This window comes from Chiloscyllium punctatum, chromosome 30 (genome assembly GCF_047496795.1).
Source record: "Chiloscyllium punctatum isolate Juve2018m chromosome 30, sChiPun1.3, whole genome shotgun sequence".
NCBI lineage: Eukaryota > Metazoa > Chordata > Chondrichthyes > Orectolobiformes > Hemiscylliidae > Chiloscyllium > Chiloscyllium punctatum.
Genome location: NC_092768.1, coordinates 31,208,251 through 31,352,429, shown reverse-complemented (window position 1 = coordinate 31,352,429; position 144,179 = coordinate 31,208,251).

Below are 144,179 nucleotides of genomic sequence, written 5' to 3'. Positions count from 1 at the left end.
GAAAGGTACAACATTGAGATAGACAGAGAGAGACCTAACACTGAGATAGACACAGACAGACCTAACACTGAGATAGACACAGACTGGTATAACACTGAGATAGACACAGACAGGTACAACATTGAGATAGACACAGACAGGTATAACATTGAGATAGACACAGAAAGGTATGACACTGAGATAGACACAGACAGACCTAACACTGAGATAGACACACGCAGGTACATCACTGAGATAGACACCGACAGACCTAACACTGAGATAGATACAGACAGGTATAACACTGAGATAGACACAGACGGACCTAACACTGAGTTAGAGACAAACAGGTATAACACTGAGATAGACACCGACAGACCTAACACTGAGATTGACACAGACAGACCTGACGCTGGGACAGACACAGACAGGTATAACACTGAGATAGACACAGACAGACCTAACACTGAGATCGGCACAGACTGACCTAATACTGAGATAGACACAGGCCGATCTAATACTGGGATAGACAAAGACAGGTATAACACTGAGAGAGACACAGACAGACCTAACACTGAGAGAGACATAGACAGGTATAACACTGAGATAGACACAGATACACCTAACACTGAGATAGATACAGACAGTTATAACACTGAGATAGACACAGACAGGTATAACACTGATATAGACACAGACAGACCTAACACTGAGATATACACAGACAGGTATAACACTGAGATAGACGCAGACAGGTACAACATTGAGATAGACACAGACAGACCTAACACTGAGATAGACACAGACAGGTATAACATTGAGATAGACACAGTCGGTCTGACACTGAGATAGACACAGACAGACCTAACACTGAGATAGACACACACAGGTATAACACTGAGATAGACACCGACAGACCTAATACTGAGATAGTTACAGACAGGTATAACACTGAGATAGACACAGACGGACCTAACACTGAGTTAGAGACAGACAGGTATAACACTAAGATAAACACAGACAAGTGTAACACTGATATTGACACAGACAGACCGAACACTAGATAGACACAGACAGGTATAACATTGAGATAGACAGAGACAGACCTAACACTGAGAAAGACACAGACAGGTATAACACAGAGAAAGATACAGACAGGTATAACAATGAGATTGACACTGACAGACCTAACACTGAGATAGACACAGACAGACCATACACTAGATCGACACAGACAGGTATAACACTGAGATACACACAGGCAGACCTAACACTGAGATAGACACAGACAGACCTAACTCTGAGATCGATACAGACAGGTATAACACTGAGATAGACACAGACGGACCTAACACTGAGTTTGAGACAGACAGTTATAACACTGAGATAGACACAGAAAGGTACAACATTGAGGTAGACACAGACAGACCTAACACTGAGATAGACACAGACAGACCTAACACTGATATAGACACACACAGGTATAACACTGAGATAGATACCGACAGACCTAACGCTTAGATAGATACAGACAGGTATAACACTGAGATAGACACAGACGGACCTAACACTGAGTTAGAGACAGACAGGTATAACACTCAGATAGACACAGACAGACCTAACACTGAGATAGACACAGACAGGTATAACACTGAGATAGACACAGACAGGGAAAACACAGAGATAGACACAGACAGGTATAACATTGAGATAGACACAGACAGACTTAACACTGAGATAGACACAGACAGACCTAACACTGAGATGGACACAGACAGGGATAACACTGAGATAGACACCGACAGACCTAACACTGAGATAGACACAGACAGACCTAACACTGAGATAGACACCGACAGACTTAACACTGAGATAGACACAGACAGACCTAACACTGAGATAGACACCAACAGACCTAACACTGCGATAGATACAGACAGGTATAACACTGAGATAGACACAGACGGACCTAACACTGAGTTAGAGACAGACAGGTATAACACTGACATAGACACAGGCAGACCTAACACTGAGATAGGCACAGACTGACCTAGTACTGAGATAGACACAGGCCGATCTAATACTGGGATAGACAACGACAGGTATAACACTGAGAGAGACACAGACAGTTATAACACTGAGATAGACATAGACAGGTATAACACTGAGATAGACACAGACAGACCTAACACTGAGATAGACACAGACAGGTATAACTCTGAGATAGACACCGACAGGTACAACATTGAGATAGACACAGATAGGTATAACACTGAGATAGACACAGACAGACCTAACACTGAGATAGACATGGACAGGTATAACACTGAGATAGACACAGATGACCTAACACTGAGATATACACAGACAGGTATAACACTGAGAGAGACACAGAAAGGCACAACATTGAGATAGACACAGACAGACCTAACACTGAGATAGACACAGACAGACCTAACACTGAGATAGACACAGACAGGTATAACATTGAGATAGACACAGACAGGTCTGACACTGAGATAGACACAGACAGACCTAACACTGAGATAGACACACACAGGTATAACACTGAGATAGACACCGACAGACCTAACGCTGAGATAGATACAGACAGGTAAAACACTGAGATAGACGCAGACAGGTATAACACTGATATAGACACAGACAGACCTAACACTGAGATAGACACAGATAGGTATAACACTGAGATAGACACAGACAGACCTCACACTGAGATAGACATGGACAGGTATAACGCTGAGATAGACACAGACAGACCTAACACTGAGATAGGCACAGACTGACCTAGTACTGAGATAGACACAGGCCGATCTAATACTGGGATAGACAACGACAGGTATAACACTGAGAGAGACACAGACAGTTATAACACTGAGATAGACATAGACAGGTATAACACTGAGATAGACACAGACAGACCTAACACTGAGATATACACAGACAGGTATAACACTGAGAGAGACACAGAAAGGTACAACATTGAGATAGACACAGACAGACCTAACACTGAGATAGACACAGACAGACCTAACACTGAGATAGACACAGACAGGTATAACATTGAGATAGACACAGACAGGTATGACACTGAGATAGACACAGACAGACCTAACACTGAGATAGACACAGACAGGTATAACACTGAGATAGACACCGACAGACCTTACGCTGAGATAGATACAGACAGGTATAACACTGAGATAGACACAGACGGACCTAACACTGAGTTAGAGACTGACAGGTATAACACTCAGATAGACACAGACAGACCTAACACTGAGATAGACACAGACAGGTATAACACTGACATAGACACAGACAGACCTAACACTGGGATCGGCACAGACTGACCCAATACTGAGATAGACACACGTCGATCTAATACTGGGATAGACAAAGACAGGTATAACACTGAGAGAGACACAGACAGACCTAACACTGAGAGAGACATAGACAGGTATAACACTGAGATAGACACAGACAGACCTAACACAGAGATAGATACAGACAGTTATAACACTGAGATAGACACAGACAGTTATAACACTGAGATAGACACAGACAGGTATAACACTGAGATAGACAGAGACAGACCTAACACTGAGAAAGACACAGACAGGTAAAACACAGAGAAAGATACAGACAGGTATAACACTGAGATAGACACAGACAGGTATAACATTGAGATAGACACAGACAGACTTAACACTGAGATAGACACAGACAGACCTAACACTGAGATGGACACAGACAGGTATAACAATGAGATTGACACTGACAGACCTAACACTGAGATAGACACAGACAGACCATACACTGGATAGACCCAGACAGGTATAACACTGAGATAGACACAGACAGGTATAACACTGAGATAGACATAGACAGGTATAACACTGAGATAGACACAGACAGCACTAACATTGAGATAGACACAGACATGGATAACACTAAGAAAGACACAGACAGGTATAACACTGAGATAGACACAGACAGACCTAACACTGAGATAGACACAGACAGACCTAACACTGAGATAGACACAGACAGGTATAACACTGAGAGGGACACAGACAGGTACAACATTGAGATAGACACAGACAGAGCGAACACTGAGATAGACACAGACAGGTATAACATTGAGATAGACACAGACAGGTATGACACTGAGATAGACACAGACAGACCTAACACTGAGATAGACACACACAGGGAAAACACTGAGATAGATACCGACAGACCTAACACTGAGATAGATACCGACAGACCTAACACTGAGATAGACACAGACGGACCTAACACTGAGTTATAGACAGACAGGTATAACACTGAGATAGACACCGACAGACCTAACACTGAGATTGACACAGACAGACCTAACGCTGAGATAGACACAGACAGGTATAACACTGAGATAGATACAGACAGGTATAACACTGACATAGACACAGACAGACCTAACACTGAGATCGGCACAGACAGACCCAATACTGAGATAGACACACGCCGATCTAATACTGGGATAGACAAAGACAGGTATAACACTGAGAGAGACACAGACAGACCTAACACTGAGAGAGACATAGACAGGTATAACACTGAGATAGACACAGACAGACCTAACACGGAGATAGATATAGACAGTTATAACACTGAGATAGACACAGACAGGTATGACACTGATATAGACACAGACAGACCTAACACTGAGACAGACACAGACAGGTATAAAACTGAGATAGACACAGACAGGTACAACATTGAGATAGACACAGACAGACCTAACACTGAGATAGACACAGACAGGTATAACATTGAGATAGACACAGACAGGTATGACACTGAGATAGACACAGACAGACCTAACACTGAGATAGACACACACAGGTATAACACTGAGATAGACACCGACAGACCTAACACTGAGATAGATACAGACAGGTATAACACTGAGATAGACAGAGACAGACCTAACACTGAGAAAGACACAGACAGGTATAACACAGAGAAAGATACAGACAGGTATAACACTGAGATAGACACAGACAGGTATAACATTGAGATAGACACAGACAGACTTAACACTGAGATAGACACAGACAGACCTAACACTGAGATGGCCACAGACAGGTATAACACTGAGATAGACACAGACAGACCTAACACTGAGATAGACACAGACAGACCATACACTGGATCGACACAGACAGGTATAACACTGAGATACACACAGGCAGACCTAACACTGAGATAGACACAGACAGACCTAACTCTGAGATCGATACAGACAGGTATAACACTGAGATAGACACAGACGGACCTAACACTGAGTTTGAGACAGACAGGTATAACACTGAGATAGACACAGAAAGGTACAACATTGAGGTAGACACAGACAGACCTAACACTGAGATAGACACAGACAGACCTAACACTGATATAGACACACACAGGTATAACACTGAGATAGACACCGACAGACCTAACGCTTAGATAGATACACTGAGATAGACACAGACGGACCTAACACTGAGTTAGAGACAGACAGGTATAACACTCAGATAGACACAGACAGACCTAACACTGAGATAGACACAGACAGGTATAACACTGAGATAAACACAGACAGGTATAACACAGAGATAGACACAGACATGTATAACATTGAGATAGACACAGACAGACTTAACACTGAGATAGACACAGACAGACCTAACACTGAGATGGACACAGTCAGGTATAACACTGAGATAGACACCGACAGACCTAACACTGAGATAGACACAGACAGACCTAACACTGAGATAGACACAGACAGGTATAACACTGAGATAGACACCAACAGACCTAACACTGCGATAGATACAGACAGGTATAACACTGAGATAGACACAGACGGACCTAACACTGAGTTAGAGACAGACAGGTATAACACTGACATAGACACAGGCAGACCTAACACTGAGATAGGCACAGACTGACCTAGTACTGAGATAGACACAGGCCGATCTAATACTGGGATAGACAACGACAGGTATAACACTGAGAGAGACACAGACAGTTATAACACTGAGATAGACATAGACAGGTATAACACTGAGATAGACACAGACAGACCTAACACTGAGATATACACAGACAGGTATAACACTGAGAGAGACACAGAAAGGTACAACATTGAGATAGACACAGACAGACCTAACACTGAGATCGACACAGACAGACCTAACACTGAGATAGACACAGACAGGTATAACATTGAGATAGACACAGACAGGTATGACACTGAGATAGACACAGACAGACCTAACACTGAGATAGACACAGACAGGTATAACACTGAGATAGACACCGACAGACCTTACGCTGAGATAGATACAGACAGGTATAACACTGAGATAGACACAGACGGACCTAACACTGAGTTAGAGACAGACAGGTATAACACTCAGATAGACACAGACAGACCTAACACTGAGATAGACACAGACAGGTATAACACTGAGATAAACACAGACAGGTGTAACACTGATATTGACACCGACAGACCTAACGCTGAGATAGATACAGACAGGTATAACACTGAGATAGACACAGACGGACCTAACACTGAGTTAGAGACAGACAGGTATAACACTGAGATAAACACAGACAGGTGTAACACTGATATTGACACAGACAGACCGAACACTAGATAGACACAGACAGGTGTAACAATGAGATAGACACAGACAGACCTAACACTGAGATAGACATAGACAGGTATAACACTGAGATAGACACAAACAGGTATAACATTGAGATAGACAGAGACAGACCTAACACTGAGATAGACACAGATAGGTATAACACTGAGATAGACACAGACAGACCTAACACTGAGATTGACACAGACAGACCTCACGCTGAGATCGACATAGACAGGTATAACACTGAGATAGATACAGACAGGTATAACACTGACATAGACACAGACTGACCTAATACTGAGATAGACACAGACAGACCTAATACTGAGATAGACACAGGCCGATCTAATACTGGGATGGACAAAGACAGGTATAACACTGAGAGAGAGACACAGACAGACCTAACACTGACATAGACATAGACAGGTATAACACTGAGATAGACAGAGACAGACCTAACACTGAGATAGACACAGATAGGTATAACACTGAGATAGACACAGACAGACCTAACACTGAGAGAGACATAGACAGGTATAACACTGAGATAGACACAGACAGACCTAACACGGAGATAGATATAGACAGTTATAACACTGAGATAGACACAGACAGGTATAACACTGATATAGACACAGACAGTCCTAACACAGAGATAGACACAGACAGGTAAAGCACTGAGATAGACACAGACAGGTAAAACATTGAAATAGACACAGACAGACCTAACACTGAGATAGACACAGACAGGTAAAACATTGAGATAGACACAGACAGGTATGACACTGAGATAGACACAGACAGACCTAACACTGAGATAGACACGCACAAGTATAACACTGAGATAGACACAGACAGGTACAACATTGAGATAGACACAGACAGACCTAACACTGAGATAGACACAGACAGGTATAACACTGAGATAGACGCAGACAGGTATAACACTGATATAGACACAGACAGACCTAACACTGAGATATACACAGACAGGTATAACACTGAGAGAGACACAGAAAGGTACAACATTGTGATAGACACAGACAGACCTAACACTGAGATAGACACAGACAGACCTAACACTGAGATAGACACAGACAGGTATAACATTGAGATAGACACAGACAGGTATGACACTGAGATAGACACAGACAGGTATAACATTGAGATAGACACAGACAGACCTAACGCTGAGATAGATACAGGCAGGTATAACACTGAGATACACACAGACGGACCTAACACTGAGTTAGAGACAGACAGGTATAACACTCAGATAGACACAGACAGACCTAACACTGAGATAGACACAGACAGGTATAACACTGAGATAAACACAGACAGGTGTAACCCTGATATTGACACTGACAGACCTAACGCTGAGATAGATACAGACAGGTATAACAGTGAGATAGATTCAGACGGACATAACACTGAGTTAGAGACAGATAGGTATAACACTGAGATAAACACAGACAGGTGTAACACTGCTATTGACACAGACGGACCGAACACTAGATAGACCCAGACAGGTATAACACTGAGATAGACACAGAGAGGTATAACACTGAGAAAGACATAGACAGGTATAACACTGAGATAGACACAGACAGACCTAACATTGAGATAGACACAGAGAGGCATAACACTGAGATAGACACAGACAGGTATAACACTGAGATAGACACAGACAGACCTAACACTGAGATAGACACAGACAGACTTAACACTGAGATAGACACAGACAGGTATAACACTGAGATAGACACAGACAGGTACAACATTGAGGTAAACACAGACAGACCGAACACTGAGATAGACACAGACAGGTATAACATTGAGATAGACAGACAGGTATGACACTGAGATAGACACAGACAGACCTAACACTGAGATAGACACACACAGGTATAAAACTGAGATAGATACCGACAGACCTAACACTGAGATAGATACAGACAGGTATAACACTGAGATAGACACAGACGGACCTAACACTGAGTTAGAGACAGACAGGTATAACACTGAGATCGACACCGACAGACCTAACACTGAGATTGACACAGACAGACCTAACGCTGAGATAGACACAGACAGGTATAACACTGAGATAGATACAGACAGGTATAACACTGACATAGACACAGACAGACCTAACACTGGGATCGGCACAGACTGACCCAATACTGAGATAGACACACGCCGATCTAATACTGGGGTAGACTAAGACAGGTATAACACTGAGAGAGACACAGACAGACCTAACACTGAGAGAGACATAGACAGGAATAACACTGAGATAGACACAGACAGACCTAACACAGAGATAGATACAGACAGTTATAACACTGAGATAGACACAGACAGGTATAACACTTATATAGACACAGACAGACCTAACACTGAGACAGACACAGACAGGTATAACACTGAGATAGACACAGACAGACCTAACACTGATATAGACAAACACAGGTATAACACTGAGATAGACACCGACAGACCTAACGCTGAGATAGATACAGACAGGTATAACACTGAGATAGAAACAGACGGACGTAACACTGAGTTAGAGACAGACAGGTATAACACTCAGATAGACACAGACAGACCTAACACTGAGATAGACACAGACAGGTATAACACTGAGATAGACACAGACAGGTATAACATTGAGATAGACATGGACAGACCTAACACTGAGATAGACACAGATAGGTATAACACTGAGATAGACACAGACAGACCTAACACTGAGATTGACACAGACAGACCTCACGCTGAGATCGACATAGGCAGGTATAACACTGAGATAGATACAGACAGGTATAACACTGACGTAGACACAGACTGACCTAATACTGAGATAGACACAGGCCGATATAATACTGGGATAGACAACGACAGGTATAACACTGAGAGAGAGACACAGACAGACCTAACACTGACTTAGACATAGACAGGTATAACACTGAGATAGACACAGACAGACCTAACACTGAGATAGACACAGACAGTTATAACACTGAGATAGACACAGACAGGTATAACACTGATATAGACACAGACAGTCCTAACACAGAGATAGACACAGACAGGTAAAGCACTGAGATAGACACAGACAGGTAAAACATTGAAATAGACACAGACAGACCTAACACTGAGATAGACACAGACAGGTATAACATTGAGAGAGACACAGACAGGTATGACACTGAGATAGACACAGACAGACCTAACACTGAGATAGACACGCACAAGTATAACACTGAGATAGACATAGACAGGTATAACACTGAGATAGACACAGACAGACCTAACACTGAGATAGACACAGACAGTTATAACACTGAGATAGACACAGACAGGTATAAAACTGATATAGACACAGACAGTCCTAACACAGAGATAGACACAGACAGGTAAAGCCCTGAGATAGACACAGACAGGTAAAACATTGAAATAGACACAGACAGACCTAACACTGAGATAGACACAGACAGGTATAACATTGAGATAGACACAGACAGGTATGACACTGAGATAGACACAGACAGACCTAACACTGAGATAGACACGCACAAGTATAACACTGAGCTAGACACAGACAGGTACAACATTGAGATAGACACAGACAGACCTAACACTGAGATAGACACAGACAGGTATAACACTGAGATAGACGCAGACAGGTATAACACTGATATAGACACAGACAGACCTAACACTGAGATAGACACAGATAGGTATAACACTGAGATAGACACAGACAGTTATAACACTGAGATAGACATAGACAGGTATAACACTGAGAGAGACACAGAAAGGTACAACATTGAGATAGACACAGACAGACCTAACACTGAGATAGGCACAGACAGACCTAACACTGAGATAGACACAGACAGGTATAACATTGAGATAGACACAGACAGGTATGACACTGAGATAGACAAAGACAGACATAACACTGAGATAGACACACACAGGTATAACACTGAGATAGACACCGACAGACCTAACGCTGAGATAGATACAGACTTTTATAACACTGAGATAGACACAGACGGACCTAACACTGAGTTAGAGACAGACAGGTATAACACTCAGATAGACACAGACAGACCTAACACTGAGATAGACACAGACGGACCTAACACTGAGTTAGAGACAGACAGGAATAACACTCAGATAGACACAGACAGACCTAACACTGAGATAGACACAGACAGGTATAACATTGAGATAAACACAGACAGGTGTAACACTGATATTGACACCGACAGACCTAACGCTGAGATAGATACAGACAGGTATAACACTGAGATAGACACAGACGGACCTAACACTGAGTTAGAGACAGATCGGTATAACACTGAGATAAACACAGACACGTGTAACACTGATATTGACACGGACAGACCGAACACTGGATAGACCCAGACAGGTATAACACTGAGATAGACACAGACAGGTATAACACTGAGATAGACATAGACAGGTATAACACTGAGATAGACACAGACAGCCCTAACATTGAGATAGACACAGACAGGAATAACACTAAGAAAGACACAGACAGGTATAACACTGAGATAGACACAGACAGACCTAACACTGAGATAGACACAAACAGGTATAACACTGAGATAGACACAGACAGGTACAACATTGAGATAGACACCGACAGACCTAACACTGAGATAGATACAGACAGGTATAACACTGAGATAGGCACAGACGGACCTAACACTGAGTTATAGACAGACAGGTATAACACTGAGATAGACACCGACAGACCTAACACTGAGATTGACACAGACAGACCTAACGCTGAGATAGACACAGACAGGTATAACACTGAGATAGATACAGACAGGTATAACACTGACATAGACACAGACAGACCTAACACTGAGATCGGCACAGACAGACCCAATACTGAGATAGACACACGCCGATCTAATACTGGGATAGACAAAGACAGGTAGAACACTGAGAGAGACACAGACAGACCTAACACTGAGAGAGACATAGACAGGTATAACACTGAGATAGACACAGACAGACCTAACACGGAGATAGATATAGACAGTTATAACACTGAGATAGACACAGACAGGTATAACACTGATATAGACACAGACAGACCGAACACTGAGACAGACACAGACAGGTATAACACTGAGATATACACAGACAGGTACAACATTGAGATAGACACAGACAGACCTAACTCTGAGATAGACACAGACAGGTATAACATTGAGATAGACACAGACAGGGATGACACTGAGATAGACAAAGACAGACATAACACTGAGATAGACACACACAGGTATAACACTGAGATAGACACCGACAGACCTAACGCTGAGATAGATACAGACAGACCTAACACTGAGATAGACACCGACAGACCTAACGCTGAGATAGATACAGACAGGTATAACACTGAGATAGACACAGACGGACCTAACACTGAGTTAGAGACAGACAGGTATAACACTCAGATAGACACAGACAGACCTAACACTGAGATAGACACAGACGGACCTAACACTGAGTTAGAGACAGACAGGTATAACACTCAGATAGACACAGACAGACCTAACACTGAGATAGACACAGACAGGTATAACACTGAGATAAACACAGACAGGTATAACACTGAGATAGACACAGACAGGTGTAACACTGATATTGACACCGACAGACCTAACGCTGAGATAGATACAGACAGGTATAACACTGAGATAGACACAGACGGACCTAACACTGAGTTAGAGACAGATCGGTATAACACTGAGATAAACACAGACACGTGTAACACTGATATTGACACGGACAGACCGAACACTGGATAGACCCAGACAGGTATAACACTGAGATAGACACAGACAGGTATAACACTGAGATAGACATAGACAGGTATAACACTGAGATAGACACAGACAGACCTAACACTGAGATAGACCCAGACAGGTATAACACTGAGATAGACACAGACAGGTATAACACTGAGATAGACACAGACAGGTATAACACTGAGAAGACACAGACAGGTACAACATTGAGATAGACACAGACAGACCTAACACTGAGATAGACACAGACAGGTATAACATTGAGATAGACACAGACAGGTATGACACTGAGATAGACACAGACAGACCTAACACTGAGATAGACACACACAGGTATAACACTGAGATAGACACCGACAGACCTAACACTGAGATAGATTCAGACAGGTATAACACTGAGATAGACAGAGACAGACCTAACACTGAGAAAGACACAGACAGGTATAACACAGAGAAAGATACAGACAGGTATAACACTGAGATAGACACAGACAGGTATAACATTGAGATAGACACAGACAGACTTAACACTGAGATAGACACAGACAGACCTAACACTGAGATGGACACAGACAGGTATAACAATGAGATTGACACTGACAGACCTAACACTGAGATAGACACAGACAGACCATACACTGGATCGACACAGACAGGTATAACACTGAGATACACACAGGCAGACCTCACACTGAGATAGACACAGACAGACCTAACTCTGAGATCGATACAGACAGGTATAACACTGAGATAGACACAGACGGACCTAACACTGAGTTTGAGACAGACAGGTATAACACTGAGATAGACACAGAAAGGTACAACATTGAGGTAGACACAGACAGACCTAACACTGAGATAGACACAGACAGACCTAACACTGATATAGACACACACAGGTATAACACTGAGATAGACACCGACAGACCTAACGCTTAGATAGATACAGACAGGTATAACACTGAGATAGACACAGACAGACCTAACACTGAGATAGACACAGACAGCTATAACACTGAGATAGACACAGACAGGTATAACACAGAGATAGACACAGACAGGTATAACATTGAGATAGACACAGACAGACTTAACACTGAGATAGACACAGAAAGACATAACACTGAGATGGACACAGTCAGGTATAACACTGAGATAGACACCGACAGACCTAACACTGAGATAGACACAGACAGACCTAACACTGAGATAGACACAGACAGACCTAACACTGAGATAGACACCAACAGACCTAACACTGCGAAAGATACAGACAGGTATAACACTGAGATAGACACAGACGGACCTAACACTGAGTTAGAGACAGACAGGTATAACACTGACATAGACACAGGCAGACCTAACACTGAGATAGGCACAGACTGACCTAATACTGAGATAGACACAGGCCGATCTAATACTGGGATAGACAACGACAGGTATAACACTGAGAGAGAGACACAGACAGACCTAACACTGACATAGACATAGACAGGTATAACACTGAGATAGACACAGACAGACCTAACACTGAGATAGATACAGACAGTTATAACACTGAGATAGACACAGACAGGTATAACACTGATATAGACACAGACAGTCCTAACACAGAGATAGACACAGACAGGTAAAGCACTGAGATAGACACAGACAGGTAAAACATTGAAATAGACACAGACAGACCTAACACTGAAATAGACACAGACAGGTATAACATTGAGATAGACACAGACAGGTATGACACTGAGATAGACACAGACAGACCTAACACTGAGATAGACACAGATAGGTATAACACTGAGATAGACACAGACAGTTATAACACTGAGATAGACATAGACAGGTATCACACTGAGATAGACACAGACAGACCTAACACTGAGATATACACAGACAGGTATAACACTGAGAGAGACACAGAAAGGTACAACATTGAGATAGACACAGACAGACCTAACACTGAGATAGACACAGACAGGTATAACACTGAGAGAGACACAGAAAGGTACAACATTGAGATAGACACAGACAGACCTAACACTGAGATAGACACAGACAGACCTAACACTGAGATAGACACAGACAGGTATAACATTGAGATAGACACAGACAGGTATGACACTGAGATAGACACAGACAGACCTAACACTGAGATAGACACACACAGGTATAACACTGAGATAGACACCGACAGACCTAACGCTGAGATAGATACAGACAGGTATAACACTGAGATAGACACAGACGGACCTAACACTGAGTTAGAGACAGACAGGTATAACACTCAGATAGACACAGACAGACCTAACACTGAGATAGACACAGACAGGTATAACATTGAGATAGACACAGACAGACCTAACACTGAGATAGACACAGACAGACCTAACACTGAGATAGACACACACAGGTATAACACTGAGATAGACACCGACAGACCTAACGCTGAGATAGATACAGACAGGTATAACACTGAGATAGACACAGACGGACCTAACACTGAGTTAGAGACAGACAGGTATAACACTCAGATAGACACAGACAGACCTAACACTGAGATAGACACAGACAGGTATAACACTGAGATAGACACAGACAGGTATAACACTGAGATAGACACAGACGGACCTCACACTGAGTTAGAGACAGACAGGTATAACACTGAGATCGACACCGACAGACCTAACACTGAGATTGACACAGACAGACCTAACGCTGAGATAGACACAGACAGGTATAACACTGAGATAGATACAGACAGGTATAACACTGAGATAGACACAGACAGACCTAACACTGGGATCGGCACAGACTGACCCAATACTGAGATAGACACATGCCGATCTAATACTGGGATAGACAAAGACAGGTAGAACACTGAGAGAGACACAGACAGACCTAACACTGAGAGAGACATAGACAGGTATAACACTGAGATAGACACAGACAGGTATAACATTGAGATAGACACAGACAGTCCTAACACTGAGATGGACACAGACAGGTATAACAATGAAATTGACACTGACAGATCTAACACTGAGATAGACACAGACAGACCATACACTAGATCGACACAGACAGGTATAACACTGAGATAGACACAGACGGACCTAACATTGAGTTTGAGACAGACATGTATAACACTGAGATAGACACAGAAAGGTACAACATTGAGGTAGACACAGACAGACCTAACACTGAGATAGACACAGACAGACCTAACACTGATATAGACACACACAGGTATAACACTGAGATAGACACCGACAGACCTAACGCTTAGATAGATACAGACAGGTATAACACTGAGATAGACACGGACGGACCTAACACTGAGTTAGAGACAGACAGGTATAACACTCAGATAGACACAGACAGACCTAACACTGAGATAGACACAGACAGGTATAACACTGAGATAGACACAGACAGGTATAACACAAAGATAGACACAGACAGGTATAACATTGAGATAGACACAGACAGACTTAACACTGAGATAGACACCGACAGACCTAACACTGAGATAGACACAGACAGACCTAACACTGAGATAGACACAGACAGGTATAACACTGAGATAGACACCAACAGACCTAACACTGCGATAGATACAGACAGGTATAACACTGACATAGACACAGGCAGACCTAACACTGAGATAGGCACAGACTGACCTAGTACTGAGATAGACACAGGCCGATCTAATACTGGGATAGACAACGACAGGTATAACACTGAGAGAGACACAGACAGTTATAACACTGAGATAGACATAGACAGGTATAACACTGAGATAGACACAGACAGACCTAACACTGAGATAGACACAGACAGGTATAACACTGAGATAGACACCGACAGGTACAACATTGAGATAGACACAGATAGGTATAACACTGAGATAGACACAGACATACCTAACACTGAGATAGACATGGACAGGTATAACACTGAGATAGACACAGACAGACCTAACACTGAGATATACACAGACAGGTATAACACTGAGATAGACACTGACGGACCTAACACTGAGTTAGAGACAGACAGGAATAACACTCAGATAGACACAGACAGACCTAACACTGAGATAGACACAGACAGGTATAACACTGAGATAAACACAGACAGGTGTAACACTGAGATAGACACAGACAGGTATGACACTGAGATAGACACAGACAGACCTAACACTGAGATAGACACACACAGGTATAACACTGAGATAGACACCGACAGACCTAACGCTGAGATAGATACAGACAGGTATAACACTGAGATAGACACAGACGGACCTAACACTGAGTTAGAGACAGACAGGTATAACACTCAGATAGACACAGACAGACCTAACACTGAGATAGACACAGACAGGTATAACACTGAGATAAACACAGACAGGTGTAACACTGATATTGACACCGACAGACCTAACGCTGAGATAGATACAGACAGGTATAACACTGAGATAGACACAGACGGACCTAACACTGAGTTAGAGACAGACAGGTATAACACTGAGATAACACAGACAGGTGTAACACTGATATTGACACAGACAGACCGAACACTAGATAGACAGAGACAGTTATAACACTGAGATAGACACAGACAGACTTAACACTGAGATAGACATAGACAGGTATAACACTGAGATAGACACAGACAGACCTAACATTGAGATAGACACAGACAGGTATAACACTGAGATAGACACAGACAGGTATAACACTGAGATAGACACAGACGGACCTAACACTGAGATAGATACAGACAGGTATAACACAGAGTTAAACACAGACAGGTATAACACTGAGATAGACACAGACGGACCTAACACTGAGATAGACACAGAAAGGTACAACATTGAGATAGACACAGACAGACCTAACACTGAGAGAGACACAGACAGACCTAACACTGATATAGACACAGACAGACCTAACACTGATATAGACACACTCAGGTATAACACTGAGATAGACACCGACAGACCTAACGCTGAGATAGATACAGACAGGTATAACACTGAGTAGACACAGACGGACCTAACACTGAGTTAGAGACAGACAGGTATAACACTCAGATAGACACAGACAGACCTAACACTGAGATAGACACAGATAGGTATAACACTGAGATAGACACAGACAGGTATAACATTGAGATAGACAGAGACAGACCTAACACTGAGATAGACACAGATAGGTATAACACTGAGATAGACACAGACAGACCTAACACTGAGATTGACACAGACAGACCTCACGCTGAGATCGACATAGTCAGGTATAACACTGAGATAGATACAGACAGGTATAACACTGACATAGACACAGACTGACCTAATACTGAGATAGACACAGGCCGATCTAATACTGGGATAGACAAAGACAGGTATAACACTGAGAGAGAGACACAGACAGACCTAACACTGACATAGACATAGACAGGTATAACACTGAGATAGACACAGACAGACCTAACACTGAGATAGATACAGACAGTTATAACACTGAGATAGACACAGACAGGTATAACACTGATATAGACACAGACAGTCCTAACACAGAGATAGACACAGACAGGTAAAGCACTGAGATAGACACAGACAGGTAAAACATTGAAATAGACACAGACAGACCTAACACTGAGATAGACACAGACAGGTATAACATTGAGATAGACACAGACAGGTATGACACTGAGATAGACACAGACAGACCTAACACTGAGATAGACACGCACAAGTATAACACTGAGATAGACACAGACAGGTACAACATTGAGATAGACACAGACAGACCTAACACTGAGATAGACACAGACAGGTATAAAACTGAGATAGACGCAGACAGGTATAACACTGATATAGACACAGACAGACCTAACACTGAGATAGACACAGATAGGTATAACACTGAGATAGACACAGACAGTTATAACACTGAGATAGACATAGACAGGTATAACACTGAGATAGACACAGACAGACCTAACACTGAGATATACACAGACAGGTATAACACTGAGAGAGACACAGAAAGGTAAAACATTGAGATAGACACAGACAGACCTAACACTGAGATAGACACAGACAGACCTAACACTGAGATAGACACAGACAGGTATAACATTGAGATAGACACAGACAGGTATGACACTGAGATAGACACAGACAGACCTAACACTGAGACAGACACAGACAGGTATAACACTGAGATAGACACAGACAGGTACAACATTGAGATAGACACAGACAGACCTAACACTGAGATAGACACAGACAGGTATAACATTGAGATACACACAGACAGGTATGACACTGAGATAGACACAGACAGACCTAACACTGAGATAGACACACACAGGTATAATACTGAGATAGACACCGACAGACCTAACGCTGAGATAGATACAGACAGGTATAACACTGAGATAGACACAGACGGACCTAACACTGAGTTAGAGACAGACAGGTATAACACTCAGATAGACACAGACAGACCTAACACTGAGATAGACACAGACAGGTATAACACTGAGATAAACACAGACAGGTGTAACCCTGATATTGACACCGACAGACCTAACGCTGAGATAGATACAGACAGGTATAACACTGAGATAGACACAGACGGACCTAACACTGAGTTAGAGACAGATAGGTATAACACTGAGATAAACACAGACAGGTGTAACACTGCTATTGACACAGACGGACCGAACACTAGATAGACCCAGACAGGTATAACACTGAGATAGACACAGACAGGTATAACACTGAGATAGACATAGACAGGTATAACACTGAGATAGACACAGACAGACCTAACATTGAGATTGACAGAGACAGACCTAACGCTGAGACAGACACAGACAGGTATAACACTGAGATAGATACAGACAGGTATAACTCTGACATAGACACAGACAGACCTAACACTGAGATCGGCACAGACTGACCTAATACTGAGATAGACACAGGCCGATCTAATACTGGGATAGACAAAGACAGGTATAACACTGAGAGAGACACAGACAGACCTAACACTGAGAGAGACATAGACAGGTATAACACAGAGATAGACACAGACAGACCTAACACTGAGATAGATACAGACAGTTATAACACTGAGATAGACACAGACAGACCTAACACTGAGAGTGACACAGACAGACCTCACGCTGAGATCGACATAGACAGGTATAACACTGAGATAGATACAGACAGGTATAACACTGACATAGACACAGACTGACCTAATACTGAGATAGACACAGGCCGATCTAATACTGGGATAGACAAAGACAGGTATAACACTGAGATAGACATAGACAGGTATAACACTGAGATCGACACCGACAGACCTAACACTGAGATTGACACAGACAGACCTAACGCTGAGATAGACACAGACAGGTATAACACTGAGATAGATACAGACAGGTATAACACTGACATAGACACAGACAGACCTAACACTGGCATCGGCACAGACTGACCCAATACTGAGATAGACACACGCCGATCTAATACTGGGATAGACAAAGACAGGTAGAACACTGAGAGAGACACAGACAGACCTAACACTGAGAGAGACATAGACAGGTATAACACTGAGATAGACACAGACAGGTATAACACTGAGATAGACACAGACAGGTATAACATTGAGATAGACACAGACAGTCCTAACACTGAGATGGACACAGACAGGTATAACAATGAAATTGACACAGACAGACCTAACACTGAGATAGACACAGACAGGTATAACACTGAGAGAGACACAGAAAGGTACAACGTTGAGATAGACACAGACAGACCTAACACTGAGATAGACACAGACAGACCTAACACTGAGATAGACACAGACTGGTATAACATTGAGATAGACACAGACAGGTATGACACTGAGATAGACACAGACAGACCTAACACTGAGATAGACACACACAGGTATAACACTGAGATAGACACCGACAGACCTAACGCTGAGATAGATACAGACAGGTATAACACTGAGATAGACACAGACGGACCTAACACTGAGTTAGAGACAGACAGGTATAACACTCAGATAGACACAGACAGACCTAACACTGAGATAGACACAGACAGGTATAACATTGAGATAGACACAGACAGACCTAACACTGAGATAGACACAGACAGACCTAACACTGAGATAGACACACACAGGTATAACACTGAGATAGACACCGACAGACCTAACGCTGAGATAGATACAGACAGGTATAACACTGAGATAGACACAGACGGACCTAACACTGAGTTAGAGACAGACAGGTATAACACTCAGATAGACACAGACAGACCTAACACTGAGATAGACACAGACAGGTATAACACTGAGATAGACACAGACAGGTATAACACTGAGATAGACACAGACGGACCTCACACTGAGTTAGAGACAGACAGGTATAACACTGAGATCGACACCGACAGACCTAACACTGAGATTGACACAGACAGACCTAACGCTGAGATAGACACAGACAGGTATAACACTGAGATAGATCCAGACAGGTATAACACTGAGATAGACACAGACAGACCTAACACTGGGATCGGCACAGACTGACCCAATACTGAGATAGACACACGCCGATCTAATACTGGGATAGACAAAGACAGGTAGAACACTGAGAGAGACACAGACAGACCTAACACTGAGAGAGACATAGACAGGTATAACACTGAGATAGACACAGACAGGTATAACATTGAGATAGACACAGACAGTCCTAACACTGAGATGGACACAGACAGGTATAACAATGAAATTGACACTGACAGACCTAACACTGAGATAGACACAGACAGACCATACACTAGATCGACACAGACAGGTATAACACTGAGATAGACACAGACGGACCTAACATTGAGTTTGAGACAGACATGTATAACACTGAGATAGACACAGAAAGGTACAACATTGAGGTAGACACAGACAGACCTAACACTGAGATAGACACAGACAGACCTAACACTGATATAGACACACACAGGTATAACACTGAGATAGACACCGACAGACCTAACGCTTAGATAGATACAGACAGGTATAACACTGAGATAGACACGGACGGACCTAACACTGAGTTAGAGACAGACAGGTATAACACTCAGATAGACACAGACAGACCTAACACTGAGATAGACACAGACAGGTATAACACTGAGATAGACACAGACAGGTATAACACAAAGATAGACACAGACAGGTATAACATTGAGATAGACACAGACAGACTTAACACTGAGATAGACACCGACAGACCTAACACTGAGATAGACACAGACAGACCTAACACTGAGATAGACACAGACAGGTATAACACTGAGATAGACACCAACAGACCTAACACTGCGATAGATACAGACAGGTATAACACTGACATAGACACAGGCAGACCTAACACTGAGATAGGCACAGACTGACCTAGTACTGAGATAGACACAGGCCGATCTAATACTGGGATAGACAACGACAGGTATAACACTGAGAGAGACACAGACAGTTATAACACTGAGATAGACATAGACAGGTATAACACTGAGATAGACACAGACAGACCTAACACTGAGATAGACACAGACAGGTATAACACTGAGATAGACACCGACAGGTACAACATTGAGATAGACACAGATAGGTATAACACTGAGATAGACACAGACATACCTAACACTGAGATAGACATGGACAGGTATAACACTGAGATAGACACAGACAGACCTAACACTGAGATATACACAGACAGGTATAACACTGAGATAGACACTGACGGACCTAACACTGAGTTAGAGACAGACAGGAATAACACTCAGATAGACACAGACAGACCTAACACTGAGATAGACACAGACAGGTATAACACTGAGATAAACACAGACAGGTGTAACACTGAGATAGACACAGACAGGTATGACACTGAGATAGACACAGACAGACCTAACACTGAGATAGACACACACAGGTATAACACTGAGATAGACACCGACAGACCTAACGCTGAGATAGATACAGACAGGTATAACACTGAGATAGACACAGACGGACCTAACACTGAGTTAGAGACAGACAGGTATAACACTCAGATAGACACAGACAGACCTAACACTGAGATAGACACAGACAGGTATAACACTGAGATAAACACAGACAGGTGTAACACTGATATTGACACCGACAGACCTAACGCTGAGATAGATACAGACAGGTATAACACTGAGATAGACACAGACGGACCTAACACTGAGTTAGAGACAGACAGGTATAACACTGAGATAACACAGACAGGTGTAACACTGATATTGACACAGACAGACCGAACACTAGATAGACAGAGACAGTTATAACACTGAGATAGACACAGACAGACTTAACACTGAGATAGACATAGACAGGTATAACACTGAGATAGACACAGACAGACCTAACATTGAGATAGACACAGACAGGTATAACACTGAGATAGACACAGACAGGTATAACACTGAGATAGACACAGACGGACCTAACACTGAGATAGATACAGACAGGTATAACACTGAGATAGACACAGACAGACCTAACACTGGGATCGGCACAGACTGACCCAATACTGAGATAGACACACGCCGATCTAATACTGGGATAGACAAAGACAGGTAGAACACTGAGAGAGACACAGACAGACCTAACACTGAGAGAGACATAGACAGGTATAACACTGAGATAGACACAGACAGGTATAACATTGAGATAGACACAGACAGTCCTAACACTGAGATGGACACAGACAGGTATAACAATGAAATTGACACTGACAGACCTAACACTGAGATAGACACAGACAGACCATACACTAGATCGACACAGACAGGTATAACACTGAGATAGACACAGACGGACCTAACATTGAGTTTGAGACAGACATGTATAACACTGAGATAGACACAGAAAGGTACAACATTGAGGTAGACACAGACAGACCTAACACTGAGATAGACACAGACAGACCTAACACTGATATAGACACACACAGGTATAACACTGAGATAGACACCGACAGACCTAACGCTTAGATAGATACAGACAGGTATAACACTGAGATAGACACGGACGGACCTAACACTGAGTTAGAGACAGACAGGTATAACACTCAGATAGACACAGACAGACCTAACACTGAGATAGACACAGACAGGTATAACACTGAGATAGACACAGACAGGTATAACACAAAGATAGACACAGACAGGTATAACATTGAGATAGACACAGACAGACTTAACACTGAGATAGACACCGACAGACCTAACACTGAGATAGACACAGACAGACCTAACACTGAGATAGACACAGACAGGTATAACACTGAGATAGACACCAACAGACCTAACACTGCGATAGATACAGACAGGTATAACACTGACATAGACACAGGCAGACCTAACACTGAGATAGGCACAGACTGACCTAGTACTGAGATAGACACAGGCCGATCTAATACTGGGATAGACAACGACAGGTATAACACTGAGAGAGACACAGACAGTTATAACACTGAGATAGACATAGACAGGTATAACACTGAGATAGACACAGACAGACCTAACACTGAGATAGACACAGACAGGTATAACACTGAGATAGACACCGACAGGTACAACATTGAGATAGACACAGATAGGTATAACACTGAGATAGACACAGACATACCTAACACTGAGATAGACATGGACAGGTATAACACTGAGATAGACACAGACAGACCTAACACTGAGATATACACAGACAGGTATAACACTGAGATAGACACTGACGGACCTAACACTGAGTTAGAGACAGACAGGAATAACACTCAGATAGACACAGACAGACCTAACACTGAGATAGACACAGACAGGTATAACACTGAGATAAACACAGACAGGTGTAACACTGAGATAGACACAGACAGGTATGACACTGAGATAGACACAGACAGACCTAACACTGAGATAGACACACACAGGTATAACACTGAGATAGACACCGACAGACCTAACGCTGAGATAGATACAGACAGGTATAACACTGAGATAGACACAGACGGACCTAACACTGAGTTAGAGACAGACAGGTATAACACTCAGATAGACACAGACAGACCTAACACTGAGATAGACACAGACAGGTATAACACTGAGATAAACACAGACAGGTGTAACACTGATATTGACACCGACAGACCTAACGCTGAGATAGATACAGACAGGTATAACACTGAGATAGACACAGACGGACCTAACACTGAGTTAGAGACAGACAGGTATAACACTGAGATAACACAGACAGGTGTAACACTGATATTGACACAGACAGACCGAACACTAGATAGACAGAGACAGTTATAACACTGAGATAGACACAGACAGACTTAACACTGAGATAGACATAGACAGGTATAACACTGAGATAGACACAGACAGACCTAACATTGAGATAGACACAGACAGGTATAACACTGAGATAGACACAGACAGGTATAACACTGAGATAGACACAGACGGACCTAACACTGAGATAGATACAGACAGGTATAACACAGAGTTAAACACAGACAGGTATAACACTGAGATAGACACAGACGGACCTAACACTGAGATAGACACAGAAAGGTACAACATTGAGATAGACACAGACAGACCTAACACTGAGAGAGACACAGACAGACCTAACACTGATATAGACACACTCAGGTATAACACTGAGATAGACACCGACAGACCTAACGCTGAGATAGATACAGACAGGTATAACACTGAGTAGACACAGACGGACCTAACACTGAGTTAGAGACAGACAGGTATAACACTCAGATAGACACAGACAGACCTAACACTGAGATAGACACAGATAGGTATAACACTGAGATAGACACAGACAGGTATAACATTGAGATAGACAGAGACAGACCTAACACTGAGATAGACACAGATAGGTATAACACTGAGATAGACACAGACAGACCTAACACTGAGATTGACACAGACAGACCTCACGCTGAGATCGACATAGTCAGGTATAACACTGAGATAGATACAGACAGGTATAACACTGACATAGACACAGACTGACCTAATACTGAGATAGACACAGGCCGATCTAATACTGGGATAGACAAAGACAGGTATAACACTGAGAGAGAGACACAGACAGACCTAACACTGACATAGACATAGACAGGTATAACACTGAGATAGACACAGACAGACCTAACACTGAGATAGATACAGACAGTTATAACACTGAGATAGACACAGACAGGTATAACACTGATATAGACACAGACAGTCCTAACACAGAGATAGACACAGACAGGTAAAGCACTGAGATAGACACAGACAGGTAAAACATTGAAATAGACACAGACAGACCTAACACTGAGATAGACACAGACAGGTATAACATTGAGATAGACACAGACAGGTATGACACTGAGATAGACACAGACAGACCTAACACTGAGATAGACACGCACAAGTATAACACTGAGATAGACACAGACAGGTACAACATTGAGATAGACACAGACAGACCTAACACTGAGATAGACACAGACAGGTATAAAACTGAGATAGACGCAGACAGGTATAACACTGATATAGACACAGACAGACCTAACACTGAGATAGACACAGATAGGTATAACACTGAGATAGACACAGACAGTTATAACACTGAGATAGACATAGACAGGTATAACACTGAGATAGACACAGACAGACCTAACACTGAGATATACACAGACAGGTATAACACTGAGAGAGACACAGAAAGGTACAACATTGAGATAGACACAGACAGACCTAACACTGAGATAGACACAGACAGACCTAACACTGAGATAGACACCGACAGGTATAACATTGAGATAGACACAGACAGGTATGACACTGAGATAGACACAGACAGACCTAACACTGAGACAGACACAGACAGGTATAACACTGAGATAGACACAGACAGGTACAACATTGAGATAGACACAGACAGACCTAACACTGAGATAGACACAGACAGGTATAACATTGAGATACACACAGACAGGTATGACACTGAGATAGACACAGACAGACCTAACACTGAGATAGACACACACAGGTATAATACTGAGATAGACACCGACAGACCTAACGCTGAGATAGATACAGACAGGTATAACACTGAGATAGACACAGACGGACCTAACACTGAGTTAGAGACAGACAGGTATAACACTCAGATAGACACAGACAGACCTAACACTGAGATAGACACAGACAGGTATAACACTGAGATAAACACAGACAGGTGTAACCCTGATATTGACACCGACAGACCTAACGCTGAGATAGATACAGACAGGTATAACACTGAGATAGACACAGACGGACCTAACACTGAGTTAGAGACAGATAGGTATAACACTGAGATAAACACAGACAGGTGTAACACTGCTATTGACACAGACGGACCGAACACTAGATAGACCCAGACAGGTATAACACTGAGATAGACACAGACAGGTATAACACTGAGATAGACATAGACAGGTATAACACTGAGATAGACACAGACAGACCTAACATTGAGATTGACAGAGACAGACCTAACGCTGAGACAGACACAGACAGGTATAACACTGAGATAGATACAGACAGGTATAACTCTGACATAGACACAGACAGACCTAACACTGAGATCGGCACAGACTGACCTAATACTGAGATAGACACAGGCCGATCTAATACTGGGATAGACAAAGACAGGTATAACACTGAGAGAGACACAGACAGACCTAACACTGAGAGAGACATAGACAGGTATAACACAGAGATAGACACAGACAGACCTAACACTGAGATAGATACAGACAGTTATAACACTGAGATAGACACAGACAGACCTAACACTGAGAGTGACACAGACAGACCTCACGCTGAGATCGACATAGACAGGTATAACACTGAGATAGATACAGACAGGTATAACACTGACATAGACACAGACTGACCTAATACTGAGATAGACACAGGCCGATCTAATACTGGGATAGACAAAGACAGGTATAACACTGAGATAGACATAGACAGGTATAACACTGAGATCGACACCGACAGACCTAACACTGAGATTGACACAGACAGACCTAACGCTGAGATAGACACAGACAGGTATAACACTGAGATAGATACAGACAGGTATAACACTGACATAGACACAGACAGACCTAACACTGGCATCGGCACAGACTGACCCAATACTGAGATAGACACACGCCGATCTAATACTGGGATAGACAAAGACAGGTAGAACACTGAGAGAGACACAGACAGACCTAACACTGAGAGAGACATAGACAGGTATAACACTGAGATAGACACAGACAGGTATAACACTGAGATAGACACAGACAGGTATAACATTGAGATAGACACAGACAGTCCTAACACTGAGATGGACACAGACAGGTATAACAATGAAATTGACACTGACAGACCTAACACTGAGATAGACACAGACAGACCATACACTAGATCGACACAGACAGGTATAACACTGAGATAGACACAGACGGACCTAACATTGAGTTTGAGACAGACATGTATAACACTGAGATAGACACAGAAAGGTACAACATTGAGGTAGACACAGACAGACCTAACACTGATATAGACACAGACAGACCTAACACTGATATAGACACACACAGGTATAACACTGAGATAGACACCGACAGACCTAACGCTTAGATAGATACAGACAGGTATAACACTGAGATAGACACGGACGGACCTAACACTGAGTTAGAGACAGACAGGTATAACACTCAGATAGACACAGACAGACCTAACACTGAGATAGACACAGACAGGTATAACACAAAGATAGACACAGACAGGTATAACATTGAGATAGACACAGACAGACTTAACACTGAGATAGACACAGACAGACCTAACACTGAGATGGACACAGACAGGTATAACACTGAGATAGACACCGACAGACCTAACACTGAGATAGACACAGACAGACCTAACACTGAGATAGACACAGACAGGTATAACACTGAGATAGACACCAACAGACCTAACACTGCGATAGATACAGACAGGTATAACACTGACATAGACACAGGCAGACCTAACACTAAGATAGGCACAGACTGACCTAGTACTGAGATAGACACAGGCCGATCTAATACTGGGATAGACAACGACAGGTATAACACTGAGAGAGACACAGACAGTTATAACACTGAGATAGACATAGACAGGTATAACACTGAGATAGACACAGACAGACCTAACACTGAGATAGACACAGACAGGTATAACACTGAGATAGACACCGACAGGTACAACATTGAGATAGACACAGATAGGTATAACACTGAGATAGACACAGACATACCTAACACTGAGATAGACATGGACAGGTATAACACTGAGATAGACACAGACAGACCTAACACTGAGATATACACAGACAGGTATAACACTGAGATAGACACTGACGGACCTAACACTGAGTTAGAGACAGACAGGAATAACACTCAGATAGACACAGACAGACCTAACACTGAGATAGACACAGACAGGTATAACACTGAGATAAACACAGACAGGTGTAACACTGAGATAGACACAGACAGGTATGACACTGAGATAGACACAGACAGACCTAACACTGAGATAGACACACACAGGTATAACACTGAGATAGACACCGACAGACCTAACGCTGAGATAGATACAGACAGGTATAACACTGAGATAGACACAGACGGACCTAACACTGAGTTAGAGACAGACAGGTATAACACTCAGATAGACACAGACAGACCTAACACTGAGATAGACACAGACAGGTATAACACTGAGATAAACACAGACAGGTGTAACACTGATATTGACACCGACAGACCTAACGCTGAGATAGATACAGACAGGTATAACACTGAGATAGACACAGACGGACCTAACACTGAGTTAGAGACAGACAGGTATAACACTGAGATAACACAGACAGGTGTAACACTGATATTGACACAGACAGACCGAACACTAGATAGACAGAGACAGTTATAACACTGAGATAGACACAGACAGACTTAACACTGAGATAGACATAGACAGGTATAACTCTGAGATAGACACAGACAGACCTAACATTGAGATAGACACAGACAGGTATAACACTGAGATAGACACAGACAGGTATAACACTGAGATAGACACAGACGGACCTAACACTGAGATAGATACAGACAGGTATAACACAGAGTTAAACACAGACAGGTATAACACTGAGATAGACACAGACGGACCTAACACTGAGATAGACACAGAAAGGTACAACATTGAGATAGACACAGACAGACCTAACACTGAGAGAGACACAGACAGACCTAACACTGATATAGACACACTCAGGTATAACACTGAGATAGACACCGACAGACCTAACGCTGAGATAGATACAGACAGGTATAACACTGAGTAGACACAGACGGACCTAACACTGAGTTAGAGACAGACAGGTATAACACTCAGATAGACACAGACAGACCTAACACTGAGATAGACACAGATAGGTATAACACTGAGATAGACACAGACAGGTATAACATTGAGATAGACAGAGACAGACCTAACACTGAGATAGACATAGACAGGTATAACACTGAGATAGACACAGACAGACCTAACACTGAGATTGACACAGACAGACCTCACGCTGAGATCGACATAGACAGGTATAACACTGAGATAGATACAGACAGGTATAACACTGACATAGACACAGACTGAACTAATACTGAGATAGACACAGGCCGATCTAATACTGGGATAGACAAAGACAGGTATAACACTGAGAGAGAGACACAGACAGACCTAACACTGACATAGACATAGACAGGTATAACACTGAGATAGACACAGACAGACCTAACACTGAGATAGATACAGACAGTTATAACACTGAGATAGACACAGACAGGTATAACACTGATATAGACACAGACAGTCCTAACACAGAGATAGACACAGACAGGTAAAGCACTGAGATAGACACAGACAGGTAAAACATTGAAATAGACACAGACAGACCTAACACTGAGATAGACACAGACAGGTATAACATTGAGATAGACACAGACAGGTATGACACTGAGATAGACACAGACAGACCTAACACTGAGATAGACACGCACAAGTATAACACTGAGATAGACACAGACAGGTACAACATTGAGATAGACACAGACAGACCTAACACTGAGATAGACACAGACAGGTATAACACTGAGATAGACGCAGACAGGTATAACACTGATATAGGCACAGACAGACCTAACACTGAGATAGACACAGATAGGTATAACACTGAGATAGACACAGACAGTTATAACACTGAGATAGACATAGACAGGTATAACACTGAGATAGACACAGACAGACCTAACACTGAGATATACACAGACAGGTATAACACTGAGAGAGACACAGAAAGGTACAACATTGAGATAGACACAGACAGACCTAACACTGAGATAGACACAGACAGACCTACCACTGAGATAGACACAGACAGGTATAACATTGAGATAGACACAGACAGGTATGACACTGAGATAGACACAGACAGACCTAACACTGAGACAGACACAGACAGGTATAACACTGAGATAGACGCAGACAGGTACAACATTGAGATAGACACAGACAGACCTAACACTGAGATAGACACAGACAGGTATAACATTGAGATAGACACAGAGAGGTATGACACTGAGATAGACACAGACAGACCTAACACTGAGATAGACACACACAGGTATAATACTGAGATAGACACCGACAGACCTAACGCTGAGATAGATACAGACAGGTATAACACTGAGATAGACACAGACGGACCTAACACTGAGTTAGAGACAGACAGGTATAACACTCAGATAGACACAGACAGACCTAACACTGAGATAGACACAGACAGGTGTAACACTGATATTGACACAGACAGACCGAACACTAGATAGACAGAGACAGTTATAACACTGAGATAGACACAGACAGACTTAACACTGAGATAGACATAGACAGGTATAACTCTGAGATAGACACAGACAGACCTAACATTGAGATAGACACAGACAGGTTTCACACTGAGATAGACACAGACAGGTATAACACTGAGATAGACACAGACGGACCTAACACTGAGATAGATACAGACAGGTATAACACAGAGTTAAACACAGACAGGTATAACACTGAGATAGACACAGACGGACCTAACACTGAGATAGACACAGAAAGGTACAACATTGAGATAGACACAGACAGACCTAACACTGAGAGAGACACAGACAGACCTAACACTGATATAGACACACTCAGGTATAACACTGAGATAGACACCGACAGACCTAACGCTGAGATAGATACAGACAGGTATAACACTGAGTAGACACAGACGGACCTAACACTGAGTTAGAGACAGACAGGTATAACACTCAGATAGACACAGACAGACCTAACACTGAGATAGACACAGATAGGTATAACACTGAGATAGACACAGACAGGTATAACATTGAGATAGACAGAGACAGACCTAACACTGAGATAGACATAGACAGGTATAACACTGAGATAGACACAGACAGACCTAACACTGAGATTGACACAGACAGACCTCACGCTGAGATCGACATAGACAGGTATAACACTGAGATAGATACAGACAGGTATAACACTGACATAGACACAGACTGACCTAATACTGAGATAGACACAGGCCGATCTAATACTGGGATAGACAAAGACAGGTATAACACTGAGAGAGAGACACAGACAGACCTACCACTGACATAGACATAGACAGGTATAACACTGAGATAGACACAGACAGACCTAACACTGAGATAGATACAGACAGTTATAACACTGAGATAGACACAGACAGGTATAACACTGATATAGACACAGACAGTCCTAACACAGAGATAGACACAGACAGGTAAAGCACTGAGATAGACACAGACAGGTAAAACATTGAAATAGACACAGACAGACCTAACACTGAGATAGACACAGACAGGTATAACATTGAGATAGACACAGACAGGTATGACACTGAGATAGACACAGACAGACCTAACACTGAGATAGACACGCACAAGTATAACACTGAGATAGACACAGACAGGTACAACATTGAGATAGACACAGACAGACCTAACACTGAGATAGACACAGACAGGTATAACACTGAGATAGACGCAGACAGGTATAACACTGATATAGGCACAGACAGACCTAACACTGAGATAGACACAGATAGGTATAACACTGAGATAGACACAGACAGTTATAACACTGAGATAGACATAGACAGGTATAACACTGAGATAGACACAGACAGACCTAACACTGAGATATACACAGACAGGTATAACACTGAGAGAGACACAGAAAGGTACAACATTGAGATAGACACAGACAGACCTAACACTGAGATAGACACAGACAGACCTACCACTGAGATAGACACAGACAGGTATAACATTGAGATAGACACAGACAGGTATGACACTGAGATAGACACAGACAGACCTAACACTGAGACAGACACAGACAGGTATAACACTGAGATAGACGCAGACAGGTACAACATTGAGATAGACACAGACAGACCTAACACTGAGATAGACACAGACAGGTATAACATTGAGATAGACACAGAGAGGTATGACACTGAGATAGACACAGACAGACCTAACACTGAGATAGACACACACAGGTATAACACTGAGATAAACACAGACAGGTGTAACACTGATATTGACACCGACAGACCTAACGCTGAGATAGATACAGACAGGTATAACACTGACATAGACACAGACTGACCTAATACTGAGATAGACACAGGCCGACCTCACGCTGAGATCGACATAGACAGGTATAACACTGAGATAGATACAGACAGGTATAACACTGACATAGACACAGACTGACCTAATACTGAGATAGACACAGGCCGATCTAATACTGGGATAGACAAAGACAGGTATAACACTGAGATAGACATAGACAGGTATAACACTGAGATCGACACCGACAGACCTAACACTGAGATTGACACAGACAGACCTAACGCTGAGATAGACACAGACAGGTATAACACTGAGATAGATACAGACAGGTATAACACTGACATAGACACAGACAGACCTAACACTGGCATCGGCACAGACTGACCCAATACTGAGATAGACACACGCCGATCTAATACTGGGATAGACAAAGACAGGTAGAACACTGAGAGAGACACAGACAGACCTAACACTGAGAGAGACATAGACAGGTATAACACTGAGATAGACACAGACAGGTATAACACTGAGATAGACACAGACAGGTATAACATTGAGATAGACACAGACAGTCCTAACACTGAGATGGACACAGACAGGTATAACAATGAAATTGACACTGACAGACCTAACACTGAGATAGACACAGACAGACCATACACTAGATCGACACAGACAGGTATAACACTGAGATAGACACAGACGGACCTAACATTGAGTTTGAGACAGACATGTATAACACTGAGATAGACACAGAAAGGTACAACATTGAGGTAGACACAGACAGACCTAACACTGAGATAGACACAGACAGACCTAACACTGATATAGACACACACAGGTATAACACTGAGATAGACACCGACAGACCTAACGCTTAGATAGATACAGACAGGTATAACACTGAGATAGACACGGACGGACCTAACACTGAGTTAGAGACAGACAGGTATAACACTCAGATAGACACAGACAGACCTAACACTGAGATAGACACAGACAGGTATAACACAAAGATAGACACAGACAGGTATAACATTGAGATAGACACAGACAGACTTAACACTGAGATGGACACAGACAGACCTAACACTGAGATGGACACAGACAGGTATAACACTGAGATAGACACCGACAGACCTAACACTGAGATAGACACAGACAGACCTAACACTGAGATAGACACAGACAGGTATAACACTGAGATAGACACCAACAGACCTAACACTGCGATAGATACAGACAGGTATAACACTGACATAGACACAGGCAGACCTAACACTAAGATAGGCACAGACTGACCTAGTACTGAGATAGACACAGGCCGATCTAATACTGGGATAGACAACGACAGGTATAACACTGAGAGAGACACAGACAGTTATAACACTGAGATAGACATAGACAGGTATAACACTGAGATAGACACAGACAGACCTAACACTGAGATAGACACAGACAGGTATAACACTGAGATAGACACCGACAGGTACAACATTGAGATAGACACAGATAGGTATAACACTGAGATAGACACAGACATACCTAACACTGAGATAGACATGGACAGGTATAACACTGAGATAGACACAGACAGACCTAACACTGAGATATACACAGACAGGTATAACACTGAGATAGACACTGACGGACCTAACACTGAGTTAGAGACAGACAGGAATAACACTCAGATAGACACAGACAGACCTAACACTGAGATAGACACAGACAGGTATAACACTGAGATAAACACAGACAGGTGTAACACTGAGATAGACACAGACAGGTATGACACTGAGATAGACACAGACAGACCTAACACTGAGATAGACACACACAGGTATAACACTGAGATAGACACCGACAGACCTAACGCTGAGATAGATACAGACAGGTATAACACTGAGATAGACACAGACGGACCTAACACTGAGTTAGAGACAGACAGGTATAACACTCAGATAGACACAGACAGACCTAACACTGAGATAGACACAGACAGGTATAACACTGAGATAAACACAGACAGGTGTAACACTGATATTGACACCGACAGACCTAACGCTGAGATAGATACAGACAGGTATAACACTGAGATAGACACAGACGGACCTAACACTGAGTTAGAGACAGACAGGTATAACACTGAGATAACACAGACAGGTGTAACACTGATATTGACACAGACAGACCGAACACTAGATAGACAGAGACAGTTATAACACTGAGATAGACACAGACAGACTTAACACTGAGATAGACATAGACAGGTATAACTCTGAGATAGACACAGACAGACCTAACATTGAGATAGACACAGACAGGTATAACACTGAGATAGACACAGACAGGTATAACACTGAGATAGACACAGACGGACCTAACACTGAGATAGATACAGACAGGTATAACACAGAGTTAAACACAGACAGGTATAACACTGAGATAGACACAGACGGACCTAACACTGAGATAGACACAGAAAGGTACAACATTGAGATAGACACAGACAGACCTAACACTGAGAGAGACACAGACAGACCTAACACTGATATAGACACACTCAGGTATAACACTGAGATAGACACCGACAGACCTAACGCTGAGATAGATACAGACAGGTATAACACTGAGTAGACACAGACGGACCTAACACTGAGTTAGAGACAGACAGGTATAACACTCAGATAGACACAGACAGACCTAACACTGAGATAGACACAGACAGGTATAACACTGAGATAAACACAGACAGGTGTAACCCTGATATTGACACCGACAGACCTAACGCTGAGATAGATACAGACAGGTATAACACTGAGATAGACACAGACGGACCTAACACTGAGTTAGAGACAGATAGGTATAACACTGAGATAAACACAGACAGGTGTAACACTGCTATTGACACAGACGGACCGAACACTAGATAGACCCAGACAGGTATAACACTGAGATAGACACAGACAGGTATAACACTGAGATAGACATAGACAGGTATAACACTGAGATAGACACAGACAGACCTAACATTGAGATTGACAGAGACAGACCTAACGCTGAGACAGACACAGACAGGTATAACACTGAGATAGATACAGACAGGTATAACTCTGACATAGACACAGACGGACCTAACACTGAGATCGGCACAGACTGACCTAATACTGAGATAGACACAGTCCGATCTAATACCGGGATAGACAAAGACAGGTATAACACTGAGAGAGACACAGACAGACCTAACACTGAGAGAGACATAGACAGGTATAACACTGAGATAGACACAGACAGACCTAACACTGAGATAGATACAGACAGTTATAACACTGAGATAGACACAGACAGACCTAACACTGAGAGTGACACAGACAGACCTCACGCTGAGATCGACATAGACAGGTATAACACTGAGATAGATACAGACAGGTATAACACTGACATAGACACAGACTGACCTAATACTGAGATAGACACAGGCCGATCTAATACTGGGATAGACAAAGACAGGTATAACACTGAGAGAGAGACACAGACAGACCTAACACTGAGATCGACACCGACAGACCTAACACTGAGATAGACACAGACTGACCTAACATTGAGATTGACACAGACAGACCTAACGCTGAGACAGACACAGACAGGTATAACACTGAGATAGATACAGACAGACCTAACACTGAGATAGACACAGACAGACCTAACACTGAGATAGACACAGACAGGTATAACACTGAGATAGACACAGACAGGTACAACATTGAGGTAGACACAGACAGACCGAACACTGAGATAGATACAGACAGGTATAACACTGAGATAGACACAGACAGACATAACACTGAGATAGACACACACAGGTATAACACTGAGATAGATACCGACAGACCTAACACTGAGATAGATACAGACAGGTATAACACTGAGATCGACACCGACAGTCCTAACACTGAGATTGACACAGACAGACCTAACGCTGAGATAGACACAGACAGGTATAACACTGAGATAGATACAGACAGGTATAACACTGACATAGACACAGACAGACCTAACACTGGGATCGGCACAGACTGACCCAATACTGAGATAGACACACGCCGATCTAATACTGGGATAGTCAAAGACAGGGATAACACTGAGAGAGACACAGACAGACCTAACACTGAGAGAGACATAGACAGGTATAACACTGAGATAGACACAGACAGACCTAACACGGAGATAGATACAGACAGTTATAACACTGAGATAGACACAGACAGGTATAACACTTATATAGACACAGACAGACCTAACACTGAGACAGACACAGACAGGTATAACACTGAGATAGACACAGACAGGTACAACATTGAGATAGACACAGACAGACCTAACACTGAGATAGACACAGACAGGTATAACATTGAGATAGACACAGACATGTATGACACTGAGAAAGACACAGACAGACCTAACACTGAGATAGACACACACAGGTATAACACTGAGATAGACACTGACAGACCTAACACTGAGATAGATACAGACAGGTATAACACTGAGATAGACAGAGACAGACGTAACACTGAGAAAGACACAGACAGGTATAACACAGCGAAAGATACAGACAGGTATAACACTGAGAGAGACACAGACATGTATAACATTGAGATAGACACAGACAGTCCTAACACTGAGATGGACACAGACAGGTATAACAATGAGATTGACACTGACAGACCTAACACTGAGATAGACACAGACAGACCATACACTAGATCGACACAGACAGGTATAACACTGAGATAGACACAGACGGCCCTAAAACTGAGTTTGAGACAGACATGTATAACACTGAGATAGACACAGAAAGGTACAACATTGAGGTAGACACAGACAGACCTAATACTGAGATAGACACAGACAGACCTAACACTGATATAGACACACACAGGTATAACACTGAGATAGACACCGACAGACCTAACGCTTAGATAGATACAGACAGGTATAACACTGAGATAGACACGGACGGACCTAACACTGAGTTAGAGACAGACAGGTATAACACTCAGATAGACACAGACAGACCTAACACTGAGATAGACACAGACAGGTATAACACTGTGATCGACACAGACAGGTATAACACAAAGATAGACACAGACGGGTATAACATTGAGATAGACACAGACAGACCTAACACTGAGATGGACACAGACAGGTATAACACTGAGATAGACACCGACAGACCTAACACTGAGATAGACACAGACAGACCTAACACTGAGATAGACACAGACAGGTATAACACTGAGATAGACACCAACAGACCTCACACTGCGATAGATTCAGACAGGTATAACACTGAGATAGACACAGACGGACCTAACACTGAGTTAGAGACAGACAGGTATAACACTGACATAGACACAGGCAGACCTAACACTGAGATAGGCACAGACTGACCTAGTACTGAGATAGACACAGGCCGATCTAATACTGGGATAGACAACGACAGGTATAACACTGAGAGAGACACAGACAGTTATAACACTGAGATAGACATAGACAGGTATAACACTGAGATAGACACAGACAAACCTAACACTGAGATAGACACAGACAGGTATAACACTGAGATAGACACCGACAGGTACAACATTGAGATAGACACAGATAGGTATAACACTGAGATTGACACAGACAGACCTAACACTGAGATAGACACATTCAGGTATAACATTGAGATAGACACAGACAGGTATGACACTGAGATAGACACAGACAGACCTAACACTGAGATAGACACACACAGGTATAACACTGAGATAGACACCGACAGACCTAACGCTGAGATAGATACAGACAGGTATAACACTGAGATAGACACAGACGGACCTAACACTGAGTTAGAGACAGACAGGTATATAACTGAGATAAACACAGACAGGTGTAACACTGATATTGACACCGACAGACCTAACGCTGAGATAGATACAGACAGGTATAACACTGAGATAGACACAGACGGACCTAACACTGAGTTAGAGACAGACAGGTATAACACTGAGATAAACACAGACAGGTGTAACACTGATATTGACACAGACAGACCGAACACTAGATAGACAGAGACAGGTATAACACTGAGATAGACACAGACAGACCTAACACTGAGATAGACATGGACAGGTATAACACTGAGATAGACACAGACAGACCTAACATTGAGATAGACACAGACAGGTATAACACTGAGATAAACACAGACAGGTATAACACTGAGATAGACACAGACGGACCTAACACTGAGATAGACACAGAAAGGTACAACATTGAGATAGACACAGACAGACCTAACACTGAGAGAGACACAGACAGACCTAACACTGAGATAGACACCGACAGACCTAACGCTGAGATAGATACAGACAGGTATAACACTGAGTAGACACAGACGGACCTAACACTGAGTTAGAGACAGACAGGTATAACACTCAGATAGACACAGACAGACCTAACACTGAGATAGACACAGACAGGTATAACACTGAGATAGACACAGACAGGTATAACATTGAGATAGACAGAGACAGACCTAACACTGAGATAGACACAGATAGGTATAACACTGAGATAGACACAGACAGACCTAACACTGAGATTGACACAGACAGACCTCACGCTGAGATCGACATAGACAGGTATAACACTGAGATAGATACAGACAGGTATAACACTGACATAGACACAGACTGACCTAATACTGAGATAGACACAGACAGACCTAATACTGACATAGACATAGACAGGTATAACACTGAGATAGACACAGACGGACCTAACACTGAGTTAGAGACAGACAGGTATAACACTGAGATAAACACAGACAGGTGTAACACTGATATTGACACAGACAGACCGAACACTAGATAGACAGAGACAGGTATAACACTGAGATAGACACAGACAGACCTAACACTGAGATAGACATAGACAGGTATAACACTGAGATAGACACAGACAGACCTAACATTGAGATAGACTCAGACAGGTATAACACTGAGATAGACACCAACAGACCTAACACTGCGATAGATACAGACAGGTATAACACTGACATAGACACAGGCAGACCTAACACTAAGATAGGCACAGACTGACCTAGTACTGAGATAGACACAGGCCGATCTAATACTGGGATAGACAACGACAGGTATAACACTGAGAGAGACACAGACAGTTATAACACTGAGATAGACATAGACAGGTATAACACTGAGATAGACACAGACAGACCTAACACTGAGATAGACACAGACAGGTATAACACTGAGATAGACACCGACAGGTACAACATTGAGATAGACACAGATAGGTATAACACTGAGATAGACACAGACATACCTAACACTGAGATAGACATGGACAGGTATAACACTGAGATAGACACAGACAGACCTAACACTGAGATATACACAGACAGGTATAACACTGAGATAGACACTGACGGACCTAACACTGAGTTAGAGACAGACAGGAATAACACTCAGATAGACACAGACAGACCTAACACTGAGATAGACACAGACAGGTATAACACTGAGATAAACACAGACAGGTGTAACACTGAGATAGACACAGACAGGTATGACACTGAGATAGACACAGACAGACCTAACACTGAGATAGACACACACAGGTATAACACTGAGATAGACACCGACAGACCTAACGCTGAGATAGATACAGACAGGTATAACACTGAGATAGACACAGACGGACCTAACACTGAGTTAGAGACAGACAGGTATAACACTCAGATAGACACAGACAGACCTAACACTGAGATAGACACAGACAGGTATAACACTGAGATAAACACAGACAGGTGTAACACTGATATTGACACCGACAGACCTAACGCTGAGATAGATACAGACAGGTATAACACTGAGATAGACACAGACGGACCTAACACTGAGTTAGAGACAGACAGGTATAACACTGAGATAACACAGACAGGTGTAACACTGATATTGACACAGACAGACCGAACACTAGATAGACAGAGACAGTTATAACACTGAGATAGACACAGACAGACTTAACACTGAGATAGACATAGACAGGTATAACTCTGAGATAGACACAGACAGACCTAACATTGAGATAGACACAGACAGGTATAACACTGAGATAGACACAGACAGGTATAACACTGAGATAGACACAGACGGACCTAACACTGAGATAGATACAGACAGGTATAACACAGAGTTAAACACAGACAGGTATAACACTGAGATAGACACAGACGGACCTAACACTGAGATAGACACAGAAAGGTACAACATTGAGATAGACACAGACAGACCTAACACTGAGAGAGACACAGACAGACCTAACACTGATATAGACACACTCAGGTATAACACTGAGATAGACACCGACAGACCTAACGCTGAGATAGATACAGACAGGTATAACACTGAGTAGACACAGACGGACCTAACACTGAGTTAGAGACAGACAGGTATAACACTCAGATAGACACAGACAGACCTAACACTGAGATAGACACAGATAGGTATAACACTGAGATAGACACAGACAGGTATAACATTGAGATAGACAGAGACAGACCTAACACTGAGATAGACACAGATAGGTATAACACTGAGATAGACACAGACAGACCTAACACTGAGATTGACACAGACAGACCTCACGCTGAGATCGACATAGACAGGTATAACACTGAGATAGATACAGACAGGTATAACACTGACATAGACACAGACTGACCTAATACTGAGATAGACACAGGCCGATCTAATACTGGGATAGACAAAGACAGGTATAACACTGAGAGAGAGACACAGACAGACCTAACACTGACATAGACATAGACAGGTATAACACTGAGATAGACACAGACAGACCTAACACTGAGATAGATACAGACAGTTATAACACTGAGATAGACACAGACAGGTATAACACTGATATAGACACAGACAGTCCTAACACAGAGATAGACACAGACAGGTAAAGCACTGAGATAGACACAGACAGGTAAAACATTGAAATAGACACAGACAGACCTAACACTGAGATAGACACAGACAGGTATAACATTGAGATAGACACAGACAGGTATGACACTGAGATAGACACAGACAGACCTAACACTGAGATAGACACGCACAAGTATAACACTGAGATAGACACAGACAGGTACAACATTGAGATAGACACAGACAGACCTAACACTGAGATAGACACAGACAGGTATAACACTGAGATAGACGCAGACAGGTATAACACTGATATAGACACAGACAGACCTAACACTGAGATAGACACAGATAGGTATAACACTGAGATAGACACAGACAGTTATAACACTGAGATAGACATAGACAGGTATAACACTGAGATAGACACAGACAGACCTAACACTGAGATATACACAGACAGGTATAACACTGAGAGAGACACAGAAAGGTACAACATTGAGATAGACACAGACAGACCTAACACTGAGATAGACACAGACAGACCTAACACTGAGATAGACACAGACAGGTATAACATTGAGATAGACACAGACAGGTATGACACTGAGATAGACACAGACAGACCTAACACTGAGACAGACACAGACAGGTATAACACTGAGATAGACGCAGACAGGTACAACATTGAGATAGACACAGACAGACCTAACACTGAGATAGACACAGACAGGTATAACATTGAGATAGACACAGAGAGGTATGACACTGAGATAGACACAGACAGACCTAACACTGAGATAGACACACACAGGTATAACACTCAGATAGACACAGACAGACCTAACACTGAGATAGACACAGACAGGTATAACACTGAGATAAACACAGACAGGTGTAACCCAGATATTGACACCGACAGACCTAACGCTGAGATAGATACAGACAGGTATAACACTGAGATAGACACAGACGGACCTAACACTGAGTTAGAGACAGATAGGTATAACACTGAGATAAACACAGACAGGTGTAACACTGCTATTGACACAGACGGACCGAACACTAGATAGACCCAGACAGGTATAACACTGAGATAGACACAGACAGGTATAACACTGAGATAGACATAGACAGGTATAACACTGAGATAGACACAGACAGACCTAACATTGAGATTGACAGAGACAGACCTAACGCTGAGACAGACACAGACAGGTATAACACTGAGATAGATACAGACAGGTATAACTCTGACATAGACACAGACAGACCTAACACTGAGATCGGCACAGACTGACCTAATACTGAGATAGACACAGTCCGATCTAATACCGGGATAGACAAAGACAGGTATAACACTGAGAGAGACACAGACAGACCTAACACTGAGAGAGACACAGACAGGTATAACACTGAGATAGACACAGACAGACCTAACACTGAGATAGATACAGACAGTTATAACACTGAGATAGACACAGACAGACCTAACACTGAGAGTGACACAGACAGACCTCACGCTGAGATCGACATAGACAGGTATAACACTGAGATAGATACAGACAGGTATAACACTGACATAGACACAGACTGACCTAATACTGAGATAGACACAGGCCGATCTAATACTGGGATAGACAAAGACAGGTATAACACTGAGAGAGAGACACAGACAGACCTAACACTGAGATCGACACCGACAGACCTAACACTGAGATAGACACAGACTGACCTAACATTGAGATTGACACAGACAGACCTAACGCTGAGACAGACACAGACAGGTATAACACTGAGATAGATACAGACAGACCTAACACTGAGATAGACACAGACAGACCTAACACTGAGATAGACACAGACAGGTATAACACTGAGATAGACACAGACAGGTACAACATTGAGGTAGACACAGACAGACCGAACACTGAGATAGATACAGACAGGTATAACACTGAGATAGACACAGACAGACATAACACTGAGATAGACACACACAGGTATAACACTGAGATAGATACCGACAGACCTAACACTGAGATAGATACAGACAGGTATAACACTGAGATCGACACCGACAGTCCTAACACTGAGATTGACACAGACAGACCTAACGCTGAGATAGACACAGACAGGTATAACACTGAGATAGATACAGACAGGTATAACACTGACATAGACACAGACAGACCTAACTCTGGGATCGGCACAGACTGACCCAATACTGAGATAGACACACGCCGATCTAATACTGGGATAGTCAAAGACAGGGATAACACTGAGAGAGACACAGACAGACCTAACACTGAGAGAGACATAGACAGGTATAACACTGAGATAGACACAGACAGACCTAACACGGAGATAGATACAGACAGTTATAACACTGAGATAGACACAGACAGGTATAACACTTATATAGACACAGACAGACCTAACACTGAGACAGACACAGACAGGTATAACACTGAGATAGACACAGACAGGTATAACATTGAGATAGACACAGACATGTATGACACTGAGAAAGACACAGACGTACCTAACACTGAGATAGACACACACAGGTATAACACTGAGATAGACACTGACAGACCTAACACTGAGATAGATACAGACAGGTATAACACTGAGATAGACAGAGACAGACGTAACACTGAGAAAGACACAGACAGGTATAACACAGCGAAAGATACAGACAGGTATAACACTGAGAGAGACACACACATGTATAACATTGAGATAGACACAGACAGTCCTAACACTGAGATGGACACAGACAGGTATAACAATGAGATTGACACTGACAGACCTAACACTGAGATAGACACAGACAGACCATACACTAGATCGACACAGACAGGTATAACACTGAGATAGACACAGACGGCCCTAAAACTGAGTTTGAGACAGACATGTATAACACTGAGATAGACACAGAAAGGTACAACATTGAGGTAGACACAGACAGACCTAATACTGAGATAGACACAGACAGACCTAACACTGATATAGACACACACAGGTATAACACTGAGATAGACACCGACAGACCTAACGCTTAGATAGATACAGACAGGTATAACACTGAGATAGACACGGACGGACCTAACACTGAGTTAGAGACAGACAGGTATAACACTCAGATAGACACAGACAGACCTAACACTGAGATAGACACAGACAGGTATAACACTGTGATCGACACAGACAGGTATAACACAAAGATAGACACAGACGGGTATAACATTGAGATAGACACAGACAGACCTAACACTGAGATGGACACAGACAGGTATAACACTGAGATAGACACCGACAGACCTAACACTGAGATAGACACAGACAGACCTAACACTGAGATAGACACAGACAGGTAAAACACTGAGATAGACACCAACAGACCTCACACTGCGATAGATTCAGACAGGTATAACACTGAGATAGACACAGACGGACCTAACACTGAGATAGGCACAGACTGACCTAGTACTGAGATAGACACAGGCCGATCTAATACTGGGATAGACAACGACAGGTATAACACTGAGAGAGACACAGACAGTTATAACACTGAGATAGACATAGACAGGTATAACACTGAGATAGACACAGACAAACCTAACACTGAGATAGACACAGACAGGTATAACACTGAGATAGACACCGACAGGTACAACATTGAGATAGACACAGATAGGTATAACACTGAGATTGACACAGACAGACCTAACACTGAGATAGACACATACAGGTATAACATTGAGATAGACACAGACAGGTATGACACTGAGATAGACACAGACAGACCTAACACTGAGATAGACACACACAGGTATAACACTGAGATAGACACCGACAGACCTAACGCTGAGATAGATACAGACAGGTATAACACTGAGATAGACACAGACGGACCTAACACTGAGTTAGAGACAGACAGGTATATAACTGAGATAAACACAGACAGGTGTAACACTGATATTGACACCGACAGACCTAACGCTGAGATAGATACAGACAGGTATAACACTGAGATAGACACAGACGGACCTAACACTGAGTTAGAGACAGACAGGTATAACACTGAGATAAACACAGACAGGTGTAACACTGATATTGACACAGACAGACCGAACACTAGATAGACAGAGACAGGTATAACACTGAGATAGACACAGACAGACCTAACACTGAGATAGACATGGACAGGTATAACACTGAGATAGACACAGACAGACCTAACATTGAGATAGACACAGACAGGTATAACACTGAGATAGACACAGACGGACCTAACACTGAGATAGACACAGAAAGGTACAACATTGAGATAGACACAGACAGACCTAACACTGAGAGAGACACAGACAGACCTAACACTGAGATAGACACCGACAGACCTAACGCTGAGATAGATACAGACAGGTATAACACTGAGTATACACAGACGGACCTAACACTGAGTTAGAGACAGACAGGTATAACACTCAGATAGACACAGACAGACCTAACACTGAGATAGACACAGACAGGTATAACACTGAGATAGACACAGACAGGTATAACATTGAGATAGACAGAGACAGACCTAACACTGAGATAGACACAGATAGGTATAACACTGAGATAGACACAGACAGACCTAACACTGAGATTGACACAGACAGACCTCACGCTGAGATCGACATAGACAGGTATAACACTGAGATAGATACAGACAGGTATAACACTGACATAGACACAGACTGACCTAATACTGAGATAGACACAGACAGACCTAATACTGACATAGACATAGACAGGTATAACACTGAGATAGACACAGACGGACCTAACACTGAGTTAGAGACAGACAGGTATAACACTGAGATAAACACAGACAGGTGTAACACTGATATTGACACAGACAGACCGAACACTAGATAGACAGAGACAGGTATAACACTGAGATAGACACAGACAGACCTAACACTGAGATAGACATAGACAGGTATAACACTGAGATAGACACAGACAGACCTAACACTGAGAGTGACACAGACAGACCTCACGCTGAGATCGACATAGACAGGTATAACACTGAGATAGATACAGACAGGTATAACACTGACATAGACACAGACTGACCTAATACTGAGATAGACACAGGCCGATCTAATACTGGGATAGACAAAGACAGGTATAACACTGAGAGAGAGACACAGACAGACCTAACACTGAGATCGACACCGACAGACCTAACACTGAGATAGACACAGACTGACCTAACATTGAGATTGACACAGACAGACCTAACGCTGAGACAGACACAGACAGGTATAACACTGAGATAGACACAGACAGGTACAACATTGAGGTAGACACAGACAGACCGAACACTGAGATAGATACAGACAGGTATAACACTGAGATAGACACAGACAGACATAACACTGAGATAGACACACACAGGTATAACACTGAGATAGATACCGACAGACCTAACACTGAGATAGATACAGACAGGTATAACACTGAGATCGACACCGACAGTCCTAACACTGAGATTGACACAGACAGACCTAACGCTGAGATAGACACAGACAGGTATAACACTGAGATAGATACAGACAGGTATAACACTGACATAGACACAGACAGACCTAACACTGGGATCGGCACAGACTGACCCAATACTGAGATAGACACACGCCGATCTAATACTGGGATAGTCAAAGACAGGGATAACACTGAGAGAGACACAGACAGACCTAACACTGAGAGAGACATAGACAGGTATAACACTGAGATAGACACAGACAGACCTAACACGGAGATAGATACAGACAGTTATAACACTGAGATAGACACAGACAGGTATAACACTTATATAGACACAGACAGACCTAACACTGAGACAGACACAGACAGGTATAACACTGAGATAGACACAGACAGGTACAACATTGAGATAGACACAGACAGACCTAACACTGAGATAGACACAGACAGGTATAACATTGAGATAGACACAGACATGTATGACACTGAGAAAGACACAGACAGACCTAACACTGAGATAGACACACACAGGTATAACACTGAGATAGACACTGACAGACCTAACACTGAGATAGATACAGACAGGTATAACACTGAGATAGACAGAGACAGACGTAACACTGAGAAAGACACAGACAGGTATAACACAGCGAAAGATACAGACAGGTATAACACTGAGAGAGACACAGACATGTATAACATTGAGATAGACACAGACAGTCCTAACACTGAGATGGACACAGACAGGTATAACAATGAGATTGACACTGACAGACCTAACACTGAGATAGACACAGACAGACCATACACTAGATCGACACAGACAGGTATAACACTGAGATAGACACAGACGGCCCTAAAACTGAGTTTGAGACAGACATGTATAACACTGAGATAGACACAGAAAGGTACAACATTGAGGGAGACACAGACAGACCTAATACTGAGATAGACACAGACAGAACTAACACTGATATAGACACACACAGGTATAACACTGAGATAGACACCGACAGACCTAACGCTTAGATAGATACAGACAGGTATAACACTGAGATAGACACGGACGGACCTAACACTGAGTTAGAGACAGACAGGTATAACACTCAGATAGACACAGACAGACCTAACACTGAGATAGACACAGACAGGTATAACACTGTGATCGACACAGACAGGTATAACACAAAGATAGACACAGACGGGTATAACATTGAGATAGACACAGACAGACCTAACACTGAGATGGACACAGACAGGTATAACACTGAGATAGACACCGACAGACCTAACACTGAGATAGACACAGACAGACCTAACACTGAGATAGACACAGACAGGTACAACATTGAGGTAGACACAGACAGACCGAACACTGAGATAGATACAGACAGGTATAACACTGAGATAGACACAGACAGACATAACACTGAGATAGACACACACAGGTATAACACTGAGATAGATACCGACAGACCTAACACTGAGATAGATACAGACAGGTATAACACTGAGATCGACACCGACAGTCCTAACACTGAGATTGACACAGACAGACCTAACGCTGAGATAGACACAGACAGGTATAACACTGAGATAGATACAGACAGGTATAACACTGACATAGACACAGACAGACCTAACACTGGCATCGGCACAGACTGACCCAATACTGAGATAGACACACGCCGATCTAATACTGGGATAGACAAAGACAGGGATAACACTGAGAGAGACACAGACAGACCTAACACTGAGAGAGACATAGACAGGTATAACACTGAGATAGACACAGACAGACCTAACACGGAGATAGATACAGACAGTTATAACACTGAGATAGACACAGACAGGTATAACACTTATATAGACACAGACAGACCTAACACTGAGACAGACACAGACAGGTATAACACTGAGATAGACACAGACAGGTACAACATTGAGATAGACACAGACAGACCTAACACTGAGATAGACACAGACAGGTATAACATTGAGATAGACACAGACATGTATGACACTGAGAAAGACACAGACGTACCTAACACTGAGATAGACACACACAGGTATAACACTGAGATAGACACTGACAGACCTAACACTGAGATAGATACAGACAGGTATAACACTGAGATAGACAGAGACAGACGTAACACTGAGAAAGACACAGACAGGTATAACACAGCGAAAGATACAGACAGGTATAACACTGAGAGAGACACAGACATGTATAACATTGAGATAGACACAGACAGTCCTAACACTGAGATGGACACAGACAGGTATAACAATGAGATTGACACTGACAGACCTAACACTGAGATAGACACAGACAGACCATACACTAGATCGACACAGACAGGTATAACACTGAGATAGACACAGACGGCCCTAAAACTGAGTTTGAGACAGACATGTATAACACTGAGATAGACACAGAAAGGTACAACATTGAGGTAGACACAGACAGACCTAATACTGAGATAGACACAGACAGACCTAACACTGATATAGACACACACAGGTATAACACTGAGATAGACACCGACAGACCTAACGCTTAGATAGATACAGACAGGTATAACACTGAGATAGACACGGACGGACCTAACACTGAGTTAGAGACAGACAGGTATAACACTCAGATAGACACAGACAGACCTAACACTGAGATAGACACAGACAGGTATAACACTGTGATCGACACAGACAGGTATAACACAAAGATAGACACAGACGGGTATAACATTGAGATAGACACAGACAGACCTAACACTGAGATGGACACAGACAGGTATAACACTGAGATAGACACCGACAGATCTAACACTGAGATAGACACAGACAGACCTAACACTGAGATAGACACAGACAGGTAAAACACTGAGATAGACACCAACAGACCTCACACTGCGATAGATTCAGACAGGTATAACACTGAGATAGACACAGACGGACCTAACACTGAGATAGGCACAGACTGACCTAGTACTGAGATAGACACAGGCCGATCTAATACTGGGATAGACAACGACAGGTATAACACTGAGAGAGACACAGACAGTTATAACACTGAGATAGACATAGACAGGTATAACACTGAGATAGACACAGACAAACCTAACACTGAGATAGACACAGACAGGTATAACACTGAGATAGACACCGACAGGTACAACATTGAGATAGACACAGATAGGTATAACACTGAGATTGACACAGACAGACCTAACACTGAGATAGACACATACAGGTATAACATTGAGATAGACACAGACAGGTATGACACTGAGATAGACACAGACAGACCTAACACTGAGATAGACACACACAGGTATAACACTGAGATAGACACAGACGGACCTAACACTGAGTTAGAGACAGACAGGTATATAACTGAGATAAACACAGACAGGTGTAACACTGATATTGACACCGACAGACCTAACGCTGAGATAGATACAGACAGGTATAACACTGAGATAGACACAAACGGACCTAACACTGAGTTAGAGACAGACAGGTATAACACTGAGATAAACACAGACAGGTGTAACACTGATATTGACACAGACAGACCGAACACTAGATAGACAGAGACAGGTATAACACTGAGATAGACACAGACAGACCTAACACTGAGATAGACATGGACAGGTATAACACTGAGATAGACACAGACAGACCTAACATTGAGATAGACACAGACAGGTATAACACTGAGATAGACACAGACGGACCTAACACTGAGATAGACACAGAAAGGTACAACATTGAGATAGACACAGACAGACCTAACACTGAGAGAGACACAGACAGACCTAACACTGAGATAGACACCGACAGACCTAACGCTGAGATAGATACAGACAGGTATAACACTGAGTATACACAGACGGACCTAACACTGAGTTAGAGACAGACAGGTATAACACTCAGATAGACACAGACAGACCTAACACTGAGATAGACACAGACAGGTATAACACTGAGATAGACACAGACAGACCTAACACTGAGATAGACATGGACAGGTATAACACTGAGATAGACACAGACAGACCTAACATTGAGATAGACACAGACAGGTATAACACTGAGATAGACAGAGACAGACCTAACACTGAGATAGACACAGATAGGTATAACACTGAGATAGACACAGACAGACCTAACACTGAGATTGACACAGACAGACCTCACGCTGAGATCGACATAGACAGGTATAACACTGAGATAGATACAGACAGGTATAACACTGACATAGACACAGACTGACCTAATACTGAGATAGACACAGACAGACCTAATACTGACATAGACATAGACAGGTATAACACTGAGATAGACACAGACGGACCTAACACTGAGTTAGAGACAGACAGGTATAACACTGAGATAAACACAGACAGGTGTAACACTGATATTGACACAGACAGACCGAACACTAGATAGACAGAGACAGGTATAACACTGAGATAGACACAGACAGACCTAACACTGAGATAGACATAGACAGGTATAACACTGAGATAGACACAGACAGACCTAACACTGAGAGTGACACAGACAGACCTCACGCTGAGATCGACATAGACAGGTATAACACTGAGATAGATACAGACAGGTATAACACTGACATAGACACAGACTGACCTAATACTGAGATAGACACAGGCCGATCTAATACTGGGATAGACAAAGACAGGTATAACACTGAGAGAGAGACACAGACAGACCTAACACTGAGATCGACACCGACAGACCTAACACTGAGATAGACACAGACTGACCTAACATTGAGATTGACACAGACAGACCTAACGCTGAGACAGACACAGACAGGTATAACACTGAGATAGACACAGACAGGTACAACATTGAGGTAGACACAGACAGACCGAACACTGAGATAGATACAGACAGGTATAACACTGAGATAGACACAGACAGACATAACACTGAGATAGACACACACAGGTATAACACTGAGATAGATACCGACAGACCTAACACTGAGATAGATACAGACAGGTATAACACTGAGATCGACACCGACAGTCCTAACACTGAGATTGACACAGACAGACCTAACGCTGAGATAGACACAGACAGGTATAACACTGAGATAGATACAGACAGGTATAACACTGACATAGACACAGACAGACCTAACACTGGGATCGGCACAGACTGACCCAATACTGAGATAGACACACGCCGATCTAATACTGGGATAGTCAAAGACAGGGATAACACTGAGAGAGACACAGACAGACCTAACACTGAGAGAGACATAGACAGGTATAACACTGAGATAGACACAGACAGACCTAACACGGAGATAGATACAGACAGTTATAACACTGAGATAGACACAGACAGGTATAACACTTATATAGACACAGACAGACCTAACACTGAGGCAGACACAGACAGGTATAACACTGAGATAGACACAGACAGGTACAACATTGAGATAGACACAGACAGACCTAACACTGAGATAGACACAGACAGGTATAACATTGAGATAGACACAGACATGTATGACACTGAGAAAGACACAGACAGACCTAACACTGAGATAGACACACACAGGTATAACACTGAGATAGACACTGACAGACCTAACACTGAGATAGATACAGACAGGTATAACACTGAGATAGACAGAGACAGACGTAACACTGAGAAAGACACAGACAGGTATAACACAGCGAAAGATACAGACAGGTATAACACTGAGAGAGACACAGACATGTATAACATTGAGATAGACACAGACAGTCCTAACACTGAGATGGACACAGACAGGTATAACAATGAGATTGACACTGACAGACCTAACACTGAGATAGACACAGACAGACCATACACTAGATCGACACAGACAGGTATAACACTGAGATAGACACAGACGGCCCTAAAACTGAGTTTGAGACAGACATGTATAACACTGAGATAGACACAGAAAGGTACAACATTGAGGTAGACACAGACAGACCTAATACTGAGATAGACACAGACAGGCCTAACACTGATATAGACACACACAGGTATAACACTGAGATAGACACCGACAGACCTAACGCTTAGATAGATACAGACAGGTATAACACTGAGATAGACACGGACGGACCTAACACTGAGTTAGAGACAGACAGGTATAACACTCAGATAGACACAGACAGACCTAACACTGAGATAGACACAGACAGGTATAACACTGTGATCGACACAGACAGGTATAACACAAAGATAGACACAGACGGGTATAACATTGAGATAGACACAGACAGACCTAACACTGAGATGGACACAGACAGGTATAACACTGAGATAGACACCGACAGACCTAACACTGAGATAGACACAGACAGACCTAACACTGAGATAGACACAGACAGGTAAAACACTGAGATAGACACCAACAGACCTCACACTGCGATAGATTCAGACAGGTATAACACTGAGATAGACACAGACGGACCTAACACTGAGATAGGCACAGACTGACCTAGTACTGAGATAGACACAGGCCGATCTAATACTGGGATAGACAACGACAGGTATAACACTGAGAGAGACACAGACAGTTATAACACTGAGATAGACATAGACAGGTATAACACTGAGATAGACACAGACAAACCTAACACTGAGATAGACACAGACAGGTATAACACTGAGATAGACACCGACAGGTACAACATTGAGATAGACACAGATAGGTATAACACTGAGATTGACACAGACAGACCTAACACTGAGATAGACACATACAGGTATAACATTGAGATAGACACAGACAGGTATGACACTGAGATAGACACAGACAGACCTAACACTGAGATAGACACACACAGGTATAACACTGAGATAGACACCGACAGACCTAACGCTGAGATAGATACAGACAGGTATAACACTGAGATAGACACAGACGGACCTAACACTGAGTTAGAGACAGACAGGTATATAACTGAGATAAACACAGACAGGTGTAACACTGATATTGACACCGACAGACCTAACGCTGAGATAGATACAGACAGGTATAACACTGAGATAGACACAGACGGACCTAACACTGAGTTAGAGACAGACAGGTATAACACTGAGATAAACACAGACAGGTGTAACACTGATATTGACACAGACAGACCGAACACTAGATAGACAGAGACAGGTATAACACTGAGATAGACACAGACAGACCTAACACTGAGATAGACATGGACAGGTATAACACTGAGATAGACACAGACAGACCTAACATTGAGATATACACAGACAGGTATAACACTGAGATAGACACAGACGGACCTAACACTGAGATAGACACAGAAAGGTACAACATTGAGATAGACACAGACAGACCTAACACTGAGAGAGACACAGACAGACCTAACACTGAGATAGACACCGACAGACCTAACGCTGAGATAGATACAGACAGGTATAACACTGAGTATACACAGACGGACCTAACACTGAGTTAGAGACAGACAGGTATAACACTCAGATAGACACAGACAGACCTAACACTGAGATAGACACAGACAGGTATAACACTGAGATAGACACAGACAGGTATAACATTGAGATAGACAGAGACAGACCTAACACTGAGATAGACACAGATAGGTATAACACTGAGATAGACACAGACAGACCTAACACTGAGATTGACACAGACAGACCTCACGCTGAGATCGACATAGACAGGTATAACACTGAGATAGATACAGACAGGTATAACACTGACATAGACACAGACTGACCTAATACTGAGATAGACACAGACAGACCTAATACTGACATAGACATAGACAGGTATAACACTGAGATAGACACAGACGGACCTAACACTGAGTTAGAGACAGACAGGTATAACACTGAGATAAACACAGACAGGTGTAACACTGATATTGACACAGACAGACCGAACACTAGATAGACAGAGACAGGTATAACACTGAGATAGACACAGACAGACCTAACACTGAGATAGACATAGACAGGTATAACACTGAGATAGACACAGACAGACCTAACACTGAGAGTGACACAGACAGACCTCACGCTGAGATCGACATAGACAGGTATAACACTGAGATAGATACAGACAGGTATAACACTGACATAGACACAGACTGACCTAATACTGAGATAGACACAGGCCGATCTAATACTGGGATAGACAAAGACAGGTATAACACTGAGAGAGAGACACAGACAGACCTAACACTGAGATCGACACCGACAGACCTAACACTGAGATAGACACAGACTGACCTAACATTGAGATTGACACAGACAGACCTAACGCTGAGACAGACACAGACAGGTATAACACTGAGATAGACACAGACAGGTACAACATTGAGGTAGACACAGACAGACCGAACACTGAGATAGATACAGACAGGTATAACACTGAGATAGACACAGACAGACATAACACTGAGATAGACACACACAGGTATAACACTGAGATAGATACCGACAGACCTAACACTGAGATAGATACAGACAGGTATAACACTGAGATCGACACCGACAGTCCTAACACTGAGATTGACACAGACAGACCTAACGCTGAGATAGACACAGACAGGTATAACACTGAGATAGATACAGACAGGTATAACACTGACATAGACACAGACAGACCTAACACTGGGATCGGCACAGACTGACCCAATACTGAGATAGACACACGCCGATCTAATACTGGGATAGTCAAAGACAGGGATAACACTGAGAGAGACACAGACAGACCTAACACTGAGAGAGACATAGACAGGTATAACACTGAGATAGACACAGACAGACCTAACACGGAGATAGATACAGACAGTTATAACACTGAGATAGACACAGACAGGTATAACACTTATATAGACACAGACAGACCTAACACTGAGACAGACACAGACAGGTATAACACTGAGATAGACACAGACAGGTACAACATTGAGATAGACACAGACAGACCTAACACTGAGATAGACACAGACAGGTATAACATTGAGATAGACACAGACATGTATGACACTGAGAAAGACACAGACAGACCTAACACTGAGATAGACACACACAGGTATAACACTGAGATAGACACTGACAGACCTAACACTGAGATAGATACAGACAGGTATAACACTGAGATAGACAGAGACAGACGTAACACTGAGAAAGACACAGACAGGTATAACACAGCGAAAGATACAGACAGGTATAACACTGAGAGAGACACAGACATGTATAACATTGAGATAGACACAGACAGTCCTAACACTGAGATGGACACAGACAGGTATAACAATGAGATTGACACTGACAGACCTAACACTGAGATAGACACAGACAGACCATACACTAGATCGACACAGACAGGTATAACACTGAGATAGACACAGACGGCCCTAAAACTGAGTTTGAGACAGACATGTATAACACTGAGATAGACACAGAAAGGTACAACATTGAGGGAGACACAGACAGACCTAATACTGAGATAGACACAGACAGACCTAACACTGATATAGACACACACAGGTATAACACTGAGATAGACACCGACAGACCTAACGCTTAGATAGATACAGACAGGTATAACACTGAGATAGACACGGACGGACCTAACACTGAGTTAGAGACAGACAGGTATAACACTCAGATAGACACAGACAGACCTAACACTGAGATAGACACAGACAGGTATAACACTGTGATCGACACAGACAGGTATAACACAAAGATAGACACAGACGGGTATAACATTGAGATAGACACAGACAGACCTAACACTGAGATGGACACAGACAGGTATAACACTGAGATAGACACCGACAGACCTAACACTGAGATAGACACAGACAGACCTAACACTGAGATAGACACAGACAGGTATAACACTGAGATAGACACCAACAGACCTCACACTGCGATAGATTCAGACAGGTATAACACTGAGATAGACACAGACGGACCTAACACTGAGTTAGAGACAGACAGGTATAACACTGACATAGACACAGGCAGACCTAACACTGAGATAGGCACAGACTGACCTAGTACTGAGATAGACACAGGCCGATCTAATACTGGGATAGACAACGACAGGTATAACACTGAGAGAGACACAGACAGTTATAACACTGAGATAGACATAGACAGGTATAACACTGAGATAGACACAGACAAACCTAACACTGAGATAGACACAGACAGGTATAACACTGAGATAGACACCGACAGGTACAACATTGAGATAGACACAGATAGGTATAACACTGAGATTGACACAGACAGACCTAACACTGAGATAGACACATACAGGTATAACATTGAGATAGACACAGACAGGTATGACACTGAGATAGACACAGACAGACCTAACACTGAGATAGACACACACAGGTATAACACTGAGATAGACACCGACAGACCTAACGCTGAGATAGATACAGACAGGTATAACACTGAGATAGACACAGACGGACCTAACACTGAGTTAGAGACAGACAGGTATATAACTGAGATAAACACAGACAGGTGTAACACTGATATTGACACCGACAGACCTAACGCTGAGATAGATACAGACAGGTATAACACTGAGATAGACACAGACGGACCTAACACTGAGTTAGAGACAGACAGGTATAACACTGAGATAAACACAGACAGGTGTAACACTGATATTGACACAGACAGACCGAACACTAGATAGACAGAGACAGGTATAACACTGAGATAGACACAGACAGACCTAACACTGAGATAGACATGGACAGGTATAACACTGAGATAGACACAGACAGACCTAACATTGAGATAGACACAGACAGGTATAACACTGAGATAGACACAGACAGGTATAACACTGAGATAGACACAGACGGACCTAACACTGAGATAGACACAGAAAGGTACAACATTGAGATAGACACAGACAGACCTAACACTGAGAGAGACACAGACAGACCTAACACTGAGATAGACACCGACAGACCTAACGCTGAGATAGATACAGACAGGTATAACACTGAGTAGACACAGACGGACCTAACACTGAGATAGAGACAGACAGGTATAACACTCAGATAGACACAGACAGACCTAACACTGAGATAGACACAGACAGGTATAACACTGAGATAGACACAGACAGGTATAACATTGAGATAGACAGAGACAGACCTAACACTGAGATAGACACAGATAGGTATAACACTGAGATAGACACAGACAGACCTAACACTGAGATTGACACAGACAGACCTCACGCTGAGATCGACATAGACAGGTATAACACTGAGATAGATACAGACAGGTATAACACTGACATAGACACAGACTGACCTAATACTGAGATAGACACAGACAGACCTAATACTGACATAGACATAGACAGGTATAACACTGAGATAGACACAGACGGACCTAACACTGAGTTAGAGACAGACAGGTAAAACACTGAGATAAACACAGACAGGTGTAACACTGATATTGACACAGACAGACCGAACACTAGATAGACAGAGACAGGTATAACACTGAGATAGACACAGACAGACCTAACACTGAGATAGACATAGACAGGTATAACACTGAGATAGACACAGACAGACCTAACATTGAGATAGACTCAGACAGGTATAACACTGAGATAGACACAGACAGGTATAACACTGAGATAGACACAGACGGACCTAACACTGAGATAGACACAGACAGGTATAACACTGAGATAGACACAGAAAGGTACAACATTGAGATAGACACAGACAGACCTAACACTGAGATAGACACCGACAGACCTAACGCTGAGATAGATACAGACAGGTATAACACTGAGTAGACACAGACGGACCTAACACTGAGTTAGAGACAGACAGGTATAACATTGAGATAGACAGAGACAGACCTAACACTGAGATAGACACAGATAGTTATAACACTGAGATAGACACAGACAGACCTAACACTGAGATTGACACAGACAGACCTCATGCTGAGATCGACATAGACAGGTATAACACTGAGATAGATACAGACAGGTATAACACTGACATAGACACAGACGGACCTAACACTGAGTTAGAGACAGACAGGTATAACACTGAGAGAGAGACACAGACAGACCTAATACTGACATAGACATAGACAGGTATAACACTGAGATAGACACAGACAGACCTAACACTGAGATAGACACAGACAGTTATAACACTGAGATAGACACAGACAGGTATAACACTGATATAGACACAGACGGTCCTACCACAGAGATAGACACAGACAGGTAAAGCACTTAGATAGACACAGACAGGTATAACATTGAGATAAACACAGGCAGGTATGACACTGAGATAGACACAGACAGACCAAACACTGAGATAGACACGCACAAGTATAACACTGAGATAGACACAGACAGGTACAACATTGAGATAGACACAGACAGACCTAACACTGAGATGGACACAGACAGGTATAACACTGAGATAGACGCAGACAGGTATAACACTGATATAGACACAGACTGACCTAACACTGAGATAGACACAGATAGGTATAACACTGAGATAGACACAGACAGTTATAACACTGAGATAGACATAGACAGGTATAACACTGAGATCGACACAGACAGACCTAACACTGAGATATACACAGACAGGTATAACACTGAGAGAGACAGAGAAAGGTACAACATTGAGATAGACACAGACAGACCAAACACTGAGATAGACACAGACAGACCTAACACTGAGATAGACACAGACAGGTATAACATTGAGATCGACACAGACAGGTATAACACTGAGATAGACACAGACGGCCCTAAAACTGAGTTTGAGACAGACATGTATAACACTGAGATAGACACAGAAAGGTACAACATTGAGGTAGACACAGACAGACCTAATACTGAGATAGACACAGACAGACCTAACACTGATATAGACACACACAGGTATAACACTGAGATAGACACCGACAGACCTAACGCTTAGATAGATACAGACAGGTATAACACTGAGATAGACACGGACGGACCTAACACTGAGTTAGAGATAGACAGGTATAACACTCAGATAGACACAGACAGACCTAACACTGAGATAGACACAGACAGGTATAACACTGAGATAGACACAGACAGGTATAACACAAAGATAGACACAGACGGGTATAAAATTGAGATGGACACAGACAGACCTAACACTGAGATGGACACAGACAGGTATAACACTGAGATAGACACCGACAGACCTAACACTGAGATAGACACAGACAGACCTAACACTGAGATAGACACAGACAGGTATAACACTGAGATAGACACCAACAGACCTGACACTGCGATAGATACAGACAGGTATAACACTGAGATAGACACAGACGGACCTAACACTGAGTTAGCGACAGACAGGTATAACACTGACATAGACACAGGCAGACCTAACACTGAGATAGGCACAGACTGACCTAGTACTGAGATAGACACAGGCCGATCTAATACTGGGATAGACAACGACAGGTATAACACTGAGAGAGACACAGACATTTATAACACTGAGATAGACATAGACAGGTATAACACTGAGATAGACACAGACAGACCTAACACTGAGATAGACACAGACAGGTATAACACTGAGATAGACACCGACAGGTACAACATTGAGATAGACACAGATAGGTATAACATTGAGATTGACACAGACAGACCTAACACTGAGATAGACACATACTGGTATAACATTGAGATAGACACAGACAGGTATGACACTGAGATAGACACAGACAGACCTAACACTGAGATAGACACACACAGGTATAACACTGAGATAGACACCGACAGACCTAACGCTGAGATAGATACAGACAGGTATAACACTGAGATAGACACAGACGGACCTAACACTGAGTTAGAGACAGACAGGTATAACACTGAGATAAACACAGACAGGTGTAACACTGATATTGACACCGACAGACCTAACGCTGAGATAGATACAGACAGGTATAACACTGAGATAGACACAGACGGACCTAACACTGAGTTAGAGACAGACAGGTATAACACTGAGATAAACACAGACAGGTGTAACACTGATATTGACACAGACAGACCGAACACTAGATAGACAGAGACAGGTATAACACTGAGATAGACACAGACAGACCTAACACTGAGATAGACATAGACAGGTATAACACTGAGATAGACACAGACAGACCTAACATTGAGATAGAAACAGACAGGTATAACACTGAGATAGACACAGACAGGTATAACACTGAGATAGACACAGACGGACCTAACACTGAGATAGACACAGACAGGTATAACACTGAGATAGACACAGAAAGGTACAACATTGAGATAGACACAGACAGACCTAACACTGAGAGAGACACAGACAGACCTAACACTGAGATAGACACCGACAGACCTAACGCTGAGATAGATACAGACAGGTATAACACTGAGTAGACACAGACGGACCTAACACTGAGTTAGAGACAGACAGGTATAACACTCAGATAGACACAGACAGACCTAACACTGAGATAGACACAGACAGGTATAACACTGAGATAGACACAGACAGGTATAACATTGAGATAGACAGAGACAGACCTAACACTGAGATAGACACAGATAGGTATAACACTGAGATAGACACAGACAGACCTAACACTGAGATTGACACAGACAGACCTCACGCTGAGATCGACATAGACAGGTATAACACTGAGATAGATACAGACAGGTATAACACTGACATAGACACAGACTGACCTAATACTGAGATAGACACAGGCCGATCTAATACTGGGATAGACAAAGACAGGTATAACACTGAGAGAGAGACACAGACAGACCTAATACTGACATAGACATAGACAGGTATAACACTGAGATAGACACAGACAGACCTAACACTGAGATAGACACAGACAGTTATAACACTGAGATAGACACAGACGGACCTAACACTGAGTTAGAGACAGACAGGTATAACACTGAGATAAACACACACAGGTGTAACACTGATATTGACACAGACAGACCGAACACTAGATAGACACAGACAGTTATAACACTGAGATAGACACAGACAGACCTAACACTGAGATAGACATAGACAGGTATAACACTGAGATAGACACAGACAGACCTATAATTGAGATAGACACAGACAGGTATAACACTGAGATAGACACAGACAGGTATAACACTGAGATAGACACAGACGGACCTAACACTGAGATAGACACAGACAGGTATAACACTGAGATAGACACAGAAAGGTACAACATTGAGATAGACACAGACAGACCTAACACTGAGAGAGACACAGACAGACCTAACACTGAGATAGACACCGACAGACCTAACGCTGAGATAGATACAGACAGGTATAACACTGAGTAGACACAGACGGACCTAACACTGAGTTAGAGACAGACAGGTATAACACTCAGATAGACACAGACAGACCTAACACTGAGATAGACACAGACAGGTATAACACTGAGATTGACACAGACAGTTGTAACATTGAGATAGACAGAGACAGACCTAACACTGAGATAGACACAGATAGGTATAACACTGAGATAGACACAGACAGACCTAACACTGAGATTGACACAGACAGACCTCACGCTGAGATCGTCATAGACAGGTATAACACTGAGATAGATACAGACAGGTATAACACTGACATAGACACAGACTGACCTAATACTGAGATAGACACAGGCCGATCTAATACTGGGATAGACAAAGACAGGTATAACACTGAGAGAGAGACACAGACAGACCTAATACTGACATAGACATAGACAGGTATAACACTGAGATAGACACAGACAGACCTAACACTGAGATAGACACAGACAGTTATAACACTGAGATAGACACAGACAGTCCTACCACAGAGATAGACACAGACAGATAAAGCACTTAGATAGACACAGACAGGTATAACATTGAGATAAACACAGGCAGGTATGACACTGAGATAGACACAGACAGACCAAACACTGAGATAGACACGCACAAGTATAACACTGAGATAGACACAGACAGGTACAACATTGAGATAGACACAGACAGACCTAACACTGAGATGGACACAGACAGGTATAACACTGAGATAGACGCAGACAGGTACAACATTGAGATAGACACAGACAGACCTAACACTGAGATAGACACAGACAGACCTAACACTGAGATAGACACAGACAGGTATGACACTGAGATAGACAAAGACAGACCTAACACTGAGATAGACACACACAGGTATAACACTGAGATAGACACCGACAGACCTAACGCTGAGATAGATACTGACAGGTATAACACTGAGATAGACACAGACGGACCAAACACTGAGTTAGAGACAGACAGGTATAACACTCAGTTAGACACAGACAGACCTAACACTGAGATAGACACAGACAGGTATAACACTGAGATAAACACAGACAGGTGTAACTCTGATATTGACACCGACAGACCTAACGCTGAGATAGATACAGACAGGTATAACACTGAGATAGACACAGACGGACCTAACACTGAGTTAGAGACAGATAGGTATAACACTGAGATAAACACAGACAGGTGCAACACTGATATTGACACAGACAGACCGAACACTAGATAGACCCAGACAGGTATAACACTGATATAGACACAGACAGGTATAACACTGAGTTCGACATAGACAGGTATAACACTGAGATAGACACAGACAGACCTAACATTGAGATAGACACAGACAGGTATAACACTGAGATAGACACAGACAGGTATAACACTGAGATAGACACAGACAGGTACAACATTGAGATAGACACAGACAGAGCGAACACTGAGATAGACACAGACAGGTATAACATTGAGATAGACACAGACAGGTATGACACTGAGACAGACACAGACAGACCTAACACTGAGATAGACACAGACAGGTATAACACTGAGATAGATACCGACAGACCTAACACTGAGATAGATACAGACATGTATAACACTGAGATAGACACAGACGGACCTAACACTGAGTTAGAGACAGACAGGTATAACACTGAGATAGACACCGACAGACCTAACACTGAGATTGACACAGACAGACCTAACGCTGAGATAGACACAGACAGGTATAACACTGAGATAGATACAGACAGGTATAACACTGACATAGACACAGACAGACCTAACACTGAGATCGGCACAGACTGACATAATACTGAGATAGACACACGCCGATCTAATACTGGGATAGACAAAGACAGGTATAACACTGAAAGAGACACAGACAGACCGAACACTGAGAGAGACATAGACAGGTATAACACTGAGTTAGACACAGACAGACCTAACACGGAGATAGATACAGACAGTTATAACACTGAGATAGACACAGACAGGTATAACACTGATATAGACACAGACAGACCTAACACTGAGACAGACACAGACAGGTATAACACTGAGATAGACACAGACAGGTACAACATTGAGATAGACACAGACAGACCTAACACTGAGATAGACACAGACAGGTATAACATTGAGATAGACACAGACAGGTATGACACTGAGATAGACACAGACAGACCTAACACTGAGATAGTCACAGACAGGTATAACACTGAGATAGACACAGAAAGGTACAACATTGAGATAGACACAGACAGACCTAACACTGAGATAGACACAGACAGACCTAACACTGATATAGACACACACAGTTATAACACTGAGATAGACACCGACAGACCTAACGCTGAGATAGATACAGACAGGTAGAACACTGAGTAGACACAGACAGACCTAACACTGAGTTAGAGACAGACAGGTATAACACTCAGATAGACACAGACAGACCTAACACTGAGATAGACACAGACAGGTATAACACTGAGATAGACACAGACAGGTATAACATTGAGATAGACAGAGACAGACCTAACACTGAGATAGACACAGATAGGTATAACACTGAGATAGACACAGACAGACCTAACACTGAGATTGACACAGACAGACCTCACGCTGAGATCGACATAGACAGGTATAACACTGAGATAGATACAGACAGGTATAACACTGACATAGACACAGACTGACCTAATACTGAGATAGACACAGGCCGATCTAATACTGGGATAGACAAAGACAGGTATAACACTGAGAGAGAGACACAGACAGACCTAATACTGACATAGAAATAGACAGGTATAACACTGAGATAGACACAGACAGACCTAACACTGAGATAGACACAGACAGTTATAACACTGGGATAAACACAGACAGGTATAACACTGATATAGACACAGACAGTCCTAACACAGAGATAGACACAGACAGGTAAAGCACTGAGATAGACACAGACTGGTAAAACATTGCAATAGACACAGACAGACCTAACACTGAGATAGACACAGACAGACCAAACACTGAGATAGACACGCACAAGTATAACACTGAGATAGACACAGACAGGTACAACATTGAGATAGACACAGACAGACCTAACACTGAGATAGACACAGACAGGTATAACACTGAGATAGACGCAGACAGGTATAACACTGATATAGACACAGACAGACCTAACACTGAGATAGACACAGATAGGTATAACACTGAGATAGACACAGACAGTTATAACACTGAGATAGACATAGACAGGTATAACACTGAGAGAGACACAGAAAGGTACAACATTGAGATAGACACAGACAGACCTAACACTGAGATAGACACAGACAGTTATAACACTGAGATAGACACAGACAGGTATAACACTGATATAGACACAGACAGACCTAACACTGAGATATACACAGACAGGTATAACACTGAGATAGACACAGACAGGTATAACATTGAGATAGACACAGACAGGTATGACACTGAGATAGACAAAGACAGACCTAACACTGAGATAGACACACACAGGTATAACACTGAGATAGACACCGACAGACCTAACGCTGAGATACATACAGACAGGTATAACACTGAGATAGACACAGACGGACCTAACACTGAGTTAGAGACAGACAGGTATAACACTCAGATAGACACAGACAGACCTAACACTGAGATAGACACAGACAGGTATAACACTGAGATAAACACAGGCAGGTGTAACACTGATATTGACACCGACAAACCTAACGCTGAGATAGATACAGACAGGTATAAAACTGAGATAGACACAGACGGACCTAACACTGAGTTAGAGACAGATAGGTATAACACTGAGATAAATACAGACAGGTGTAACACTGATATTGACACAGACAGACCGAACACTAGATAGACCCAGACAGGTATAACACTGAGACAGACACAGACAGGTATAACACTGAGATAGACATAGACAGGTATAACACTGAAATAGACACAGACAGACCTAACATTGAGATAGACACAGACAGGTATAACACGGAGATAGACACAGACAGGTATAACACTGAGATAGACACAGACAGACCGAACATTGAGATAGACACAGACAGACCTAACACTGAGATAGACACAGACAGGTATAACACTGAGATAGACACAGACAGGTACAACATTGAGATAGACACAGACAGACCGAACACTGAGATAGACACAGACAGGTATAACATTGAGATAGACACAGACAGGTATGACACTGAGACAGACACAGACAGACCTAACACTGAGATAGACACAGACAGGTATAACACTGAGATAGATACCGACAGACCTAACACTGAGATAGATACAGACAGGTACAACACTTTGATAGACACAGACGGACCTAACACTGAGTTAGAGACAGACAGGTATAACACTGAGATAGACACCGACAGACCTAACACTGAGATTGACACAGACAGACCTAATGCTGAGATAGACACAGACAGGTAAAACACTGAGATAGATACAGACAGGTATAAAACTGACATAGACAAAGACAGACCTAACACTGAGATCGGCACAGACTGACCTAATACTGAGATAGACACACGCCGATCTAATACTGGGATAGACAAAGACAGGTATAACACTGAAAGAGACACAGACAGACCTAACACTGAGAGAGACATAGACAGGTATAACACTGAGTTAGACACAGACAGACCTAACACGGAGATAGATACAGACAGTTATAACACTGAGATAGACACAGGCAGGTGTAACACTGATATTGACACCGACAAACCTAACGCTGAGATAGATACAGACAGGTATAAAACTGAGATAGACACAGACGGACCTAACACTGAGTTAGAGACAGATAGGTATAACACTGAGATAAATACAGACAGGTGTAACACTGATATTGACACAGACAGACCGAACACTAGATAGACCCAGACAGGTATAACACTGAGACAGACACAGACAGGTATAACACTGAGATAGACATAGACAGGTATAACACTGAAATAGACACAGACAGACCTAACATTGAGATAGACACAGACAGGTATAACACGGAGATAGACACAGACAGGTATAACACTGAGATAGACACAGACAGACCGAACATTGAGATAGACACAGACAGACCTAACACTGAGATAGACACAGACAGGTATAACACTGAGATAGACACAGACAGACCGAACATTGAGATAGACACAGACAGACCTAACACTGAGATAGACACAGACAGGTACAACATTGAGATAGACACAGACAGACCGAACACTGAGATAGACACAGACAGGTATAACATTGAGATAGACACAGACAGGTATGACACTGAGACAGACACAGACAGACCTAACACTGAGATAGACACAGACAGGTATAACACTGAGATCGATACCGACAGACCTAACACTGAGATAGATACAGACAGGTACAACACTTTGATAGACACAGACGGACCTAACACTGAGTTAGAGACAGACAGGTATAACACTGAGATAGACACCGACAGACCTAACACTGAGATTGACACAGACAGACCTAACGCTGAGATAGACACAGACAGGTAAAACACTGAGATAGATACAGACAGGTATAAAACTGACATAGACACAGACAGACCTAACACTGAGATCGGCACAGACTGACCTAATACTGAGATAGACACACGCCGATCTAATACTGGGATAGACAAAGACAGGTATAACACTGAAAGAGACACAGACAGACCTAACACTGAGAGAGACATAGACAGGTATAACACTGAGTTAGACACAGACAGACCTAACACGGAGATAGATACAGACAGTTATAACACTGAGATAGACACAGACAGGTATAACACTGATATAGACACAGACAGACCTAACACTGAGACAGACACACCAGGTATAACACTGAGATAGACACAGACAGGTACAACATTGAGATAGACACAGACAGACCTAACACTGAGATAGACACAGACAGGTATAACATTGAGATAGAGAGAGACAGACTTAACACTGAGATAGACACAGACAGACCTAACACTGAGAAAGACACACACAGGTATAACACTGAGATAGACACAGACAGACCTAACACTGAGATGGACACGGACAGGTATAACAATGAGATTGACACTGACAGACCAAACACTGAGATAGACACAGACCGACCATACACTAGATACACACAGACAGGTACAACATTGAGATAGACACAGACAGACCTAACACTGAGATAGACACAGACAGGTATAATATTGAGACAGACACAGACAGGTATGACACTGAGATAGACACAGACAGACCTAACACTTTGATAGTCACACACAGGTATAACACTGAGATAGACACCGACAGACCTAACACTGAGATAGATACAGACAGGTATAACACTGAGATAGACACAGACGGACCTAACACTGAGTTAGAGACAGACAGGTATAACGCTCAGATAGACACAGACAGACTTAACACTGAGATAGACACAGACAGACCTAACACTGAGACGGACACGGACAGGTATAACAATGAGATTGACACTGACAGACCTAACACTGAGATAGACACAGACAGACCATACACTAGATAGACACAGACAGGTATAACACTGAGATACACACAGGCAGACCTAACACTGAGATAGACACAGACAGACCTAACTCAGAGATCGATACAGACAGGTATAACACTGAGATAGACACAGACGGACCTAACACTGAGTTTGAGACAGACAGGTATAACACTCAGATAGACACCGACAGACCTAACACTGAGATAGACACAGACAGGTATAACACTGAGATAGACACAGACAGGTGTAACACTGAGATAGACGCAGACAGACCTAACACTGAGATAGACATAGACAGGTATAACACTGAGATAGACACATACAGACCTAACACTGAGATAGACACAGACAGACCTAACACTGATATAGACACACACAGGTATAACACTGAGATAGACACCGACAGACCTAACGCTGAGATAGATACAGACAGGTAAAACACTGAGTAGACACAGACGGACCTAACACTGAGTTAGAGACAGACAGGTATAACACTCAGATAGACACAGACAGACCTAACACTGAGATAGACACAGACAGGTATAACACTGAGATAGACACAGACAGGTATAACATTGAGATAGACAGAGACAGACCTAACACTGAGATAGACACAGATAGGTATAACACTGAGATTGACACAGACAGACCTAACGCTGAGACAGACACAGACAGGTATAACACTGAGATAGATACAGACAGGTATAACACTGACATAGACACAGACTGACCTAATACTGAGATAGACACACGCCGATCTAATACTGGGATAGACAAAGACAGGTATAACACTGAGAGAGAGACACAGACAGACCTAACACTGACATAGACATAGACAGGTATAACACTGAGTTAGACACAGACAGACCTAACACGGAGATAGATACAGACAGTTATAACACTGAGATAGACACAGGCAGGTGTAACACTGATATTGACACCGACAAACCTAACGCTGAGATAGATACAGACAGGTATAAAACTGAGATAGACACAGACGGACCTAACACTGAGTTAGAGACAGATAGGTATAACACTGAGATAAATACAGACAGGTGTAACACTGATATTGACACAGACAGACCGAACACTAGATAGACCCAGACAGGTATAACACTGAGACAGACACAGACAGGTATAACACTGAGATAGACATAGACAGGTATAACACTGAAATAGACACAGACAGACCTAACATTGAGATAGACACAGACAGGTATAACACGGAGATAGACACAGACAGGTATAACACTGAGATAGACACAGACAGACCGAACATTGAGATAGACACAGACAGACCTAACACTGAGATAGACACAGACAGGTATAACACTGAGATAGACACAGACAGGTACAACATTGAGATAGACACAGACAGACCGAACACTGAGATAGACACAGACAGGTATAACATTGAGATAGACACAGACAGGTATGACACTGAGACAGACACAGACAGACCTAACACTGAGATAGACACAGACAGGTATAACACTGAGATAGATACCGACAGACCTAACACTGAGATAGATACAGACAGGTACAACACTTTGATAGACACAGACGGACCTAACACTGAGTTAGAGACAGACAGGTATAACACTGAGATAGACACCGACAGACCTAACACTGAGATTGACACAGACAGACCTAACGCTGAGATAGACACAGACAGGTAAAACACTGAGATAGATACAGACAGGTATAAAACTGACATAGACACAGACAGACCTAACACTGAGATCGGCACAGACTGACCTAATACTGAGATAGACACACGCCGATCTAATACTGGGATAGACAAAGACAGGTATAACACTGAAAGAGACACAGACAGACCTAACACTGAGAGAGACATAGACAGGTATAACACTGAGTTAGACACAGACAGACCTAACACGGAGATAGATACAGACAGTTATAACACTGAGATAGACACAGACAGGTATAACACTGATATAGACACAGACAGACCTAACACTGAGACAGACACACCAGGTATAACACTGAGATAGACACAGACAGGTACAACATTGAGATAGACACAGACAGACCTAACACTGAGATAGACACAGACAGGTATAACATTGAGATAGAGAGAGACAGACTTAACACTGAGATAGACACAGACAGACCTAACACTGAGAAAGACACACACAGGTATAACACTGAGATAGACACAGACAGACCTAACACTGAGATGGACACGGACAGGTATAACAATGAGATTGACACTGACAGACCAAACACTGAGATAGACACAGACCGACCATACACTAGATACACACAGACAGGTATAACACTGAGATACACACAGGCAGACCTAACACTGAGATAGACACAGACAGACCTAACTCTGAGATCGATACCGACAGGTATAACACTGAGATAGACGCAGACGGACCTAACACTGAGTTTGAGACAGACAGGTATAACACTCAGATAGACACAGACAGACCTAACACTGAGATGGACACAGACAGGTATAACACTGAGATAGACACAGACAGGTATAACACTGAGATAGACACAGACAGACCTAACACTGAGATAGACACAGACAGGTATAACACTGAGTTAGACACGAACAGACCTAACACGGCGATAGATACAGACAGGTATAACACTAAGATAGACAAAGACAGACCTAACACTGAGTAAGAGACAGACAGGTATAACACTGACATAGACACAGGCAGACCTAACACTGAGATAGGCACAGACTGACCTAGTGCTGAGATATACACAGGCCGATCTAATACTGGGATAGACAAAGACAGGTATAACACTGAGAGAGACACAGACAATTATAATATTGAGATAGACATAGACAGGTATAACACTAAGATAGACACAGACAGACCTAACACTGAGATAGACACAGACAGGTATAACACTGAGATAGACACAGACAGGTACAACATTGAGATAGACACAGACAGACCTAACACTGAGATAGACACAGACAGGTATAACACTGAGATAGACGCAGACAGGTATAACACTGATATAGACACAGACGGACCTAACACTGAGTTAGAGACAGACAGGTATAACACTCAGATGGACACAGACAGACCTAACACTGAGATAGACACAGACAGGTATAACACTGAGATAGACACAGACAGGTACAACATTGAGATAGACAGAGACAGACCTAACACTGAGATAGACACAGACAGTTATAACACTGAGATAGACACAGACAGGTATAACACTGATATAGACACAGACAGACCTAACACTGAGATAGACACAGACAGGTATAACACTGAGATAGACACAGACAGGTACAACATTGAGATAGACACAGACAGACCTAACACTGAGATAGACACAGACAGGTATAATATTGAGACAGACACAGACAGGTATGACACTGAGATAGACACAGACAGACCTAACACTTTGATAGTCACACACAGGTATAACACTGAGATAGACACCGACAGACCTAACACTGAGATAGATACAGACAGGTATAACACTGAGATAGACACAGACGGACCTAACACTGAGTTAGAGACAGACAGGTATAACGCTCAGATAGACACAGACAGACTTAACACTGAGATAGACACAGACAGACCTAACACTGAGACGGACACGGACAGGTATAACAATGAGATTGACACTGACAGACCTAACACTGAGATAGACACAGACAGACCATACACTAGATAGACACAGACAGGTATAACACTGAGATACACACAGGCAGACCTAACACTGAGATAGACACAGACAGACCTAACTCTGAGATCGATACAGACAGGTATAACACTGAGATAGACACAGACGGACCTAACACTGAGTTTGAGACAGACAGGTATAACACTCAGATAGACACCGACAGACCTAACACTGAGATAGACACAGACAGGTATAACACTGAGATAGACGCAGACAGACCTAACACTGAGATAGACATAGACAGGTATAACACTGAGATAGACACATACAGACCTAACACTGAGATAGACACAGACAGACCTAACACTGATATAGACACACACAGGTATAACACTGAGATAGACACCGACAGACCTAACGCTGAGATAGATACAGACAGGTAAAACACTGAGTAGACACAGACGGACCTAACACTGAGTTAGAGACAGACAGGTATAACACTCAGATAGACACAGACAGACCTAACACTGAGATAGACACAGACAGGTATAACACTGAGATAGACACAGACAGGTATAACATTGAGATAGACAGAGACAGACCTAACACTGAGATAGACACAGATAGGTATAACACTGAGATAGACACAGACAGACCTAACACTGAGATTGACACAGACAGACCTCACGCTGAGATCGACATAGACAGGTATAACACTGAGATAGATACAGACAGGTATAACACTGACATAGACACAGACTGACCTAATACTGAGATAGACACAGGCCGATCTAATACTGGGATAGACAAAGACAGGTATAACACTGAGAGAGAGACACAGAAAGACCTAATTCTGACATAGAAATAGACAGGTATAACACTGAGACAGACACAGACAGACCTAACACTGAGATAGACACAGACAGTTATAACACTGGGATAGACACAGACAGGTATAACACTGATATAGACACAGACAGTCCTAACACTGAGATAGACACAGACAGGTATGACACTGAGATAGACACAGACAGACCAAACACTGAGATAGACACGCACAAGTATAACACTGAGATAGACACAGACAGGTACAACATTGAGATAGACACAGACAGACCTAACACTGAGATAGACACAGACAGGTATAACACTGAGATAGACGCAGACAGGTATAACACTGATATAGACACAGACAGACCTAACACTGAGATAGACACAGATAGGTATAACACTGAGATAGACACAGACAGTTATAACACTGAGATAGACATAGACAGGTATAACACTGAGAGAGACACAGAAAGGTACAACATTGAGATAGACACAGACAGACCTAACACTGAGATAGACACAGACAGTTATAACACTGAGATAGACACAGACAGGTATAACACTGAGATAGACACAGACAGGTATGACACTGAGATAGACAAAGACAGACCTAACACTGAGATAGACACACACAGGTATAACACTGAGATAGACACCGACAGACCTAACACTGAGATACATACAGACAGGTATAACACTGAGATAGACACAGACGGACCTAACACTGAGTTAGAGACAGACAGGTATAACACTCAGATAGACACAGACAGACATAACACTGAGATAGACACAGACAGGTATAACACTGAGATAAACACAGGCAGGTGTAACACTGATATTGACACCGACAAACCTAACGCTGAGATAGATACAGACAGGTATAAAACTGAGATAGACACAGACGGACCTAACACTGAGTTAGAGACAGATAGGTATAACACTGAGATAAATACAGACAGGTGTAACACTGATATTGACACAGACAGACCGAACACTAGATAGACCCAGACAGGTATAACACTGAGATAGACACAGACAGGTATAACACTGAGATAGACATAGACAGGTATAACACTGAGATAGACACAGACAGACCTAACATTGAGATAGACACAGACAGGTATAACACTGAGATAGACACAGACAGGTATAACACTGAGATAGACACAGACAGACCGAACATTGAGATAGACACAGACAGACCTAACACTGAGATAGACACAGACAGGTATAACACTGAGATAGACACAGACAGGTACAACATTGAGATAGACACAGACAGACCGAACACTGAGATAGACACAGACAGGTATAACATTGAGATAGACACAGACAGGTATGACACTGAGACAGACACAGACATACCTAACACTGAGATAGACACAGACAGGTATAACACTGAGATAGATACCGACAGACCTAACACTGAGATAGATACAGACAGGTACAACACTTTGATAGACACAGACGGACCTAACACTGAGTTAGAGACAGACAGGTATAACACTGAGATAGACACCGACAGACCTAACACTGAGATTGACACAGACAGACCTAACGCTGAGATAGACACAGACAGGTAAAACACTGAGATAGATACAGACAGGTATAAAACTGACATAGACACAGACAGACCTAACACTGAGATCGGCACAGACTGACCTAATACTGAGATAGACACACGCCGATCTAATACTGGGATAGACAAAGACAGGTATAACACTGAAAGAGACACAGACAGACCTAACACTGAGAGAGACATAGACAGGTATAACACTGAGTTAGACACAGACAGACCTAACACGGAGATAGATACAGACAGTTATAACACTGAGATAGACACAGACAGGTATAACACTGATATAGACACAGACAGACCTAACACTGAGACAGACACACCAGGTATAACACTGAGATAGACACAGACAGGTACAACATTGAGATAGACACAGACAGACCTAACACTGAGATAGACACAGACAGGTATAACATTGAGATAGACACAGACAGGTATGACACTGAGATAGACACAGACAGACCTAACACTGAGATAGACACACACAGGTATAACACTGAGATAGACACCGACAGACCTAACACTGAGATAGATACAGACAGGTATAACACTGAGATAGACACAGACGGACCTTACACTGAGTTAGAGACAGACAGGTATAACACTCAGATAGACACAGACAGACCGAACACTGAGATAGACACAGACAGGTATAACACTAAGATAAACACAGACAGGTGTAACACTGATATTGACACAGACAGACCGAACACTAGATAGACACAGACAGGTATAACATTGAGATAGAGAGAGACAGACTTAACACTGAGATAGACACAGACAGCCCTAACACTGAGATGGACATGGACAGGTATAACAATGAGATTGACACTGACAGACCAAACACTGAGATAGACACAGACCGACCATACACTAGATACACACAGACAGGTATAACACTGAGATACACACAGGCAGACCTAACACTGAGATAGACACAGACAGACCTAACTCTGAGATCGATACAGACAGGTATAACACTGAGATAGACGCAGACGGACCTAACACTGAGTTTGAGACAGACAGGTATAACACTCAGATAGACACAGACAGACCTAACACTGAGATCGACACAGACAGGTTTCACACTGAGATAGACACAGACAGGTATAACACAGAGATATTCACAGACAGGTATAACATTGAGATAGACACAGACAGACTTAACACTGAGATAGACACAGACAGACCTAACACTGAGATGGACACAGACAGGTATAACACTGAGATAGACACCCACAGACCTAACACTGAGATAGACACAGACAGACCTAACACTGAGATAGACACAGACAGGTATAACACTGAGTTAGACACGAACAGACCTAACACGGCGATAGATACAGACAGGTATAACACTAAGATAGACAAAGACAGACCTAACACTGAGTAAGAGACAGACAGGTATAACACTGACATAGACACAGGCAGACCTAACACTGAGATAGGCACAGACTGACCTAGTACTGAGATATACACAGGCCGATCTCATATTGGGATAGACAAAGACAGGTATAACACTGAGAGAGACACAGACAGTTATAACATTGAGATAGACATAGACAGGTATAACACTAAGATAGACACAGACAGACCTAACACTGAGATAGACACAGACAGGTATAACACTGAGATAGACACAGACAGGTACAACATTGAGATAGACACAGACAGACCTAACACTGAGATAGACACAGACAGGTATAACACTGAGATAGACGCAGACAGGTATAACACTGATATAGACACAGACGGACCTAACACTGAGTTAGAGACAGACAGGTATAACACTCAGATGGACACAGACAGACCTAACACTGAGATAGACACAGACAGGTATAACACTGAGATAGACACAGACAGGTACAACATTGAGATAGACAGAGACAGACCTAACACTGAGATAGACACAGACAGTTATAACACTGAGATAGACACAGACAGGTATAACACTGATATAGACACAGACAGACCTAACCCTGAGATAGACACAGACAGGTATAACACTGAGATAGACACAGACAGGTACAACATTGAGATAGACACAGACAGACCTAACACTGAGATAGACACAGACAGGTATAACATTGAGACAGACACAGACAGGTATGACACTGAGATAGACACAGACAGACCTAACACTGTGATAGTCACACACAGGTATAACACTGAGATAGACACCGACAGACCTAACACTGAGATAGATACAGACAGGTATAACACTGAGATAGACACAGACGGACCTAACACTGAGTTAGAGACAGACAGGTATAACGCTCAGATAGACACAGACAGACTTAACAGTGAGATAGACACAGACAGACCTAACACTGAGATGGACACGGACAGGTATAACAATGAGATTGACACTGACAGACCTAACACTGAGATAGACACAGACAGACCATACACTAGATAGACACAGACAGGTATAACACTGAGATACACACAGGCAGACCTAACACTGAGATAGACACAGACAGACCTAACTCTGAGATCGATACAGACAGGTATAACACTGAGATAGACACAGACGGACCTAACACTGAGTTTGAGACAGACAGTTACAACACTCAGATAGACACAGACAGACCTAACACTGAGATCGACACAGACAGGTAAAACACTGAGATAGACACAGACAGGTATAACACAGAGATAGACACAGACAGGTATAACATTGAGATAGACACAGACAGACTTAACACTGAGATAGACACAGACAGACGTAACACTGAGATGGACACAGACAGGTATAACACTGAGATAGACACCGACAGACCTAACACTGAGATAGACACAGACAGACCTAACACTGAGATAGACACAGACAGGTATAACACTGAGATAGACACCAACAGACCTAACACTGCGATAGATACAGACAGGTATAACACTAAGATAGACACAGACGGAATAAACACTGAGTCAGAGGCAGACAGGTATAACACTGACATAGACACAGGCAGACCTAGTACTGAGATAGACACAGGCCGATCTAATACAGGGATAGACAAAGACAGGTATAACACTGAGAGAGACACAAACAGTTATAACACTGAGATAGACATAGACAGGTATAACACTGAGATAGACACAGACAGACCTAACACTGAGATAGACACAGACAGTTATAACACTGAGATTGACACAGACAGGTACAACATTGAGATAGACACAGACAGACCTAACACTGAGATAGACACAGACAGGTATAACACTGAGATAGACGCAGACAGGTATAACACTGATATAGACACAGACAGACCTAACACTGAGATCGACACGGATAGGTATAACACTGAGATAGACACAGACAGACCTAACACTGAGATAGACATAGACAGGTATAACACTGAGATAGACACAGACAGACCTAACACTGAGATATACACAGACAGGTATAACACTGAGAGAGACACAGAAAGGTACAACATTGAGAGAGACACAGACAGACCTAACACTGAGATAGACATAGACAGACCTAACACTGAGATAGACACAGACAGGTATAACATTGAGATAGACACAGACAGGTATGACACTGAGATAGACACAGGCAGACCTAACACTGAGATAGACACCGACAGACCTAACGCTGAGATAGATACAGACAGGTATAACACTGAGATAGACACAGACGTACCTAACACTGAGTTAGAGACAGACAGGTATAACACTGAGATAGACACAGACAGACCTAACACTGAGATAGACACAGACAGGTATAACACTGAGATAAACACAGACAGGTGTAACACTGATATTGACACCGAAAGACCTAACGCTGTGACAGATCCAGACAGGTATGACACTGAGATAGACACAGACGGACCTAACACTGAGTTAGAGACAGACAGGCATAACACTGAGATAAACACAGACAGGTGTAACACTGATATTGACACAGACAGACCGAACACTAGATAGACAGAGACAGGTATAACACTCAGATAGACACAGACAGACCTAACACTGAGATAGACACAGACAGGTATAACACTGAGATAAACACAGGCAGGTGTAACACTGATATTGACACAGACAGGTATAACACTGAGATAGACACAGACAGGTATAACACTGAGATAGACACAGACGGACCTAACACTGAGTTAGAGACAGACAGGTATAACACTGAGATAGACACAGAAAGGTACAACACTGAGATAGACGCAGACAGGTATAACACTGATATAGACACAGACAGACCTAACACTGAGATCGACACGGATAGGTATAACACTGAGATAGACACAGACAGACCTAACACTGAGATAGACATAGACAGGTATAACACTGAGATAGACACAGACAGACCTAACACTGAGATATACACAGACAGGTATAACACTGAGAGAGACACAGAAAGGTACAACATTGAGAGAGACACAGACAGACCTAACACTGAGATAGACATAGACAGACCTAACACTGAGATAGACACAGACAGGTATAACATTGAGATAGACACAGACAGGTATGACACTGAGATAGACACAGGCAGACCTAACACTGAGATAGACACCGACAGACCTAACGCTGAGATAGATACAGACAGGTATAACACTGAGATAGACACAGACGGACCTAACACTGAGTTAGAGACAGACAGGTATAACACTCAGATAGACACAGACAGACCTAACACTGAGATAGACACAGACAGGTATAACACTGAGATAAACACAGACAGGTGTAACACTGATATTGACACCGAAAGACCTAACGCTGTGACAGATCCAGACAGGTATGACACTGAGATAGACACAGACGGACCTAACACTGAGTTAGAGACAGACAGGCATAACACTGAGATAAACACAGACAGGTGTAACACTGATATTGACACAGACAGACCGAACACTAGATAGACAGAGACAGGTATAACACTGAGATAGACACAGACAGACCTAACACTGAGATAGACATAGACAGGTATAACACTGAGATAGACACAGACAGACCTAACATTGAGATAGACACAGACAGGTATAACACTGAGATAGACACAGACAGGTATAACACTGAGATAGACACAGACGGACCTAACACTGAGTTAGAGACAGACAGGTATAACACTGAGATAGACACAGAAAGGTACAACATTGAGATAGACACAGACAGACCTAACACTGAGATAGACACAGACAGACCTAACACTGAGATAGACACAGACAGGTATAACCCTGAGATAAACACAGAGAGGTGTAACACTGATACTGACACCGACAGACCTAACGCTGAGATAGATACAGACAGTTTTCACACTGAGATAGACACAGACGGACCTAACACTGAGTTAGAGACAGACAGGTATAACACTCAGATAGACACAGACAGACCTAACACGGAGATAGACACAGACAGACCTTACACTGAGATAAACACAGACAGGTGTAACTCTGATATTGACACAGACAGACCGAACACTAGATAGACACAGACAGGTATAACACTGAGATAGACACAGACAGACCTAACACTGAGATAGACATAGACAGGTATAACACTGAGATAGACACAGACAGACCTAACATTGAGATAGACACAGACAGGTATAACACTGAGATAGACACAGACAGGTATAACACTGAGATAGACACAGACGGACCTAACACTGAGAAAGACACCGACAGGTATAACACTGAGATAGACACAGAAAGGTACAACATTCAGATAGACACACACAGAACTAACACTGAGATAGACACAGACAGACCTAACACTGAGATAGACACAGACAGGTATAACACTGAGATAGACACAGACAGGTACAACATTGAGATAGACACAGACAGACCTAACACTGAGATAGACACAGACAGACCTAACACTGAGATAGACACACACAGGCATAACACTGAGATAGACACAGACAGACCTAACACTGAGATAGACACACACAGGCATAACACTGAGATAGACACCGACAGACCTAACACTGAGATAGATACAGACAGGTATAACACTGATATAGACACAGACAGTCCTAACACTGAGATAGACACAGACAGGTATAACACTGAGATAGACACAGACAGGTACAACATTGAGATAGACACAGACAGACCTAACACTGAGATAGACACAGACAGGTATAACATTGAGATAGACACAGACGGACCTAACACTTAGTTAGAGACAGACAGGTATAACACTGAGATAGACACCGACAGACCTAACACTGAGATTGACACAGACAGACCTAACACTGAGACAGACACAGACAGGTATAACACTGAGATAGATACAGACAGGTATAACACTGACATAGACACAGACAGTCCTAACACTGAGATAGACACAGACAGGTATAACACTGAGATAGACACAGACAGGTACAACATTCAGATAGACACACACAGAACTAACACTGAGATAGACACAGACAGACCTAACACTGAGATAGACACAGACAGGTATAACACTGAGATAGACACAGACAGGTACAACATTGAGATAGACACAGACAGACCTAACACTGAGATAGACACAGACAGACCTAACACTGAGATAGACACACACAGGCATAACACTGAGATAGACACAGACAGACCTAACACTGAGATAGACACACACAGGCATAACACTGAGATAGACACCGACAGACCTAACACTGAGATAGATACAGACAGTTATAACACTGAGATAGACACAGACAGGTATAACACTGAGATAAACACAGACAGACCTAACACTGAGATAGACACACACAGGTATAACACTGAGATAGACTCCGACAGACCTAACACTGAGATAGATACAGACAGGTATAACACTGAGATAGACACAGACGGACATAACACTGAGTTAGAGACAGACAGGTATAACACTGAGATAGACACCGACAGACCTAACACTGAGATTGACACAGACAGACCTAACGCTGAGACAGACACAGACAGGTATAACACTGAGATAGATACAGACAGGTATAACAAAGACATAGACACAGACAGACCTAACACTGAGATAGACACAGACAGACCTAACACTGAGATAGACACAGACAGGTATAACACTGAGTTAGACACGAACAGACCTAACACGGCGATAGATACAGACAGGTATAACACTAAGATAGACAAAGACAGACCTAACACTGAGTAAGAGACAGACAGGTATAACACTGACATAGACACAGGCAGACCTAACACTGAGATAGGCACAGACTGACCTAGTACTGAGATATACACAGGCCGATCTCATATTGGGATAGACAAAGACAGGTATAACACTGAGAGAGACACAGACAGTTATAACATTGAGATAGACATAGACAGGTATAACACTAAGATAGACACAGACAGACCTAACACTGAGATAGACACAGACAGGTATAACACTGAGATAGACACAGACAGGTACAACATTGAGATAGACACAGACAGACCTAACACTGAGATAGACACAGACAGGTATAACACTGAGATAGACGCAGACAGGTATAACACTGATATAGACACAGACGGACCTAACACTGAGTTAGAGACAGACAGGTATAACACTCAGATGGACACAGACAGACCTAACACTGAGATAGACACAGACAGGTATAACACTGAGATAGACACAGACAGGTACAACATTGAGATAGACAGAGACAGACCTAACACTGAGATAGACACAGACAGTTATAACACTGAGATAGACACAGACAGGTATAACACTGATATAGACACAGACAGACCTAACACTGAGATAGACACAGACAGGTATAACACTGAGATAGACACAGACAGGTACAACATTGAGATAGACACAGACAGACCTAACACTGAGATAGACACAGACAGGTATAACATTGAGACAGACACAGACAGGTATGACACTGAGATAGACACAGACAGACCTAACACTGTGATAGTCACACACAGGTATAACACTGAGATAGACACCGACAGACCTAACACTGAGATAGATACAGACAGGTATAACACTGAGATAGACACAGACGGACCTAACACTGAGTTAGAGACAGACAGGTATAACGCTCAGATAGACACAGACAGACTTAACAGTGAGATAGACACAGACAGACCTAACACTGAGATGGACACGGACAGGTATAACAATGAGATTGACACTGACAGACCTAACACTGAGATAGACACAGACAGACCATACACTAGATAGACACAGACAGGTATAACACTGAGATACACACAGGCAGACCTAACACTGAGATAGACACAGACAGACCTAACTCTGAGATCGATACAGACAGGTATAACACTGAGATAGACACAGACGGACCTAACACTGAGTTTGAGACAGACAGTTACAACACTCAGATAGACACAGACAGACCTAACACTGAGATCGACACAGACAGGTAAAACACTGAGATAGACACAGACAGGTATAACACAGAGATAGACACAGACAGGTATAACATTGAGATAGACACAGACAGACTTAACACTGAGATAGACACAGACAGACGTAACACTGAGATGGACACAGACAGGTATAACACTGAGATAGACACCGACAGACCTAACACTGAGATAGACACAGACAGACCTAACACTGAGATAGACACAGACAGGTATAACACTGAGATAGACACCAACAGACCTAACACTGCGATAGATACAGACAGGTATAACACTAAGATAGACACAGACGGAATAAACACTGAGTCAGAGGCAGACAGGTATAACACTGACATAGACACAGGCAGACCTAGTACTGAGATAGACACAGGCCGATCTAATACAGGGATAGACAAAGACAGGTATAACACTGAGAGAGACACAAACAGTTATAACACTGAGATAGACATAGACAGGTATAACACTGAGATAGACACAGACAGACCTAACACTGAGATAGACACAGACAGTTATAACACTGAGATTGACACAGACAGGTACAACATTGAGATAGACACAGACAGACCTAACACTGAGATAGACACAGACAGGTATAACACTGAGATAGACGCAGACAGGTATAACACTGATATAGACACAGACAGACCTAACACTGAGATCGACACGGATAGGTATAACACTGAGATAGACACAGACAGACCTAACACTGAGATAGACATAGACAGGTATAACACTGAGATAGACACAGACAGACCTAACACTGAGATATACACAGACAGGTATAACACTGAGAGAGACACAGAAAGGTACAACATTGAGAGAGACACAGACAGACCTAACACTGAGATAGACATAGACAGACCTAACACTGAGATAGACACAGACAGGTATAACATTGAGATAGACACAGACAGGTATGACACTGAGATAGACACAGGCAGACCTAACACTGAGATAGACACCGACAGACCTAACGCTGAGATAGATACAGACAGGTATAACACTGAGATAGACACAGACAGACCTAACACTGAGATAGACACAGACAGGTATAACACTGAGATAAACACAGACAGGTGTAACACTGATATTGACACCGAAAGACCTAACGCTGTGACAGATCCAGACAGGTATGACACTGAGATAGACACAGACGGACCTAACACTGAGTTAGAGACAGACAGGCATAACACTGAGATAAACACAGACAGGTGTAACACTGATATTGACACAGACAGACCGAACACTAGATAGACAGAGACAGGTATAACACTCAGATAGACACAGACAGACCTAACACTGAGATAGACACAGACAGGTATAACACTGAGATAAACACAGGCAGGTGTAACACTGATATTGACACAGACAGGTATAACACTGAGATAGACACAGACAGGTATAACACTGAGATAGACACAGACGGACCTAACACTGAGTTAGAGACAGACAGGTATAACACTGAGATAGACACAGAAAGGTACAACACTGAGATAGACGCAGACAGGTATAACACTGATATAGACACAGACAGACCTAACACTGAGATCGACACGGATAGGTATAACACTGAGATAGACACAGACAGACCTAACACTGAGATAGACATAGACAGGTATAACACTGAGATAGACACAGACAGACCTAACACTGAGATATACACAGACAGGTATAACACTGAGAGAGACACAGAAAGGTACAACATTGAGAGAGACACAGACAGACCTAACACTGAGATAGACATAGACAGACCTAACACTGAGATAGACACAGACAGGTATAACATTGAGATAGACACAGACAGGTATGACACTGAGATAGACACAGGCAGACCTAACACTGAGATAGACACCGACAGACCTAACGCTGAGATAGATACAGACAGGTATAACACTGAGATAGACACAGACGGACCTAACACTGAGTTAGAGACAGACAGGTATAACACTCAGATAGACACAGACAGACCTAACACTGAGATAGACACAGACAGGTATAACACTGAGATAAACACAGACAGGTGTAACACTGATATTGACACCGAAAGACCTAACGCTGTGACAGATCCAGACAGGTATGACACTGAGATAGACACAGACGGACCTAACACTGAGTTAGAGACAGACAGGCATAACACTGAGATAAACACAGACAGGTGTAACACTGATATTGACACAGACAGACCGAACACTAGATAGACAGAGACAGGTATAACACTGAGATAGACACAGACAGACCTAACACTGAGATAGACATAGACAGGTATAACACTGAGATAGACACAGACAGACCTAACATTGAGATAGACACAGACAGGTATAACACTGAGATAGACACAGACAGGTATAACACTGAGATAGACACAGACGGACCTAACACTGAGTTAGAGACAGACAGGTATAACACTGAGATAGACACAGAAAGGTACAACATTGAGATAGACACAGACAGACCTAACACTGAGATAGACACAGACAGACCTAACACTGAGATAGACACAGACAGGTATAACCCTGAGATAAACACAGAGAGGTGTAACACTGATACTGACACCGACAGACCTAACGCTGAGATAGATACAGACAGTTTTCACACTGAGATAGACACAGACGGACCTAACACTGAGTTAGAGACAGACAGGTATAACACTCAGATAGACACAGACAGACCTAACACGGAGATAGACACAGACAGACCTTACACTGAGATAAACACAGACAGGTGTAACTCTGATATTGACACAGACAGACCGAACACTAGATAGACACAGACAGGTATAACACTGAGATAGACACAGACAGACCTAACACTGAGATAGACATAGACAGGTATAACACTGAGATAGACACAGACAGACCTAACATTGAGATAGACACAGACAGGTATAACACTGAGATAGACACAGACAGGTATAACACTGAGATAGACACAGACGGACCTAACACTGAGAAAGACACCGACAGGTATAACACTGAGATAGACACAGAAAGGTACAACATTCAGATAGACACACACAGAACTAACACTGAGATAGACACAGACAGACCTAACACTGAGATAGACACAGACAGGTATAACACTGAGATAGACACAGACAGGTACAACATTGAGATAGACACAGACAGACCTAACACTGAGATAGACACAGACAGACCTAACACTGAGATAGACACACACAGGCATAACACTGAGATAGACACAGACAGACCTAACACTGAGATAGACACACACAGGCATAACACTGAGATAGACACCGACAGACCTAACACTGAGATAGATACAGACAGGTATAACACTGATATAGACACAGACAGTCCTAACACTGAGATAGACACAGACAGGTATAACACTGAGATAGACACAGACAGGTACAACATTGAGATAGACACAGACAGACCTAACACTGAGATAGACACAGACAGGTATAACATTGAGATAGACACAGACGGACCTAACACTTAGTTAGAGACAGACAGGTATAACACTGAGATAGACACCGACAGACCTAACACTGAGATTGACACAGACAGACCTAACACTGAGACAGACACAGACAGGTATAACACTGAGATAGATACAGACAGGTATAACACTGACATAGACACAGACAGTCCTAACACTGAGATAGACACAGACAGGTATAACACTGAGATAGACACAGACAGGTACAACATTCAGATAGACACACACAGAACTAACACTGAGATAGACACAGACAGACCTAACACTGAGATAGACACAGACAGGTATAACACTGAGATAGACACAGACAGGTACAACATTGAGATAGACACAGACAGACCTAACACTGAGATAGACACAGACAGACCTAACACTGAGATAGACACACACAGGCATAACACTGAGATAGACACAGACAGACCTAACACTGAGATAGACACACACAGGCATAACACTGAGATAGACACCGACAGACCTAACACTGAGATAGATACAGACAGTTATAACACTGAGATAGACACAGACAGGTATAACACTGAGATAAACACAGACAGACCTAACACTGAGATAGACACACACAGGTATAACACTGAGATAGACTCCGACAGACCTAACACTGAGATAGATACAGACAGGTATAACACTGAGATAGACACAGACGGACATAACACTGAGTTAGAGACAGACAGGTATAACACTGAGATAGACACCGACAGACCTAACACTGAGATTGACACAGACAGACCTAACGCTGAGACAGACACAGACAGGTATAACACTGAGATAGATACAGACAGGTATAACAAAGACATAGACACAGACAGACCTAACACTGAGATAGACACAGACAGACCTAACACTGAGATAGACACAGACAGGTATAACACTGAGTTAGACACGAACAGACCTAACACGGCGATAGATACAGACAGGTATAACACTAAGATAGACAAAGACAGACCTAACACTGAGTAAGAGACAGACAGGTATAACACTGACATAGACACAGGCAGACCTAACACTGAGATAGGCACAGACTGACCTAGTACTGAGATATACACAGGCCGATCTCATATTGGGATAGACAAAGACAGGTATAACACTGAGAGAGACACAGACAGTTATAACATTGAGATAGACATAGACAGGTATAACACTAAGATAGACACAGACAGACCTAACACTGAGATAGACACAGACAGGTATAACACTGAGATAGACACAGACAGGTACAACATTGAGATAGACACAGACAGACCTAACACTGAGATAGACACAGACAGGTATAACACTGAGATAGACGCAGACAGGTATAACACTGATATAGACACAGACGGACCTAACACTGAGTTAGAGACAGACAGGTATAACACTCAGATGGACACAGACAGACCTAACACTGAGATAGACACAGACAGGTATAACACTGAGATAGACACAGACAGGTACAACATTGAGATAGACAGAGACAGACCTAACACTGAGATAGACACAGACAGTTATAACACTGAGATAGACACAGACAGGTATAACACTGATATAGACACAGACAGACCTAACACTGAGATAGACACAGACAGGTATAACACTGAGATAGACACAGACAGGTACAACATTGAGATAGACACAGACAGACCTAACACTGAGATAGACACAGACAGGTATAACATTGAGACAGACACAGACAGGTATGACACTGAGATAGACACAGACAGACCTAACACTGTGATAGTCACACACAGGTATAACACTGAGATAGACACCGACAGACCTAACACTGAGATAGATACAGACAGGTATAACACTGAGATAGACACAGACGGACCTAACACTGAGTTAGAGACAGACAGGTATAACGCTCAGATAGACACAGACAGACTTAACAGTGAGATAGACACAGACAGACCTAACACTGAGATGGACACGGACAGGTATAACAATGAGATTGACACTGACAGACCTAACACTGAGATAGACACAGACAGACCATACACTAGATAGACACAGACAGGTATAACACTGAGATACACACAGGCAGACCTAACACTGAGATAGACACAGACAGACCTAACTCTGAGATCGATACAGACAGGTATAACACTGAGATAGACACAGACGGACCTAACACTGAGTTTGAGACAGACAGTTACAACACTCAGATAGACACAGACAGACCTAACACTGAGATCGACACAGACAGGTAAAACACTGAGATAGACACAGACAGGTATAACACAGAGATAGACACAGACAGGTATAACATTGAGATAGACACAGACAGACTTAACACTGAGATAGACACAGACAGACGTAACACTGAGATGGACACAGACAGGTATAACACTGAGATAGACACCGACAGACCTAACACTGAGATAGACACAGACAGACCTAACACTGAGATAGACACAGACAGGTATAACACTGAGATAGACACCAACAGACCTAACACTGCGATAGATACAGACAGGTATAACACTAAGATAGACACAGACGGAATAAACACTGAGTCAGAGGCAGACAGGTATAACACTGACATAGACACAGGCAGACCTAGTACTGAGATAGACACAGGCCGATCTAATACAGGGATAGACAAAGACAGGTATAACACTGAGAGAGACACAAACAGTTATAACACTGAGATAGACATAGACAGGTATAACACTGAGATAGACACAGACAGACCTAACACTGAGATAGACACAGACAGTTATAACACTGAGATTGACACAGACAGGTACAACATTGAGATAGACACAGACAGACCTAACACTGAGATAGACACAGACAGGTATAACACTGAGATAGACGCAGACAGGTATAACACTGATATAGACACAGACAGACCTAACACTGAGATCGACACGGATAGGTATAACACTGAGATAGACACAGACAGACCTAACACTGAGATAGACATAGACAGGTATAACACTGAGATAGACACAGACAGACCTAACACTGAGATATACACAGACAGGTATAACACTGAGAGAGACACAGAAAGGTACAACATTGAGAGAGACACAGACAGACCTAACACTGAGATAGACATAGACAGACCTAACACTGAGATAGACACAGACAGGTATAACATTGAGATAGACACAGACAGGTATGACACTGAGATAGACACAGGCAGACCTAACACTGAGATAGACACCGACAGACCTAACGCTGAGATAGATACAGACAGGTATAACACTGAGATAGACACAGACGTACCTAACACTGAGTTAGAGACAGACAGGTATAACACTGAGATAGACACAGACAGACCTAACACTGAGATAGACACAGACAGGTATAACACTGAGATAAACACAGACAGGTGTAACACTGATATTGACACCGAAAGACCTAACGCTGTGACAGATCCAGACAGGTATGACACTGAGATAGACACAGACGGACCTAACACTGAGTTAGAGACAGACAGGCATAACACTGAGATAAACACAGACAGGTGTAACACTGATATTGACACAGACAGACCGAACACTAGATAGACAGAGACAGGTATAACACTCAGATAGACACAGACAGACCTAACACTGAGATAGACACAGACAGGTATAACACTGAGATAAACACAGGCAGGTGTAACACTGATATTGACACAGACAGGTATAACACTGAGATAGACACAGACAGGTATAACACTGAGATAGACACAGACGGACCTAACACTGAGTTAGAGACAGACAGGTATAACACTGAGATAGACACAGAAAGGTACAACACTGAGATAGACGCAGACAGACCTAACACTGAGATAGACACAGACAGACCTAACACTGAGATAGACACAGACAGGTATAACCCTGAGATAAACACAGAGAGGTGTAACACTGATACTGACACCGACAGACCTAACGCTGAGATAGATACAGACAGTTTTCACACTGAGATAGACACAGACGGACCTAACACTGAGTTAGAGACAGACAGGTATAACACTCAGATAGACACAGACAGACCTAACACGGAGATAGACACAGACAGACCTTACACTGAGATAAACACAGACAGGTGTAACTCTGATATTGACACAGACAGACCGAACACTAGATAGACACAGACAGGTATAACACTGAGATAGACACAGACAGACCTAACACTGAGATAGACATAGACAGGTATAACACTGAGATAGACACAGACAGACCTAACATTGAGATAGACACAGACAGGTATAACACTGAGATAGACACAGACAGGTATAACACTGAGATAGACACAGACGGACCTAACACTGAGAAAGACACCGACAGGTATAACACTGAGATAGACACAGAAAGGTACAACATTGAGATAGACACACACAGAACTAACACTGAGATAGACACAGACAGACCTAACACTGAGATAGACACAGACAGGTATAACACTGAGATAGACACAGACAGGTACAACATTGAGATAGACACAGACAGACCTAACACTGAGATAGACACAGACAGACCTAACACTGAGATAGACACACACAGGCATAACACTGAGATAGACACAGACAGACCTAACACTGAGATAGACACACACAGGCATAACACTGAGATAGACACCGACAGACCTAACACTGAGATAGATACAGACAGGTATAACACTGATATAGACACAGACAGTCCTAACACTGAGATAGACACAGACAGGTATAACACTGAGATAGACACAGACAGGTACAACATTGAGATAGACACAGACAGACCTAACACTGAGATAGACACAGACAGGTATAACATTGAGATAGACACAGACGGACCTAACACTTAGTTAGAGACAGACAGGTATAACACTGAGATAGACACCGACAGACCTAACACTGAGATTGACACAGACAGACCTAACACTGAGACAGACACAGACAGGTATAACACTGAGATAGATACAGACAGGTATAACACTGACATAGACACAGACAGACCTAACACTGAGATCGGCACAGACTGACCTAATACTGAGATAGACACAGGCCGATCTAAAACTGGGATAGACAAACACAGGTATAACACTGAGAGAGACACAGACAGACCTAACACTGAGAGAGACATAGACAGGTATAACACTGAGATAGACACAGACAGACCTAACACTGAGATAGATACAGACAGTTATAACACTGAGATAGACACAGACAGGTATAACACTGAGATAAACACAGACAGACCTAACACTGAGATAGACACACACAGGTATAACACTGAGATAGACTCCGACAGACCTAACACTGAGATAGATACAGACAGGTATAACACTGAGATAGACACAGACGGACATAACACTGAGTTAGAGACAGACAGGTATAACACTGAGATAGACACCGACAGACCTAACACTGAGATTGACACAGACAGACCTAACGCTGAGACAGACACAGACAGGTATAACACTGAGATAGATACAGACAGGTATAACAAAGACATAGACACAGACAGACCTAACACTGAGATCGGCACAGACTGACCTAACACTGAGATAGACACAGACCGATCTAATACTGGGATCGACAAAGACAGGTATAACACTGAGAGAGACACAGACAGACCTAACACTGAGAGAGACATAGACAGGTATAACACTGAGATAGACACAGACAGACCTAACACTGAGATAGATACAGACAGTTATAACACTGAGATAGACACAGACAGGTATAACACTGATATAGACACAGACAGTCCTAACACTGAGATAGACACAGACAGGTATAACACTGAGATAGACACAGACAGGTACAACATTGAGATAGACACAGACAGACCTAACACTGAGATAGACACAGACAGGTATAACATTGAGATAGACACAGACAGGTATGACACTGAGATAGACACAGACAGACCTAACACTGAGATAGACACACACAGGTATAACACTGAGATAGACACCGACAGACCTAACACTGAGATAGATACAGACAGGTATAACACTGAGATAGACACAGACGGACATAACACTGAGTTAGAGACAGACAGGTATAACATTGAGATAGACACAGACAGGTATGACACTGAGATAGACACACACAGGTATAACACTGAGATAGACACCAACAGACCTAACGCTGAGATAGATACAGACAGGTATAACACTGAGATAGATACAGACGGACCTAACACTGAGTTAGAGACAGACAGGTATAACACTCAGATAGACACAGACAGACCTAACACTGAGATAGACACAGACAGGAATAACATTGAGATAGACACAGACAGGTATGACACTGAGATAGACACACACAGGTATAACACTGAGATAGACACCAACAGACCTAACGCTGAGATAGATACAGACAGGTATAACGCTGAGATAGATACAGACAGACCTAACACTGAGTTAGAGACAGACAGGTATAACACTCAGATAGACACAGACAGACCTAACACTGAGATAGACACAGATAGGTATAACACTGAGATAAACACAGACAGGTGTAACACTGATATTGACACCGACAGACCTAACGCTGAAATAGATACAGACAGGTTTCACACTGAGATAGACATAGACGGACCTAACACTGATTTAGAGACAGACAGGTATAACACTGAGATAAACAAAGACAGGAGTAACACTGATATTGACACAGACAGACCGAACACTAGATAGACACAGACAGGTATAACACTGAGATAGACACAGACAGACCTAACAATGAGATAGACACAGACATGTATAACACTGAGATAGACACAGACAGGTATAACACTGAAATAGACACAGACAGACCTCACACTGAGATAGACACAGACAGACCTAACAATGAGATAGACACAGACAGGTATAACACTGAGATAGACACAGACAGGTACAACATTGAGATAGACTCAGACAGACCTAACACTGAGATAGACACAGACAGGTATAACATTGAGATAGACACAGACAGGTATGACACTGAGATAGACACAGACAGACCGAACACTGAGATAGACACAGACGGACATAACACTGAGTTAGAGACAGACAGGTATAACATTGAGATAGACACAGACAGGTATGACACTGAGATAGACACACACAGGTATAACACTGAGATAGACACCGACAGACATAACACTGAGATAGATACAGACAGGTATAACACTGAGATAGACACAGACGGACCTAACAGTGAGTTAGAGACAGACAGGTATAACACTGAGATAGACACCGACAGACAAAACACTGAGATTGACACAGACAGACCTAACGCTGAGACAGACAGAGACAGGTATAACACTGAGATAGATACAGACAGGTAGAACACTGACATAGACACAGACAGACCTAACACTGAGATCGGCACAGACTGACCTAATACTGAGATAGACACAGGCCGATCTAATACTGGGATAGACAAAGACAGGTATAACACTGAGAGAGACACAGACAGACCTAACACTGAGAGAGACATAGACAGGTATAACACTGAGATAGACACAGACAGACCTAACACTAAGATAGATACAGACAGTTATAACACTGAGATAGACACGGACAGGTATAACACTGATATAGACACAGACAGACCTAACACTGAGATAGACACAGACAGGTATAACACTGAGATAGACACAGACAGGTACAACATTGAGATAGACACAGACAGACCTAACACTGAGCTAGACACAGACAGGTATAACACTCAGATAGACACAGACAGACCTAACACTGAGATAGACACAGACAGACCTAACACTGAGATAGACACACACAGGTATAACCCTGAGATAGACACCGACAGACCTAACACTGAGATAGACACAGACAGGTATAACACTCAGATAGACACAGACAGACCTAACACGGAGATAGACACAGACAGACCTAACACTGAGATAAACACAGACAGGTGTAACTCTGATATTGACACAGACAGACCGAACACTAGATAGACACAGACAGGTATAACACTGAGATAGACATAGACAGGTATAACACTGAGATAGACACAGACAGACCTAACATTGAGATAGACACAGACAGGTATAACACTGAGATAGACACAGACAGACCTAACATTGAGATAGACACAGAGAGGGAAAACACTGAGATAGACACAGACGGACCTAACACTGAGATAGACACAGACAGGTATAACATTGAGATAGACACACACAGACCTAACACTGAGATAGACACAGACAGACCTAACACTGAGATAGACACAGACAGGTATAACACTGAGATAGACACAGACAGGTACAACATTGAGATAGACACAGACAGACCTAACACTGAGATAGACACAGACAGGTATAACATTGAGATAGACACAGACAGGTATGACACTGAGATAGACACAGACAGACCTAACACTGAGATAGACACACACAGGCATAACACTGAGATAGACACCGACAGACCTAACACTGAGATAGATACAGACAGGTATAACACTGAGATAGACACAGACGGACCTAACACTGAGATAGACACAGACAGACCTAACACTGAGATAAACACAGACAGGTGTAACTCTGATATTGACACAGACAGACCGAACACTAGATAGACACAGACAGGTATAACACTGAGATAGACATAGACAGGTATAACACTGAGAGAGACACAGACAGACCTAACATTGAGATAGACACAGACAGGTATAACACTGAGATAGACACAGACAGACCTAACATTGAGATAGACAAAGACAGGTATAACACTGAGATAGACACCGACAGACCTAACACTGAGATAGATACAGACAGGTATAACACTGAGATAGACACAGAAGGACCTAACACTGAGTTAGAGACAGACAGGTATAACACTCAGATAGACACAGACAGACCTAACACTGAGATAGACACAGCCAGACCTAACACTGAGATAAACACAGACAGGTATAACACTGCGATAGACACAGACAGGTACAACATTGAGATAGACACAGACAGACATAACACTGAGATAGACACACACAGGTATAACACTGAGATAGGCACCGACAGACCTAACACTGAGATAGATACAGACAGGTATAACACTGAGATAGACACAGACGGACCTAACACTGAGTTAGAGACAGACAGGTATAACACTGAGATAGACACCGACAGACCTAACACTGAGATTGACACAGACAGACCTAACGCTGAGACAGACACAGACAGGTATAACACTGAGATAGATACAGACAGGTATAACACTGACATAGACACAGACAGACCTAACACTGAGATCGGCACAGACTGACCTAATACTGAGATAGACACAGGCCGATCTAATACTGGGATAGACAAAGACAGGTATAACACTGAGAGAGACACAGACAGACCTAACACTGAGAGAGACATAGACAGGTATAACACTGAGATAGACACAGACAGACCTAACACTGAGATAGACACAGACAGTTATAACACTGAGATAGACACAGACAGGTATAACACTGATAGAGACACAGACAGACCTAACACTGAGGTAGACACAGACAGGTATAACACTGAGATTGACACAGACAGGTACAACATTGAGATAGACACGGACAGACCTAACACTGAGATAGACACAGACAGGTATAACATTGAGATAGACACAGACAGGTATGACACTGAGATAGACACAGACAGACCTAACACTGAGTTAGAGACAGACAGGTATAACACTGACATAAACACAGACAGGTGTAACACTGATATTGACACAGACAGACCGAACACTAGATAGACACAGACAGGTGTAACACTGAGATAGACGCAGACAGACCTAACACTGAGATAGACATAGACAGGTATAACACTGAGATAGACACAGACAGACCTAACATTGAGATAGACACAGACAGGTATAACACTGAGATAGACACAGACAGGTATAACACTGAGATAGACACAGACGGACCTAACACTGAGATAGACAAAGACAGGGAAAACACTGAGTTAGACACAGAAAGGTACAACATTGAGATAGACACAGACAGACCTAACACTGAGAGAGACACAGGCAGACCTAACACTGAGATAGACACAGACAGGTATAACCCTGAGATAAACACAGAGAGGTGTAACACTGATATTGACACCGACAGACCTAACGCTGAGATAGACGCAGACAGGTTTCACACTGAGATAGACACAGACGGACCTAACACTGAGTTAGAGACAGACAGGTATAACACTCAGAAATACACAGACAGACCTAACACAGAGATAGACACAGACAGGTGTAACTCTGATATTGACACAGACAGACCGAAAACTAGATAGACACAGACAGGTATAACACTGAGATAGACACAGACAGACCTAACACTGAGATATACATAGACAGGTATAACACTGAGATAGACACAGACAGACCTAACATTGAGATAGACACAGACAGGTATAACACTGAGATAGACACAGACAGGTATAACACTGAGATAGACACAGACAGACCTAACATTGAGATAGACACAGACAGGTATAACACTGAGATAGACACAGACAGGTAGAACACTGAGATAGACACAGACGGACCTAACACTGAGTTAGACACAGACAGGTATAACACTGAGATAGACACAGAAAGGTACAACATTGAGATAGACACACACAGACCTAACACTGAGATAGACACAGACAGGCATAACACTGAGATAGACACAGACAGGTACAACATTGAGATAGACACAGACAGACCTAACACTGAGATAGACACAGACAGGTATAACATTGAGATAGACACAGACAGGTATGACACTGAGATAGACACAGACAGACCTAACACTGAGATAGACACACACAGGTATAACACTGAGATAGACTCCGACAGACATAACACTGAGATAGATACAGACAGGTATAACACTGAGATAGACACAGACGGACATAACACTGAGTTAGAGACAGACAGGTATAACACTGAGATAGACACCGACAGACCTAACACTGAGATTGACACAGACAGATCTAACGCTGAGACAGACACAGACAGGTATAACACTGAGATAGATACAGACAGGTATAACAAAGACATAGACACAGACAGACCTAACACTGAGATCGGCACAGACTGACCTAACACTGAGATAGACACAGGCAGATCTAATACTGGGATAGACAAAGACAGGTATAACACTGAGAGAGACACAGACAGACCTAACACTGAGAGAGACATAGACAGGTATAACACTGAGATAGACACAGACAGACCTAACACTGAGATAGATACAGACAGTTATAACACTGAGATAGACACAGAGAGGTGTAACACTGATATTGACACCGACAGACCTAACGCTGAGATAGACACAGACAGGTTTCACACTGAGATAGACACAGACGGACCTAACACTGAGTTAGAGACAGACAGGTATAACACTCAGAAATACACAGACAGACCTAACACGGAGATAGACACAGACAGGTATAACACTGAGATAAACACAGACAGGTGTAACTCTGATATTGACACAGACAGACCGAAAACTAGATAGACACAGACAGGTATAACACTGAGATAGACACAGACAGACCTAACACTGAGATATACATAGACAGGTATAACACTGAGATAGACACAGACAGACCTAACATTGAGATAGACACAGACAGGTATAACACTGAGATAGACACAGACAGGTAGAACACTGAGATAGACACAGACGGACCTAACACTGAGATAGACACAGACAGGTATAACACTGAGATAGACACAGACAGACCTAACATTGAGATAGACACAGACAGGTATAACACTGAGATAGACACAGACAGGTAGAACACTGAGATAGACACAGACGGACCTAACACTGAGATAGACACAGACAGGTATAATACTGAGATAGACACAGAAAGGTACAACATTGAGATAGACACACACAGACCTAACACTGAGACAGACACAGACAGGTATAACACTGAGATAGACACAGACAGGTACAACATTGAGATAGACACAGACAGACCTAACACTGAGATAGACACAGACAGGTATAACATTGAGATAGACACAGACAGGTTTGACACTGAGATAGACACAGACAGACCTAACACTGAGATAGACACACACAGGTATAACACTGAGATAGACTCCGACAGACATAACACTGAGATAGATACAGACAGGTATAACACTGAGATAGACACAGACGGACATCACACTGAGTTAGAGACAGACAGGTATAACACTGAGATAGACACCGACAGACCTAACACTGAGATTGACACAGACAGATCTAACGCTGAGACAGACACAGACAGGTATAACACTGAGATAGATACAGACAGGTATATCAAAGACATAGACACAGACAGACCTAACACTGAGATCGGCACAGACTGACCTAACACTGAGATAGACACAGGCAGATCTAATACTGGGATAGACAAAGACAGGTATAACACTGAGAGAGACACAGACAGACCTAACACTGAGAGAGACATAGACAGGTATAACACTGAGATAGACACAGACAGACCTAACACTGAGATAGATACAGACAGTTATAACACTGAGATAGACACAGACAGGTATGACACTGATATAGAAACAGACAGACCGAACACTGATATAGACACAGACAGGTATAACACTGAGATAGACACAGACAGGTACAACATTGAGATAGACACAGACAGACCTAACACTGAGATAGACACAGACAGGTATAACATTGAGATAGACACAGACAGGTATGACACTGAGATAGACACAGACAGACCTAACACTGAGATAGACACACACAGGTATAACACTGAGATAGACGCCGACAGACCTAACGCTCAGATAGATACAGATAGGAATAACACTGAGATAGACACAGATGGACCTAACACTGAGTTAGAGACAGACAGGTGTAACACTCAGATAGACACAGACAGACCTAACACTGAGATAGACACAGACAGGTATAACATTGAGATAGACACAGACAGGTATGACACTGAGATAGACACAAACAGGTATAACACTGAGATAGACACCAACAGACCTAACGCTGAGATAGATACAGACAGGTATAACACTGAGATAGATACAGACGGACCTAACACTGAGTTAGAGACAGACAGGTATAACACTCAGATAGACACAGACAGACCTAACACTGAGAGAGACAGAGACAGGTATAACTCTGAGATAGACACAGACAGACCTAACACTGAGATAGATACAGACAGTTTTCACACTGAGATAGACACAGACAGGTATAACACTGATATAGACACAGACAGACCTAACACTGAGATAGACACAGACCGGTATAACACTGAGATAGACACAGACAGGTACAACATTGAGATAGACACAGACAGGTATGACACTGAGATAGACACAGACAGACCTAACACTGAGATAGATACAGACAGGTAGAACACTGAGATAGACACAGACGGACCTAACACTGAGTTAGAGACAGACAGGTATAACACTCAGATAGACACAGACAGACCGAACACTGAGATAGACACAGACAGGTATAACACTAAGATAAACACAGACAGGTGTAACACTGATATTGACACTGACAGACCGAACACTAGATAGACACAGACAGGTATAACATTGAGATAGACAGAGACAGACCTAACACTGAGAAAGACACAGACAGGTATAACACAGAGAAAGATACAGACAGGTATAACACTGAGACAGACACAGACAGGTATAACATTGAGATAGACACAGACAGACTTAACACTGAGATGGACACAGACAGGTATAACAATGAGATTGATACTGACAGACCTAACACTGAGATAGACACAGACAGACCATACACTAGATCGACACAGACAGGTATAACACTTAGATACACACAGGCAGACCTAACACTGAGATAGACACCGACAGACCTAACGCTTAGATAGACACAGACAGGTATAACACTGAGATAGACACAGACAGGTATAACACTGAGATAGACACCAACAGACCTAACACTGCGATAGATACAGACAGGTATAACACTGAGATAGACACAGACGGACCTAAAACTGAGTTAGAGACAGACAGGTATAACACTCAGATAGACACAGACAGACCTAACACTGAGTTAGAGACAGACAGGTATAACACTCAGATAGACACAGACGGACCTAACACTGAGTTAGAGACAGACAGGTATAACACTCAGATAGACACCGACAGACCTAACGCTGAGATAGATACAGACACGTATAACACTGAGATAGACACAGACGGACCTAACACTGAGTTAGAGACAGACAGGTATAACACTCAGATAGACACAGACAGACCTAACACTGAGATAGACACAGACAGGTATAACACTGAGATAAACACAGACAGGTGTAACACTGATATTGACACCGACAGACCTAACACTGAGATAGATACAGACAGGTATAACACTGAGATAGACACAGACGGACCTAACACTGAGTTAGAGACAGACAGGTCTAACACTGAGATAAACACAGACAGGTGTAACACTGATATTGACACAGACAGACCGAACACACGATAGACAGAGACAGGTATAACACTGAGATAGACACAGACAGACCTAACACTGAGATAGACATAGACAGGTATAACACTGAGATAGACACAGACAGACCTAACATTGAGATAGACACAGACAGGTATAACACTGAGATAGACACAGACAGGTATAACACTGAGATAGACACAGACGGACCTAACACTGAGATAGACACAGACAGGTATAACACTGAGATAGACACAGAAAGGTACAACATTGAGATAGACACAGACAGACCTAACACTGAGATAGACACAGACAGACCTAACACTGATATAGACACACACAGGTATAACACTGAGATAGACAGCGACAGACCTAACGTTGAGATAGATACAGACAGGTATAACACTGAGATAGACACAGACGGACCTAACACTGAGTTACAGACAGACAGGTATAACACTCAGATAGACACAGACAGACCTAACACTGAGATAGACACAGACAGGTATAACACTGAGATAGACACAGACAGGTATAACATTGAGATAGACAGCGACAGACCTAACACTGAGATAGACACAGATGGACCTAACACTGAGATAGACACAGACAGACCTAACACTGAGATAGACACAGACTGACCTAACACTGAGATAAACACAGACAGACCTAACACTGAGATTGACACAGACAGGTATAACACTCAGATAGACACAGACGGACCGAACACTGAGTTAGAGACAGACAGGTAGAACACTGAGATAAACACAGACAGGTGTAACACTGATATTGACACAGACAGACCGAACACTAGATAGACACAGACAGGTATAACACTGAGATAGACACAGACATACCTAACACTGAGATAGACATAGACAGGTATAACACTGAGATTGACACAGACAGACCTAACATTGAGATAGACATAGACAGGTATAACACTGAGATTGACACAGACGGACCTAACACTGAGATAGACACAGACAGGAATAACACTGAGATAGACACAGAAAGGTACAACATTGAGATAGACACAGACAGACCTAACACTGAGATAGACACAGACAGACCTAACACTGATATAGACACACACAGGTATAACACTGAGATAGACACCGACAGACCTAACGCTGAGATAGATACAGACAGGTACAACACTGAGATAGACACAGACGGACCTAACACTGAGTTAGAGACAGACAGGTATAACACTCAGATAGACACAGACAGACCTAACACTGAGATAGACACAGACAGGTATAACACTGAGATAGACACAGACAGGTATAACATTGAGATAGACAGAGACAGACCTAACACTGAGATAGACACAGATAGGTATAACACTGAGATAGACACAGACAGACCTAACACTGAGATAGACACAGACAGACCTAACACTGAGATTGACATAGACAGGTATAACACTGAGATAGACACAGACAGACCTAACATTGAGATAGACACAGACAGGTATAACACTGAGATAGACACAGACAGGTATAACACTGAGATAGACACAGACGGACCTAACACTGAGATAGACACAGACAGGTATAACACTGAGATAGACACAGAAAGGTACAACATTGAGATAGACACAGACAGACCTAACACTGAGATAGACACAGACAGACCTAACACTGATATAGACACACACAGGTATAACACTGAGATAGACAGCGACAGACCTAACGTTGAGATAGATACAGACAGGTATAACACTGAGATAGACACAGACGGACCTAACACTGAGTTAGAGACAGACAGGTATAACACTCAGATAGACACAGACAGACCTAACACTGAGATAGACACAGACAGGTATAACACTGAGATAGACACAGACAGGTATAACATTGAGATAGACAGCGACAGACCTAACACTGAGATAGACACAGATGGACCTAACACTGAGATAGACACAGACAGACCTAACACTGAGATAGACACAGACGGACCTAACACTGAGATAGACACAGACAGACCTAACACTGAGATTGACACAGACAGGTATAACACTCAGATAGACACAGACGGACCGAACACTGAGTTAGAGACAGACAGGTAGAACACTGAGATAAACACAGACAGGTGTAACACTGATATTGACACAGACAGACCGAACACTAGATAGACACAGACAGGTATAACACTGAGATAGACACAGACATACCTAACACTGAGATAGACATAGACAGGTATAACACTGAGATTGACACAGACAGACCTAACATTGAGATAGACATAGACAGGTATAACACTGAGATTGACACAGACGGACCTAACACTGAGATAGACACAGACAGGAATAACACTGAGATAGACACAGAAAGGTACAACATTGAGATAGACGCAGACAGACCTAACACTGAGATAGACACAGACAGACCTAACGCTGAGATAGACATAGACAGGTATAACACTAGGATAGATACAGACAGGTATAACACTGACATAGACACAGACTGACCTAACACTGAGATAGACACAGGCCGATCTAATACTGGGATAGACAAAGACAGGTATAACACTGAGAGAGACACAGACAGACCTAACACTGAGATAGACATAGACAGGTATAACACTGATACAGACACAGACAGACCTAACACTGAGATAGACACAGACAGGTACAACATTGAAATAGACACAGACAGACCAAACACTGAGATATACACAGACAGGTATAACATTGAGATAGACATAGACAGGTATAACACTGAGATCGACACCGACAGACCTAACACTGAGATAGATACAGACAGGTATAACACTGAGATAGACACAGACGGACCTAACACTGAGTTAGAGACAGACAGGTATAACGCTCAGATAGACACAGACAGACCTAACACTGAGATAGACACAGACAGGTATAACACTGAGTTAAACACAAACAGGTGTAACACTGATATTGACACAGACAGACCGAACACTAGATAGACACAGACAGGTATAACACTGAGATAGACACAGACAGGTATAACATTGAGATAGACAGAGACAGACCTAAAACTGAGATAGACACAGACAGGTATAACACTGAGAAAGATACAGACAGGTATAACACTGAGATAGACACAGACAGGTATAACATTGAGATAAACACAGACAGACTTAACACTGAGATAGACACAGACATACCTCACACTGAGATGGACACAGACAGGTATAACAATGAGATTGACACCGACAGACCTAACGCTGAGATACATACAGACAGGTATAACACTGAGATAGACACAGACGGACCTAACACTGAGTTAGAGACAGACAGGTATAACACTGAGATAGACACCGACAGACCTAACACTGAGATAGACGCAGACAGGTATAACACTGAGATAGACACAGACAGGTATAACATTGAGATAGACGGAGACAGACCTAACACTGAGATAGACACAGATAGGTATAACACTGAGATAGACACAGACAGACCTAACACTGAGACTGACACAGACAGACCTAACGCTGAGATAGACAAAGACAGGTATAACACTGAGATAGATACAGACAGGTATAACACTGACATAGACACAGACTGACCTAATACTGAGATAGACACAGGCCGATCTAATACTGGGATAGACAAAGACAGGTATAACACTGAGATAGACATAGACAGACCTACCACTGATATAGACACAGACAGTTATAACACTGAGATAGACACAGACAGGTATAACACTGAGATAGACACAGTTAGGTATAACACTGAGATCGACACAGACAGACCTAACACTGAGATAGACATAGACAGATATAACACTGAGATAGACACAGACAGAACTAACACTGAGATATACACAGACAGGTATAACATTGAGATAGACATAGACCGGTATGACACTGAGATAGACACAGACAGACCTAACACTGAGATAGACACACACAGGTATAACACTGAGATAGACACAGACAGACCTAACACTGAGATAGACACAGACAGGTATAACATTGAGATAGACACAGACCGGTATGACACTGAGATAGACACAGACAGACCTAACACTGAGATAGACACACACAGGTATAACACTGAGATAGACACCGACAGACCTAACGCTGAGATAGATACAGACACGTATAACACTGAGATAGACACAGAAGGACCTAACACTGAGTTAGAGACAGACAGGTATAACACTCAGATAGACACAGACAGACCTAACACTGAGATAGACACAGACAGGTATAACACTGAGATAAACACAGACAAGTGTAACACTGATATTGACACCGACATCCCAAACGCTGAGATAGATTCAGACAGGTATAACACTGAGATAGACACAGACGGACCTAACACTGAGTTAGGGACAGACAGGTCTAACACTGAGATAAACACAGACAGGTATAACACTGAGATAGACACAGACAGGTACAACATTGAGATAGACACAGACAGACCTAACACTGAGATAGACACACACAGGTATAACACTGAGATAGACACCGACAGACCTAACACTGAGATAGACACAGAGGGACCTAACACTGAGATAGACACAGACAGGTATAACACTGAGATAGACACACAAAGGTACAACATTGAGATAGACACAGACAGACCTAACACTGAGATAGACACAGACAGACCTAACACTGATATAGACACACACAGGTATAACACTGAGATAGACACCGACAGACCTAACGCTGAGATAGATACAGACAGGTATAACACTGAGATAGACACAGACAGACCTAACACTGAGATAGACACAGACAGGTATAACACTGAGATAGACACAGACAGGTACAACATTGAGATAGACACAGACAGACCTAACACTGAGTTAGACACAGACAGGTATAACATTGAGATAGACACAGACAGGTATGACACTGAGATAGACACAGACAGACCTAACACTGAGATTGACACAGACAGACCTAACGCTGAGATAGACATAGACAGGTATAACACTGAGATAGATACAGACAGGTATAACACTGACATAGACACAGACTGACCTAATACTGAGATAGACACAGGCCGATCTAATACTGGGATAGACAAAGACAGGTACAACATTGAAATAGACACAGACAGACCTAACACTGAGATAGACATAGACAGTTATAACACTGAGATAGACACAGACAGGTATAACACTGAGATAGACACAGACAGGTACAACATTGAGGTAGACACAGACAGACCTAACACTGAGTTAGACACAGACAGGTATAACATTGAGATAGACACAGACAGGTATGACACTGAGATAGACACAGACAGACCTAACACTGAGATTGACACAGACAGACCTAACGCTGAGATAGACATAGACAGGTATAACACTGAGATAGATACAGACAGGTATAACACTGACATAGACACAGACTGACCTAATACTGAGATAGACACAGGCCGATCTAATACTGGGATAGACAAAGACAGGTACAACATTGAAATAGACACAGACAGACCTAACACTGAGATAGACACAGACAGTTATAACACTGAGATAGACACAGACAGGTTAAACACTGATACAGACACAGACAGACCTAACACTGAGATAGACACAGACAGGTATAACATTGAGATAGACACAGACAGGTATAACACTGAGATCGACACCGACAGACCTAACACTGAGATAGATACAGACAGTTATAACACTGAGATAGTCACAGACAGACCTAACACTGAGATAGACACAGACAGGTAAAGCACTGAGATAGACACAGACAGGTACAACATTGAAATAGACACAGACAGACGTAACACTGAAATAGACAAAGACAGGTATAACACTGAGATAGACATAGACAGGCATAACACTGAGATAGACACAGACAGACCTAACACTGAGATAGACACAGACAGGTATAACACTGAGATAGACACAGACAGGTACAACATTGAGATAGACACAGACAGACCTAACACTGAGATAGACACGGACAGGTATAACATTGAGATAGACACGGACAGGTATGACACTGAGATAGACACAGACAGACCTAACACTGAGATAGACACACACAGGTATAACACTGAGATAGACACCGACAGACCTAACACTGCGATAGATACAGACAGGTATAACACTGAGATAGACACAGACGGACCTAACACTGAGTTAAAGACAGACAGGTATAACACTCAGATAGACACAGACAGACCTAACACTGAGATAGACACAGACAGGTACAACACTGAGATAAACACAGACAGGTGTAACACTGATATTGACAAAGACAGACCGAACACTAGATAGACACAGACAGGTATAACACTGAGATAGACACAGACAGGTATAACATTGAGATAGACAGAGAAAGACCTAACACTGAGAACGACACAGACATGTATAACACAGAGAAAGATACAGACAGGTATAACACTGAGATAGACACAGACAGACCTAACACTGAGATGGACACAGAAAGATATAACAATGAGATTGACACTGACAGACCTAACACTGAGATAGACACAGACAGACCAAACACTAGATAGACACAGACAGGTATAACACTGAGATAGACACAGGCAGACCTAACACTGAGATAGACACAGACAGACCTAACTCTGAGATCGATACAGACAGGTATAACTCTGAGATAGACACAGACGAACCTAACACTGAGTTTGAGACAGACAGACCTAACACTGAGATAGACACAGACAGACCTAACACTGAGATAGACACAGACAGGTATAACACTGAGATAGACACAGACAGGTATAACACTGAGATAGACACAGACAGACCTAACAATGAGATAGACACAGACAGACCTAACGCTGAGATAGACACAGACAGGAAGAACACTGAGATAGATACAGACAGGTATAACACTGACATAGACACAGACAGACCTAACACTGAGATAGACACAGACATACCTAACACTGAAATATACACAGACAGACCTAACACTGAGATAGACACAGACAGACCTAACACTGAGATAGACACAGACAGTTATAACACTTAGATAGACACAGACAGGTATAACACTCAGATAGACACAGACAGACCTAACACTGAGATAGACACAGACAGGTATAACACTGAGATAAACACAGACAGGTGTAACACTGCGATAGACACAGACTGGTATAACACTGAGAGAGACACAGACAGACCTAACGCTGAGATAGACACAGACAGTATAACACTGAGATAGATACAGACAGGTATAACACTGACATAGACACAGACAGACCTAACACTGAGATAGGCACAGACAGGTATAACACTGAGATAGACACAGACAGACCTAACACTGAGATAGACACAGACAGTTATAACACTGAGATAGACACAGACAGGTACAACATTGAGATAGACACTGACAGACCTAACGCTGAGATAGACACAGACAGGAATAACACTGAGATAGATACAGACAGGTATAACACTGACATAGACACAGACATACCTAACACTGAGATAGACACCGACAGACCTAACACTGAGATAGATACAGACAGGTATAACACTGAGATAGACACAGACGGACCTAACACTGAGTTTGAGACAGACAGGTATAACACTCAGATAGACACAGACAGACCTAACACTGAGATAGACACAGACAGGTATAACACTGAGATAAACACAGACAGGTGTAACACTGATATTGACACAGACAGACCGAACACTAGATAGACCCAGACAGGTATAACACTGAGATAGACACAGACAGACCTAACACTGAGATAGACACAGACAGACCTAACACTGAGATTGACACAGACAGACCTAACGCTGAGATAGACACAGACAGGTATAACACTGAGATAGATACAGATTGACCTAACACTGAGATAGACACAGACAGACCTCACACTGAGATAGACACAGACAGGTATATCATTGAGATAGACACAGACAGACTTAACACTGAGATAGACACAGACAGACCTAACACTGAGATAGACACAGACGGGTATAACACTGAGATAGACACAGACAGACCTATCACTGAGACAGACAGACAGGTATAACACTGAGATAGACACAGACAGGTATAACATTGAGATAGACACAGACAGACCTAACACTGAGATAGACACAGACAGATCTAATACTGAGATAGACAAAGACAGGTATAACACTGAGAGAGACACAGACAGACCTAACACTGAGATAGACACAGACAGACCTAACACTGAGATAGACACAGACAGGTATAACACTGAGATAGACACAGACAGACCTAACACTGAGATGGACACAGACAGACCTAACACTGAGATAGACACAGACGGGTATAACACTGAGATAGACACAGACAGACCTATCACTGAGACAGACAGACAGGTATAACACTGAGATAGACACAGACAGGTACAACATTGAGATAGACACAGACAGACCTAACACTGAGATAGACACAGACAGGTATAACACAGAGATAGACACAGACGGACCTAACGCTGAGTTAGAGACAGATTGACCTAACACTGAGATAGACACAGACAGACCTAACACTGAGATAGATACAGACAGGTATAACACAGAGATGGACACAGACGGACCTAACGCTGAGTTAGAGACAGATTGACCTAACACTGAGATAGACACAGACAGACCTAACACTGAGATCGATACAGATTGACCTAACACTGAGATAGACACAGACAGACCTCACACTGAGATAGACACAGACAGGTATAACATTGAGATAGACACAGACAGACTTAACACTGAGATAGACACAGACAGACCTAACACTGAGATAGACACAGACGGGTATAACACTGAGATAGACACAGACAGACCTATCACTGAGACAGACAGACAGGTATAACACTGAGATAGACACAGACAGACCTAACATTGAGAGAGACACAGACAGACCTAACACCGAGAAAGACACAGACAGACCTAACACTGAGATAGACACAGACTGGTATAACACTGAGATAGACACAGACAGACCTAACACTGAGATAGATACAGACAGGTATAACATTGAGATAGACACAGACAGGTATAACATTCAGATAGACACAGACAGACCTAACACTGAGATAGACACAGACAGGTATAACATTGAGATAGACACAGACAGACCTAACACTGAGATAGACACAGACAGACCTATCACTGAGACAGACAGACAGGTATAACACTGAGGTAGACACAGACAGGTATAACACTGAGATATACACAGACAGACTTAACACTGAGATAGACACAGACAGACCTAACACTGGGATAGACACAGACAGGTATAACATTGAGATAGACACAGACAGGTATAACATTGAGATAGACGCAGACTGACCTAACACTGAGATAGACACAGACAGGTATAACGCTGAGGTAGACACAGACAGATCTAACACTGACATAGACACAGACCGGTATAACATTGAGATAGACACAGACAGACCTAACACTGAGATAGATACAGATTGACCTAACACTGAGATAGACACAGACAGGTATAACGCTGAGGTAGACACGGGCAGACCTAACACTGAGATAGACACAGACAGGTATAACACTGAGATATACACAGACAGAACTAACACTGAGATAGACACAGACCGGTATAACATTGAGATAGACACAGACAGACCTAACACTGAGACATACACAGACAGACTTAACACTGAGATAGACACAGATTGAACTAACACTGAGATAGACACAGACAGGTATAACACTGAGATAGACACAGACAGGTATAACATTGAGATAGACAGAGACAGACCTAACACTGGGATAGACACAGACAGGTATAACATTGAGATAGACACAGACAGGTATAACGCTGAGGTAGACACGGGCAGACCTAACACTGAGATAGACACAGACAGGTATAACACTGAGATATACACAGACAGAACTAACACTGAGATAGACACAGACCGGTATAACATTGAGATAGACACAGACAGACCTAACACTGAGACATACACAGACAGACTTAACACTGAGATAGACACAGATTGAACTAACACTGAGATAGACACAGACAGGTATAACACTGAGATAGACACAGACAGGTATAACATTGAGATAGACAGAGACAGACCTAACACTGGGATAGACACAGACAGGTATAACATTGAGATAGACACAGACAGGTATAACATTGAGATAGACGCAGACTGACCTAACACTGAGATAGACACAGACAGGTATAACGCTGAGGTAGACACAGACAGACCTAACACTGAGATAGACACAGACAGACCTAACACTGAGATTGACACAGACAGACCTAACGCTGAGATAGACACAGACAGGTATAACACTGAGATAGATACAGACAGGTATAACACTGACATAGACACAGACAGACCTAACACTGAGATAAGCACAGATTGACCTCATACTGAGATAAACACAGGCCGATCTAATACTGGGATAGACAAAGACAGGTATAACACTGAGAGAGACACAGACAGACCTAACACTGAGATAGACACAGACAGACCTAACACTGAGATAGACACAGACAGGTATAACACTGATATAGACACAGACAGACCTAATACTGAGATGGACACAGACAGGTATAACACTGAGGTAGACACAGACAGGTACAACATTGAGATAGACACAGACAGACCTAACACTGAGATAGACACAGACAGGTATAACACAGAGATAGACACAGACGGACCTAACGCTGAGTTAGAGACAGATTGACCTAACACTGAGATAGACACAGACAGACCTAACACTGAGATAGATACAGATTGACCTAACACTGAGATAGACACAGACAGACCTCACACTGAGATAGACACAGACAGGTATAACATTGAGATAGACACAGACAGACTTAACACTGAGATAGACACAGACAGACCTAACACTGAGATCGACACAGACGGGTATAACACTGAGATAGACACAGACAGACCTATCACTGAGACAGACAGACAGGTATAACACTGAGATAGACACAGACAGACCTAACATTGAGAGAGACACAGACAGACCTAACACCGAGAAAGACACAGACAGACCTAACACTGAGATAGACACAGACAGGTATAACACTGAGATAGACACAGACAGACCTAACACTGAGATAGATACAGACAGGTATAACATTGAGATAGACACAGACAGGTATAACATTCAGATAGACACAGACAGACCTAACACTGAAATAGACACAGACAGGTATAACATTGAGATAGACACAGACAGACCTAACACTGAGATAGACACAGACAGACCTATCACTGAGACAGACAGACAGGTATAACACTGAGATAGACACAGACAGGTATAACACTGAGATATACACAGACAGACTTAACACTAAGATAGACACAGACAGACCTAACACTGGGATAGACACAGACAGGTATAACATTGAGATAGACACAGACAGGTATAACATTGAGATAGACGCAGACTGACCTAACACTGAGATAGACACAGACAGGTATAACGCTGAGGTAGACACAGACAGATCTAACACTGACATAGACACAGACCGGTATAACATTGAGATAGACACAGACAGACCTAACACTGAGATAGACACAGACAGGTATAACGCTGAGGTAGACACGGGCAGACCTAACACTGAGATAGACACAGACAGGTATAACACTGAGATATACACAGACAGAACTAACACTGAGATAGACACAGACCGGTATAACACTGAGATATACACAGACAGAACTAACACTGAGATAGACACAGATTGAACTAACACTGAGATAGACACAGACAGGTATAACACTGAGATAGACACAGACAGGTATAACACTGAGATACACACAGACAGACCTAACACTGAGATAGACACAGACAGGAATAACACTGAGATAGATACAGACAGACCTAACACTGAGATAGACACAGATTGAACTAACACTGAGATATACACAGACAGACCTAACACTGAGATAGACACAGATTGAACTAACACTGAGATATACACAGACAGACCTAACACTGAGATAGACACAGACAGGTATAACACTGAGATAGACACAGACAGGTATAACACTGAGATAGACACAGACTGACCTAACAGTGAGATAGACACAGACAGACCTAACACTGAGATAGACACAGACAGGTATAACACTGAGATAGACACAGACAGACCTAACACTGAGATAGACACAGACAGGTATAACACTGAGATAGACACAGACAGGTATAACACTGAGATAGACACAGACAGGTATAACATTCAGATAGACACACACAGACCTAACACTGAGATAGACACAGACATGTATAACACTGAGATAGACACAGACAGACCTAACACTGAGATGGATGCAAATTGACCAAACAACAACAAGTGCACATTGGCATAGCTCTGCGGCAGATACAGATGTCACACTGAGTCAGACTGTGGGGGTGAGATGTCACCTCGCCAAACCGATGGGAACAAGTTCTTCAACACTTGCCCAAATCGGTGCCAGGTTAACGTGAATGGAAGCCGACATTGCATTAGGGTTGGCAGGAGGCTCGGGCAACCTCTTCCCCTTCCCCTGGTGCAGTCTGCCCCTGCTCAGGAGGCTGGTGACTCAGTAAATCCGCAGTGACTTTGACAGGATGGTGCAACATGTCCTTGGCGCATCCCGCGCCAGTGCGGCACCGCGGTCGGCTGGCAGGCACATTGGTCAAGCAGCAGGGTAAGTGCCTGCCGAACAAATGGAGGCTCGCCCAGCGATAAATCAGAGACAGTGTCCATCACCCCTCTGCATCAGTCACTCTGAGACCTTCAGACAGTGGAGCAAGATATCGGCCCCCCCCTCCCCTCCCCCAGCTGGAGGCACCGACACTGGTTCACAAGTCAGCCCACTGCAGGTCTCGGTCTTGTGGATGAAGGAGTGGGGGGAGGCTGTTGGAGGCCCAGCGTCAGACTCTGCGAGGCACCGTGAGGCAGAGAGAGAGGCTCCCAACCTCAAAGGAGGAAGGGTCAAAGGTACAGAGAGGTCAGGCATCGACAGGTAGAGGTGGCACTCTCAGGGATTGGGGACAGGGCATTGATGGGGCGCAATACCATGATGGGGAAAGTAAATGAATGCACGATGGCAAATGGAAGGAGGTGAGCTGTGGGAAGAGAGGAGGGGGTGAGTGTGATTGAGTTCAAAAGAAAGCCCCTTCAGGACTAAGAAGGCAGAGGCAGGGGGGGGTAGGTGAGGTGCGAGAGCTGACACAGTGAGGGAGCTAACAGGAGACCTGAGTGTCACTGGCCTGGAACTCTGTGCCAATCTTGGCTGGTGAGACCATGTTTAGAGTGCTGTGTGCATCTCTGGTCTCCCTCCTGTCGGAAGGATGTTGCGAAACTTGAAAGGGTTCAGAGAAGGATGTTGCCAGGGTTGGAGAGGGATGTTGCCTGATGAAGGGCTCATGCCCGAAACGTCGATTCTCCTGCTCCTCGGATGCTGCCTGACCTGCTGCGCTTTTCCAGCAACACATTTTCAGCTCTGACCTCCAGCGTCTGCAGTCCTCACTTTCTCCTGGATCGGGATGTTGCCAGGGTTGGAGAGGGATGTTGCCGGGGTTGTACTTATGGGGAGAGGCTGAACAGGCTGGGGCTGTTTTCCCTGGAAGGCTGAGGGGTAACCTTATAGAGGTTTATAAAATCATGAGGGACATGGATAGGGTAAATAAACAAGGTCTTTTCCCTGGGGTGGGGGAGTCCAGAACTAGAGGGCATAGGTTTAGGGTGAGAGGGGAAAGATATAAAAGAGACCTCAGGGGCAACTTTTTCACGCAGAGGGTGGTATGTGTGTGGAATGAGCTGCCAGAGGATGTGGTGGAGGCTGGTACAATTACAGCATTTAAGAGGGATCTGGATGGGTATATGAATAGGAAGGGTTTGGAGGGACAAGTGCTGGGACTCAGTCCGACTGGGATGTCTGGTCAGTGCGGGTGAGTTGGATCAAAGAGTCTGCGCTGTATGACTCTAAGTATTCACACTGACAACCCCGCCCTCATGAGTTAACTGCCTTTTATCACTGGTTTGAGGTGTCTTTGTCTGTTGTTTTCGTGCAGGCTAACCCAGAGGATGGTCGGAAATCTGGCGCAACGCTTCTGAAATAGGTAGGACAACACCATTGAGCTCCAGTCAGCTCCAATGAATTCTCTGTGCTGTCAGGACATCTGGAGAAAGACACATTTTACCGAGGCTTCTCACAGGGTCATCCAACACAGAAACAGACCCTTCGGCCCAACCAGTCCGTGCCGAACAAAAATCCCAAGCTAAACTAGTCCCACCTGCCTGCTCCTGGCCCAGTATCCCACCCAACCTTTTCCCAAACGTGTATCCATCCAAATGTCTTTTAAACGTTATAACTGCACCCACACCCACCACTGCCTCATTCCACACACAAACTACCCTCCGCGTAAAACGATTTTCTTCAGGACAATTTGCAAGAATACCAACACAGAGGGGACAATTTTTTTTTCTTATGGAGAACGCTGATTGGTCGGCCAGTAGAATCTGATTGGCCGAGGTGTTGTCACAGCGAATACACCAGTTGGATGATGACTGACAATTAACAGCAAATTGGGCACTATTTCTAAGAAGAGTGAGGGAGTTTGTTTAGTTCAGTAGGAATGGGGAGGAACTTTATTCCCAGAGTGTCTTTAGCGTTTGGCTTAGCTTCTCCAGAGAGTACTGCAGCGTTACAATTTTCTGAGGAGGGATTGTTGACCAAGAGTTTCTGGGGGTGGGAAATGTGGTTCAGATCAGAACCATTATGATGCAAAAGGAGGCCATTTGGCCCATCATTCCTGCACCTACTCTATCTATTCTGGCTCTAACTAGTGCCAATCTATAAATAAAATCCATCGAACATCATCTTGAATCTCACCCAGTGGATGGGTCAGATAGCCTAGCCTTACTCCATGTTCCTCCAAATAGCCATCCAAAATTCGTCCAGCATTTTGAGCTACAGGGAGAGGCTGAACAGGCTGGGGCTGTTTTCCCTGGAGCGTCGGAGGCTGAGGGGTGACCTTATAGAGGTTTATAAAATCATGAGGGGCTTGGATAGGATAAATAGGCAAAGTCTTTTCCCTGGGGTGGGGGGAGTCCAGAACTAGAGGGCATAGGTTTAGGGTGAGAGGGGAAGGATATAAAAGAGACCAAAGGGGCAACTTTTTCACGTAGAGGGTGGTACGTGTATGGAATGAGCTGTCAGAGGATGTGGTGGAGGCTGGTACGATTACAACATTTAAAAGGCATCTGGATGGGTATATGAATAGGAAGGGTTTGGAGGGATATGGGCCGGGTGCTGGCTGGTGGGACTAGATTGGGTTGGGATATCTGGTCGGCACGGACGGGTTGGACCGAAGGGTCTGTTTCCGTGCTGTACGTCTCTACAGGACTCTATCTAAGAAGAGCCAGGCTAGTCAGTCATTCTGACATTTAACTCGCAGTGCAAGTGCTTCAGGGGAGCATCCTGAGGTGATTGGAAGGCGCCACATAAATGCAATTTCTCCCTTGTTATTCAAATACAAATAACAAGGGCTGCAATGGGAGGGGGGGGGGGGAGCAGCCAGCAGTGCACTAAAGTGTGCAGAGAACAAATTATGCAGTGGCACGGTGCTCCTGCAAGAGCCGGCAAACGGCCAGGCGCTGATGGAGCAAGTGGATTTATAAAGGCACAGGCTTCCCAGTGCCTGCTCTGAAGGAGGTTGGGGCATTGGGGGTGAAGATGAACCAGCATGGCCAATAGGTCACCAATAGTACAACCACACAGCAGCAGTCCCAACCTTCTTCCCACTGAATAATTCAACAAATGTCCACAGTTGCTGACCTGGGATGGTGGGGGAGGGTGGGGGTGAGGAAGGTCCCAAAGGTGCAGAATTAGGAGATGGTCTGTGCTGGGGCCTGCAGAGTTAAGGCAGTGTCAATTCGTATTCTTGTTTTTATTAAAAAGATATGGGCTAAGGTAAACATTGCCATGACGTAAAAAAGATCAGCCGCTCATCCACCACTCACACACACTCTCTGTCACACTCACACACACACAGACACACTCACACACACAGACACACACACTCACTCACTCACACACACACACACACACACACTCACTCACACACACACACCCTACACACACACTCACTCACACACACACACACCCTACACACACACTCACACACACACGCACATTCACACTCACTCACACTCACCCTACACACACACACTCACACACAGACACACACTCACACACACAGACACACACACTCACTCACTCACACACACACACACAGTCACTCACACAGACACACACACTCACTCACACACACACACCCTACACACACACTCACACACACACGCACATTCACACACACTCACCCTACACACACACACTTACACACAGACACACACTCACACACACTCACTCACACACCCTACACACACACTCACACACACACCCTACACACACACACTCACACACACACGCACATTCACACACTCACTCACACTCACCCTACACACACACTCACACACAGACACACACTCACACACACTCACTCACACACCCTACACACACACTCACACACACACCCTACACTCACTCACACACACACACACACACACACACTCGCTCACACACACTCACTCACACAGACACACACACTCACTCACACACACACACCCTACACACACACTCACACACACACGCACATTCGCACACTCACTCACACTCACCCTACACACACACACTCACTCACACACCCTACACACACACTCACACACACAGGCACACTCACACACACACACCCTACACACACACTCACACACACCCTACACACACCCACTCACACACACACGCACATTCACACACTCACTCACACTCACCCTACACACACACTCACACACAGACATGCTCACTCACACACATCCTACTCTCACACACTCACACACACACTCACACACAGACACACTCACTCACACACACCCTACACACACACTCACACACACACACGCACACTCACTCACACACACAGGCACACTCACTCACACGCACACACTCACACACAGACACACTCACTCACACACACAGACATACTCACACACACAGACACAGTCACTCACACACAGCCTACACACACACACGCACTCTCACATACACACACTCACACACACACACGCACACTCACTCACACACACAGACACACACACCGACACACCTGCACACTCCCTACACGCACACACAGACACACTCACTCACACACACCTTACACACACACACTCACACACACAGACACTCACTCACACACACCCAAAACACACACACTCACACACACACACACACACACACACACACATACGCACACACACACACACACAGAGGCACACACATAGACACACTCACTCACTCACACACTCACTCACTCACACACACAGACACACTCACGCACACTCACACACACACACTCTCACACACACACTGGCACACTCGCTCACACACACGCAGGCGCATTCACTCACACATACACACAGGCAGACTCACGCACACTCACACACACACACACACTCACACACACACAGGCACACTCACTCACACACACGCACACAGGCACACACACATACACACACACTCACACACACAGACTGAGACACACTCACTCACACAAACATACACACATACAGACTCACACACTCACACACACAGGCACACTCACACATGCACATGCACACTCACTCACACACACACAGGCACACTCACGCACACACACACACTGAGACACACACAGGCACACTCACACACATGCACAGGCACATTCACTCACACACACACACAGGCACACTCACACACACACACTGAGACACACACACACAGGCATACTCACACACACACAGCCACACTCACTCACACACAGGCACACTCACTCACACACACACACACACACAGGCACACACACACACACACACACACTGAGACACACACAGGCATACTCTCATACACACACAGGCACAATCACGTGCACTCACTCACACACAGTCTCACACACACACTGGCACACTCACTCACAAACACGCAGGCACACTCACACACACACATACACACAGAGGCACACTCACACGCAGACACACAGAGGCACACTCACTCATACACACACATACTCACACACAGACACACTCGCTCACACGCGCACTGAAACATACACATACACACACACACACACACACACACAGGCACACTCACTCACATCACACACACACAGGCATACTCACACACACACAGGCACACTAACTCACCCACAGGCACACTCACTCACACACACACACAGGCACACACACACACACACACACACACACACACACACAGACACACATAGGCACACTCTCATACACACACAGGCACAATCACGTGCACTCACTCACACACACACACTCTCACACACACACTGGCACACTCACTCACAAACATGCAGGCACACTCACTCACACACATACACGCAGAGGCACACTCACATGCAGACACACAGAGGCACACTCACTCATACACACACATAGTCACACACAGGCACACTCGCTCACACGTGCACTGAAACACATACAGGCACACTCACACACACACACACACACACACACACAGGCACAACCGCACACACACTCACACATACACAGGCACACTCACTCACATCACACACACACACTGAGACACACACACACGCCCACACACACACAGGCACACTCACACACACACACATACACAATCTCACACACACACACGCACACTCACTCACACACATACTCACACTCACTCACACATAAACACACTCTCACACACTCACTCACACACACACAGGCACACTCAGGCACACAAGCACATTCACTCACATGCACACACACAGAGGCACACACACACACTCTCACACACTCACTCATACACAGAGGCACACAAACACACAGACACACACTCACACACTCAATCACACACACAGGCACACTCACACACACACATGCACACTCACACACATATAGGCACACTCACTCACACACACAAACTGAGACACACACACAGGCACACACACACTCGCACAGGCACATTCACTCACACACACACAGGTACACTCACACACACACACTCACACACACACTCACACACCTACTGAGACACACACACGCAGACATACTCTCTCACACATACAGGCACATTCACTCACATACACACATACACACAATCACACATACACACACACACTCACACACACACAGACACACACACACACTGAGACACACACAGGCACACTCACGCACACTCACTCACACACACTCTCTCACACACACACAGACACACTCACTCACACGTGCACACACCGAGGCACACTCACTCATACACACACATACTCACACACAGGCACACTCACAAACACGCACACACACACAGAGACACACACAGGCACACTCACTCACACACACAAGGCACACTCACTCACACACACTCTCACACACACACACTGGCACACTCACTCACACACGCAGTCACACTCACTCACACACACGTATCACAGGCACACTCACTCACGCACACACACAGAGGCACACTCACTCATACACGCACATACTCACACACAGGCACACTCACAAACACAGGTGCACTCACACACACTCACACACACACAGAGACACACACAGGCACACTTACACACATACACACACACTCACACACACACAGGCACACTCACTCACACACACGTGCACACACACAGGCACACTCACACACACAGACACACACACACTGAGACACACACAGGCACACTCACGCACACTCACTCACACACACTCTCTCACATACACACTGGCAGACTCATTCACACACACGCAGGCACACTCACTCACACACACACACAGACACACTCACACACGTGCACACACTGAGGCACACTCACTCATACATACACACACTCACACACAGGCACACTCACAAACATGCACACACACACAGAGACACACACAGGCACACTCACATGCACACACACACTCACACACACACACTCATACACACACAGGCACACTCACTCACACACACACAAGGCACACTCACTCACACACACTCTCACACACACACACTGGCACACTCACTCACACACGCAGTCACACTCACTCACACACACGTATCACAGTCACACTCACTCACGCACACACACAGAGGCGCACTCACTCATACACACATACTCACACACAGGCACACTCACAAACACAGGTGCACTCACTCACACACACACTCACACACACAGGCACACTCACACACATACACACACACTCACACACACATAGGCGCACTCACTCACACACACGTGCACACACACAGGCACACTCGCTCACACACACATATACACACACACAGGCACACACACACATGCACACACTCACACAGGCACACTCACACACATACACACCCTCACACACACACACACGCACTCACACACACACTCATACACACACACAGGCACACTCACTCACACGCACACACACACACAGGCACACTCACTCACACACTCACTCACGCACACAGGCATACACACACACAGGCACACTCACTCACACTCACACACAGGCACACTCTCTCACACACACACACACACACACAGGCACACTCAATCACACACACTGAGACACACACACACAGGCACACTCACACACACACGCACACTCACACAGGCACGCACACTCACACGCACATACACACACACACTCACACACACACACACTCTCACACACTCACACACACAGGCACACACACTTTCACACGCTCACTCACCCACACAGGCACACTAACTCACACACACACACATACACACACACAGGCACACACACACACATACACACCCTCACACACACACACACACTCACTCACACACACACTCATACACACACACAGGCACACTCACTCACACGCACACACACACAGGCACACTCACTCACACACTCACTCATGCACACACACAGGCACACTCAATCACACACACTGAGACACACACACAGAGGCACACTCACACACACACACAGGCACACTCAATCACACGCACATACACACACTCACACACACACAGGCACACTCACACACACACGCACACTCACACAGGCACGCACACTCACACGCACATACACACACACACACTCACACACACACACACTCTCACACGCTCACACACACAGGCACACACACTTTCACACGCTCACTCACCCACACAGGCACACTCACACAAACACACACACACTCACACAGGCACACTCATTCACATGCACAGGCACACTCACTCACACACACTGAGACACACATATTCGCACACTCACTCACTCACACACAGGCACACTCACTTACACAAACACACACACACAGGCACACTCACTCACACACACACTGAGACACACACACACACAGGCACACTCATATACACACACACACAGGCACATTCACTCACACGCACACACAGACACACTCACTCACACCCACACACGAAGTCACACACACTCTCACACACTCATTCATACACACAGGCACACTCACACACAGACACACACTCACTCACACACACAGGCACACTCACACACACAGGCACACTCACTCACACGCACACACACACACAGGCACACTCACTCACACACACACAGGCACAATCACACACACACATGCACACACGCACATAGGCACACTCACTCACACACACACACTAAGACACACACAGGCACACTCACACACACGCACAGGCACATTCACTCACACACACAGGCACACTCACACACATACATGCACACACACATAGACACACTCACTCACACACACAAACTGAGACACACACACAGGCACACTCACACACATGCACAGGCACATTCACTCACACACACAGACACACTCACACACACGCACAGGCACATTCACTCACACACACACAGGCACACTTACACACACACACTCACACACACTGAGACACACACACGCAGGCATACTCACACACACACAGGCACACTCACTCACACACACACATACACACAATCAAACATACACTCACACAGACACAGACACACACAAACTGAGACACACACAGGCACACTCACGCACACTCACTCACACACACACACAGGCACACTCACTCACACGTGCACACACAGAGGCACACTGTCTCATACACACATACTCACACACAGGCACACTCACAAACACACACACACACTGGTACACTCACTCACACACACGCAGGCACACTCACACACACATATCACATGCACACTCACTCACGCGCACACACAAAGGCACACTCACTCATACACACACATACTCACACACAGACACACTCACAAACACAGGCGCACTCACTCACACACACACTGAGACACACACACAGGCACACTCACACACACACAGGCACACTCACTCACACACACGTGCACACACACACAGGCACACTCACTCACACACACGCACGCACACAGGCACACTCACTCACACACATACACACACTCGCACACACATTCACTTGCACACACACACTCACACACACAGGCTCACTCACAAGCACACACACACAGGCACACTCACTCACCCACACTCACACACACAGGCACACACACACACACTCACTCACACACAGGCACACTCACTCACACACACACTGGCATACTCACTCACACACACACAAGCACACTCACTCACACACACACTCACACACACAGAGACACACACACAGGCACATTCACACACACACGCATACACACACTCACACACAGGCACACTCACACACACACGCACACTCACACAGGCACACTCACTCACGCACATACACACAGGCACACACACACTCACACACAGGCACACTCACTGACACACACACTGGCACACTCACTCACACACAGACACCCACACACACATACAGGCACACGCACTCACACACACACAAGCACACTCACTCACACACACAGGCACACTCACACACACACGCATACACACACACACAGGCACACTCACACACACACGCACACTCACACAGGCACACTCACTCACACACATACACACACTCACATGCACACACTCACACACACAGGAACACTCACACACAGACACACACACAGGTACACTCATTCACACACACAGGCACACTCACTCATGTGCACACACACACAGGCACACTCAGACACACACAGGCACACTCACTCATTCACACACAGGCACACTCACTCTTACACACACAGGCACACTCACTCACACACATGCACACACACACAGGCACGCTCACTCACACACACCCATAGGCACAGGCACACTCACACATACTGACGCACACACACACACAGACATACATACACACACAGGCACACTCACTCACACAGACGCACACTCACATACACACACAGAGGCACACTCACTCACACAGACGCACACTCACATACACACACAGGCACACTCACTCACACAGACGCGCACACATATACACACACAAACACACAAACACAGGCACACTTACTCACACAGACACACACTCACACACGGACGCACACATATATACACACATACACATGCACACACACAGATATACACTCACACACACAACTCACACACTCACACACAGAAGCACACTCGCACACAAACAAAACAACGCTCTCACACACACTGACACGCACACACTCACACTGACACACTCCAAAACACACACACACTCACCCACATTTCCGTGTCTCTGTCTGTCTGTCTGTCTGTGTACTTCTGCCGATGTTTCTGTCTGTGGTGCCAATCTTACCCATCTCTCTCCTGCCTGTGTGCAATGGGAGATATATTGAAACCGTTGCGTATCATGCGCTGGAATACAGGTGACCGGACAGCATGAAAATAACTGATTCCCTCCCTGTCTTAAACTGCAGCCTGATCTCTGCATATATCCAGTTTTCAGGCCGTTCCAATATTGTTTAATGATTTGAGACACTGGAGAGATCCAAATGCTGAGGTTTAAATTTGGACAGGGAGGGCAGAACATCAGGGGGACAATATCCCCTTTTCACGGCTCTTTAATCTCTCTGCCCCTGCCCAACAATTACAACAGCTGGCATTTGCAGTAAAAATGTTTCACAGGAGCTTTACTAATGAACATTATAGGCAGTGAAAACCATGTTTGGTGATATTAAAGAAAATTAATTAAAGCTTTGAGGGAGCGAGACAGAGAGAGAGAGGTACAGCTGCTGAGGGAGGGAATCCCACTGTGTAGCGCTGAGGCAGCTGATGGTGCGGGTGGGAATAGTGGAGTTAATCAATACTGGGAATATGTCAGACGTTCGAGGGAGATGGAAATCTGAGGACGCAGGGTCAGAGGAGGTGGGGAGGCCATTGAGATCGTTCACCGTTATCATGGTCTCGGCCTCCAGGGTTAACTGGGTTGGAGGTAGGCTGGTCGCCATGGTAACCAGCAGGGAGTGGGCATGGAGAGAGGTGGGGTATGGGGAGGGCAGGGAGATGGATGGGAGGGGGCTGATGGGACAGCAGGGGAGGGGAAAGGTGGGAGGGGAGGGCAGGGAGATGGTGGAGGGTGATGGGAGGGGAGGGAGGCAGATAGAAGGGAGGGAGATAGAAGGGACGGACATAATAGGAATAATAAAATCCCATTCACAAAGAAATTCACCAAGGATCCTTAGACAGGAACGTCCAAACCCATGGCTACCCGGTGGCTCAGTGGTTAGCACTGCTGTCTCCCAGCACCAGGGGCCAGGGTTCGATCCCTGCCTCGGGAGTGACTGTGTGGAGTTTGCACATCCTCCCCGTGTCTGCGTGGGTTCCCTCCGGGTGCTCCGGTTTCCTCCCACAGTCCAAAGACATCCCAGGTTAGGTGAATTGGTCATGCTAAATTGCCCGTAGTGATAGGTGAAGGGCTAAGTGTAGGGGAATGGGTCTGGGTGGGTTACTCTTCAGAGGGTCGGTGCGGACTTGTTGGGCCGAAGGGCCTGTTTCCACACTGTAAGTAATCTAATCAATGTTGGAGGAGGAGATGTGTTGAGGAGGGGGAAACAAGAAGGGTAGAGAGGAGCAAAAGGATAAGTAAAGAGAGGGGAGATAAATCAGGGGTGGCTTTGGAAGGAGGTAAATGGTGAGCTCGAGAGAAGTTGCAGGAGTAGATAAAGCAGACAGGGAGGGTGGAAGGGGAAAGGGGAAGGATGCTGGCAGGGACAAATAAGGAGGGGGAAACACACCCTTGAACTTGTATCTTTCACGAAGGAGGGACCAGACTGAGCTGTCTGCTCTGAGTCCAGTATGTGAGTTATTCCTCATGGTGACCGGTCTTGTTTTTGAGGAAGTGTTATTGGAGCAGGGACCCAACTGGGAATCCAGAGAGTTCAGGTCACCACCTGGAAGGGCAGACACAGGCCCAGGATGTCCTGTGGCTGTGTGTTTTTTTTAAAAGATTTAGATTACTTACAGTGTGGAAACAGGCCCTTCGGCCCAACAAGTCCACACCGACCCGCCACCCACCCAGACCCATTCCCCTACATTTACCCCTTCACCGAACACTACAGCCAATTTAGCATGGCCAACTCACCTGACCTGCACATCTTTGGACTGTGGGAGGAAACTGGAGCACCCGGAGGAAACCCACGCAGACACGGGGAGAACGTGCAAACTCCACACAGACAGTCGCCTGAGGCGGGAATTGAACCCGGGTCCCTGGTGCTGTGAGGCAGCAGTGCTAATCACTGTGCCACCGTGGCCTTTCCACAGCTCAGATGGGGACCTTATGGAGTGCAAAACACAAGGGTCACCTTGCACTCTTGTTCAGTGACGCCTGGACAGCCTGAAATTCTGAAGCTTGTAGAAACTTGAATGGCACCTGTGATCCAGGGAGAGACTTTGATGCCGATCCGATGTTAAACTGGTCCATCACCCAGAAAGAGACTTTAATCCCTCTTATGGTCTTTCGAGCCCGTTGACAGATGTTGGAGAAAAAGCGATTGTAAAACTTGTGGAGTTAATTGGGTTTGTGGCTGAAATGGTTCACAATTATCTTTTGATTTGCTGCTTTACAAAAGAATGACTGAGATGGGGTGGCGAGGATATTAATTATGAGGCTGAGCCTGTACTGATGAGAGAATGTAGAGGGTCATCTTCAGAACGAAGGGTGCAAACGCATGCAATGAATTTTTTTTTTCCCTGATCAATCAGAGACCAATTAGGACTCTCTCTAAGGTGTGTTAATTTTCATAGCCACTCTGCCAACGCTATGCTGATATGTTGCCTGACCACATTACACACAGGTCACATTGCCGAAACGTCGATTCCCCTGCTCCTCGGGTGCTGCCTGACCCACTGCGCTTTTCCAGCAACACACACTTGACTCTGATCTCCAACATCGGCAGTCCTCACTTTCTCCTAGAACACGAATCTATCTATCTTTGGGAGTCTGGGGCAAGATTTCCTCTTGATCTGTAACCTCTCTAACTGTCTCTGACCTGATGGAAGGTCTTTAAGGTGAAAAATCAAATCATAGATGGAGCACTTGGGGCCCCAGTGGATGATCTGTTAACCATGCATTTAGTGTGATTGGTGTTAGCAAGTTGTGTCTGTTAACAGTCTATGGTACACAGGAGCACCCTTCAAGGTGTGCAGTAAGAGAGGTGTGCAACACATGGGCGGCACGGTGGCTCAGTGGTTAGCTCTGCAGCCTCACAGCGCCAGAGACCCGGGTTCAATTCCCACCTCAGGCAACTGTCTGTGTGGAGTTTGCACGTTCTCCCCGTGTCTGTGTGGGTTTCCTCCGGGTGCTCCGGTTTCCTCCCACAGTCCAAACCTGTGCAGGTTAGGGTGGACTGGCCCATGCTAAATTGTCTGTAATGTTAGGTGTTAGGTGCATTCAGAGGGGAAATGGGTCTGGGGTGGGTTACTCTTCGGAGGGTCGGTGTGGACTTGTTGGGCCGAAGGGCCTGTTTCCACACTGTAGGGAATCTAATCTAAACACACATTGCCTCCTCAATCTAAGTCTCGCAAAATGCACTGTTTGGATGATTGGATTTGATTTATTATTGTCACATGTACCTGAGTACAGTGAAAAGATTTGTTTTGTGTGCAGTACAGGGCAGACCATACCATACAAAGTGCATCGGGGTGATAGAAACAGAGTGAGGATTTGAATGTCATGGTTACAGAGAGGGTGCACAGAGGGTGGGATCAACATTAACTTTAATATTTGAGAGGTCCATTCAGAAGTCTAATAACAGCGGGGAAAAGGCTGTTCTTGAATCTATTCGGGCATGTATACAAACGTCCGCCCGACGGAAGAGGGTGGGAGAGAGTATAGCTGAGGTGGGGGGGGGGCCCTTTGATTGTGTTGGTCACTTTCCCAAGGCAGAGGGAAGTGTAGATGGAGTCAGTGGATGGAAGGTTGGTTTGGACGATGGACTGGGCTGTGTTCATGACTCTCTGTAGTTTCTTACGGTCCTGGGCGGAGCAGTTGTTGTACCAAGCCGGGACGCACCCAGATAGGGGATGCTTTCTGTGGCGCAGCTGTGAAAGTTGGTAAGATTCCTCACAGACATGGCGAATTTCCTTAGCCTCCTGGGGAAGTGGAAGGGGTTGTTGTGCTTTCTTGACTTCGACGCGGTTGGACCAGGAGAGATTGTCGGTGATCGTCCCTCCCAGGGACTTGACGTTCTCAACCATCCCCACCTCAGACAGGGGTGTGCACTCCAATCCTCTTCCTGAAGTCAATGACCAGCTCTTTCTATTTTGTCGAAGGTGATGGAGAGATTGCTGTCTTGTTGAGTTCGAAGGTATGGCGAAGCCCATCTCACTAAATAATTACCGAGACTTTCAGGTCGCCATGTCACAATCTTATGAAATGTCTACTCCTGAGGTGGTTTCCCCCCCTCACTGCCGAGCAGACGGATCCAAACGCAGTTTACATTGTGACCGCCCAACCACATGGATAGGATACATAATCGAAAAGCAGGGAGGAAGTGAGACAGGGGCACGAGCAATGAACCTGCAGGCAGTTATCTTAAGCTGGCAAAACATCAGATCTTAGGCTGCCGTCCGAATAGGTGGGTTCGTTGGAAGACACCACAGCATTCTACACAGGTCACCTCAAACAGCATTGTCAGATCAATGGTCAAATCTTCCAAACGGTAGCCCATCTATACACACACAAGATGATGACTTCATGTGAAGGAGCAGTGCTCCGAAAGCTTGTGATTTCAAATTGGGCTAGAACCTGGTGCCGTGAGACTTCTGACTCCGATAGTGAAAGCACGACAGCGTCCAACAAGCAGACACCATGCCTCTTGTTACACATCCATCCACAGCGACCTTGCGGAGTGAAGGTGTGGACACGATACAGGGGTTAGCTCTCCTAATGTGGAGAGATAAACGCTCCAATAAGCATCTTGGTTATGTATTTATCAGAACGGGTTTCTTAGTCTTCAAAGGTAGAAAAGGACAGGGAGGTTACATAATTGCACAGACCTGAGAAAGGCACTGTGCCTTTAAGGCAGCTAGGTAGCGTGTTGTTCTGGTGTAACATCTTCCACTGCATATATTCTGTTGGCTGACGTTAGTCTTTTAGCAAGCAGTCCATCAGTCAGCCAGTGAATTATGTATTCAGTGTAACAGGTCAAAGTAAGGCCTGTGATCCAGACTGTGTACAAGTGTGAGATGAGGGTATATAGTTTGCTGTTAAGAAGTGTCAGACATGACTCAACACAGACCAGATTCTTTATGGTAGACGTTAATGCGGGTTATCATATTAAAAAAACCATGGAGCACACTATGCCATATTCAGGAATCACCTGAACCAATACAAGAATAGGAAGGGAATAGAGGGATACGCATCCTGTAAGTGAAGATGGTCTGCATATGGAAAGGCAAAATGAGTCAGCTCAGGCTTGGAGGGCCGTGGGGCCTGTTCTTGTGCTGGATTATTCTCCACATCAATACCCGATTGGTGTCGGGGTCCAACTGCGAATCTATCCATTGCATGGGACAGTGTAGGGAGAGAGCTTTACTCTGAATGTAATTTGCGCTGTGTGGGGGCTCTGTGACAAGGAACTTGCATCCACTGGCCAGTTACCGTGGACCAGGACTTTGACGCACTGCCCGGGGCACTATGGAGGGTGCTTTGTTCCTTAAATAATGGGAATAGTAAAAATGGGAGTTAGAAGTCGTTTAATGGAGGGGAGCTGTCCGTGAGGAGACTGTGGGACGCTCTGACGTTGTTAATCAGAGACTGAAATACAGCAGCCCTTCTTCACTCTTAGGCACTAGAAGGTTGTGTAGCTCATTAGCACCGGGCTAAATACACCAGGGTGATAAATCCTTGATCTCACAAGGAATTAAAGGGTACGGGGAGGGTGCGGGTAAGTGGCATTGAAAGGCCCATCAGCCACGATTGAGTGGCGGAGTGGACCCGATGGGCCGAATGGCCTTACTCCCACTCCTGTCTCCCACAGGCTCCAGACAGGTGCTTCAAGTCTGTTTCCCACAACCTTATCATTTACTGACAGCAACAGAAGCCGATGTAACTGCGGTCTGCTTTTCACAGAAGGAAGACAGGAAAATGGAATAATTCGGAAAGAATAAGCAGGCGCTGTCTCTGGGAGGAGGGAGGGGCTTTATCTTTCAGTTCAAAGGCCATCCATCAGGGAGAGGAAAGGTTAGGGAGGTTCCAGATTTTAAAGAAAAAAACAACAGGGCCTCAGACAAAGCCAGATGCAGTGGGGGAGGGGAGGTGATGGCCGAGTGGCATTCCTTATTGCCGGACTGTTGATGCACAGACAAAGTGTGTAGTGCTGGAAAAGCACAGCCCCTCGAGCAATGTCTGAGGAACCGTTTCGAGCGTAAGCTCTTCATCAGGGGGGAGGCCCAAGGTGGGGGCTGAGAGATAAATGGGATGGAGGGGTGTTTGGGGGGGGGGAGGGAAGGCAGCTGGGGACCTGTTAATCCTGAGAGCTGGTTCGAGTCCCGCAACGGCAGATGGTGGAATCCGAATTTGATTTTCTTTTTGAAAATCTGGAATTGAGAATCGAATAATGACCAAGAGTCCATTGTTGATTGTTGGGGGGAAAAAAAACCATCTGGTTCACTTCAGGGAAGGAAATCTGCCATCCTTACCTGGGTCTGGCCTACATGTGACTCCAGACCCACAGTGAAGTGGTTGACTCTCAACTGCCCCCTGGGGCAATTAGGGATGGGCCACTGACACCTTCACCCCTGTGAAAGGATTAAACAAAAGGACGTAGGTTAGTGGGAGTGGAGGAAGAAATGGAGAGAAAGGTCTGTAATGGAGTGGGAGCCACAGAGAGGGTGATGTGAGGCGCAAGGAGAGAGAGTTAACGGAGAGGAACCAGAAGGTGGGTACCCACAAGGGTCTGGATGGCACAGCCATTGCCAACAACAGCAATCTGAATGCATGGGCCCTGGTGAACAGGGGTCATGATCTGAAATAGAGTCATCGGGTCACAGAGATGTACAGCACAGAAACAGACCCTTCGGTCCAACCCGTCCATGCCGACCAGATATCCCAACCCAATCTCGTCCCATTTGCCAGCACTTGGCCCATATCCCTCCAAACCCTTCCTATTCAGGTCCCCATCCAAATGCCTATTAAATGTTGTAATTGTACCAGCCTCCACCACTTCCTCTGGCAGCTCATTCCATACACGTACCACCCTCTGTGTGAAAACGTTGCCCCTTCGGTCCCTTTTATATCTTTCCCCTCTCACCCTGAACCTATGCCCTCTAGTTCTGGACTCCCCCACCCCAGGGAAAAGACTTTGTCTATTTATCCTATCCATGCCCCTCATAATTTTATAAGCCTCTGTAAGGTCACCCCTCAGCCTCCGATGCTCCAGGGAAAACAGCCCCAGCCTCTCCCTGTAGCTCAAACCCTCCAACCCTGGCAACATCCTTGTAAATCTTTTCTGAACCCTTTCAGGTTTCACAACATCCTTCTATGTTCAAACTCACTGTTGAGTCGGGCAGGTTATTCAATCCCTTATAGTTCCTTTTGCCATGTGCCATTATTCCTCCAATCTCTCCTGCTGCGTTCGGCCACATTGGAATAATGTGTGCAATCCTGGTCTCCCAGCTGTAGGAAGGATGGTGTGAAACTTGAAATAATTCAAGAAAGGATTTACAAGGATGTTGCCAGGGTTGGAGGGTCTGAGCTACAGGGAGAGGCTGAACAGGCTGGGGCTGTTTTCTCTGGAGCGTCGAAGGCTGAGGGGTGACCTTATAGAGGTTTATAAAATCATGAGGGGCATGGATAGGATAAATAGGCAAAGTCTTTTCCTTGGGGTTGGGGGAGTCCAGAACTAGCGGGCATAGGTTCAGGGTGAGAGGGGAAAGATATAAAAGGGGCTGAAGGGGAAACCTGTTCACACTGAGGGTGGTACGTGTATGGAATGAGATGCCAGAGGATATGGTGGAGGCTGGTACAATTACAACATTCAAAAGGCATCTGGATGGGTATATGATTTCAAGACTAGGAGCAACATTTTTAAGGTGAGGAGAGATTTGAAAAAGACAAGAGAGACAAATCTTTTATACAGAGACTGATTCACACATGGAATGAACTTCCTGAGGAAGTGGTGGTTGTTGGTGTAGTTATAACATTTAAAAGACATTTGGATAAGTGCATGAGCAGGAAAGGTAGGGAGGGATGTGGGCCGGGTGCAGGCAGGTGGGACTAGTTTAGTTTGGGATTATGTTCGGCACGGACTGGTTGGGCCGAAGGGTCTGTTTCCGTGCTGTGTTGCTCCATGAATAGGAAGGGTTTAGGGGGGTATGGGCCAGGTGTTGGGAAATGGGAATAGATTAGGTTGGGATATCTGGCCAGTTGGACTGAAGGTTGTGCTGTACGTCTCTATGATGCTGTTCTCTAAACATACCAAACACATGTGAGGATGGGTAAGAAGATAATGTGGGTTGAAGGTACAGTTTAACGTGAATACTGTTCACTGGGAGCTACGTACACTCAGTGACTCACACATGAAGCATTACCACTGGAGTGAGTAACCCCCAGCACCATTCAACCTCAGGTGGTAGAGTCTGGGATGAAGACTGACCACAGACTGGGGTAAATCTTCACTCCCTGAAAACCAGTAATAGTGAAGCATCCACTCTTCCTGCCTCTTTGTCTTTGTATGTCTGCTTTTCCTGCAGGATTTCCAACTGTCTCTCTGGTTCCGAGCCGCGTTTTCTTGAAATGCCGCAGTCTCTGGGACGTGTGGACCCCGTGATGTGGGAGGAATTTCAGGATTTTGACCCAGGGACACAGAAGGGGCAGCTAGTCCATTTCCAGGTCAGGATTCTCTCTCTATACCTCAATGATGAGGTTGAGACTCCTGATGGCTGTCCAAAGAGTGTTGTGTTTCCTATCTCATCAGTAGCATTTAGGTCAGCGATCACTTAGAGTTAATCATTCCCCTCTTTCAAACATCGGACCTTTACCAAATCACCAAATGAAGCCAGAGGGCGCCCACAGCTTCCTCTCACTCTAATTCAGCTCACTCCATCAGCACTACCCACTCCCCCTTGTGTGTGTGTCAATCCCCTAATGGTCTTCACCCTGACCAACACCTTGCAGTGTAGGATTCCACCTTCCCGCTGCACTTGGGCACAAATTGCTGATTGGTTTTGTTCGTGACTGGCCTCGAGATTAGATTCTGGGGAGCGTACTGGACAGTCGATACAGGAGTTAAAGTACCCCGGGCCCGTCTATCGTTTCTTGGTACGGACCAAGTATGCTTTGGTATGAATTACAGCCACTGACTCTTTCAGACCATGCGGTGGGGAGTAAAGGGATACACGTTATAAAATGAAACGCATCAAAGGTTTGAGTCAAGTGCTTGCCAATGTGAAATTGCCGACAGTATCGAGGGCACTGAACTCAGCGCCGAAGCAAGAATAATAAGAGCATGTTGCTAACACCGAGAACCTCTTGCTGTCTGGAAGCAGTGTACAGCCAGGGACACTTAGAATCACGGAAACAGACCCTTCGGTCCAACCCGTCCATGCCGACCAGATATCCCAACCCAATCTAGTCCCACCCGCCAGCACCCGGCCCATATCCCTCCAAACCCTTCCTATTCATATACCCATCCAGATGCCTTTTAAATGCTGTAATTGTACCAGCCTCCACCACTTCCTCTGGCAGCTCATTCCATACACGTACCACCCTCTGGGTGAAAATGTTGCTCTTTAGGTCTCCAATGACAGAACGTGGAGATGCTGAGCATAGGCATCTTGGAAGGTTCTAGAAGTCATTCCAGAGATATGGAGAGGAAAATTTTTTTTCCTCTCACCTTAAACCTATGCCCTTCAGGTTTGGACACCGCCCCCCCACCCCCCCCCCCACCCTGGGGAAAAGGCTATGCACCTGATCCATGCCCCTCATGATTCTATAACCCTGTACTGGAGAAGCTCACCCCCCCCCGCCCCTCTGCCCCCTTCAGTCTCCGGGACAGACTGGGAGGTGAGCCTCTGACAGGCAGTTGGTGAGCCGGCCAATTCCCTTTGGGGGTGAGTCCAAAACGTGCAGCTGTAAGTATGTGTACGTTTGTCATTCACAAAGCCAGCCAGAAACGTGGAAGTTCTGGGAACATGGGAGGGTTTTACCGTGAGGGCAGTCTACGCCAATGGGACCACATATTCTGTCTTGCTCCCCACACCCCGAGACTGAAGCCCTGGGTCCATCACCACAAGACGTTGATGGTTCCAGGCCAACCTCGTATCTACCAAGCAGTGTAAACTCAGTGCCACATCTCATCCTCCTATCACTAGTCTGCTCGCTGACCTACACCAGCCGCTAGTTATCAGAGCCGTCTCAATTTTAAACACCTCGCCCCCCCCCACCCCTTGTTTTCACATCCCCCCCATACCCCCCCCCCCCCCCCCCCCCCCCCCCCCCCCCCCCCCTCTTTCCTCTCCATATCTCTGGAATGACTTCTAGAACCTTCCAAGATGCCTATGCTCAGCATCTCCACGTTCTGTCATTGGGGGGGTGGGGAGGGGGTGGGTGGTGGGTGGTGGGGTCATGTTTTCAGTGGCACAGGGTCCCTAGCTCTGGAAGACAATGCTCACCCTGCTCCCAGCCCCTTTACCTGACTTTGAGACGCTCCTGCACATCTCCTTCTGCGTCTTGCTGCCACACCCCGCTTTGTCACTGGGCCTCTAAAGCATCTTGGGATGTTCTGTTACGTTCCAAGATGCTACATAAAGGTAAGTTGCTATGGAATCATAGAGCCATAGAGATGTACAGCACAGAAACAGACCCTTCGGTCCAACCCGTCCATGCCGACCAGATATTCCAACCCAATCTAGTCCCACCTGCCAGCACCCGGCCCATATCCCTCCAAACCCTTCCTATTCATATACCCATCCAAATGCCTCTTAAATGTTGCAATTGTACCAGCCTCCACCACTTCCTCTGGCGGCTCATTCCATACACGTACCACCCTCTGTGTGAAAAGGTTGCCCCTTAGGTCTCTTTTATATCTTTCCCCTCTCACCCTGAACCTATACCCTCTAGTTCTGGACTCCCCCTACCCTGGAGAAAATACCTTGTCTCCTCTCTACCCTATCCATGTCCCTCATGATTTTATAAACCTCTATAAGGTCACCCCTCAGCCTCCGACACTCCAGGGAAACAGCCCCCGGCCTGTTCAGCCTCTCCCTGTAGCTCAAACCCTCCAAACCTTGTTGCTGGGTAACACAGCTACGTGGAGGGTGTAGTGAGATGAACCTCACAGAGAACAGGGTTAATAAAGAAGGGTGGAGGAGGCTTTTGTGAGGTACAGGTAGGTTTAGGATTAAGGTGAGACAGACCAGTGGCTTATGTCCTGTACATTTGTTGACATCCCTTCCAGTCTCCGTTTGCCTGCCCCCATCCCTCAGCTTTATTTCTCCCTGAGTCTCTCTCTTTCTCTCTCTGCAGCTTTCACTCTCTCTCTGCCTGTGTATGTCTACATTTCTACCATCACTTTATCTCTCTGTGTGCCTTGGAATCTCAGCCTCTCTTTCTCGATACCTATCTCTACACTCTATTTCTCTTCCCATCTTAGTTGTCTCTGAATTCTCCCCTTCTCTGCCTCTTAATTCCCTCCATCTCTGACAAAACAAACACTAGAAAAAAGCACAGCAGATCTGGCAGCATCAGAGCTAACGTTTCGGGTCCAATGCCTCTTTGTCAGAACTGATCTGACACATTAACTCTGATTTCTCGCCCCAGACTTGCTAAACTTTTCCAACCCATTCCTGTTTAGTTTCTGATTAGCTCTTTCCGTTTCCTCTACCTGCTAAGATTTGCTTTCCCCAAAATGCAGCACCTCACATTTATGTGAATTAACCTCCACCTGCCACTTCTCAGCCCATTGGCCCATCTGGTCCAGATCCTGTTGTAATCTGAGGTAACCCTCTTCGCTGTCCACTACACCTCCAATTTTGGTGTCATCTGCAAACTTACTAACTGTACCTCTTATGCTCGCATCCAAATCATTTATGTAAATGACAAAAAGTAGAGGGCCCAGCACCGATCCTTGTGGCACTCCACTGGTCACAGGCCTCCAGTCTGAAAAACAACCCTCCACCACCACCCTCTGTCTTCTACCTTTGAGCCAGTTCTGTATCCAAATGGCTAGTTCTCCCTGTATTCCATGAGATCTAACCTTGCTAATCAGTCTCCCATGGGGAACCTTGTCGAACGCGTTACTGAAGTCCATATAGATCACATCTACTGCTCTGCCCTCATCAATCCTCTTTGTTACTTCCTCAAAAAACTCAATCAAGTTTGTGAGACATGATTTCCCCATGCACAAAGCATGTTGACTATCCTGAATCAGTCCTTGCCTTTCCAAATACATGTACATCCTGTCCCTCAGGATTCCCCTCCAACAACTTGCCCACCACCGAGGTCAGGCTCACCGGTCTATAGTTCCCTGGCTTGTCTTTACCGCCCTTCTTAAACAGTGGCACCACGTTAGCCAACCTCCAGTCTTCTGGCACCTCACCTCTGACTATCGATGATACAAATATCTCAACAAGAGGCCCAGCAATCACTTCTCTAGCTTCCCACAGAGTTCTAGGGTACACCTGATCAGGGCCTGGGGATTTATCCACCTTTAACCGTTTCAAGACAGCCAGCACTTCCTCCTCTGTAATCTGGACATTTTGTAAGATGTCACCATCTATTTCCCTATAGTCTATATCTTCCATATCCTTTTCCACAGTAAATACCGATGCAAAATATTCATTTAGTATCTCCCCCATTTTCTGCAGCTCCACACAAAGGCCACCTTACTGATCTTAGAGGGGCCCCTATTCTCTCCCTAGTTACCCTTTTGTCCTTAATATATTTATAAAAACCCTTTGGATTCGATAGGGAGAGGTTGAATAAACTAGGAGGCTGAAGGGTGAACTTATCGAGGTTTATGAAATCATGAGGGACATGGATAGGATAAACAGACAAAGTCTTTTCCCTGGGGGGGGGGCAGGAGTCCAGAACTAGAGGGCATAGGTTTAGGGTAAGATAGCTGACCAGCTCCGCGTCCTCAACTGAGAAAAAAAGAGAAAACTCTCAATCCTTTTCCCGAGCTTATGTCTTCAGATTTCGCTGTCTTTCACACGTTCCCCTGGAGAACCACCACCCCCCCCCCGCCCAATCGTCACATCCTTTCGCTACCTCTCCCTCTGCCTATGCCTCACTCAAACGTCTTCAATCCACCTCCCATCCACCTTTCCCTGACTCCCCCTGCCTCCCTGTGTAAAACAGACCCCTCCAGCTCAGGGCTCCTGTCCCCAGGAGATGCCCAGGATCACTGAAACCTGCACAGATACCCTTCATTCTGAGAGCTGGCCTTTCTGTCGTGTTTTGTTGATTATTTTATCCCACTCGGTCACGGGGCTGTGAGTTGGCACGCCCCCCCCCAGCAGAAAAGAAATGAGTCTTGAAGGAGCCATCTGTTTACCAGGAACACGAGGAGGCCGTTCAGCCCCTTTGCCCCATTCTACCATTCAAAATTCTCGTTTACAATGAAATCTAAATTCAAATCAAATTATGAGAACGAGAGGGCATAGGTTTAGGGTGAGAGGGGAAAGATATAAACGAGACCTAAGGGGCAACTTTTTCACACAGAGGGTGGTGCGTGTATGGAATGAGCTGCCAGAGGAAGTGATGGAGGCTGGTACAATTGCAACATTTAAGGGGTATTTGGATGGGTATATGAATAGGAAGGGTTTGGAGGGATATGGGCCGGGTGCTGGCAGGTGGGACTAGATTGGGTTGGGATATCTGGTCGGTATGGACGGGTTGGACTGAAGGGTCTGTTTCTGTGCTGTACATCTCTATGACTCTATGAACTCTCCCTCTATTTGTCTTGATCTCTTGTCTCTCTATTTCTCTTTTCCTGTCACTCCCCTTCCCTAAATCACTGTCTACCTGACTCATTTTCCTGATCTGCTTTTGACTCTTTGTACCTACCTTTCTCTGCGTCTATCTCAAATGGTGTCTCTCTCTCTCTCTCTCTCTGTCTGTGTGTATCTCTGACTCTCTGTCCCGATCTGTGGGTGCATGTGTACGCGCGTGTGCATCCATGTCTGTGTGTGTAAGTGTGTGTGTGTGCTTCTGTGTCTGTGTGTGTGTGTGTAAGTGTGTGTGTGTAAGTGTGCATGTGTGCATCTGTGTGTGTGTCTGTGTGTGTGTGCGTGTGTGTGTCTGTCTGTCTGTCTGTGTGTGTGTGTCTGTGTCTGTGTGTGTCTCTGTGTGTGTGTGTGTGTGTGTGTCTGTGTGTGTGTGTCTGTCTGTCTGTCTCTCTATTCCTGTGGTACGTGTCTCTCGGTGTGTTTCCATTTGAACCCCTGTGCTGTCCCTCTCCAGTGTCTACACTGTCTTCGCTGCTCCCACTGGCCCTGACACATGCCAATTTTCGATCGGAGTAAGGTATTAGTCTTTCATCTGCCGCGGCGTGTGCTGAATCAGTGCTCCGGGGGTTAAGTGCCAGAAGCTGTGAGTTTGTGGATTTATCTCTGTCGTTTCTCTGTGCTGACCTGTCAGAACTCAAGGTTTTGGCTCAGTGCGGATGAAATAGAGAGGTGAGTGTCTGTGACGCAGACAGGATCTGGTGATCTGAAGTCAGATGTTATTGGAAATATACAGGAGTCCCTGTGACATGGTGAGATCACGATGGCTGGCATTCATAGTCATGAAAAGGCTTCTGTTTCGTCGATGATCTCCGACATCTCAAAAGTGTCTTTCTTCACCAGCTTTTACAATCAGTGGGCAGGGTTAAAGTGGCATCTGATTCAGGGCCTCTCTGACAGTGCCACACTCCTACAACTGTCTCACTGCAGTTCTCTCTCTCTCTCTCTCTCTTTCTCTCTCTCTGGACTTCTGAGTGTCTCTTGTATCTACAGCGGGCACCTCCCAACGCCCTGGAGTGGGACCACCAACGCTGCCCAGGCAAGATCCTGCCAATCCACTGGGAAGACAGGCACACCAACAACAGCGTCCCTGACCAGGCCAACATCCCCAGCATCGAGGCACTGACTGCCTCCCTCACCCCCCAATCGGCAGATCGGGAAAATGAGTCAGGTAGACAGAGATTTAGGGAAGGGGAGCGACAGGAAAAGAGAAATAGAGAGACAAGAGATCAAGACAAATAGAGGGAGAGTTCATAGAGGGTCAGAGAAGTGTACTGCACAGAAACAGACCCTTCGGTCCAACCCGTCCATGCCGACCAGATATTCCAACCCAAACTAGTCCCACCTGCCAGACTATTTCACCCCCCCCCCCATCCCCAGCTACGAAACAGCTGGCCAGCCCCAGGTGGGACAGCGGAAGTGCGTCAGGGATACCCACAAGGCCTCACTGCAGAGGTGCAGCATTCCCACAGACACCTGGGAATCACTGGGCTGAGACCAGTGGGGGAGGAGAGCCCAGGACGGTGCGGAGCACCTCCAGACTTGCCGCTGGGAGAAAGCGGAATCCGGGCGGAAACAGGGAAAGGAGCGCGCTGCCGCACCCACACCCACACCCACCACCTACCCCTTCCCATGACCACCTCTGTGCAACAGAGCCTGCGGTAGGCCCATCGGTCCGTACAGCCACCTACAGCCTCCCCCCGAGAGTGGGAGGGAGTCAGCCTCGTCTGTGAGGGGCCGCCGATGATGACTGACTGCACGGGTGTGGGTCGGTTCGCCCAGACATCGAGGGGAGCGTGAGCTGCCCAGACACCCCACCCCCTCCCCTGTCAGACCCTGCTGCCGATGGAATCCCCATTATCAGAGGGAGGTGATGGAGGATGTAGAGCAGACTTACCAGGAGGTTGCCTGACCCTGTTTCTTTGACCGCACCAGTACTTCATAGCGGGCAGATGTAAATAAAACATTTGGGAGAGCCTTACCCAAAGATAAGGAGCATAAATCTTCATAGAACGCGAGTGCAGCCCAGGGATAATTAAGGGGGATATCTAACCACACAATTAGTACTAGCCATAAAACATACAAGAAGGCAGTGATATTGACCTGGTCAAAATCACAGGTTATAAATTAATATCATTGGTTATCTCTGATCACTCTTGTCTTGCTGTTTTGGGGTGGGTTTTCTGCATAGCGTGATAGAGGTCTCCATCTAAGACCCCTCAACCCACCGCCCCATTTCACTAAAAAATGACCACCCAGTTATTCTAATCCCACGTCCCCAGCTCTCTGCCCTTATGCAAGTGCACATCAAAATACTTCTGCAACGTGATGAGGGTTTCCTCCTCCACCACCCTCCAGATTCCCAGCACCCTCCAGGCGAAAGAGATTTTCCTCATATCTCCTTCCCCTTCACCTTAAATTTATGCCCCTCCTGCCCCCGGTCATTCCCTCCACAAAGGAGAAAGGATTCTTCCTCTCTACCCTATCTATGTCCCCCATAACTCGAATTGAATTGAATTTACTGTCCCGTGTACCGAGGCACAGTGAAAAGCTTTGTCCTGTGAGCAATACAGGCAGATCACAGAGTTTAGTAGCGTAGATAGTTAATAGGGAAACAGTGGCAAAAACAAAAACACAGGTACAGGTGAATGTTAAGAGTTTGTGAGTCCATTCAGTATTCTAACAACAGGAGGGTAGAAACTGTTTCGAAACTGGCTTGTGTGTGTGTTTGTGTGTGTGTGTGTGTGTGTGTGTGTGTGTTCAGGCTTCTGTACCTTCTCCTCGATGGTAGAGGTTGTAGAAAAACATTGCCAGGGTGGGATGAATCTTTGAGAATGCTGGCGGCCTTTCCTTAACAGCGGGCCTGGGAGATGGATTCTGTAGATGGGAGGTTGGCCTTTATGATTGTCCGGGCCGAGTTCACCACTCTCTGTAACCGTCTCCGATCTTGAATGGTACAGTTACCATACCAGGTAGTAAGACATCCAGACAGGATGCTCTCGATGGTGCCCCTATGAAAGTTGGCAAGGGTATTCGCCGTCATGCCAAATTCCCTCAGCTGCCTGAGGAAGAAGAGACGTTGCTGGGCCTTTGTAACCAGTGCGTCCACATGAAGAGTCCAAGAAAGCTTGTTGTGGATGACTACCCCCAGGAGCTTGACACTCTCCACTCGTTCCACCTCTGTGCTGTTTATATGTAGGAGGGCACAAGGAACACCCCACCAAAACAGTTTGCGCACAACTTTATACATCTCAATCCCGCCCCCCCACTCTGATCGAAGGAAAACAATCTCAGCATGTCCAACCCCCCTTCATCACTGAAATTCTCCAGCTCAGTGTTTTCCCCACAAAGACGGTTTGTAGGAGCTACCCCCCCCCCCCCAAGGAGAGAACTGCTCCATGATGGGTGTGCTGCAGGAGGGCCGGGTGGGGTAGAGACAGCGAGGGGAGCACATCCTTAAGGCATCACGAACTGGGACTGCAGGGCAGTGGCACAGTGGCTCAGTGGTCAGCACTGCTGCCTCACAGCGCCAGGGTCCCAGGTTCGATCCCAGCCTCAGGCGACTGTCTGTGTAGAGTTTGCACATTCTCCCCCGTGTCTGCGTGGGTTCCCTCCCATAATCCAAAGACGTGCAGGTCAGCGTGAATTGGCTGTGCTAAATGGTCCCGCAGTGTTTTAGGATGCTCTCTGGGGTGGGGTGTGTAAGTGTGGACTGAATGGCCTGCAGTGGGGGTGGGCACCTCTGGGAGGAGGGTTGGTAGCTGTCTGTAACTTCCCCCCTTTTAATGGGACAGCTGAACGGGGCCAGTGTTTTGTTGCCGTGCCGAAGGGGGTGGACTCGGTTTCTTGAACCGCTGCAGCCTTTTGTGGGCTGCGGGGAGGGGCACGGTTCCCCACAGCCGAGGGACCACCTCCCGAGGGCCATGGCGGGATTAAACAGCCTCCCCTCATCCCCGTCACCCCGTCACCAGACGGGGCTTAGTGCCCCAAAGTTAGAGAGTCCCAGCAAGGAGCGATGTCACACACATGCACACTGACTCCACAAGCTATCTACTTGTTGAGTGGTCTCTGTTGTCACTGGGTGCCAAGTATCTGACTGTGAACGGCAGAGGTGGGGGGGGCTGGGAAGTGTTTTCATTTTCTCGCTGTGCTCTATACTGACTGTCAAGAACTGCGGCCTCTCTTTGTGCGCTGCTCCCTGGGGAGTGATTTGTTGCCGATGTCTTTTTTGGTTGAACTAAGCTAGCGTGTTTGCTGCTCCTGTGTGCACTGGGACTGAACCTTGTCTGTAATAAGCTTTGACCCGATCTCACACGCACACAGACAGCAGCAGCACAGCTCACTGTTCAGCTGATAGGAATCCCATCGGCCTCCCCACAGCCAGCTGGGTGTTGGAGCTGTCAATGTGCTGTGTGGTGAGGGGAGAGGGTCTGTAGGCAATGAGGGGAGGGGAATACACAGGGGCTCTGTCCCATTGCTGACTGGATGAAAGGAGGTTTTGCATTTACCTAGCGACCACCCCCCCCCCC